Source organism: Phaethon aethereus (assembly GCF_964289735.1).
Source record: "Phaethon aethereus genome assembly, chromosome: Z".
NCBI classification, from domain to species: domain Eukaryota; kingdom Metazoa; phylum Chordata; class Aves; order Phaethontiformes; family Phaethontidae; genus Phaethon; species Phaethon aethereus.
The window spans coordinates 16,398,953-16,543,131 of record NC_138577.1 but is presented as its reverse complement, the minus strand read 5'-3'; the positions used below and the strand labels follow the sequence as shown (position 1 = coordinate 16,543,131).

Sequence of the window (144,179 nt, the reverse complement as noted above, 5' to 3'; positions counted from 1 at the left end):
GTTTTGTGTTGCTGCAGTATGGACATGCCTGATCCATCCCAGAGATTTATGAAAGTGATTGTGTATCAAAGAGATCACAAACATATCCGGACAGCTAGATTTATGCCGTATATACTGACTGAAAGGAAACTGCTGTGCCACAACCAATCAGTGACAATGGTGTCCATAAATAAACAATTATCTTAAGTGAGCTTTTTAGCTTTTGTAATTAAGTTATATCCTCTTCTGTGAGCACACTCTTGAACTCTAATTGCATACTGGAACTAAAAGCAGGGGCATAGATTTTCAGAACAACAGGAACTCCTGACAATATTTACCACAAGCTAGCAATTTACCTGTGCAAACAGGCAATTAACTAACGACATGATGGCACAAACTGCTGGAGATACCTATATCTTCCTTGATCTTAACTAGAGAGGAGTTTTTTGTCTCCCCAGTAACTCTGGTGGATGGTAATTATTTTCCACCAGATGAAAAAAAAGGGACTGTGACATGGTTGGACTTGATGATCTTAAAGGTCTTTTCCAACCGTAATGATTCTGTGATAAGGAAGATGAAGGAAGTTGATTTTCTGTGAAAATAGTCATATATGTTGTGTATATTACCTGTTTTATCACAAAAGAGCATGTGATGAAACCCTGAAAGCCATCCCTTCTTGTCTTACCATCCTCATGTATTTTTGCTTATCATTACATTAATTTTTGTAAAGAGGATACAGAGGCCTTCATTATTGATCACCATCTAACGGTGAACCCACACCAGATCATGCACAAAATCCTCACTATCTAAGGATTGCTGGTGCTTTATGTGGTCACGTGTTTGGTGGCTTTTAGTCACATACTTGAGTATTCAAGTGATACACTGGCCAATCATTTTGTTTTGTGTGACTAGCCATAATGTAAAGATCTAAACTTCACGAGAAAGATGAGGTCTTGATATATGTTTGGAGGTTTTTGTTTCTGCAATGAAATAAAACCTAGAAGTTTTGAAAAATGTCTATGGAAGAGGTAGGAAAGAATAAGTCTATGAGAGACCTGCACCTGGAATAAGTTGGGAAGTTTTGTAGCTCAGCTGTAGAAGGAGGTTTGGGAGGAGAAAGAGGAATCACTAAGAGGTTGCCTTATTTCTTCTATTTCCCATTACCTCCTCTGTCTGCATTTTGCAATCTGCTGTCCCTAGTGGTGCGGTCATTTCTGGTCTATCAGATCCTTGTGCCTAGCATAGCTTAATCAGTAGTCTAAGTTACTCTTTTACTGTAGCAATGAAAGAAAAGTAAATAGTTAAAAAGTGACTAGGAGTCTTTATAATTGCTGACCTTCAATAGTCTATATAATGTGAGTTTAGGCCACTGAGTAATAAATAGACTAGTGTAATATTTACAGACATGTCTGGAATGCAGCGAGTTCCTCTCTTCTCTTTCACAAAGTCATTAATGGTTCTGTGAGGAATCAGACTACTGCTGTTCATGTTCCCCCAAAACACTTTTATCTCTTGACAGTTTATGCTGATCTTTCTATTTTGTTTTCATTTGTTGTTCCCTGATCCATTTACCAAATCCTAGGTTTTACAAACTTTTGTAAGGGGTTCAATGTTTTCAGCAAATCATTCTGTGAACTCAGTCCTAACCATGGATTCCCCAGCCCAGTGATCAGAAGAGCTCTTAGAGACAGTGTTTCTCAATCAGTTCCTTTCAGGTGGAAAGGACCATGTTGTTTGTACGAATAGACATTTTCCTACTGAAAGTACACAACTCTCCCTCTTTCCCACTCCAGCAGCCAGTTTCTACTGCTTTGAAATTCTGAACACTGAAACAAACAGGGAAAAATAGGAAATGTGTTTTGGAGAGCAGAAACGAAAACATATGAGGGAACAGTTTCTTGCTTTCCTTCTTTCTTTGCCTCTAAGACAAAATCTGAATGTAATGGTGGCTTCTGGAAACGCTAGCCTTGCAGAAAGGAACAGGGGTCTTTGGTTTTTGAGCTGATTCAGGTACTTTTTTTTTAATCTTTACTTATAAGATGAGGGTAGGTATATTTCCAAAGAATAAAAATCAGCACTTTTGAAGAAGCAGAGCAGATTCATAACATTGTAGAGTTCCATTTAAAAGTTTAGTAATTGTTTGCAGCTGCCCATTAAAGCTATTTCCTTTAAATCCCATGGCACTGAATGCAGAAAGAAGTCTTTATGCCAATTTTTATGCACCGTAGTGTTGGATATAAACCCCTCTACTGTGGTCCCCAAATCATTTTTCATTTGTTTCTGTTTTATTCCAAATACAGACAATACACACAGCCACTTAATGTCCAAACCAAAAATAAAATCATGAAGAATTAAAGGTATTTACAGAAAATGCATTAAAATCCTTACAAAACAAAAGACAAGAACTATTGGAAATGCTGAGTACTGGACAGTTGATTAAATACTGAATCTGTATCTGCATCAGGTCATGCCTACTTTACAAGGGTAGAATTAACCTTGGGTAGACTCCCTGTCATATAATACCACAGTCCGAGTCACATCTGAGATTTAGTATCCACCAGAGATTTTCATTCCAGCTTGTAATTTGCTTTGATTTTAAATGTATGGCAGTTGCAACATGACTCAGCAAAGAATTTGGCCCATGGGTATATTAAAGAAATGTTGCCCTCAGCTAAGCTCATTTACTTTGTAAGATTTACATGGTGGAGCTAAATTTGACTTTCAATAGAATGTTTTTACCTTTCACATAACTATTCCATGGACTAATTACCTGCACAGAACCTCACTTCCTTGGAAAACAACAGCATTAATTAGGTAAAAGCATAAGGTATTTTGAACACAGCCCAGTGATGTTTGATCCAAACAATATCTATTTTCCCAGCAGTATGTGGACTGGAGAGTGAATGGAAATTTTTTTGAAGGAATTTCTCTGTGAGTTCAATACAAAGGCGATTATCACACTTGGTTATTTTTGCACAAGAGCAAATAAGGAAATGTGAGAAATCTGTCTCATGTTATCATCTTCCTCTGATATTGGACAAGCTATTCTTGGATTAGTTCAGCAATTTCTTTCCCTTCCATTCCCGCCCCCTCCATTTCTGCACATGTGCAATAAACATCTGTGTTAAGGCAATGACACATTTCTCACTTCAGACCCATTCCTTTCCCTTTTTAGGGAGAGCTGCTCTCTAGAGGACTCAACAAGTGGCAGCATGTTAGTATTTATTTGCACTTATTATAGAAAAGACAACTTTTCAGCACTATGATGTCACTGTTTGGACAAGAGTGTGAGATACAGAGAGGACTCAGACAGCAGTTAAAGATCATTTTAATCCTCCCTAAATTCAGTCCAATTTGCCAAACATTTCTATCTGGCAGAACCACTGCAGATGGTACACAGTAAGGAGGAAAAGAGCAAATGGTTATATCTTACACAGAGATAACTTTAGCAAAGGAAGAGAAAGAGCTGGAGTCTTCTCAAAACTACTATGTCATTTTTTGAGCTTGTCAATGCCCTTTGAGAAGATTTCTCTGATGCAGTGATTGGGATGACATGAAAGGTCAACAGTAGAGACTCAGTTAAATACATTTTTCACAGGAAGAATTTATCATTGTGCCCCACAGAATTTGTGCAATACATCTTGTTTGGTAACTGCTCCAATATTGGTCATGCCTGGCAAGTAGTAATTCTTCCATTTCAGGTTATCCTACAGTGCTCTCATTTCCGAGTTACTTTTTATTGCAATATCGCAATAACAAATTTATCAGCACAGGCATTTGTAAGAGAAGCACATACAATCAAGCTTCCATCTCCCATATACCAAGAAATTACTTTTGCTACACCATTTTTTGTTTCTCCATGAAATATTTTTACTACCCTTATACAGATACTACTATGAAAATAAAAATTGCTCAATTTAAATATACAAGAAAGGAAATGAGTAGTGCACAATCGAAGTGCTTGCACAACCTGAAGAGACATATATATGAGACAGAAAAGATGAGTAAACAATAAAAGTAGAGGAGTAAGAGAAGAATGATGGGAAACGGTTACAAAAGAAGCAAAATGGAAGCCAAGGTTTATATGGTTTCCAGTGTATTCCTACTTTGCAAAAGGTGTTTGCTTCTTCCTTTATCTACTTCATTTCTCACTAGGCTTTTGTTTGCTACTCTCTTCCTCTTTGGCAAGACAGACAAACAGCTCTGCTGCAGCCTGTCTTGTCTTTGTGGTACCTATCTGCCCACACGCGGAAAGTAGCCCTGTCATGTGCACAGGTGGTTAGAGCTGCACCTCCATTTTCCCTGTGATAATCTCACAACAGCTGATTTCTCTCTTGCAACCCATAATGCTTATTGTTGGTTTGTTCTGTTTTGCATATCCTCCTTTTAGCTGCATCATCTGCAGCAGTGCATAGGCTTCCTTCCGGAGCTGAGTCCCTGGGACCTCATTCTGTTCACCTTCAGATCTGACTATTATTTTTGCACTGTGATATGGCTTTGAAAATTTTTCTTGATTAAGCCCTGACTGTCTTTTAGTCTTTTTCTTTGAACTACAGCAATTTAAACTTGGTGTTTTCTAGGAAACACATAAGTGCACCCAAAATCAACAGATTACTCTGTCTTTACTCTAGTCCAGACCTTTCATATCCTGTCAATTCAATTTTCAAATGAAAAATTGGGATAATTTTAGATGAATTTAAGAAGCCTGTCTTGCAGAGTTTGTACTCTTTTACTGTTCACAGTGATGGCTCAGGAATGTCGCTGTTTCTTAGTTTCCTCCACTTATTTCTTCCTTATTGTTTTAAATACTTGAAATCAGAAATCAAGTCTTCAGTTGATTCTCCTAAATTTTCTGTCAATTCTCTCTTTTTGGAAATGGTTTTTGAACACTCACTAGAATTCCTTCCTCTTTCACTTGTTTGACTTAGAATATACAAAAGCTGTGCCAATTCTGCAGTCTGCTAGACTAGAGACACTTCTAGAGACACCTCTGCATTTTTCATATGCAAAAATCAAATAGCTTTCAAAACAAACCAAATACCCTAAAGTTTCAAACCATCTTCATAAGTTATGCAAAGATGCACTCTCCAACTGCCACCTAAAAAAAAAAAAAGAAAATAGAAAACCCTTCTTTCTTTCCATTGGTTTCAAAAATGACAGACTGTTTTACATTTTACAATTAGAGGAAAAATGATGATTCATTATACTTTTGTTTCTATTGTACCATGCTCTAAATGACTTATCAGACTCCCAGAATTCTTTTTACCACTATATTGGCCACTCCACAAACCACTTTCCCCGTTATTGCCACCATCATCATCAGAATAATCACAGTTCAGAATGAGCCCGAAAAGTCTCACTAGCCTATCTCCAACAGCAGCCATAAGTGGATGGCTGAGGAAAAGTATGAAAGAAAGTCAAGTGTACAGTATTTCCCATTGCTACTCTTCTAGCTTCCCATACTTTTCACGTCAGGATCTTCCTGAGCAAGGTGTGGTTTCCACATATTTAGTAACTTTTACTGGATTCTTCCACCCTGAAATTGCCCAGTCATCACTTGAGCCCAGGCAAGCTCCTACCTACCATACCATCCTTTGGCAAGGAGGTCTGTGGTGTAAAGAACAACCTTCTCTTGTCTGAGTCTACTTCCTGCCAACCTCACTTGAAATTCTGTGGTTCTTTTACTGAAAGAAAGAGCGGGCCCTTTCCACTCTTCCCGTGCACTTTGGATATTATAGACCACTAGTGTATCTCCCCAGTCATCTCTTTGCTACACCAAAGAATGTTGGATTAGTAAGAAATTCCCACATTTTTATGACAAGAGATGCACACTTTTAAATATTGGGTAGCCTACATGTCTAAGAATGGAGTTTTTCCCTGAATGTAAATGCCCCTCAGTTACCCGTGGAATTCCACCACTTTTGCCCTCTGACTCCACCATATTTATATTCAATTTCCTTGACCCAATGTACACACTTAGAGTTGGTCTATAGTATATGTGTTTTCTTCTAAAGCCTTAGTGAATAATAAATATACCTACAGTGTTCTAGCAGGCAAACAGATGCTCTGTTCTGTGGTTTCAGTGTGAATTGACTTAATTTACAATGAAAACTTTAAGGATTAAGAGGAAACAAACTCAACAACAATTTCCAGGATGACAGAATAGAGTATCTCTCACGATGCACACGAATTCACAATGAGCAGTTTCTCATATGCACAGGCAGATTAATTCAATGTAATACAGAAAACCAATACCCCCAAAAATTACATCATTACAGCCTCACAAATAACATTTTGATTGACACCAAAATTTCTGCCCAGTCCAAGTGGTGGGGGTTCTGGTTGAAGTCAGGGAGAGCTACACCCAAATATAGGGCTGAATTTGACTCTTCCTGCCTGCAGTGAGCAAATTGGACTCCAAACTACTTCTTCAGCTGTGCTGTGTTTGCCAACACCTCCTCAGGCAAAAAAACTTTTTAGCATCAGTAACTACTGAGTTGCAAAACTGAGTCTTATCATATTGTCTTTTAGAAAGCGAAGTAATTGCATGTAGTAGTCTAATTAACCCAGATTCATGGCAAGCACAGGATTATCTGTTCCATTTGTACACTACACACTAGACTACACATTTTATCTAGCTGTAAAGACACATAACTGAAAGCTTTGGAATAATCCCAAGTAATATCTGATCCACCCAGTTGCATTCATCAGGATTTATTTCTACACTTATCTCACAAAGACTTTCTCCCACCTGCTTTCGAACGCCACTCAGCTGATGACTGGCACCATCCTGGCTGCATGGCACTTGCAGATAAACCTTTCATAGTATTTCAGAGATGCCTGCAAGGAGAAAGCCATCTGTACCATGTGATACCTGCCTCCTTATACAGTAGAAATAATGACAGTCTTAAAAATACCAGTTACTGTCTTTTTCAACACAGCCCTAGCTGGGGTGCAGCTTCACACGAGCCATTTTCCTATCTGTCGTTGCCCACAGAGGGGTGCTGACACTTACAACTGCATACCAGCCACAGAGTTCCTTGCCACAGGGAAATTAAGACTAAATTTTGCAAACTGCAGCCCATGAGGCAGTGATATCACTACAGTTTCACTACCCAAGACAGAGGACCTTTATATTGTAGCCACAGAATCCCCCCTGCAAAAGTGGCTGGATTTGCTGCAATAACTAGTCTAAGCAGCTGGATTTATCATCTTATACAGAGAGAAATGAGGAAATCTCCAAAAGATCTCCAACATTCCAAGAAAACCCAAAGATTTGCAGTCTTTGTATCATAGCAGCATCTATTACAAAGCTCCACAAGCTGTGCAGAAGGCTCGGGCAGCTCCCACAGGCACACAGAACTAGGCACAGGTAAGCAGGTATATTGCTAACGCTGCTATACTGTGCTTGTGATGGATAAACTGGTCCACCCTTACTCTAGGGAATACAGCTCATTTAGGCACGCCCTCCAGCTGAGTCAGACCTGCCACAGAATGCAAAAGGTCCCCCTCTTCTTCCCAGGCTGCAGATGGCTTTAACCCCTCCTTTGCCAATATATGTACCAATTTTTCTTTTAACTTTAGTTGAAAAGATTTTGTAGGGAGACACTTAAACAATTAAACCTTGTCTCTGAACAACAGAAGCTGTAGACACAAGATTCTGTACGTATAACTTGTGCTTAAACATTGAGAGTCACCAGCACGCTGGCAGAGAAGCGGAGATTTTTTTTTTTCCCTGACAACTACATAGTTAGACATAAATGGATAACCACATCGGTCCAAAACCCACTCACCTCTAATCTGTAGGGGGTTTTTTTTTCCCTTCGGTGCCATAACATATACTGATTCACTTTTATGAGGTCCATTTATGCAACTTCTGCATTGCTTTCCAATAACATCAGAATATAGCAGGATTTCCTTGCAGTCTTAATTACTTCTCTGTGTGTATTATTAACTGAATGGAGATTAGATCTTCATTGCCATACAAATAAAAAAACATCCTGATAGACAACACATAGAATGAATAACACATTTAACAAGTTAGTATAAAATACCACAATAAAAGTCCTAACTGCAGCTACTGATGCAGTTAAAAGAAACACACTGATAATAATTCATCTTTGTTTATTACAAAAAAAGTTAATCTACTTCATCTCATTAGCTATTGAATTTCAGTCACTAATTACATACGTTAGAAGAATTGCTTTCCTATTACATGGATACAAGTTTCCATTTGAGATCACTGATTCTTATTTAAATTCTACTGTATCAAATACATCTTTCTTACCTATCTACACTAATTTGTCTTCATTACCTGTGTAGGTACACTATAGTTCCCTACATACAGATGAACACATGCATACTTGCACTTAATCACATCACTTCAAGTAATATGAATTTCCAAGCACAGTTACATTCTTTGGGCCTTTTTTCTTGTTAGGAATGCACCTTCTGACAAACAGAAAAACAGCAGAAACAGTTGCATTGCAACACGTTGCAACAGCATTGCAACACAATGAAAATATCCAGTCTACAATCAATATTGTCTGAGTCAATTCTCCTTGAAAGAAAATAAAAATATGCATGAGCTAGATGATTCAGAAATTCAAAACACACAGTTCCCCATATTGCCACAGCTGTAACACTGAACTGTTAATGAACAAATATCACTGTGTCACAGTTATCTTAGTCAATTTTCACTTCTCCATGAACCAACTTTAGTTTCAGTCCTGGAAGTGGTGCGTGAGTCACTCTGTACTTCCCAGGGCTTGTCACATTCATAAAGCTGCACATGTAAAAGTGAGATCTAAGTAGCTTGGGCCGAATTCTGAGGCCTGTCCTCACTGGGTCAGGGAAACATTCAAGGGGGACCTCCACTATGGCTTCTCCACTCTAGCAATGTGGTGGGAAAGGTCTAGCAGAAGGTAACACATCTCCATTAGCTTACCTGGTAGAAGTCCTCCAGCTCCCCAACAAAAAAATTCTGCCACACCCATACCATCCATGGCCCCCAGAAGAAGGGGTAGGACAAGGAGGGAGGTGTGTTGTGGAGGTTTGTGTGGGGTATCCAGAAACAAGAGAAACAGATAATGGAGTCCCACAGAGCACATTCTGGTCCCACAACAAAATTGGATGGTTTGAGAATATGGAAATAATGCGGAACAAGTGAAATAATGGGAAAAAACCCTCCTTGCCCCTACCCACGGCCTCCCCTCATCCCAATTACAGCTAGTTTAATGGTTTCACAATACTTTGTGGTATTACAATACTTTCTTGGTGTTGGTTTTGAAAATAATTCAAATATATCACTCATCAGGACTATGTACTGATTTAGCAGAAAATCAACGTACAGAGTCTTACTTAACTTTCACTTCTCCATGCAGACAAGCCATGGGGCCCCAGAGTTTGCCCTGTACCCTTAATGGAGTTAATTATTAGAGACTTGGACAGCAGTGGAGGAGTGGAAATGCTTCTCTCAAGTCAGTAGATTGGAAAGAACTAAGTAGAGATAGTAAATGGAAGGACAATTTACTCGCCATTCCTCTTTTCCTGAGGCAGTTCCACCATGTAAAATTGTAATCTAGATGGATAACACACTTCTCCCTTTTACTCTTTATACTTCTGGACTTTGTGCTGTATATATAAAACAGAGGAGCCCCCATCAACTTCTCTTCCCAGTTCCCCATTTAAGTTACAAACTCCTGTTTTCAGAGGTTAATTGGGTTCCAGGATATTTTTACTGCACTTAAGCTGGATGTTCTTTTCAGAAAGCTGGAAGGGAACTGGTGTGGTATTGTCACCTCATGCAAGAAAGCAACAAATAAAATGAAGTCTTCCAATACTCTTTGAAACAGAGTTTTTTGCTTGAACTTCGTGCTTCTTTAAGTACCAAGATGCTAACAGCAAACACCAAACAGTGCATTATCCACATAGCGGAAACATTCAGCTCCTTTAGCACAACCTGCAAGCATACATCATCCCTTGCCAGGGAGAGTTATGCTGTCATTATGCTCCTCCTGTGGTGTTGTCTCTTCTGAAACAACAGCTCAGTAATACTAATTCGGATAGAAATTTGGGGGGTATCTACTAGGAATTAGACTGAGACCAGTCACAGTATTTGACATACAGACTCCACAGCTGACAGCAGCAATAGCAGCTTTCAAGGAGGACCTTTGGCCAGCTGAGTCGTGTGCTCACCCAGCACACCTGCAGTGTAGCTCAGGTTCAGTTTTCAGCTCGCCCCAGCATCCTCGGCCACCACAAACTTTCCAGGTGGAAATAAGCATGCAGGTTGCAAGTTTTGCTGAATTTGAATGTCAGGTGAATTCAACTGCAGGTCCATTTTGAGCTGTACTATGACATGCATGCGGTTTATAACTCTCTAGTTTGCAGGGTTGCAATTAGGTTATTGTACCACTTAGCAACAGCTCTGACAACCAGTGTCTTGTCTTGTCCTCTCCCACCACATTCCCATGGCTTTTCAAATCTCATCATAAGTATTGTGGATTTTAGCCTTCTCTGTGCCTCCTAATTTTCTAATTTTCCCTGCTGTTGGCCTTAAGCTGATTAAAAGTTTTCTTTCCTACCTGAACAACATTAATATATTGGTTTTGTTTTCCGTAATTCATACCACGTATTCTGCCTGGCCATGTGTTATTCAGTTTTGCATACTGAAATGTTGGGAGTCCTACTGTCAGGTTTGCTCACAATTAGGACCTGTTGTCAAGCAACTGAGGTACTTTGCTGACGACGGATGGCAGCATATGACAGGGCTTTTTGAAACTTTTTATCTTACCTACAGCAAGAGGTGCCAATCTCTAGTCCCTACCAAAAAAACCCAGTAAGTAGGTACCTGGGAAGCTGCAACGGGAGCTGTATTTTGAATTGTTAGTGAAACTATTGCCAAAAAAATCATGGTCTCCATATCCAGACCCAGATACCATAACACTTTTCCACATCCCTACAGTTTTATCAGGGAGATACAATGGCGGGGCTGCTGTGCGAGGGAGGGTGAGCAGGGAGCTGAGAGGATGGCAAAGCAGGCAGAAGCGTGGCCTCACGACCGGGCCCCATTCCCACAGCATTCAAACAAGATGAAGAGAGCAGGTCCAGCGGCAGATGGACCTGTGGCTGGGGTCAGATGGACCTGTGGCTGGGGTCAGCCACAGCCCGCTGACTGCTGGACACGTCTGTAGGGATGAGGCAGGTCTGAGGTCAAGCCAAAAAATCAGTCTGGCGAGGCAAGGAAGGGATCAGGAGAGCATGAGAAGCGGCTCAGCACACCTGCAGCGTGTCTATCTCGGGCGAGGACCGAGAGCAAGGGCCTGACCCTGAACACTGCTCCCAAGTTGAGAGCCGGTCACACGAGACTTCTATCACCAACTGTTTCCAAAGCAGCTCGATCCAAGGTTACGCACCTGTGTTGTATCAAAGCTGACCTTGAACACAGCTTCCTAGGATGGGAGAAAAAACTTACAGCACCGGTTGATGCATTCAGTGCCCTGGCAGGTTTCTGGCAGCTCTCGATGAGGGATTTCTTTTTTTTGTTATTGGTCTCTGCACTCTGCAGCTGGCCTGGGCCATGCAGAGTGACACCAGCGGGGGCACAGGACTAGACCCTGGGGTCCTGCAGTTCTTTTCCATTTGTTTGATGTCGCAGAAGTTTGAAATTGCAACACCACCAGCACAGTGCCTGTCACTGGTAAATAGGTAGAAATGTGAATTGGTACAGAGGCTATTTCCATGCAGTGTCCCCACTGAATCACAGCTATATCCTCAATATGCTAAAAATCTACATAAAAATGTCTAACACACCAATGCACCACTGCAGTAGAGAGACCTGCTAGCTTTTGGCAGGTGTCTTTCAGAGAGTACTCCGTTCCTAGAAGGAAGTAAATGCATGCATTCCCCATAATTTATATTACTAGTTTCCTATTCTCTGGCTACTTTTTCCTGTAAAAACGACATTCATTTTCCAGACAATGACAGGAAAAGAGCTCTCAACCAACATTAAAAAATTAAAAACATAGCAATATTTAAAAATTTGTGTTTCAAAACATCTTTTTCTACTGGTGCTTTTTGTTAAGGATAATACATGAATCCTGTGACACTTATGAGAGGAGCATGGAAGCTGATGTGGAAAGTGTTTTCTAAGCTCAAAACAGACTGTGTAGTCAGTATAGCCTCTAAAGATTTAAGTGGCAAGTAGCTAGATAACTTGTAAGAGTTAGTGCTGTCCTGTATCCAGATTGTTTGACTGTATTGTGAAACATTTAAGGACATACTTAGAGAAGGTTGTAAAGAGAAGGTAAAAAAACATAGGAGAGGTGAAGACAGGGCATTATGGCATAGAGTTGCTGCCTCCTTTGGAGCAGTTCACAACAAGGTGTGTATGGGCAATAGGGGAATATCTCCCTCCAGCACAGGCTGTAGAGGTTCAAAATGGGGAGTAATAGAATCGGCTGAAGACATAGCTCATATCAGCCAGGTACCAGAGCCACTCCTACATTGGCCCTTCTAACAACCATCAGGAACATTAATGTGCATTATTGTCCCCGCATATTTAAACAATGTTCCTTATAGGAACTATATCAGTAGACTCCAAGTAACCTTCCTGTGAGTTTTCAAATTCTGATCATCAGGTTTCTCCAAATTATGGAGAAATTCCATCCGTATGGAAGATGGAATGCTTAAAAATGTCTGTCCTGTCACTAAAACAAGGTGTGTTCTGCGTGGGACACTGTTACAGGAAACTCTTTGTGCCCTTCATCGCCTCCTGAGCTCTGATTTACAAGGCTGTTGGCTTTGTGAGATCTTGAGAACAGGGACTATGGGTATTTGTACTTGGCTCAGATGGCCTGATGTCAGATGACAGCTCAATGTAAGAAATCAGTGGAAGACTAACATTTATTTGTTGTTTACAAAATGTTTATATTTGTCTACTTTTGGAATTTGAATTTTTAAATATTATGGATTTGTCCCTGAAAAGGGATTAAAAATAGTTATTTAAAATCTGAAATTGCTCAATTTTTTAGCCCATAACCAAGGCTAAACAGTTTGTACCTTCCAGGTCTGGGGATTCTTGAAGGCTGAAGTGGCACAGCCCCTGTGTAGAGTCTTGTGAAACAGCAGTGCAATACCAGAAAAAGTCAGAAAATCAATGGCTACTGTATTTACAAGAGTCTACACATAGCAGCCTCAGCAGGGGAACACAATCCACCCTTAAGATCAACTCTGCTGCAAATGAAAACGAAGTTTCCGGAATCACAGTGCTGGAGAGGACCATAAGTCCAGGCTTCTAAAGTCACAGACAACAATGTAAAAGGGTTCTTTAGTCCAGAGGGGTCCTGACAAACCACAAACTACTTCCCAACACCCTGTAACAAGCCCATGACCTATGGTGTGAAAGACCAAAAGCCACAAAGACTCCAGTGTGCCACAGGAAGAAGGCAGGAAAGATCCAGCTCACCACCACCATCTCTGGCCTCTGCAGAAGCAGTGCTCCTAGGAGACTAATATTTTGTGAATTTGTCTTGGGCTGTAGTTTTTTGATTCGACAATTTCTAGTTAAATAAATTTCCACTGGTGCTAGATACTGAAAACAAGCTGTAAAATAAGCCCAAATATTATATTTCATTAGGAAGGTAAAATTAAATAACCATGAGTCCCTAAAACTATTTGTTTTTTCTCTCAGCTTTTTGTTAACTGCTAATCTGGTGTTTCCCAAAGGAGCTGTGCATTAGTGAACATTAAATACAGATACAGGTATTGATAATATACCTGCGTCCTTCCTTGTAAGTAGCAACTGAAGACAGCATTCTTCAGCCTAAATTACAAACTGTATTTGTGAAAACCAATCAGAAAATGTGTTTAAGACACAAACCTGTGATTTTCCTTTTCTATTTTAAAGCTCCCAAATCTGGAGTGAAGCCTAAATTTGGATTTTGCCCTCTCAAAATATCTGATGAGCATCTGGTTGCGTTGGTGGTTGGTTTGTTTCTGTGCTTCCTACATGATAAATGATATCCATGGTCACATGTAACATAGCACATATTTTCACTGCATTTGCGAAAGAAAGGCAACAACAACAATAGCAACAAAAGTCTGATTCCAGAAAGATGTAGAGACAATTTGGACTTGGCAGGCAAATGTTGTTTTAAAAGTGGCCTGACAGACCTCCCAAAATATAACAAATGTGGTATCAGAGTATACTGAAATGGGAGTTTTGGTTTGTTGCAAAATTAGAGTATATTATTTTCCCTTCATTGCCGTTTTGCTGTCTAGTATATAGACTATTTTCTTAAAAAACTCTGAATCCTGCTGTTCTCGGTAGGAGTTGCATATTATGGCAGTGCTGTTGGAAGTCTTACTTAGAATGACTGAGATGTTTTTGCAGGGTGTCAACTTCCAAGTCATCATTAATGTTTACAGTCTCAATAGCAGCTTGCATTGCTATAGTAACCCTTAAAGGAACATTCCGAACAGAAAACTAAAATAAAAGGAGGCCACATTTTTACCAAATACTCATAACACAGGGATTGTTCCTGGACTATTTCAGTAATTTATATTTTAAACAAAGGCGACCTAAAGAAAAAAAGGGCCTCTCATACTACCAAATCAGTTTTATATACTGCTGCAGGATGAGATATGACAGAACTTGGACAGATGCCCCCTCTTAAAAAATATAACTTCTGTCAACTCCGACTGAAGCAAGTATGGGAAGGGGGTTAAAGAAAGTGAGGCTTCTGGCCAGCAAACATTTTTGTGAGGAATCTGTGGCTATTTCTACAGCAAATAAGTCTACCACAATCTTTGTATTTTCCTGTAGGCCAAGTTATAGAAAACAAAGCTGTTTATGAGTATTTAGTGCCATGCACTGTAAAGAGATCATTGATATAGTAGTTTATGGTCTATAGTGTCACTTCCTTAGCATAAGCTACAGTGTATGCGGTAATCATCCCCAAGCAGAAGCAAATTGTTTTAAACCTTACATATTTTTATAATCAGATTTATGTAGATGAATTTGTTCCATGTTTCTCTAGTATTTTGCATTGTTTATCAAAAATCCATCCAAGTTTATTTCATAAAGCAGTAGCCTAGTAACTTTCATTTACTAGGAAAGTCCTGAATCCATTTTACAAACCATTTGTCTCCTAATAACAACAGTGTGTTCTTATCTTCCAGGCTGCTGGAATGCTACAGCTGGGGAGAGGCAATCAACTGTGAATGTTCTCAGATTTGTCAAATCATAATCATTTTACGACATTGCAAATGTAACAGTGTTTTACATCAGTTATGACATAGGGAAGCACGAAGTCTAATTTGACTTGTAAAAATATAAAACTCTGAAAAGCAGCAGGAGGCAGCTTCTTATGAAAAAACCTTTAGCAAACAGGAAGTCTAGAGGAATGAGTGAAGTCCGAGAAGTGGGAGTCATATCCTGATGCTGATCTTACAAGTACCCTACAAACTTTATTTAGTTTGAACTCAGAAAATGGCTTTGCGTCAACTTTCCTATCAGTCTGAGTAAAGCAAAGGCAAACTGACATGGTCAAAGCCACAAAGTGAGTGTCAAAGCTCCAAGACCTCACGAGTCTAAGACGAAAACATTTCAAATGAAACAGGAATTATCTTAGACTGTTAAAGCTCAATAATCCAAAGACAAGTCATAAAAGACCAGTTATTTTCAGACTTTCAACCTACAAAATGGGGAGAATGAAGTGACCTAGTGAAATGAGACTGTGGAGCCTGCATATTTGACAGCAATCATATTCAACAATTCTGTTTCCTGTCTTCTGTAGCCAGTATTGTCAAGCCTGGATCCTCAGAGCCCTGATGGGCTCCCATAAAATTAATATCAATTAAAAGAACAACAAAGATGGCTGGTTTTCCCTCATAGTCAAAGCATAAAGACTTTGTATAATAGTTCTCTGCCCCTTTCTGTGAACTAAAACCAAAGTTATTAACTCTGGGTGAAATATACAAATTTTTAGACAGTAGTAAGGATGGATTAACTTGAATAAAATATTGTTAGCCAGATTTCACAAATTTTAGAATAAATGAAATGACACATACCTGGGAAGACATGGGTCAGTGCAGATGGTCTTCAAATGTGTACCTGTCATTGATGTGGAGATGTGTCTGCTCAGAAAGCTGGTACTAAGCTCGCATTCAGTGATCTGATGCCAGACACTGACAAATTGAAGAAGAACAAAAAAGGAAGAGACAGCAATTTCACTGAATTCCTCATGATGTGTTACTTCATAAGATCATAGAATCATAGAATCTTTGGGTTGGAAGGGACCTCTAAAGGTCCTCTAGTCCAACCCCCCGGCAATCAGCAGGGACATCTTCAACTAGATGAGGTTGCTCAGAGCCCCATCCAACCTGACCTTCAACATTTCCAGGGATGGGGCATCTACCACCTCTCTGTGCAACCTGTGCCAGTGCTTCACCATCCTCATTGAGAAAAATTTCTCCCTTAAACCTACTAAAGCTACGCTCTTTTAGTTTAAAACCATTACTCCTTGTCCTGTAGCTACAGATCCTGCTAACAAGTCTGTCCCCATCTTCCTTTTAAGCCTCCTTTAAGGACTTGAAGGCTGCAATTCATGGCCCTCCTCTGGACCCACAACAGGTCCATGTCTTTCTTGTGCTGAGGCCTCCAGAGCTGGATGCAGGACTCCAGGTGGGATCTCTCGATAGTGGAGTAGAAGGGCAGAATCACCTCCCTCGACCTACCTATTTATAAGGTAGAAAAGGGAGATGCATCAGAGGTGTGTGTTTCTTCTGGATGACTGATCCCAAAAGTATCGTTTCCTGGCTGTGGCTATTTCTGAGGTAAACACAAAGTTAATGTCACAATCTCACATAGATGTAGCTGACACCTTTCAGCCACTAGTTTATACTTGTCTGGCCTCCTTAGTTACATACTCATTTACTTGGCCAAATTCAAAAGTGAGGCTTAATTCTTAGCATTTCAGATAAAGTTGTATCATCTCACATTCCCTTCTGCCCACTCTATCTACTTTATAGCTACAGAGACAATCTTTGAAAATGCAATAGAACCCATACTGGCAAGGATGTCTACACCTGGTTATGTTATACCAAGTAAGATTCTGTGGTTTTTAATACATTCTTCTGGATTTGCTTAGATCTAAATTGTGTACAATGTGTAATTTATGCAACTTCACCTTACATATCATACGGATTAAGGACAAGATTTCACGTTGACACATATAAACACAGAATTGTGCAGCACACCAAAGACAGGTTTCAATTAACTGAAAGGAGTAAGACTAGGTTTATAAAACTATTTAGGCACCTAAAATCAAGACATTTTTAGCAGAATTTGCAAACACAACTAAGCAGGTCAACAATCAAACTCCAGTGAATGATCTGTACAGGTTAGGAATGATGGGCCAGACCCCAGAAGAGGCTCACATGTTTGTATGCTAAAATATTATGAAGCCCAAAAATCAGGCGCTAGCTATGGACTCAAAAAACAGAGCCAGAATATATAATACACACAAACAAGAGCTACAGCCAGCCATTGTGAAAGACTGCCAAGAGGGATGTGTCTGAAATTCTCCTTCTCTTCTGGGCATAGTGCCTCTCCAGGGAAAAAGCATGTTGTGGCCAAAATCCATTCCTGTATGCAGGAATGTACGTGCACATACACTGTCCACTGCACAGACACTGGCCACTCTTCCTTCAAGATAGAAAGTGGTCACCTCCCATTATTTACAGAGGAGCCTCACCATCAGAGAACATGGCTCAGGTATTGACTTCTCTTCAGCTTGACTGATGTCAAACAAAATACTTTATTTATTTAACATGGGTGAGGGTAATGTACTCTTTCAAATGAGATGATATTGCCTACCAGCTTATTTCTTGCTCAGATTAATTCATAGTCCTGGTTGACCATACCGATGACCAAGCACTCGGTTTCAGTGACAGAAATGTCACTCTTGCTTCAACTAAAATCTGCTGGCCATTGAGCCAAGCACAGCCATGCTAGGAACAGAGGCACTGTGTAAGCTGCACACCATGACCATGCTGTGTGACATAAAAGCATGTCTCCCCTCCATGCCAGCACACATCCACAGACAAGCCTGAGGCAAGCTATGGGTGTAGATGAGAGGAGTTATGAAAAACTGATAAACAGCTCCACAACACGTCACTTGTTTTGGAAGCCTGCATTGTGCTGGTGACCACATCAGATCTGTAGAAGCTCACAGCCATAGTGCTATAATGGCAAGGGACAAGATTCCAATCCTAAAATTCACCTCTCCTCCTGAAGTATGCCTGCCTGAAACATAGCAGAAAGTAAAGTACTATAGGAAGACATCCTTTCACAGCCTCATATTAGCAGTCATCAGCTGAGAGAGAGGTTAGCTTTATAATTGTTAGTAAATACCACTGAAGGCAATCTAAAATGATTTGGTTTACTTCACATTGCAGCTGGTTAAGGCATAGACCAAGAGAGCTGATGTACTTCAGCTGAAGGGCAATAGCTCTTACACTTCTACTCAATCACTTCTAAATGGATGAACTCATTACCAGTTTAAATCCCTGTGGCAGTCTAAGCCTGATATGCCCAAGCCTGGGCCTCAACAAACAAGCCTTTGATTAAATAATTATTCAAGTTTATTCTTGATTCCAGAAGCAACTATTTCCAAGACAAGCTTGAGGTCTGTTGATGATCCAGCATTTGGGTACTGAGGCTGTTAACATGTGGACTGCATTTCCCAGAGATATGCCTAGAGCTATACAGAAATGAACGATAGATTGTAATTTAAGATTTTAAAATAGAAAGGATGCTTTTTGCTCCAGATATTCTGTGGACTTTATCTTTAACTGAATTTATAAAAAGAAGTGGTCAGCAAGTCCAAGTCACATGAGAAACTTGGCTGAGAAGTCCAAAGGCTGAAGTACAAATTCTTCCTTCATGTTTCCTTTGACATACTTTGCCTTCTCCAGTTGACAGCAGTGAAGCTTCACTGAAAATGTACTTTCTAGGCCAGTTTTCCATTAATTTTTTATTCCCATATATTCCAAAGTAAGAATTCTCTAGGGACAGCCTGAGCATCTGAACAACTACTTCATTTCTGTCAGCCTTTTTTTAACACTAAGACACAAGTTTGCAAGTCCTCTTACATTCAGTCACTTACTGTGTGTCTACAATATCTGTAGCAGTGCAGGGAAGTGTACAAGAGCAAACAGTTTACCTTATGGCAAATTCCAAGGCAGTATTTAAAGTTCAAATGAAATTCCAGCATTCAGAGTGGGAGGTTTAAGGAAAAAAAGTCCCAGGTCTGTCAGTGAAAAGTTTAATTATGGACAAGACAACACACACATAATAAAGCCCACAAAGGCAGTGACACCACTGTGGAAGCACATTCCAATAAAATCCTAAAAGACTACTTTAATAATAAACCATGCATTCCTGAGCAAGCCATCGCAAGATTAGCTACTACAGTGCTTTGCTGCAAGCAGTTTTTTCACAAACTGTTATTGATACTGCTTTCAAGGCATTCATGAAAGTTGGTGTCTTCCGAATGTCTCTGCACTTTGGTGTTTTTATTTCACGTTTCCACACAGACTGGAATCCCAGTGATCCTAATGACAGACTGTGGTTTAGGCAGAGTTAACATCCGGAAAAGCAGTAGAAAAACTCACTGAGGTGAAGGTTTCCAGCTGCAACTTCAGGATAATTTTAGACCTGCTGAAAAAAGGCTTGTGCTTGGGAAGTGCTGAAGCTGATACTGTTTTTTACAATAAGCAGTTAACTTAAAACAATAAAACCCTTGGGTAGGGACTGAACCTATGCCAGCAATAGTAAGATCAGACACAACAAATATGAGAAGAAAAGGCATCATCCTGGAAAACATAGCACTCTCTACCATAACCTTTTGATAATCAGACTTAAAGTCATAAACAGCCATCATCCATTTGATTCTGTTTTTACTGTAGAGAAATAAAAATCTTTTTACTTTTCATGAAGTGTAAAGCATGCCCTTTAAGTCCTGCAGTGCAGTATAGACAAAATAACTGAATTCCTATGGGGCTTTCTGCTTGGATTCCTCTTACATTCAGCTGGCAATCCTATTACATATGTTTAATGTAACAGTTCTGAATTTTAGCATTTAGCTCAACAATATAGGACATCAGGGGAGCTGTTCTAAGTTGAATTACAAAATAGATAGTGCATTATTCTCTAAGAAAACAGTAATTTTTTCCAGTTAGTTATTAAGCATTTATGAGTAAAATTTTTTTCCATGGGATTCTTAGTGATGTCCCAAATGCTGGTAGGCAGTGGAGGACCTGACCTCTTGCCATTTCCATAGCAGATGTAATTTCACTGCACCCCAAAAGGGCCCTTAAACTGCTGTCTTTTGGCAAATGAAAAACATTCACATCTCTTCCAAATTCAACAACAAATAGTATAAAACATGTCTGTAACCATTAGCACAACTATTCAAGGTATTTCAGTGAAATGTGCCTGGGTTTTGTATTGGGCAAAGCACAAATGGTAATTCTGCTTATGCCAGCACCAAGCTGGGCTGCATTATAGAAGTTGCTTTGTTACTGCATCATGTTTAAACTAGGCACAATGTCATCCTTCATGTTAGGCAGTCTGTGTAACTCTCACAAAGCACTCTGAGCAAAGTATTATTCTTTAAAATACATACTGCCCCAGGACCAAGAAGCTCCAGTCCTGCTGGTAGGCCTCTAGCACAAGGTGTTCAGAACAATGTACAGTGCAGTGCAAGCTGTACAAAACCAACATTGTTAAACATGAATACAACAGTGTCCCAGGGAATGCAGATCTAATCCTGCAAATGCCGACATGTGCGTAGCCAGCAACCTGTTAATTGTAGCAAATGCCTTACTTATGTAGCATGCACTTCCTTCGGTGAACGCTAGGCTAGTGGATAAAAATAAGCCCCTCGTGTAATTTTTCATTAAAATTAGCATTTCTGAAATGAGAGGCAGATACAGGCAAGCAAGATGCAACTCTCAGCTTTTAGTCACCTCAGGCACAGGGCTCCTACCTCGTTTGCTATTCATAAAACAAGAGTACCACACCATGCCAAGGGAAGTATTGTATTATTCGACAGCTTTGGATGTGGATGATGACCAAATGCATCCACCGGTTTTGAACCCTGAACTCCCCAATAGTAAAATCATGTTGTATTAAATACACCCCTCTCCCAAAACACTGAGAAATTTCTATCAAATGTATTAAAACTGCAGGAAAAGTGTTGCTCTTTTTCCTCTTTTTAAATTAGGTATTGCTGTAGAGGGCAATGTCACAGTTTTGAACAGAAATAGTTCACACTGTTTTGAGAAAATTAATGTTAGGCTAAACTTACAGCCTTGAGAAAAAAAAAAAGTTCTGCTACAAGGACAAAAATGTGATTTTTTTATCAGAGGCTCTTTCATACAAGTTGGAAAACATCTGTACTGCACTGGGAAACAAAACATGATAGATGTTTGAATAAAGATGAGTGGGAAGTACAACGGTCAGGTCTGGATGTGACCCAAAACCTGAGTTGCACCGACCCAATATTTTGGTTCAGCTAGCCACAGATTTTGGGGAGAGAAGGTGGTATTTTGGTTTTGCTGGTGGGGCGAGGGGGGGGGGGGAAGAAAAGAAAAGGAAAAAGCTGTTGGTTTGGACTTGGATTTTTTAACACCAACCCCGCACCCACGTTTATGCAGACACATGAGGAGACACATTTTCTAGAGGAGCGTTTCGGGCTCATTGCTGCCTAAGGAGCATAAACAGCCGTGCCCTGCAAACCGCGGGGGCCACACGTTCCCGTGTCCCCGCACGGTCCCGCGTCTCCCACCCGCCGCCCTCCCACCCGCAGCGGGGGCCGCCGCAGCGGCTCGCAAGGGGTTAAGCGTGTGAGCACCGACACGTTGAGGGGGAGTAGCCAAGACCGAGGAGCAAAACATCATAGCACATTCCTGGGTAGTCCTCAGCTGCCAGCATCTGATTAAAACCATATCTCTCGCTGTGAGTGGCTAACTAAGCTGAAGGCGAGAGTACAACTGAATATTTAACCGGGGCCCCGGTCTCAGCCGGGCTACTGGCTGCGGTCGTCGGATCATGCACGGAACGGCACGGATCTAGCCCGTAAGTAGCTTTGCGAGCGGGGCTCTGCTCTTGCAAAGCCTACGGGGGGGAAGGGGCTGTCACGGGGGAAAGGGGGGTGGGGGGCGGCTTTTCCCCCGAGGACGTGACAGTCGGTGGCGGGGCTGCTGGAGGGGGGGCTAACAGCCATGGGGTGACGGGGGTGCCGCGACCGGGCCGGGGCTCAGCCCGGTTCGGCCGCTCGCATCTCCCCCGGGCGAAAGGCGCCGCGGCGCGTCCGCGCTCCGCCGCCGAAGGGCCGGGGAGGTGGCGGCGCTGGCCGGGCGGCGGGAGCGCTGGGGGCGGCCCCGGCTGCGCAGAGCGGTCCGGGCCGCGCCGCGGGGCCGACGGGGGACCCTGGCGCGGCCCGGGCCGGGCGGCGGGAGCGCGTCCCGGCCGCGGCGGGGCGGGAGCCGCCGGCATCCTGCCCCGGTCTCCGGCAGGGCCGGCGCCCTCGGGAAGCCGAGGTGCGCGAAGCAAAGGGCTTGAAGTGCGGGCGGATTTCTATGTGTGCAGAGGAGGGACTTCAGAGGGGGAGAAAGTGTCTAAACACTGAATTTAACATAAGTTGCTGATATGAAAGGATCTCTGTGGTTGCAGAGAGCAGGGAAGGGTTAGGATGCTGTGAAGCAGGGTTGTGGTTTTGTTTTGTCTTTTGAAGGACTGTCTGTGCTGGGCACTCCTCTGTCTGCTGGTGAACCTCAGGATACTAGTTACACCTGTGGTAAAGGGATATAGTTTAAGATGTTCATTATTAACTGGAATGAGTCTTCTACCTTGTCAGAGAAACTGACTTCTCAGGTGGTGAGACTTAAAGCCCGATAATCGTCATAGGATGACACTTATGTTGGGGTTGTGCCAGTGCTCAGAGCAATAAGGTACATGCAGGTGTTGCCAATACAGCTGGGCTTCTCTGTGGCAGAGCTTCTACCTCCCGGATAAGCCGAGGCTCGTCGCTTGAACACTTACTAGGGAAGCATGCAAATACACTGTTAAGGGGGAATTAACTTTTTTTTTCGGGGGCGGGGGGAGCGGTGCTGTAGATAGGCAAAATAGAGATGCAGATTCAATTAGGGGAAAAGTGTTTATGAAGCTATGTATTCTAGCTGGCTGTGAAGACTTACCAGGCACTGGTAAATTGAAAAAATGTCCTTATGTCTGATAATCACCTGTTAGGCAGTTATAATGCTAACAGGTCTTCAGATCAGCTTCTATTAGGGCCTTCCCTCAGCTGGGTGAGGCAGTAGGTGGCTAACTGGGGAGGTGAATCAGAATCCAAAGAATATCTTTTCAGCTGATAAAGGAGATTGTCTGAGAGAGTCATCCACTGTGTCTGTTCAAAGAATTGCTGCAGTTGCATCCAACACAACGGTTCTTGAGGTATAATTGGGTTTCCAAAATTCTCTGAATGGTCTGAGGATGTGGTCAAGTTTAAAGCAGAAATTTCTATTCACAGTAACTCACTAGAGTTCACATTTGGAGGCAGAGAACTAAGTGGTAGAAGTGGTAAGGAGGATGTGAGTGCTGAATGAATGACAGGTGAACCTTCAGAACAGAGGCCTAATTAGCAAACTTAATGACCTGGAGTATAGGAAGGCTCAGGGTAAAGTGGTGTGAATGCCAGGTGCTCCAAGCTTTAAATGAAGAGATGGTTCTGCTGAGGGGAATCTAACAGGGTCTTGTGTGCTCGTCATTCTCCCAGCCTCCTGTTTACAGTGACAACACTACTCTGACAGTCCTGTGACTTAAGAAATTCTCATCTATTGTGCTCTTACTTCAAACAAAGCTATTGCCTGAGCACCAGAGGTGGCGCTCAGCACTATCATTTGGAAGGATGGGCCAGATGCCAAAAACCTGGCATCAGTTTCCACTTGTGAAGGTAGAGATGGTTTATCCATTCTGATGTGTGCCTTCTGCTACATTTCTAAGTATCTCTATACAGCTGCAGTACACAATCCATGCTCTCACTGAGAAGAGTATTACTTGTAAAACTGCCTGAATAACTGTCCTATTATTGGACACAGCAGACCACTAGCTGCGATTGATATACTTGCTGCTTAAGGCCTTTACTTCACAAGCAGATATGGAAGGAAGTACTCTAAACAGGTGAATACAATATATGCAAAGAGTGGCAAAAAGATATATCTTAGATTTTTGTCTCTGTGGGAAAGCACTTAGTGTCAAGGAAGGAGGAATCCAGGGCTGGCATCTGGACAGGATGCTTAGGATAAAAACCATAGCTTGACATATGAAGTAAATGAAGAGCATAACATGTTGTAGTCATTGAGCATTGTTGCCAAACCTATAACTTTTTGTCCTATATAGATGCAGTTCTCTCCTGGTGAACTTTACATTGCTAGAACATTTGTGTGACCTGCTGGGTTAACCCAGATCTTGGGAATGTTTGTGGACTTTATTCAGCAGGGCTAGCAATATGTGGGCACTACAGAAGCATGAGTTTACTTGGACAATGAAGCAATAAATTCGACATCCGGAGAAAGCCAGCTTGTTCTAGAGCTGATGGTGCAAATCCTACTTGCTGGCTAGATTTTGTCAAAATAAATGATGAAGCAATGGCATGAAGGTGACTTCCAATCTGCAAGGATTTTGGGGGAAAAACCTAGATCTTGTATGTAAATCAAGGGATTACTAGTAGAACCAAGATTCTACCTCCTGGGGATGGAAGGGGGAATGCTAAGAGGTCTTAATGAGGTTCTGCTGTGAAACCAAGCATAAGACTAATCTCCTACCTCAGCATGGACTACACAGAAATACAACTTGAGATTGTGTTAGAAGGATCAAATAGAGTAAGGTGTCTAACTACCATAACTGACAAAACAAATTGACTTTAGAAATCTGATTTTGAGGCTGTATCTAGGTTCAAGGGTCTTGGGGTTATAAAGGAGCTGGATGAGGCATAGTGGCAGGCCTAGTCAATAAACAAGAGGTACCAGTTTCAACAGGATTAGCTTGTTTATACAGGCTGGGCAGCTGAGTGCTGAACAAAGCATCTTCTCCCATCCAGCTCCTGTCAGCCCTGGTGGATGGGGACATAGAACATGCCAGTTTCCCCTGTTCTGAAGGGATGTGCTTTGCATAAGCTATGGAGTGCTTGAGGATGAAGTGTCTCAGATGAAATGCCTTGCAGACCTTTACTCCCAACTAACTGTGGGATTTATTTTTTTTAAGCTTCTAATAATGCTTCATAGCCAGTGCGTATCACCTTAATCTCAAAGTTCAGACATTACAGAGCTAGTTAAGGATAGACTATTGGCTTTGGAGCTGAATTTCCTGCTGCTCTGTTTATTAATGTTGTGTCCTTAAGCAATAAGATGATAGGTGAGATACTTGATGAGGATTATCTCTTGAACAGAACAAGTAGGTCTGAGAGGCATACCTTTACCTTGGCAGTCAGGAGGCTCCATGACCATGTCAACTAGGAATGATCTCCTCCAGCAAAGTGTACTTAACTCTTAATGCTGATGTGTCACACAACAGCAAGTCTTCTCCTAGGAGAACTTAGACACCTGCCTTATGGGTAAAATGCCTATAGATGGGACTTTCTACCTAGGAGGGGACAAGACCAGTTGGGAACACTAAGGATGTAGTATTAATATTGCAGCCTTTTGTTTGTACCTTATATAGATCTTACGTGCTCTCTCAGAACAGGGTTATTTGTCCTTTAAGGAAGGGCACAAAAGTCACTATATGAGTAAGTAGTTTTCTAGCTGGCCAGGCTGATGAAAGGTAAATTCTAGAGCAGAATGGAAGACTGACACTTGCCTTTGCATGCTTCTGATGGATGATATCAAAGCCATCATAGAGTTGGAAAATTAGAGAAAGCCTGCACAGGATTATTTTAGAATCTGGATATAGGAGCAATAATGTAAACTTCCTCTAATGCACATCAAACGTGCAACTACAATTACCAATAGGGAAACTTAACGCAGAATAGTCATCTGTGAAATTTGACTAGCTGTTTCATAGGACAGCTACTGGAGGAGCTGTAGTGGAGCTCTGAAAATGCTGATTAATCCTTTTTTACCTGTGGTATAGATATTCCTGTAACACCTCTTTAGACTTGTGTCTTGTTTAGTTATTCATTGCCTTTCTTGCTGCATATACAAGGGAGAGCTGGAGCCCTTGGTAATGACTAATCTTGAAGGCAAGGGTAACACTTGTATTAAGCAGTATGCTTCATAATACCTGAGGACTGAAACTGCTGTAGAAGAAGCTGCCTTCATAAGGTGCAAACAGAACTTTCATCAGTCTTCTAATAACACATGATGAATACAACTTGCATCTCTTATAAAAGACTGTATGGAGTGGATCTTGTGACACTGAGTGCTTCCACAGCTTCTGTCACAAGCAGCACAGTAGCTAAGGCCTAGGTAGAGGGTTCTTCAAATACTGCTGAAATGAATGTTTAGGGACAGGTTCTTGGCTGCTCAAGGATTGGTCAGGCTGGGTAAGCAAACTGCAGTACTTGACACTGTGGCCATGACTACATGGGTTTATGTTGGTTGAAGGCAAGAATAATATAGCAAAATCCTGTTGCTCACACAGATATGTTTGTGAACAGGTAGGGAACACTTGCACTTCAGCATAGGCTATACAGAACATACACAATCTCTCAGTACAGCTTGCACACACCCAAACTGCTCAGAGGGATAACTGCCAGCACTGGACAGTTAACAGCATGCAGCTGAAATAACCTATGATAACAGTTTCAATATGTGTCAAGTTCCTGCTCTGAGGAAGGGGGTAAAAAGCATGGTTATTGGCACGAGTCCTTTGCTATGCTAACTGGCAAGAAGATCAGAAACAGTCCGTCTAGGCAGGAGGGAGTTAGGAGTAGAGTTGGAAATGAAGTGTTTGAGCTGTCATCTAGCTCAAACTAGTTTGCATCTAAGAAATACTAGCTGCCTTGGTTAACAACTGCTTAACTTCCAGGTTTTTTGGTATATACAGTGAGTCTCAACAAGTAGTATTGACAGAAGCTTGAGTGGTATGCACTGCAGGCACATGGCCTGAAGTTCCTCATCCTCTGAGTAGGCAGGTGATGCTTTCCTGAGCATCAGGAAACCAATAACTGAACTCTGGCTTAGGACAGACTTATTTATGAGGCTTCAACACTGGAAACAGTGGTATAGAGTGGCCCCTTAGCATGTTTGCAAAGCATGCTGTCTGTCTGGAAGACTGATATAAAGAAAATTCTTGAGGATAATCTAAGTATATAACCTAATAAATCTGTGTTACCAACTGAACAGCTCTCTATCAAGAAAGAGCATACTATCAATCTCTTTCTAAAGGAAGAATCTGGCGTTCAGATGGTACTAAGAGTGAAGGGGTTTCTTAATCTAAGAAATTAACTAATAGGTTGGAATGCTAAATGCTAACCAAATTGGAAAGGCTGCTACCAAGACATGTTGTCAGATTCTGTGTTATTCCTGAAACAAATCATAATTTGAGATGGACTAGCTAGATGTCTGGATGCTACCTTTGGATACTGAAGTTCCTGGCTGAAGAATAACTCTATCAAACAGACTATGACAGTGCTAGTTCCCTTCAGTCTGAGGTGAAGTCTTCAGGGAACCAGATAACACTAGCTCATGAAAATAAATTCACTTTCTGCCTTTAAAATAAGCAGATGGCAGTACTTGCTAATTTATATCATTCCAAGTTGTTAGTCAGGTATGGCTTGTTTAAGTTGATCATGACTTCTCCTGAGCTCTCTGTTCTAATGTTCCTGCAACACCTGTATTTATTCCCATGACAAGTGGAAGAAAAATCTAGAAGAGCTACTGTGGTAGCTGGGTTCAGAAGTAATTAATTATCTCATCAGAATTTATGTGCTCAAAAGCACAGTCCAATGGCAAAAAGTACCAGTCCAATTGCACCACTTGAACTGGGTGACCTGTTCAGTTCCAGCTGCTAACTTAGTGATGTTCACTTGGCTATGATTCCAGTGACTCAAGTCTGCAGAAAACACTTTCAGGAACTCAGTTTTAATTTCTATGTTCTTGCTAAAACCCAAACAGCTCAGAGGTGATATGATGAGAACAGACTGTTCTGTTCAACTGATGAAATAGCAGTTGGCAAATTGACTGAAATGGTAAGATGACTAGGTAGTTTCACAGGCATGATCCTGCACCAGCAATGGTACATTCCAACATCTGTAGCTGACATGAATAATTAGAATATAAAGATCTTTATCTACTTTGCAGTTGGTACTGAGGAAAGGAAGTTGCATGAAGGACATATTCCCTGATGTGTCCACTACCACACTTCTATCCCACTAAGTATATTAATGTCACCCTTCCCTGTTTCTCATTACTGGGAAGAAGCCCTTGGCATAAGGCTGCCTTAATACCTCAGCAAAGTATTGATGCATCTCTTGGGTGAGAAGACAGAACATCAAACAGGGCTTAAAGCAAGTTGCATGAAAGAAGGTCCCTAAAGTAAAATTCTGCTAATCCAGAAATATTCTGGCCAACAGGACAATTGCTTGGCTTAACTGAGGCCATGATACAAAGCAAATGATCTTCTAACCACAGCTCATGTTTCTAACTGCCTATGGCTTAAACAGGACAGTTAGATAGGCTTTTTGAACGTAGGCTAAAACACTGGTCTTTGTTTCCCTGCCATCAGGGAATCACAGGAGAAACTGAGTGGTGGCACTGTTGCTAATCTAAATATTACTGATTGCAGGAAAGGGAAGTAGCTTCACTTGCTAGGCAAGGTAGGTTAACACTGTTTTCAGTTGACTCTTACAAGACTAACCACAGGAGCTTGGGTTAGAGTTAGCAGTATAAGAGCCTGTATTCAATCATCTTTCTGGCAAGTAGTGCTTGTTCCCCTCCAGCTTATGCCATGTCTGGAATACAGTTTGCAAGCTGTCTATGAACCCTCTTCCACCACTTGCCTTCAAGCAGATACTTGTTAAGTGTGAGCAATACATATCAGGTACAACCTACCTGTAGGTAAGGCTAGTAGCTTTCATGTATATTAGTCACTGGCTATGCTAGTTCCTAACAGACTAATTTGATTGTTTTATGAGGGGAAAGAAACTAATGGTGGTGCTTGCATCAGAACAAGCAGCTGGAATTTTCCATCTAAATCATAGTAATCTTGTGTCATGTTACAGAAGGTTTATTCAGCTTGAACTCTTGGACACTGTCAGATGCTAGAGCAATGGGTGTTCTAGTAATGAAACAAAACACTTAAGATGTTTTATCTGACTCCCCAGCATGGATGATCCTGTTTAAAAGGCAAAAGTCTGAATAGCACATTCATGTTTCTGATTTGTTAATGCATGCCTATTGCTTCTCAATGCTACTTGGGGCACTCCCATTGTAGCAGGAGCTAGACAGAAAATGTGATATTCAGTTATGTACATAGGGATTTGTTAGATGAAAATGCAAGTCAGTCATACAGGGGCTCACACAAATGCACTATTATACTTCTAATGTGGGTAGAATGCTGCTAGCCAAGATAGTCCATTATTATAAATATATCTGGCTTTACAGCTTTGACTCTTGCTAGTAATTGTATGTATTGCTGTTTAGCCTTTAGTCTATTTCCTCAGCCTGCAAAACTGAAGTCTTGTATTCACTCAAGTGGACAGCTTGTTTACCAGACTTCTCAAAACAGCTTTTCTCTCAAGAATTTGATGGCTAGAAATATTTCTGAGGATACATTGCACAGGTCCCAATATAACCTTCTACCCAGAAGAACTTGACTAACTCTTCAGGAGGGCATATGGAGGGAGCAATCTGCCTTGGAAGTGTGTTCAGCACTTGAACTATTGCTGTGCTTCCGGTTACTACTTCATCCTAACAGGCTACATTGCACTTGGCAGTAAAAGCTTCTCTTGTCCTCTCATGGCCTCTCAGCTTCTAATTTGAGGTTAATATTTACATGCAATAGCTCTTTAAGCTGAATCATGTACTTGCAGTATCAAGGGACAAGGAAGGAACACAGGCTGAGAAAAGGACAAAGTGTTAGACTGCTGAGCAGATGTTTAGTTTATCTGCCTTGCCTCTGACTTTCAGTGTCCCTAAATTCTTCTCGGACAAGCTTTCATCAACATTGAGGCAATTATATCTGTCTGAGGGGAAGAAGCCTGTCTGTTGGATGAGGATTATTGTCCAGTCTTTAAATCCCACAGCAGGCTAATGAAGATTCTCAATCCCCTTGTGCACAGGACAAATATAATCATTAAAGGTAGCTGCCATGTTGTCACCCCCTGCTCAAATAAGAGATAATTGTGAAAGCATCTCTTCAAAGAAACTAAATGTTGCTCAACAAAATTGTTTGGCATGTGCTTCAAGTCTTGCTAAGAAACAGGTATTTCAAGGATGACTTGGTCACTACCAAGAGCATGGTATGCAAGAGTAAGGCAACAACAGACTAGAACTGTTCTATTTCACTTGAATTCCAAGTTCATCTGGAAAGAGCCAGATAGCAGTATGGCAGAGTTAGAGATGTATGCGCTTTTATGCAAGGACAGTCATGCCTTCAGTTATACTGGCATAGCAAAGATCATTCCCACAGCAATATGTCAGCAGACTGTTAAGTGATGACTGTTAAGACAGAATTTCCCAGGGTAGATGTGTGGAAATTAAGTACAATGCTTGAATGGAGAGTTGCCTAATTTGAGACAGTAGGTAACAGCTCATACTTCAAGGCCTATGTGTTGAGGGCCTGAAATGGCCTTTCCCTATGGAGTGATCAGTAATCACTCTTCACAGGATAGTCCCTCTCAGAAAGGAGGAAGATGCTACCAGTGGTCCCTTAAGAAGCCTGTTCTGGAGTAAATTGAAAAGTGGATGAGTAAAATGTGGTGTGTATCTACTGATAGATAAGCAAGATCTTGGGGAACTTCTTCCCAAGGGTAGCAACATCCATAAATCTGCAGTCTAAGACTTTTGAAACATTTAACATAGTTAAAAATGGGCCATACAACTGTATAGTGAGTAATTAAGATGTAGTGGTAGCAACAGGCTTACCTACATGGAGAAGATTCAAAAGTCATCACTTAAGAGTCTGCTGACATAGTTGCTGTGGGAACAATCTTCTCTGCTATGCCAGTATAACTGAAGGCATGACTGTCCTTGCATAAAAGCACATGCATCTCTAACCCTGCCATACTGTTGGCTGGCTCCTTCCAGATGAACTTGGAATTCAAATGAAATAGAACAGTTCTATTCTATTGTTGCCTTACTCTTGCAGAGTAAGGAAATACTGAGGGACTGAGTATTGTGAAAGGAAGCCTCCAAGCAACTGCAAGAACTACAAATAGAAGATCTTAACTTCATTTTAGTTCCTTGCATATAGGGCACACCAGAACTTTCCATTAAAATAAGCCAAACTTAAGTGTGACAAAGACCTTGCGGAGCTTTAACTTGGGTCTAAAGCATAGAATCCAAAGTTCATCTGTGGCTGACACTCTTGTGCCCCGAGCAGACTAGATCACTGCCAGCTCAAGCTACATAAAGTTGCTCCCTGCCCCAGTGAAATTTTAAGGTAAGGCCTGAGGCAATTTGGTACAAGCCTTGTGACTTAAGATGTCAAGGAATGGTTATTAAAAATATGAATGTGTATTAAGGCAGCCTTTGTCTATCCTGCATTCTTAGCTTTGCTAATTATCTTCATACAGAGATATGTTTCTTAAAGATATTGAGTTCTCCAAAGGTATGATGAATAACTGTCAACTACTGTGAACTCTCACCAGGTGAGATGTTTCTGCCAGACTTCAGATAGGAGAGCATGTCCTGTAAACTAGCCCTTGCTAACCTTCTCAAATAATATTGCTACCACTGAGAATGAGCTTCTCCACCATAAGACAGGGCTATTTACAAGGGTTCCGACAGACTTACGTGTATTCCTGCCCATCTTCCTCCACTTTGGGGTTTTGTGCTGTCTGGCTTTATGCAGATAAGTGGTCTGGTTTCCATAGTATGGAGGCAGATGGCAATAATGGAGGGATAACCAGAGTCTAAAGATGGCAGCTGCCCATCTGGATTTCTACCACTTTACAGTTGCCAAAGTGAGATCTTGTTTGTACATATTTGCTCCTCTCTAGGGTATTTTCTTGTTGTTGCCTCTTAACATTACTTCAGAGTGAGACACTTACTGTGGTTGTATAACACCAGAGCTGGATGTAGCTCTACCAATTAAATTGGGGAAGCAGGATCACTGACAGGCAGGACTCAGTGCCTGGAGGTTGTTACTTCTTCTTTCCAGCATGGAGCTGGGCAGAATGTCCTAAAGCTATGACTCAGCTCCTAGAGAGCATGTCTTTAGCTCTGTTCTTCTCCGGGCCTTTTCTTTCTGTTCTCTAAACAGATGGGTGGGTGGTTAACTAATGACTTGATAAATATAGGGAGAGGCTCATTGTACTGAAGTCTAAAGACTATCTCCACCCAAAACTATACCATCAGGCAAGATATCTAGTGTCTGAGTAGAATTCAGAAGGTGGCTTCATTTTACTGATTAACGTGTGGTTTTCAGTGGGCACAGTCCTTTTTAACACTGGTGCAAGCATCCTGCAAAATCACTTTTGGTTGTAATAGTTTCTCCCTTGCTCCTTTGTCAGGATGGCCACACAAGCCATTCTTCCAGTGATAACATTTCCTAAATAAACATGCCTTGCTGTATCAAGTCTTCCTCTAACATCTATTTCTACTCGGAACCACTTGAAATTTTCAGAGAAACACCTTTGTTCCCTTGCATCAAATGTTCCCTATCTGTGGCCAGAGATCTTTCCCATATGAGCACTTTTATCTCTGATTTGCCTGAGCAATGCTAAATGCAGTTCACAAACCATCTGGTAAGCAGCTAGATCTAGTTCCCTAAAGGCATCACTGATGGCTAAATGGAAATTAAGGTCTTCAGGGTGAAATTCTCTCTTAAAGACCTAGGAATTTGTATTCTTCACAGGTTAAGAATCAGTTAAGCATTGACATCCATTACTCTGTTAGTGGTAAGCTAGAGGAGTCAATCTGTAGCTGTTGACTTAGTAATGAATCGAGGGAAGAGGGGAAGGCAAGAGTAAGAGCTAAACCCTGAAAGTAACTTCCAAGTAATGGATAAAGCATTAGCTGTAAGTAAGGTAAACAAGGAACAGACTATTGAGAAGTACAAGCTTCTAATGCTATGGGATATACCATGCTTCAGCACTTGTATCTGGGTACATAGTATGTCTCAAATTGGTGTGCTGGATTAAAAGGGGTGGCTTGATCTGTGGCTGCCTGCCTGGCTATAGGGGAAATTACTTGTAAAGGGTAGCCCAGCTACTTAATCATCTAAACAGTCTATTGGCTTCATTTGCCACCCTAAAATTCAAGGGACTAACTGGAGCCACTGCAGTACCCCAAACAGAAGATTCATAGAATGGCTTCTGTAGCAGACATGAATGTCCATTTTTTTCTCACTAGGTATAGATAATGTTAAGAGCTCCATAAAGACAATATAAGTACCTCTATTTGGTAAGTGTGAATCAATGCTTCAGCTGTGTAGAAACAAAACATGGAGACTGCAGATTATTTTTTTAATGTATCTTGTATCTGAGGCAAAAGGGTCTCATGGCATAGAGATAAGTCATCCTAGTCCATAGTTCCTGTTAACTTGCAAGTTTTTTAAAAAACCTAAGGTCACTGGACTACTGTTGAGTCAAGGACATGGGGTTTTCATTTGGGGTTTTGTTTTGTATGTTTGTTTTGGTTTTTGTTGGGGTTTTTTTCCCAGGAACAGTCTGTCTGCAGCTTAAGGAATTTATTTGCTTTTATTTGTTGGGTGGTATAAACTCAAACTTTGGCTAGTTAAAGAAACATGAGTAAGATCTAGTGGTTTCTTTTGGGTGTTGTGTTATCTTCATGGGTTTTTGGAACAGATCCTAGCAAATGTTTCTTGCATTCTCTCCTATATTACTACAGAGATGCAGCTGGCAGTGCTGAAGGAGAATAGAGCAAAATATCTGAGGTTCTATAAATAGCTTTAAAGGGTAAAAAGCTAAAGGCTGATAGATTAAAACAGGGTGATGCAAGTACAGCCTGTGGATGTAGGTCAGTGTGATCTACTGATTAGGTATTACTGAGGTGAGGGTTCATCACCCAGTGGCCATAACTTCATGCTCTCTGTAGCCTGAGATGAACAGGCAGTTAGTCAGACTTCCGATATGATCACTGCTAAAACCTTCAGACATTCCTGGGCTTCAGTGTTCAGCAGAACAAAATTGGACTAACAGGTCTAATAATAGTATTTCTTCAAGGTAAAGTATTATGCCTGCCTACTGATTGTTATTTGGATTTTTAAAACTTACAGCAAGTATACCTGACCATCTCATCATGTCTACTGAAGCTGAAACTACTACTATCAACACCCAGCCTGAGCAACAGGCTCCACCAAAAGCACAACCTTCAAAGAAAGAAAAAAAGAAAGGTAAGAAATGCTTACGTCTTAACTCCCTTCTCTAGTCAGTGTCCTTAATCTTTTGCACTAAAAATCTAAAACTAAGATCACTCTCACAACACAGTTAAGGTAACATCAAGGTTTCAAGCTGACTGGAAGACTGAGTAAATAAGCTAGTAAAATAAATCTAACCAGAAGGTAGGCTTTTAGCTTGAAAGGTTTTTTCCTAGCTTTAAGTTTTAAACTCTCACTTCCATGTTAAATGACTCTTTTGAACCTGACAAATACACTAAAAGCCTGGGGAAGTGAAAGCCTCTTAAAGAGATGACCAGACCCAGGACCATCCAGGTAGCTGTCAGTCTGAACCTCAACTTGTTTCCTCCCCTTCCTCTACAAAGGAAGTGATGTGCTGGACACAGATACAGATTCTAGTCCAGAGAAGCTAGAAAACTTATTTAATGAGAATCATTGTAGATCAGAGGAATAGATTTTTTTTTAATACATTGGGTCATGTAAATATAAATACCTCATACAGAAATACATACCTAGGTATACACTTGGAGTATGTTGAGCATACAGAGAAGAATAGCAAGCAGTTCTGAGAAGTAGCAGGAACAGCAAAAACAGCAAATTAGCTAAAATCCCACATGATTACAGGGATGGGTGTACCAGGACTTGTTGTGGAAATGATGGTGCTGATAGGAAGCTCTAGCACAGAAACTAGGAGATTCTTGCACACCAAAGAGATTGGATTACACCAGAGCTAGAGGCTGACATCTGAAAGGCTTATTGAACATCTTGTATGGCTATGGGAAGTACTATTTCTGCTTGGTGTTTTTTGCTTAGCACTTATATGTATTTGGCTGTTGCCTATAAATATTTCAGTCTTTTATGTGACAAACAATTGTTCTGAAGTCCCCAAATATTAAGCACTGGGCTATACTCTTTGAACTGAGGTCAAATTCTGCAAGAGCATTGTGACCTTAGAGGACTAACTATCTTGCAGTGCACACAGTACTAGAAAGGCTAAGGGTTGTTAGTCAGCTATACTCAAGTGTCAAATTTTAATATGTACTTGTATGGTATTCCTTAAAAGGATCTCAAAGCCACAACATAGACATTTCTCTCTTAAAAATAAAAAACAGACTTTTCTCTGTCTCCAGGGCCAGAAAAGACAGATGAATCTCTCTTGGCCAGATTCAAAGGTGATGGTGTAAAATACAAAGCCAAACTGATTGGCATTGATGATGTTCCAGAGGCAAGAGGAGACAAAATGAGTCAGGATTCAATGATGAAGTTGAAGGTAAGGGCTTCAGTTGGCATGTAAGAACCAACTTCTGGGTAGCCTTCAAAAAGCAAATGGTCATTTTGGCACAACTTCAAATGCAGCTTAATGGTGACATAGTAATAACAGCACCATCCTAGATGGATGTTACTTCTAAAGCTGTAATGCCTTGCTCAAAGGACTGTTTCTCTAACAGCTTGGGAATGCTCCTTTGGGTCTCCTGTAGGCATTCAGTATGGATGCTAATAGAATGAACTTGATCACAAAGAGTGAACTTGAGTTTTGGGTGGGGAAGGGGGAACTCTGTGCAATTTAACACTGACCTCAAAGCACAAGTTGTCATCCTGTGGCAATAGTAACACCAAGAGATACAGATAAGACAAAGCATAAATGAGACCCTGCAGCAACAAAGATTACTTCTGGAGTGCTGAACACTCGCATAGCCTCAATCAGGCCAGGAAAGCTGGTAAAGATGCTGCTACTGCAGCAGTTTTGTGAACTAAGATAAAGAATTGTAGAGCTCAAAAACACTTACACAGGAAACACAATCTAGTTCTGAGGTCAGGCATATGTTGCAAGAGGAGTGCTGCTCTAACTTACAGTTGCATAGGAATAACTAGATTAGTACTAGTACAGTCATAGCCATGGGGTCATGAGGAATGTAAGGAAACAAGTTAAAGCTCAATCTAACAGAAGTCTTGTCAATACTTGGATATTTGTCCTCTTTTAGGGAATAGCAGTGGCAGCTCGTTCCCAGGGTCAACACAAACAGAAGATCTGGGTGAACATCTCCCTCTCTGGTATCAAGATAATAGATGAGAAAACTGGGGTAAGATATTACTTATTCTCTTAATGTGATCCTTAAAGCAACTGAGTTACTTGGAAGTTAGACAAATCTGAACTAGATTCTTTAAATTCATGCCACCCTTCCATATACAAAAATTGGCTTGGGAAATGGGTTGTAATGCTGAAGCTACCTGCCAGAAAGATAGCTACATTGTGTTGTGGTTAGTCAAAAGCTGATAAATCTGAGTCTTGAACTGAAACCTTCTAAGTCTCAATCATTCTAACTAGAGAGGAGAGCAGCTATTCTGTCTCCAGCAATTTAAACCAATAGTTATTAAAACCAATAGTTGGGTTTTTTGTTCCCCAATTCTAGGTCATAGAGCATGAGCATCCAGTGAACAAAATCTCCTTTATTGCTCGGGATGTAACAGACAATCGTGCCTTTGGCTATATTTGTGGAGGAGAAGGCCAGCACCAATTTTTTGCCATCAAAACAGCACAACAGGTATGGATCAGACACCTTTTTCCACTTGCTATGAGTAATGCTATTGTGTAAACACTTAACTTGTGATAGGGTGTAGTGTTTTGTTGGTAGCTGTATGGGGGAATACCAGCACTAAGGGATAGCTCTTCCCCTAGAAGAAGGCAGTAGGGATTGCCTGTATCGTCAGTGGCTTTGCTGTTCAGTTTTGCTGTAGTCCAGCGTAAAAACACTCAAGTTGCCTTGATTACTATGACTAACCTTGCTTAACATGTCCATGCATCTTAAAAGTTGTGAGATGAACAGAGCTGTTATCATGGGCTTTCCTGTACAGTGACCTCTTACTGTCAGTGAGAATGCTAATTTTTGAGTCAAATAGCCAGAGCTTCATTTGGAATTAACAGGAATGATGTTAGAACTCCACTACTGTAGTTCTCATAACACTTTATCTTGTGCAGCAGTGAAAATAGACTTACTCAATTGTGATAGTATTTGTGGGACCAGTGAACGGCAGGTCTGGTCTTCCTAGAGTTACTTCTGGAAGGGATTCTGATCCTTCTGTGATAAGTTCCCCCATGCAGAAATCCTGTACACAGGGCTTGTCTCTGAAGAGAATTTGTACATAAACAGTATTGGAAACAAGCTACTTGAAAATACTACTGAGCTTTATGCAGATTCCTAAATGACCGGAACTTAAGTTGGATATTTATCAGCTTGTCACTATAATGTCTTCATAATAGTCACTATAACGACTCGATGAGCCAAAACTTCAGTTAGTAATTTCTTCATATACATCCCTGCCTGCCCTCCTGGAGAAGCTGTTGGCAGCTTCAGACCCACTACAGGTGGGACTGAGGGGCTCCTTGTTGGAGCATGTTACTACTTTAGTAACAGCTGTAACACCTTCTCCTAAGCCTGTTTTATTAGTTTATCGGAGTCCTGTGTTGTACTGGCTTCACTGGAATTGTAGACTAAGTACAAAAGCCTTCTGTGTGTGCTCGGAGTGTAGTCTGTTCTCTCAGAGCTTTTCACCATGTGGTGCTTGCCAGCCTATAGGCTTAGCCAAGCTGTAGGCAGCTCTTGACTTCCTGCTAGTTGTTTTTAACATAATATTTGTCTAGCTGAGAAGTAAGGACTTCTGAAGCTCTAGACTGCTGCAGCTGTACTGTTTGTCCAAGTTGATAACTCTTGAGATGGCTTCTCCTGCAGCTGCATGCCTAAAACCCTTAATTAGGAGAGCATGATGCTCAGATGTACACAGTGAGATCTGTTCATCAGATTCTCTGCTTCAGCCAAAGGTAGTGGCTGAACTGGAGCACTTGTCCTACTCTAGACACTGACACAGCTGCTATGACTCAAGCAAAAGTTCCAAATCAATATAGCTGAACCTGCCACCATCTCAGCAACCACTCAAAGCATTCTCACTAATGGGTGTGCAGGGAATGCAATGCCTTTCTAATTAATACTAAACTCTCATCCTGGTACAGTTACCACTTAAAGCTGGTGTCTGCTCTACACATCTGAGGTGATGATAATCTTACCTTATGCTTGCCTTGCTGATTTACTATTTGCATCCAGTTTAAAATAAATAGAGTATTAGCTATAGAGGCTTTCTGCAGGTTCAGTGTTGGAGTTGGTAGAAAACAGATGGATGGAAAATGTTTTTCCTCTCATAACATTACCAGAGAGCTTGGACAAACTTTGCACTTTTGAGGAAATATGATTAGGACTTGCCATGCACTTATGAAATTTTGCGCTACAGGCTTTTTAGCAAAAACATAGCAGGCTTAGCACAAATACAGATACTTTCTCTGTGGAGTTAACAATTCTAAGCTAGTTGTGCCCCATTACCCTTGGATTCTGCATAAGCTCTCTTGTGTGGAGACCAGACAGTCCTTTAAACTCTTTCTTTTCCTGTTATCTCAACCTTACTGTTGCACCATTTAGGAAAGTTTGGCTTGCTGCTCCATGGACTTCTACTGAAGCAAGTTGAAGTAGTACATGGCCTAAAATCTACATTCTTTTTTCAGGCTGAGCCTCTAGTTGTTGATCTTAAGGACCTCTTCCAACTAATATATAATATGAAGAAGAAGGAGGAAGAAGAATGCAAGAAAAAGGCAAGTAAAACTTCAGGAACTGTGTTAGTCTGCATAGAAATAAAGCTTGCTTCAGCTTTGGCTTCACTTTTGAAGACTTGTAAGACTTGACACTGAGGTCTGTCTAAATCCGGGATCACTTGAAGCTGTTGGTTGCTAGTTGTACCAGCAATTTGATTACCTCCTAGATCTAGTAAGCTCTCCAAAGTGAGAGGCTTTGGATATTTCTACATGGTGCCTAGGTACTAAAAGCCTTCTTTTCTTCTTTAGAGTGAAGAAGCAAGTAAGACTCAGGTAAGTCACTCCAACTGAGCCCTACTCAATTAGGTGCTGCTGCTGCACAACTAGCTTTGACTTTCTTTACACTGCCAGCATTATGGAAGTAATATCAGATGCCCAATTACATTGAAATGGGAGTAAAAGGGCCTACAGAACAAAGTAGTGATCTCCCTCATATTTTCTCTTTCCATCACTTGCTCTTTGAAGCCTGCAAGTCCTTTGCTTAAGGCAAGTTTTGATATTCCAATTATTGCTGACACTGTTATCTATCTATTGCAGAATGGTAGTGAAGCACTACCTGCTGATCAAGCTGACAAAACAAAACTGGTAGGTTAAATTTTAGAGCTTTATGCTGATGCCATTAAGAAGCTCATAAATTACTGCTTCCACATTGTGTGGGAAACGCAGTATTTATAGATGTATTTACGCTAGATCTGCATAATGCTTGATTCTTGCTCTTGCAAGAACTCTAACGCATACCAATTCTTTCTATCTCTCTGACTTTAAGGGAGTTGACCAGACGGACTTGTTTGGGGATATGTCAACACCACCTGATATGAGCAGTCCCACAGTAAGTAGAATCTAGCTTAGCTGTCATGGTCCTTGCTTTGAGATCTAACTTAGTCCTAGTAATAAGATCTGTATTTACATTTAGTCATGGTTTCTGGTTTCACTGAGACATCTGTCTAGCTATCATCAGTGTATTATATAATAGTATATTAGTCTATAGTAGCATCTACTTACTAACTAGAGTAGCTAATGTCATTCTTATCCAGCAGAGTTCACTTGAAACTCTGTGACATACAATCCTGTATTGTTGTAGAATCAGAATGGTTTGAGTTGGAAGGGACCTTAAATATAATCTAGTTCCACCCCCTGTCATGGGCAGAGACACCTTTCACTAAGTCAGGTTGTTCAGCCCCATCCAACCTGGCTTTGGGGATGGGGCATCCACAGCCTCTCTGGGCAACATGTTCCAGTGCTCACCACTCTCACAGTAAAGAAATTTTTTTCTGAATATTTAATCTAAATCTACCCTCTTTCAGTTTAAAATTATTACCCCTTGCCCTATTACATTCTCTGATAGAGTCACTCCCCATCTTTCCTGTTGGGCCTCTTTAAGTAAGTACTGCAAGGCTGCTGTAAAATCTCCCCAGAGCCTTCTCTTTATGCTAAATAATCCCAACTGTCTCAGCCTGTCCTCATAGAGGTGCTCCAGCCCTCTGATCATCTTCATAGCCCTCTGGACCATAGCCCTCGGGTCCATGCCTGTCTTATGCTGGGGGCCCCAGAGCTGATATCTAGGCAGGGTCTCACAAGAGCAGAGTAGAGGGGTAGAATCACGTCCCTCAACCTGCTGGCCACGCTGCTTTGGATGCAGCCCAGGATGTGACTGGCTTTCTGGACTGTGAGTACACATTGCTGGCTCATTCAGTTTTCCATCCACCAGTACTCCCAAGTGCTTATCCACAGGGCTGCTCTTGATCCACTCATTGCTCAGCCTGTGTCCATGTCTGGGATTGCACTTGTTGTTGTTGAACTTCATGAGCCTTGCACGGGCCCACCTCTCCAGTCAGATGTCTTAGAAACATGTACTAGCAGTACATGCCTCTGCTGTTACCAGAGCTATTACTGAGATGCTCTTAAAGACCTTTAAATCTGAAGCTCATTTTATGGACAAGTGAATCCTTAAGTCAGTCCCTAAGAGTAGACTTCTGGCCATCCTAGTTGAGTAGCCCTAGCTCAAGATGTGGCCTAACTCCACAAAAGTGTGCATAAACCTTGTCACAGCTCAGTATGACACCAAAAATCCTACTAGTTTATTCTGGCACTATAAGTCACCATCTGCCATGATACAATTGGTGTTGTCAATCCAGCTATTGCCCAAGTCTTACCCTTCTACTGCCTGCTTGGTGGAAAGGTAACATGTTAACATCTTCCACCAGCAAATAGCGCTCTAATCTCAGTCTGAAGCTGAGACTGCAACTTGATGTCACACTAAGGCAGTATGATTTCACAACTTATCAAAACAAAGGACTAGAAATCAAACGGGTTCTTGACTCAAGTGAAACCATAGGTGTAACTAGTGCTTAATGACTCTACAGTGTCTAGGCTGTAGAATAAGCATCTGATATTTAACTAAGGGATCTTAAAACAGGTGCTTTTAACATTGAGTTTCTGACACTAAGTAGTAGCTATGATTTGACCACAGCAGTGCTTGCCTTAATGGCTTATAAAATGAAACTTTAGTGCAACTTCATTGTGACACTGAATACTTATTAGTATAATGTATTGGATACTAGGATCTCTCCTTTCGCAGCTGTTTTCCTTGAGCTTGTGTACTATGCAGCAAGTCCTACATAAAACTAACTTTATTTTTCTTTCTGAACAAATAGGAAGCTAAAGAGATTCTGTTAGTGGATCTAAATTCTGAAATTGAGACCAAACAGACTTTTACAAAAGAGGACCTCTTCTTGAATGGCATCACAACCTCTCTTCCACAACCAAAGCCACAGCCACCCTTCTTGTCTGAGAGTTCTTTCTCTACCAATCTCAGCTTCTTTCCCACACCTAATCCAGACCCTTTCAGTGATGATCCTTTCGCACAGCCGGACCAATCTGCACTGCCTTCATTTGATTCTCTAAAATCTGCTGATCAGAAGAAGGAAAGTCTGAGTACCTTGACACCGGTGGGTAATGGTGCTTCAAATGGTGATATTGACTACTTTGGTAAACAGTTTGACCAGATTTCTAATAGAACTGGCAAACGAGAAGCACTAACAAGCCAGTGGCCACTTGAGAGTAAGTCGCCTGCAGCAAGAACTCCAAATGGGGTACCAGAGAGAGAACAGAATGGCTTTCTTGAAGCTCTGTCAAACCAGTTTGTGGAAGGTCCTTCCAAAGGAGTATCTCTGCAGAATGGAGTAAAGCTGGATTCTGAAAGCAATATCCAGCTTATGTCACATGAGTCTATAACAATTAGCCCACCACCACAAAGTACCAAGCCAGGAAGAGGAAGGAGGTCTGTCAAGGTGAACAATGCTCAAGTAATTAATGGTGATATGCATGCGCTTACTTAGAGAAGCTGGGTGAAAGAAGCTTTTCTTCCTTCATACTGTGTAACTGACTACACAGCACATCTAATTCTCTTCTACCTGCTATGTTTACTCTAACCTCTCTGTAGCCATATTACATTTTAACATTCAGGAATGCTTCATAGTAGCTATGGTCACTAAATTGTATACTTTCTTCCTTAATGCTGCCATACTTCTGTAAAGGTCTGGTAAGTATGCTGCTATGTATATTGACATTTGATATAGTGCCAGAACCTTTTATGGTAGTTGTATGGCCATCTGACTTTGGTCTCACAACAATGAGGTACTAGCTTACAGGACCCTATGTAGTGTCTCAGTACCTGCCTAATGAGGGCAATCTCAATGACTTGCCTGATTAGACACAGGGTGGCTCTGGGACAGCTGCATTTGTGTTGGACTCAAATGATGCAAAACTCTGTTGCTGCCTGGAGACTGAGCAGGAATGTTTAGAGGGGTGGAGGGCAGAGGGAAGCCCATTATGATAGCAAATAATTCAGTCACTTAAGTCTTATTCTTCTGCTGTTGACTTATGACTGCTATATATTATACCCACTTAATGCCTAGCATCTCAGTAGGCATGAACAAAATGGTGAAGTCTGAAACTCTTATGCTTGGTCTTTAAAGGATAGATCAAAGCTCTCTGCTCTAGCTGAAATAAAAGCTTGTAGATCTGGACTAGGGAGTCTTGATCATGCTAGCATGTATTCTGCCATGCCATCTCATGAAGGTTTCTTCTTTTTAGACTGCATCGAATGACTTCTTTGGCCCAGACTTCTTTGTGCCGACTACAGAGAGCCTTAGCTTGACGTCAGTGGCACAAACAGGACCTGTGCCAACTAGTCCACTGGACCTCTTCAAAACAACTCCTACGACAGCATCTCCATTGGCTGGTCTAGGTTAGTTCACAAAGTGAAGCTCTTGCTCCAGTCTAAGCATATATTAGAGATATCTAGGATGTATGCTAACACCAAAACAGGGGTTCTAGGTTTTTTTTACTTCATGTGTAGTGCCGTGTCCTTTAATTCATGTGCTGTCTGCCCTAAACTAAGTTTTTTGCTTAAACTTTGACAGCGTATTGCTGCTTTAGGTACACAAGGTTCAAGTGAGCCAAGCACAACTTTGGGGGCTTGGATATCACTGCTGCAAAGTCTTAGTTACTTTTGTATAAATTTTATATGGCAAATGCATCTACCACTTCTGTGCTAAGACTAAGTACGTTCCTCCTTCTGTTACATTGACCTCAATTCTGTTCTTCCAGGACTGGAGCAAATTTAAAAATGCTAACACCTTTCTCTCCCCTGAAAATGACTGGATTTTTAAGTGCAAATCAACATATTTTTGCAAACAGCACATGAAATATGTTTTGCTAGTACCCTCAGTGGAATTTATCCACTCCTGTTTGAGGTCTTAAGATCACTGAAGTGCAATCTTCCCCCCACAGGTGGCTTGCCAGTAACTTCATCACCATGGAGTGCACAGACACCTGCCTTCACTCAGGCTGCATCAGTCTTTCCTGGATCTATGATGCCTGCTCAGTCCACAGGGTTTACTCAATCACTTGCCTTTGGTACTCAAGCAGTGCCAAGCTGGAGCCAGGCTGCATCTTTTGGTCCAGTAGCTCCTCAGACCTCTGGGCTCTGGGCCCAGCCAGCACAAGTTCCATCTAATTCATGGGTGCAGCCACCCAGTGCTGTAAATCCCTTCCAGAGTAGTGTGTTCCCATCTTCAACACTACCTGCTCAGACGCCATCTGTACTGCCCTCAATGTCAACAACAACTAGCCCACCTCAGCCACCACCTAGAACTGCACCTCAGAAGGAGTTATCCAAGAAAGAGAGTGATGCTTTCATCGCTCTGGATCCACTTGGTGATAAAGAGATAAAGGATGTCAAGGAAATGTTCAAGGACTTCCAGCTGACAAAGCCACCTGCAGTACCAGCAAGGAGAGGAGAGCAGCAAAGCCTTTCAGGTACTTCTGGAGCTTTTAGTAGTACAGTAGGCATTTCTCAAAACAATACAGATCACAATGACATGGAAGCTAGCAAGCTGCCTGCCAAAATGACTAGTAAAGTCTTTGTTTTTCCTTCTGCTTAGAGAGCTGCTCAGGAGTTGGGATAACTGATCACTAGTCTTTTCTGATAGAACTAAAAACTTGATTTAATGGTTACTGAAACAGAGGCTTGTAGGACTGTCTTCCCTAATAATTTTACAGAATTGATCAATGTCAGTGGCCAAACACTGACACCTAGTGCTTAAACTATCTCACTAGAATGAGGTAAATTAGGTTTGTACAATGTTAGAAGTCCCATCTAGCTTAAGTGTAGTGAGGGACAAGCACAAGAGAAAACTGAGGTCACTCAAAGCAACTTCGATGTGGGGTTTTTGTGTATCTAATTAGATAAGCTTTGATGCTGCTACACAAGCAGTGCTGAGTACTTGTTAAAGCTAGTAAGTGATTATAGCAGTATGTCTCTTTTTCCTTAGAACCACCGAAGCCTGTTCCCCGACAAAGTGTGCTGCCAGCTGATGGCCTGTTTGAAAGTCAAGCTAAAACAGACCTTTTCAGTGCCCCATCTGTAAGTAGTAAAAAAACCCTCAAAAAACAACTAAAACAACAAAAACCACACCAACCTTTGTTTCTCCTTAACAGAATCATAGCATACCAGATTGAAAGGGACCTCAGATATATCTGGTCCAACCTTTCATGACAAAAGCATGTTCTAGACAAGATGGTCCAGCACCATGGCCAGATGAATCTTAAGTGTCCAATGTTGGGGAATCTACCACGTCCCTGGGGAGATTGTTCCAAGGGCTGATTTTTCTCTTTGTGAAAAATCTTCCTCTTGTGTCCAATCAAAATCTACCCAGGAGTAACTTGTACACATTACCCCTTGTATTTTCCACATGACTCCTTGTAAAAAAAGAGTCTCCATGGTTTTTTTGTAGCCACCCTTTAAATACTGGAACACAATGATAAGGTCTCCAGTAAGCTGCCTTTTCTGAAGGCTGAGCAAACACAGTGTTCTCAGCCTTTCCTCATACAGCAGGCTTCCCAGTCCTTTGATCATATCTGTGGCCCTTTTGGACCCTCTCCAGCCTGTCCACATCTTCACATAGTGGGGATCAAAACTGAACACATCATTCCAGGTGTGGCCTGACAAGCACTGAGTGGGATAATGACTTCTTTATCTGTGCTGGTGATGCCCTTGTTGATGCAGCCCAGCATGCTGTTGGCTTTCTTTGCCACAGCACCACACTGTTCACTCATATTGAGCGTGTATGTCCACTGGGATGCCCAGGTCCCTTTCCACAGAATTGTTCCCCAGCTGGGTGGATCCCAGCCTTTGCTGCACTCCTGGATTATATTCTCCCAGGTGCAAGACCTTCCACTTGTCCTTGTTGAACTTCATAAGGTTCTTGTTAGCCCACTCTTCCAGCCTATCCAGGTCGTCCTGCAGGGTGGCTCTGCATTCCAATGTGTCCACTTCCCCACTCAGTTTGGTGTCATCAGCAAACTTCACCAGGGTACCCTTGATCCCATCATCCAGATCACTTAGGAAGATATTAAACAGCATTGGGCCCAATATCGATCCCTGGGGGACCCCACTTGTGACAGGTTGCCAGTCTGAAAAGGAGATATTTACCAGCACCCTCTGGGTGCAGCCTGTCGGCCAGGTCCCCACCCACCACACAGACCACTGTCTGGGCTGTAACCTATCAGTTTTTCTAGGAGGAGACTGTGGGAAACCATATCAAAAGCCTTGGAGAAATCCAGGTAGACAGTGTCCATGGCTCATCCCACATCAGCTGAGCAGGTTACTTTGTCATAGAAGGTGATCGGGTTTGTCAAGAACAATTTGCCCTTGGTGAATCTGTGCTGCTTTTCCCAATCACATGCTTCATTTGACTTGTGATAGCTCCCAGGGTGTGACATTAGCCACCTTCTACTCTTATGGGATGCCACACTTCAGGGGTGCCTGTGTTTGAACACTGGCTTAGTTCTGGCTTTAGAGGCTGTCGAACAAATCTTCTTGCATGTCTGAGGCTAATATTTAATCTAACAGGACATTTCTTTCAAGAAAGCTAACAAAGTATGATTCTATTTGGCTTGGGTCCATAACCAGCTCCCCAGGCTGCAAGCACTAGCAGTAAATTCTTCAGTATTGGGAGCTTCTACAAAAGACTGTAGAATAACGTAGCTGCGGAAGTCTTCCACTTCTTTTATACTTACCTCTCTGGAGTAGACTGAGCAGTGTGTTCTGTGCAGCTCTTGCTGAACAAATGGGAGGCTCCCATGGTCAGTACCCCCTGGGGGAGGAAGTGACTTAACCATATCACTCCATTTGAGATACAGCAATTGAAGCCCTTGGTGGAAACTCTGGGTCAGCTTCAGAATGCTGACTTAAGACACCTAGCATTTGGCTAAAACAGACCTCATCATGACTATACTTGCTATTCTCCAAATGGGTGTTCAGTAAGCATACATGGCTTTTCTGAACAATGCCTTGCCTAAGACTAGCATAACTGCTAACACTGCTTTAAAGCCCTTTTTCTCTCTTTAAAGCAATACAATTAATGCATATTCAGCAAGGACTCTGCAGTATTCTTTCTAGAAGGTGTTTGGAACAGGAACTAGCGGATACAGCCATGCAGAGTAAATCTGCTGAAACTTGGAAATCCACTAACAGTTCATGTTGTCTTTTTTCCTTAGAAGGAATCTCAGAAACCACCTTCTGGTCTTTTTGGTGATCATTTTGGCAACCCATTTGCATAGATCAGGTAAGTCTTCCACTAATAGAAGACAACCTACTTCATTCTCTGAAATTGATACAGAAAACCTTTGGTAAAGAGCTGGCTAAAGACTACAGTAGCTTAACTGTAATGCTCCTCTGAAGTATGGCAAACAGTCCCTAGAAGAACACTTCTGCTAGAGTACCTCTACTCAGACTTCTACATAGCTACATTCTAGCTAAGCCTAGCCAGCTTCACTTCCTAGGAAATAAAGATTTTATTCTTCCATGTTCTTAAGTCCACAATAGATCTAGATTTCTTTTCCTTCAGGAAAGTTAATGTGTAAATGTGCTGCAAAACTCAGAGGGGCAGACTAAACTCCTTAAGATATATCTCTTTAGGAAAGTGTTAGTGCACAGTGCCCCATACAGCTTTCTGAAGTTCAGTCCCCTAAAGAAGTGTGGGTTTGTATGCTGGGTCAACTGGAGTAAAAACAGAACAAGGGCTGTTACGAGAGCCTTTGTTACTAGAAACTAATGTAACTCAAACTTTTTTACCATTTGAACATGAACTGTCAAACTACCAAACCTATTCCTCTGCCACAGCTCTAAATTTTCCCCTGAAATGTGGTCTGGCTTCTAACAGAAGACAAGTGTTGCTATTTATTGCTTTAGTTTTTGTTCTGAGTGGCTCTAAGCTAGTTTAAGCAATAAAGCTATAACTTATAGACATCCTAACCCTAAGTCCTTTTCATCATACTAGGCATAACCAGAAAAGGACAAATGGAATAACTGGACCTCTTCTCAACATGATTTTTCTACATGTCTTACTTTGCTGTCTGCCACTCTTGCTGCTGTTCCATGATGTCTGTAATCTAAAACATGTCCAGGTGGATTGAAACACGAACCCTCAAAGAACATGCTGTGAAGATGATAATTCAGGGCAAAGCAAATGGAGAGTTGGATTCATGGTGGAGACCCAAATTCAAATTGGTGGATGTTAACTTTACTTTAGTTCTTAGCAATCTTCCACAGAAGAGCTTAGCAATACTAAGTCATGTGTCTTGTAAACATGGTCACCACAGTTCCTCTTTCTGTAGCACTTACTGTCCTAAAATACAGGAACTGAATGTACCTGGGGAAGAAGTGTTGCTGTCATATAGGGGGATTGAATTAGTAGCTAAAACTCCACAACTTAAACTAGGTCAGTTGCCTGTTATCATAACAGCAGCTAGTTGTAAAGTTAAGTGGACACTACTTAATTCTAGTTGGTGACTGGGCATATGACTTGGTTTCTGAGCCACAAAGGTTTAAACTCTATATCGCGTGGGGGGGAATCCAATAATTGTCTAATTAACTAATGGTAAAAGTATCATTCTGCCATGAACATGTAAAGGGACTAACTGTGGGATCTGTAACAGAACTGCTGGGGTCCTGAGTACTATAGGTCTACACTGTAGGGTCAGATAAGCAGAAACACTTCTTGAAGAACATTGAGGTAGTCATGGACAGTAACTGTTATCTTGGTGCTAATATGGCTTTTTCAGGGAGGGAAATCTACCAGGATTACTTTTCTATTAAGGTGGCTTGGCAGACAAATGGAACAAGCAGATAGGCTTCTTGTGTATATCTCAGTGAATGTCCCTAATGTTGCCCAGTTTGAATTGCCACACTACACAATGTGACATGTTTCCAGTATGTTAGAAAGCAAAAAGACAATCACAACTTCACTTCATGCCTAGATTCCTTGTGAACAGATGCACCACCTCTGTGCCATTAAAGTGAGGCAGTCCATCTCTTGAAAACCTTGCTTTTCTAAAGAACATCTTTACTAACAGATCTTTTAGTCAGTTGGTTATAATTGACTGTAACAGCTACATTCTTGGCCAGTGGTGATGGCTGATGTGTCAGAGGTTTTTCTGTTAATACGAAGTATAACTTGAAATATTATTGTTAAATCAAATGCCCAAGCAGCTGCTGAACTGGAGAACTAAAAGTCAACTTGAATACAGACTTAGTACCCAATTCAGCCAGTCATGCAATCAGTCTTGTATATAAACCTCTCTTGCACTTTCTGTAATGCAAAAAAAAAGCTATGAATTTAAGTATTTGTCTCAAACTGGAAATGTAGAAACTTATGGATGTTACACTGTTATATACAACTGTAGTATCTCAAGTGATGTTACCTAATGACATTAAAACAAAAGCAATTCTTCATACCAAAAAAACATCAGTGTGGCTGTTGATTCTGTCCCCATAACTCAATCTTGTGGTGGTCTAGTGGACACTAGGAATTCGGAACATGCTGAGAATTGTATCTCGTAAGTTATTACTATAGCTGTTGGACAGCAAGGTCTGAAGTCTTCCTGTAGTTTCTTGCATCAGGCCTGTTTGACAAATGCTGTCCCACAGTAAAAAACAAAACGCCCATCTTACTTATTGAACTGTCACTAGAAGCTGTCCTACTAGCTGCTCAGCCTGAGTTTTCTGCTATTAAAGACGCTTTCTTGCTCCCTTCTGCAGGAACATGGAAGCTGGGTATTTAAATTTCATTGCATTCAGAAATTTAATTCAGCTTGTCTCTTCTAACTTTGCAGGAGGTCTAAACTGATGCTGGGAAAACTAAATTAGAACATTTAACTCATGCTCACAATAAATTTTACAACTTCTTTAACGCAGGTGTCCAAAAAGAATAAATCCATTAGAAAGTTACTGTTTTAGACTAGTCTTTAGTACTGGAGACAGACCTGTAACTGTCAGCCTGATGTATCACTGAAAAAATAGAATGGGTGCTTGCTTGCTTATCTTTAATACAGTTTGATTAGTATGGTTAAGGGATTGGAAACAAGTCATAGAAAGAGGATTGGTATTCAGCTTGAAATATTGTTGTTATGGTGCTTCACAGAGAATCACTTTTTTTGTTTACTTTGGCTACATGGCAGCATGTAATTTAGTACTCAAAGATGCCATTAGAACTTAAAACAATTGACTGTCTTGGTGCTTGAGTGATGGAATATGTTTACCCACGTTTCAGTTAAGTATCTAAATGATCACTTGCTGGCCAAGCTAAAATTAACTGTCCTGCTATGCTGGAGTTCTGAAACTGCTGTCAGGATGATCACTAATAGTTGGTTTGTAGTACCTCTTACAAGCTGGCCAAAGATGCTTGCTGGTCTGCTAGTTTAGTCTGAATAGATGTTTACTCTGATTTAGTCTCTCTCTCAAAGAACCACGAACTGCGGTGAAGATTTGATGCATCACTTGAAGCAGGTATGATGAAACAATACAATATTACAAGTGTCTGTCTTGCATTCTTGCTCAAAAAATGTGTTTAGTGCAGCTAGACTCATCAAGCTGGACTGAGGCTCCACCAGACTTAAGTTCATTTAGAGGAAATTATACCAAACTAACGATTGAATGGGGGGAAAAATTTTCTGCCCTATTCCACACCCTCCCCTCTCCCTGCCACAAAGAAGGGAACAGAAAAAATTAAAAGTAAATTTTCTAAGTTGGAATATCCGTATTATCAGATGATTATTTTAAGCTTGCATCCAGATACTTAATTCTTAACTGCTAAACAGCAGGTTATTTATGAGTTACTTCTGTCTTGTGACTGTGTCCAACACATGATGCCTTAATTCTGGATTACAGCAAACTACTGAACAGGAATGCCCTTCTAAAGAGCTAGCTTGTGGTTTGGGTTTTGGTGACAGTAAAATCTACAAGAGTTTTAGGCTCCTTCAAAACAATAAAAAATTTTGTGTTGTTCTTTCATATTGGCTGGGGGAGGAAGAAAAAGAAATTTTGGGACTTTATTCCTCCAGTACTCCAAATGAAGATTCCAAAGATGTTAGATGCTGAACTTGCTCTTGTAACAGCTCTGCTTTAGGAACTACTTGTTCCTTACATGAGTCAGCACTCTGACAGTGTTTTACTAGACTATACTAGACTGTTATCTAATTAAATACAAAATGTCTTTTCAATATTTAAAAGGTACTAGTAAACAAAAATGGTTAGTTTTTAATCTTGAAACTACTTTGCACTATTTCCTAGTCTCTGTGCAGGAAAAAGTGGAATTTTCTGAAAAGTGGACTTTAGAGTACTTACCGTAAGGCAGTTTTGGCCAGTTACTGGCATTCTTCAGTAAGCATTGCTTTTTGTTTGTTCTCTTGGTAATAAATAACGAAAGGAACAAATAAAGAAATTACAAATTTAGTCATGGCAGTTCTTGTCTAGTCATCTACAAAATGGGACGCATGCATGTTATTCTGCAGCTTATATCCATACTATGCAATTTAGAGGTGACTGCCTTACTTTTGGGGGAGAGCAGAAGGTAAGTGTCCTTGGTCTTCTGCAGATGTCTATACTGTTTCATTTTTCCAACACTGAGGAAAAAACCTCCAATGCAGACATATGTAATGAGCTTGCTCAGATTTCCAATGAAAAAGGAAACTACTTCTGACTGTAGTTCAAGGAGTCAAATAGAAATGGTTTATCCATGTATTTTGCATGTATGTGGTACAATAAAGGAGACCAATAGCAGTTGAAGCCACGGTCTTGCAGAGAGAGCTCAGGCAACTACTTTCTACTGCATGCTGAGTGTGAAAATATAATCTAATCTCAATCTTTCTGAGTATACACAGTTTTATGCTGACAGTACTTCTATTCCTATTTAAAGTTTCCTAGACTAGCTATTTCTAATTCTTTTGAAATATAGCCTTTGTTTTTTCACTCTATTACTAGAAAGAGAACTAAAGGCTTAGTCCCTACAAAAATACCATACGAAAACAACTGAAGAGCTACACTACCAGAAATAGACTGGCAGCTCTATGTCATTTATGAGAATGCTCAGTACTAAATGGTAAAAAAAAGTGAGTCATAATAGATACATGTACATTAAGAATAAATTTGGAATCATCTGCTTTAAGACTGAAGTTGCAGTATGTGAAGCATTTTGTGATGACATGTGCATACTACTTAACCAAGTACTGCTTCTTGCACACGTGTCTAGGCCTGAGGGTGGCTGCTGCTATTATCACTTGAAATATCTGAAGAGGATTTTGAAGAGCAGCCTTCAAAACTATAAAGATTGCTGTTTCCCTCTCTTCCTATGTTTGGATGGTTATTATTATTTTAGCATTCAGATCCAATTAAAGGACAGGTTTGATATATTCTGTTAGAAACAGTCAATCTAGAAGATAACTATTACAGAGAGTCCATAGCAGGCAATGTGGGCCAGCAGCTTGACTCAACATCATACCAAAGACTATGCAGCTTCGTAATGGTGCTAGCAACTACAGTTGGCAAAATTATGCCCTCATGTGATGCATCATGTCTCCAAGTTCAAGAGTCATGCCTTTTCTCTTGGTCAGTGCTAACTCTCAAACCAAGACTACTTCTTGAGTCATCAGTTTTATAACTGATGAACAGAACAGGTCTGTATTTTGATGTATTGATCAACAACAAATCACCAAAGCTGTGTGGTCTGAGGGTGTACAGAGTGTATTGTGCAATGCCAGACAAGGTGCAAGTAATTTTGTGTACTGCCTCTGAAATGGCTTTTCCTTTCCAACAAGAACTCTTCTGTCCATCAAACCTCCCCAATAATGGATAGCAGAGGAGGTATTTTGATACCTATGCTTGTATCTGAAACTCTTGCTCCCAACTGCCCCCTTCAGTGACATTCTTTAGTAGCTGAACTGCTTTTAGCTCCTCTCCTACTTAAATTGTGTGACTTGGTGTCTCCTGTTTCAGCATGGTTTTTTTCAGTCACCCTTTCTCCCTGGGTTTAATGTGGAGGTGTCAAGCCTCACAATTTTCCTAATATCTTTGCTTTTTCTAAACAATGATGTTGAATAAAATGCCCCTTCCATGTATGTCCCTTTGAATTTCCAGATTAATCTGGATAGTGACTGCATTGTTGGTGTTTCAGAGTTCACGAGACTCATTTGCAATTAGCTTTTCCTGATTTTTTTTTTTTTTCTTTCTCTAACCTCAAGTAAATACATAAACCCTAAAGCTGGATCTACAGGAGAACATGCGAACTCTGTACACTAGCCTGGATTCTGTGTACATGACTCAGTGAATATTCTTGCAGAAGTTGCTCAGTTGGGATTGAAAACCTGTGCTACCTGAAAGTCAGCTCAAAGACTACCATCAACTAGTTTGCAGACAGTTGATGGCAAGACTTCTATTTGCACTGAAAAGTTCAATTCAGCATTTTCTGGCTGAGATTTTTATTTTAGACTAAAAATAATGACTTATAAGAACCTTTGGGAGACTCTTCAGACTCAAGGCAGTACAGATCCTAATTGCTCATTTAGGCACTCCTTAGACATTGCTCTTCATGCTTTGTTCTTGCTGACTGCAAGGGATTTTGCCTGTGTTTTTCAGGTAATAATTTAAATGTTCAGAAATGCGTTTCAGTGTAAACTTCTACAGTACCTGAATACCTGATAATTGCTAGGAATAAGATATGCATCTGCCTTTAGAAATCCTATTATGTGCTTCAATATACCTTTAAGGTCTAAGGGTTCCCACTCCTACTATGTTTAAGGACAACCTTAAAGGCTGGCATCAACCTAAGATGCCAGAATAAATGTTTTTACTCAGAAATTTACAGTCCTACATCAGTAAGGAGACAGAAAGGTCATATATGCGGCCGTTTTTGCAGACATAGGAAAGAACAAGCTCAGTCTCATCCATTTGCCAGACCAATAGATTTTCATTTCTTCCCTCCATTGATGTTACTGTCATGCTGAGTCGTGAAAACATATTTAATAGAATATCGTTCAGCAATTTTCAAAGCATTGCCTGCTTATTATGAAGTTACAGTAATTGTAGTATTGCTGAACTATTTGTAAGATGAGATAATTATAGGCAAAGGAATCGCTTTTGAAGACTGGAGGGCTACATCAAACTTCAAATATACTATAACTTTCCACAATTCCACAGAAGTGTAGAATGCATTGAGAAGTCTAGGTTGGAAGGGACCTCTAGAGATCTTGTACAATGTTCTGTTCAAAGCAGGGCCTTGGATTAGGTTATTCAGGAGTCCTGCCAAAGAGTCTTTAATACTTCCAGTGCGAGACATTCTAGCATTTCTTTGGGTAACCTATTCCAGTGTTTAATTGTTCTCATGGTAGGTTTTTTTATATTCAGAAGACATTTCCCCTGAAGCAAATTCTGCATAGTGCCTACAAACTTCTATAAAACTACCTTCTAGGACTTAGTCTTTTCTGTGGAAGGCTTCTGAGAGATGCTTTATACTTTTTTTTCCTTATTTTTGAGTTATAAACCTTAATATAACACAGTGCAACTTCAGGTAGAATTACAATTTCAAAAATTTGTATCACTTCCCAGACTGAAGTATCATTCTGATGGATGTAAGCATGCATGTGTAATCAATATTTGAAATATACACACCTTGCAGAGTGTTTTGGGATTGTAAACATCAACAGCACTGGAGGAAGAAAGCTGGCCCCTAAGTGGGCATGTGAAAATATAAGAAAAGACTCAGATTAAAAGTACCACAATTAATCCAATCACAGTCTTTCTGGGTCAGAGCAGAGAGACAGCTGATCCATTACCCTATTCCTGATAGTGATCATTAAAGGATGCACGGGCAGAGGAGTAAGAACAAGGCAGGTATTCAAGTGCTATCTCCCAAGTTCCCAGCATTTTCAGCTGCCAACCAGTGGGTTATTGATTTAGGTGCTCAGAGTCCACCAGAGAATTAGTGAAATAGAATTCTGTGTAAAATGGACTTTTCACAAGGTTGGATCTCCATCCTCTATCAGGTACCCCAATTCATGGTGCCAGGCACGCAGCAAAGCTTCACACTTCCCTACCAGCTGAGAGTTTGGGAGGTCCCTATTGTATGGGCCTTCATCTCATTTCTGCCATCCATACATATTGGGCATATTTGTGCTTTTTGCTGTTTCTTTTTTTCAGAATCCTACCTGTTGAAAGCAACAGCCTCAGCCAAGGATATATTTACTGCAGGCCCTAGCTTGAGGTCAGGAGAATTCTGGGAAGAGAGGTGTTTAGGAGCAGCAGGCAGGACAGTGGGAGCATGTGATACAGGTACTTCTAGTAGCAGCTGTGGTGCATGTGTGTGACAGCAGAAAATCTGAGGCATCACAACCAGTCAGGGTCAGCTGAGTGTATAAAAGGCTGCACAATAACCCTGTGATCCCTCAGCTGTGTAAGATTCAATAGCTGGAAAGAGGCATAGGTTGATTTAGTGTTTCAATAACAATTTACTATGTATGTAACCTGAACATACAATAAATGGCACCAGAAAGCTGAACCAACTGGTATATCTTCCTTGTCCAAACCACAGATTTCTCAATCTTGTGGAATCAGGTTACATTTGTTTGGACTCCTGACATATTTGTACAAGGGAAGGGGGTCAAAGAGTGGAGGGCAAAGCCCTGCCTGCAACAAAAGTCCATACATCACACTGCAGGAGCTGCAGATCTGCCAACCAGCTGGACTCAGCAAAGACAGTCTCATTGTGGAGCAGAGGCAGTAGCATTAACCTGGAGAGGTATACAGACAGAATTGCTTTTCAGTGGGTGAATACTCAGCATGTAAGGCCAAAATGGAATAAATCACAGAGAGCAAAACGGCAAGTTAGATTTCAATGTTCCTCCATTCCTCTGCTTTCCAGAACTGTTACCCACGAAGATAAGGTCACCAGTAAACTATTGGCCTGGGTTTTTTAAATTAACAAGTCATCCTAGAGTGCATCAGTTTTTAATGTCTAGCTCTGGGTGCTTTAAAGAAACTCTTTAAAGAAACTTTCTATAAAGTGATGGCCTTTTACTTATTGAGACCCAGGAGTTTCATGGTATTTAAAACTGAGCACCAAAATGACGAGTCACTCTAGGAAATACAGGCCTAACTGGCAAAATACTCAATTTGGCAAGCTGAACAATACTTAGATAGCTAAACACTTGTCTGTTTTTTTCCAACTATACATGTTAGGCTATTAGCAAATAATACCTTTATTTATGAGCCTTCTTTCAACTCAGGAAAGCATTTAAATTTTTATCTAGTGTTAGGGGCAACCTAGTTAAACTTAGTAAGTAAAAAATCAGAAAGACATATAATGAAGTGCTATGTCTATTTGAGATGTGCTGCTGTTCTTGTGTCTTCAGTTTTAACTACGGGGAACACTGTCTGAATAGGGGAAATGCAGGTGTTCTTTATGTATTACTGTTTGATTCTCTTCAATAGCATAACCCACCCGGAGAGCATGAGTATGCACGAAGATCTAAAAAAGGTTAAAAAAACTTGGGTTATTAAGTCTTCAAGGTTTTTTTAATGTAATTGTAAACCACTGAAGAATTTAAGATTAGGCAGCTGTTTATACATAGAAGTACCAAGTACTGCTATGAAAGTGAAGCAGAAAACAGCTTGAAGACACTTCCAAAATATTGATAAATGGTTTAAATACAAACTCACATACAATTTTAGTGTATTGCCCAGGACTGTACTGGAATATTTTGTTTGACAGCTCTTCAGAAAAAGCTTTCCACAGGGGAACAAGAGAACTGAATGCTCCATCTCCGATAGATTGTAAGCTGAGCAGCTGGAGTGCGTGGGGGCCCTGCGACCCATGCACCTATCAAAGGGTAAGCTATAGTTGTAAGTAAGTTTTTTCCAAAGCCACAACCAAAGGGATATTATCTGACTGCCTTTGGGTTATCAGAAAATACCAGATTGCAACTCTTAATATTGTATATTCATGTTTTGATGAAACCTGTAATCATTTCAGATCTGAAGTTGTAAGAGTAAAAAAAGATTATATCCACATGTACAAAACTGGTCAATTGTTCTCAGTCAAAATATTTTCTTGATAGAAATTATCTGTTTTGGTCACGTGGCTGTTTCTATTAGGAACATTACTTTGCAATACATTTTCCCTTTTTAAATAAAAAGCAATTTTTTCTCAAAAATAGATTTTTATTTTCTTGGGTAGTTCTTATGAGACTCAAAAAAAATGGAAGAATTGAAAACATACAAAATATATATGATGCGTGTCCTCCCTGGATTGAAAATAATGAAAATACTGAAATAAACTAAATACATACTTGCTAAAACGTTATTATTAATTCAATGTTCCTGTACACTTTTTTTACACTATATCTGTTCCTATGGATTTTCAACCGAAAATTTCACCAAAGATGATTCATTTTGAAAGTTTCTAACTTAGGCTGGAAATCCTTCAGTTCTGGTAGTTCTGTTTTCTCTCTAAGCAATGTTAATAGTGTTACTTATGTTTCAAGTTTCGCTCTAGACGTATTGAAAGATTTGGACAGTTTGGTGGAAGACCATGCCTCGAGACCTTAGGAGATACACAAAGCTGTAAAACAAGCCAAGTCTGTCCTGAAGAACCAGAACCAGACTGTGGTAGTGACTTTCAATGCAATTCTGGTAGGTTTTGTTTTCATGACAGAAAGAGTTATGCAATAACTCAGGAAACCACGTCTTAGTTCTGTGAAGTTAAATCAGTTTCCACTGAAGACAAAATGCATACACAAAAAGAGAGATATGCTTCTGTGCTTTTCTAGTTGGGGATGATTTCCTGAAGCAGTGCTTTATTGCTAGGGTTTAAAGAGGGTCCCCAGTGTGTAGACAGGTGGGTTGCAAGGCCACAACACCAAAACCACAGCATGAACAATGCTTGAGAAGGGGTACATTCCTTTCAACTCCCATTATAGTTTGCATCTAGTTTAAATTCTTCTATAATTTCCACTCCATGGTTAAAAGTTGACCATACTATGAGTGTCCTTTCTTTTAGCGTAACTACCCCACCTGCTACAGAATCACTGTTTTATGAAAAACCATTGGGAAAAATAAGGACTGAAAGAATTTTAACAAAATAGATAAGGAGCTTTAGTGACTGAAGTGATATGATAGATGCTAGCTGGAGACCAGAATGCCTCTAGATCCAAAGTGAGACATAAATTTGTAAAGTGATGCATACATAGCATATGAATGAATGTAATGTTCAAGATTCATCATAAATCAAAATAAAATAGGAGAACTTAATGATAATAAAACTAGTCAAAACAGAAAAGGAAAGATGAATTTTGAGTCCCAAGCCATTGTCAGTATTGTCTTTGTCTCAAATACTTTGAAGTGCAATAGAGAAAGAAAAATTTAAAAGTATGTGTTTAACTACTAGTTCACAGCAATTGCATGGCACTTATAGGTGAGGCAGTTGATATCAACAAGTGTTGCTTTATTATGCTAGGACTAAATTTACCCCAAATCTTTAAATCCTGTAGTAAAAAATAAATCAGTCTTTTTAAAAGCTGTGATACACAATCTCAGGAGAATTACTACTTTACTATTGCTTTAGAACTGAAATCACTACAGTTTTGGACACTACAGTGTCCAAATAGTATAGTCCTATTAGCAACAATTTAAACAATTTAGAAATAATTCTTAGTTGATACTGAATTAATTTTTTCCTGTATTCTCTTAATACAATTTAAAAAAACCACACTAATAATCAAAGAATAATATAGAAGCAATTACAGTAAGTAACGGCTTTCTGCAAATGACAGCAGTTCTCCTGTCATTTACTTTTCTTATCCTTCCTAGTAAACTCATAAGTAAATATATTAGTATGGGGGTTTTTTGCATTTGAAGGAGGCAGGGTGTAAGACTCGAATTCCTTGTGACAATAATAGAAATAAACTAAGAGGAAGATCTCAGTGAAGAGTAGCTGGGGGTGTCATTTAAAGTCCATCTTGGAAAAAAAAAGTGTATTCATTCAATGTTTTATTCTTTGATTAGGTCGATGTATAAAGCGACGACTTGTGTGTAATGTAGATAATGACTGTGGAGACTTTTCTGATGAAGATAACTGTGAATCCACCCCACGATCACCTTGCCGTAACCATGATATTGATGTGTCTGAAGTTGGCAGGACTGCAGGACAAGGGTATGTAATGAAAAAAAAAGTAGTATTGGGCCTCGTGAAGAGTCTAGGACTGTCTCCGAAGCCAGCTGAAAACACTGGGGCACACTGACATTATTATCAAAATTGGAATCTGAATCGTGTTTGCATTTGTATTCAGAAATGCTATGTAGCTTTTGGAAGAACACCTAACTACTGTTTTATCTTGTATACTTGGGGGGGGATAAAATATTTATACAGACAGTGTAAATCAATCATTATGTTAATACACAGAATCATACATAGAGCTTACATGAATATACTTGCAATACTTATAATTTAAATGTAAAGCAAGTGATATTTCATAACAAGTAACTCATTCTCAATTACTTTATTAACATGCATGTCTAAAGGGGAGAAAATGTGTCTTGATTATTGATACAATGGGATGTCTTACTGCAACAACACTGCCTGCAGCTTTTTTCCAATATTGCATTCTCTACTTCCCAGATCTTCCTTGTTTACAGGAGTTGTCCTCATTAATCTAAGTCAAAAATTAATCTGTTTTCAGACCCTGCTGGATTTCATTTCAAACTAAAAGATAGCGTGACGTATTGTTCATCTACAAATCGAGTTAGAAGGCAGCTATCCAAACTGGAACAAATGAAAATAAAAGTATACTACAGCACCACCTTGTGTTTAAATGAAAAGGATGCATCCTTTTCATTTAATTTTGATAACAGTATTATTGCAGAGGACCAAAAATGCTGCCCTTGTAGCACGGGGAAGTAAGCCAGGTACTTAGTAATTTTTAGAAGTGGCTTCTTTATTATTTGTATTATAATCCATTACTAAAATTTTCCATGAGAAAATGTTGTATAGGTGTGCTGTAGTGACACTAGTGACCGAGGAATCGATAACCACGTTCTACAATCAGATAGGTACATGGACATATATCAGACATAAATATTGGAAATACTGAAAAGATTCAAATCTGTGAAGAAGACACAGAAAGATTAAAAAAAAAATAGAATCCTCCAAGGAGCAGTTATTTTTTGAATTAACTATTGTACATTGGTATGTACATGCATAGAGCTATACAGCTGATATAGCCACTTCTCTGGATTTATAGTGGTTCAGATTTCCTCTCCTCTGCTCCAGGGAATTCTGTTATTCCACCAGGTCACACCCTGGGAGAAGAGACATTACTAGGAGTGCCTGTATATTCCTTCTACAGATTTGATGGATCTTGTACACACTTGATACAAAAGTTCCTACCGGAAACAAACTATTATAGGTTATGAAAAAAAAAGTTTAGAAGTAGCTGTTGAGATGTCTCTCTTACACCTCTGATGAATTCTTCCTCACAAATACATTTATCAAGAAGGAATACTTTTTACCTCCTCTTATTCCTAAGGTTCTCACTGTGTTTGATGTTTAATATCTATCTTTATTTGTTTATTTCTCATACATGGCCCTAAAAGTGCTTTACAAAAGATGTATTGTTATGTCCATTACACAGATGAGAGAATCACAAGAGATGAGGCAAGCTCCTGTGGATGAAGCAAGATTCAGTTCCACAGCTATAGTCTCCATCCTTTACAGAATTGGACTTTTCCAGTCACAATACCATTGTCTACAGGCTATGGGAGCTGACATGTCTTATTTTGAAGTGTAACCCCACCTGTATTTCTCTTGTAGAATCAATGTTTTAGGGATGCAGCCAATGGCCAGCGCATTTGACAATGACTTTTTCAATGGTATTTGTGAAAGGGTGCGTGATGGAAACACGCGGACATACTACCGCAAGCCATGGAATGTGGGTGTTCTCACTTACGATGTAAGTCTAACTGCTTCTGCGCAAACTAGGTTGTGTTTACCTGCATGATGAATACTGACATCCTCCTGGAAGACTCACAATATCTCTTCAGTCAGCCAGCAGCAGCTTTTTGTTATCAAGCTTTTCATAAAGTCCAGAGGGAAACAGTTTATGTTATCATTTGCTTTAGCAGTTAACCTTAGTTGCGACAGATAAAGTCCCACATGTTCATTGCTGTACCTGTGCCTAGTAGAATCATAGAATGATAGAATAGTTTGGGTTGGAAGGGACCTTTTAAGGTCACTTAGTCCAAGCCCCCTGCAATCAGCAGGGACATCATCAACTACATCAGGTTGCTCAGAGCCCCGTCCAACCTGATCTTGAAAGTTGCCAGGGATGGGGCATGTACTACCTCTCTGGGCAACCTGGGTCAGTGTTTCACCACCCTCATTGTGAAATATTGCTTCCTTAGACCTAGCCTAAATCTACACTCTTTTAGTTTAAAACCATTACCCTTTGTCTTATCGCAACAGGCCCTGCTAACAAGTCTGTCCCCATCTTTCTTATAAGCCCTCTTTAAGTAGTGGAAGGCTGCAATAAGGTCTTCCCAGAGCCTTCTCTTTTCCAGGCTGAACAACGCCAACTCTCTCAGCCTGTCCCCATAGAAAGGGTGTTCCATCCCCCTGACCATTGTTGTGGCCCTCCTCTGGACCCGTTCCAACAGGTCCATGTCTTTCCTGTGCTGAGGGCCCCACAGTTGGATGCAGTACTCCAGGTGAGGTTTCACCAAATTGCAGCAGAGGGGCTGAATCATGCTTCTTTGGATGCAGCCCAGGATACAGCTGGCCTTCTGGGCTGCGAGCACACATTGCCGACTCACATCCAGCTTCTCATCCACCAGTACCCCCAAGTCCATCGTGGCAAGGTTCCTCTTGATTCATTCATCCCCAGCCTGTACTAATACCGTGGGTTGCCCCGACCCAGGTGTAGGACCCCACACTTGGCCTTATTGAACCTCATGAAGTTCACACAGGCCCATTCCTCGATCTTGTCAGGTCCCTCTGGATGGTACCCTGTCCCTCAGGCATGTCAACTGCACCACTCAGCTTGGTGTCATCTGCAAACCTGCTGAAGGTGCACTTGATCCCACTGTCTATATGTCATTGATGAAGATATTAAAGAGTGCTGGTCCCAATATGGATCCCTGAGGGACACACCCATCACTGATCTCCATCTGGACATTGATCTGTTGACCACTACCCTCTGGATTCAACCATCCAACCAATTCCACCAAACAGTCCTCACATCAAATCCATCTCTCTCCAATTTAGACAGAAGGATGTTGTGGGGGGCCATGTTAAAGGCCTTACAGGAGTCCAGATAGATGACATCAGTAGCTGTTCCCTTGTCCACTGTTGTGGTCACTCCACCATAGAAAGCCACTAGGTTGGTCAGGCAGGACTTGCTCATAGAAAGCCACTACGTTGTTCAGGCAGGACTTGCCCTTGGTGAAGACATGCTGTCTCAAATCACCTCCCTGTCCTCCATGTGCCTTAGCATAGTTTCTAGGAGGATCTGTTCCGTGATCTCAGGCACAGAGGGGAAACTGATGCGTTGGTAGTTCCCAGAAATCCTCCTTGCTACCCTTTTTATAAAATGGGTGCAATATTTCCCTTTTTCCAGTCTCCAGGGACTTCACTTGACTGCCATGACTTTTCAAGTATCATGGAGAGTGGCTTGGCAATTTCCTTAGGAGTCTGGGATGCATCTCATCATGTCTCATAGATTTGTGCATGTTCAGGTTCCTCAGGTGGTCTTGAATCTGATCTTCTCTTAGAGTGGGAGGGACTTTGCTCCTCCACTCCCCATCTTGCAGGCCATTCACTCAAGAGGTGTGGGAAGAGACACTGCCGTGAAGACTGAGGCAAAGAAGTTCTTGAGTACCTCAGCCTTCTCCTTGTCCATTGTTACCAGTTTGCCAGTCTTCCCCATCAAGGGGGTTACACTTTCTTTCACCTTGCTTTTCTGGCTGACATACCTATAGAAGCCCCTCTTACTATTCTTTGCATCCCTTGCCAAGTTCAGCTCCAGCTGCGTCTTGGCCCTCCTGACCTCATCCCTACACAACTGGGCAGCATCCCTAAACTCATCCCACGATACCTGTCACTGCTTCCACTGCCTGTACGTTTCCCTCTTGCTCTTGAATTTGACCAGCAGGTCTCCACTCAGCCATGCTGGTCTCCTGCCTTCCTTTCCCAATTTCTTACACCTGGGGATTGAGAGCTCTTGCACTCTGTGGAAAGCGTCCTTAAAGATCTGCCAGCTCTGTTCTGCTCCCTTGCCCCTGGGGGCAGTTTCCCAGGGGGTCCTATTGACCTGAAGCCCTGAAGAGCTGGGAGTTTGCTTTCCTAAAATTCAGGGTCCTGACTTTACTCTTCACCTGCCCCATATCCCTCAGGACTGCGAACTCCACCAGTTTAGGATCACTGCAGCCCAGGCTGCCTCCAATCTTGATGTCACCAATTAGCTCACTTGTGTTGGTGACCACCAGGTCCAGTATGGCATCCCCTCTGGTAGGGATCTCTATTACCTGGCATAGGAAGTTATCCTCCGTGCACTCCAGGAGTCTCCTGAATTGCCTATAGCTCTCTGTGCTACTTTTCCAGCAGGTGTTGGAGTGGCTGAAGTTCCCCAGCAGGATAAGAGCCTGTGAGCGTGATGCCTCCTGTAGCTGGAGTAAGAAGGCTTTGTCAGTAGACTCCCCTTGACCGGGCATCCTGTAGTAGACACCAGCCACAAGGTTCCCTTTGTTGCCTCGATCTCTGATCCTTACCCATAAGCTTTCGACCAGCTCGTGGCTATTCTGCAGAGACAGCTCTTTGCACTCTATCCATTTCTTGACATGGAGGGCAAAGCCTCTGCCCTTCCTTCCTCACTTGTCCCTTCTGAACAGCTTGTAGCCTTCTGTAGTTGCACTCCAGTTGTGGGATTCATCCCACCAAGTTTCAGTAATGGCAACCAAGTCACAGCTTTCTAGCAGCATGGTGGCTTCCAGACCCTCCTGTTTGTTGTCCGTGCTGCGTGCATTGGTGTAGAGGCACTTCAGCTGGGCTGTCAGCCATGTCATCCTCTAAGAAGAAACTCCTTAAGTTCCTCTGAGGTCTTTCTCTGGTGCAACAGGCTGAGGGACCTTGCTAGCACACTGTCCTTCTAACCTTGATGTGTCATCCCACAGTTGGTTCCGATATTATCCCACTCCCTCTTTGAGTCTAGTTTGAAGCCCTGTCAATAAGCTCCTGCTAGTAAGTGAAATTGTCTTCCTGGAATGTTTATAATATGAGTGGATGAGATGTACAGGAGACCTACAGAAAGGAATATGATACCTAACTTTTACTGGGTAGAGCAGTAGCAACCAAGTTACTTTTTCAAGGATACACAAAAGACACCGATAAAAAGGCAGGAACAATATTATGATACTCTAGTCCTGTTTGGGTTTTCTCATCAGTGATGACTTTCTCTGTGCCACTGAAAAAAAAATCTAATCGGCTTTTGAGATTCAGACTATGACTTCCAGCGTTGTTCAAACACTAAAAATGTTGATGATCTTAGAAAATCGTCAAATGCATTTCAGAAATCAAAGCAGTATTTTGCTTACCAAATGCTCTGCCTATCACTGTAACTAGAAACTTCATAGAACAATGACAATTTAAACCAGACCCTGCCCAAAATAAGTAAATCTGGCCCAGACATCCTTGTTCATATTTGATTTTGATGCATAACCATTTTCAGTTACTAAAATTGTATCTTCTGCTAAAGTATACAAAAAACCCTCCACAACACTAAAATAGGTATTCTGAATTAGCTATTGTCTGCTATAAGAAAAGAAAGAAAAATCGTAATTCTAATTCATTTCAGATGTCAGGACCTAGTAGCAAATCTTGTCTGTGTTCTAGGAAGGAGCTGGAGACTACTACTTCTTACATGTGAAGGAACTGTTGACACACATAAATTACTTTGACAGTATTACATGCTGAGATTTAACACTCACTGAAATATCGTCACTGTAGTTTTCCGTTGAGTTTTAAACCACTGAGCTGATCCAGATGAGGTCGTTTGGAGAGGGGGTGGTATTTCCATTTGTTTTATTTTAAAAGGAAAAACAGCTGTAAGAAAATGTATTGCTAAGCTATGTAAGACATATAACTTTAAAGTGCTACATTGATTTTTCTATTACTGCCTGTTTTGTTTTCTCATACAACCTTTTCCTCCTCTTTTCTAAGACAAAAGCAGACAAAACTTTCACATCTGTGTTCTATCATGATCGTGTAAAAATGTTACGAGAGGTTTACATAGAAAAGCAAAAATACTTTAATGCTGACCTGTCCCTGAAATACACACCAACTGAAGGAAGTAACAAAAATGGTTCAGAAGGAAATTTCAAGTATCACTATAGCAAGAATTCAAGTTTAAGTTCTATCCTGAAAAGCTCCACAGAAAGGGTAAGTTTAACCAAGCTAAAGCATTTAATGTAACTATTTTAAAAACAGTAAAATTTACAGTATTAGAATAACACAATATTAATCTTCCTAAGTATTCTAGTTGCATGCTGCTTTTCTGTAATTTATTCACAAAAGTTAAATACTGGCAATACTAGGGTTAAGATTTCAGAGTTGGCCAAACTATAACCAAATGTAGCTTCATCTTCCCACTGTTTACCCTTGACTAGAAACTAGTCATCTTCAAAAGGGGCTTGACGTTAGAAAGACCCAAAGATCCCTGATCTCATCTTGATTAGAGAGCAGGTCTGATCTAGTGCAGTGTGGAAAATTAGGTCAGGTCCTGGAATAAAAATTGCCACTGAGTATGCCTACACTAGGTAAACTCAAAATAGACATGTAGAATAATAACTGAAAGATCAGATCTCAGCCATTCAAGTATGTCTGTACTAATAAACTAGCCTAGGCTAAGAGGCACGGGCATTAGCACTGGCACACAATAATCTGTAGTTTTACGAGCACACTGCTGCCGTGATTTTGGTCTGTGCCAGCTCTCATGCTCTCATAAGCAATGCTCATCCTGTGGTGCCCTGCAGCATGTCTGAAAGGAATGTTCCCAGTAGACAGTCTGGAGAAGCAAGCCTATGCTGGGGTTGCACATAAGCTATACCACTCTACCAGCCCTTTGAGCCACAGGAAAGGCCCTATTCCATTTCATTTGCTATTAAAGAAGCAGTCTTAACATCTAGTGAGGTCACTAGACATGCTAGACACTATGGCCTAATCCACCACATGCAAGGAAGAATAGATCTGCCTCGACTAATTCAATCTTTCAAGTTTCTTGTCACCTTTGTTGTCTAGGACCCCTTCAGAGCACTGGAGATCAAATGTATATAAAGGAAAATGAAGATAACTTTTATAACTGATTAATTAAAATAATGCTCAAGAGACAGGTCTGTAGTATAAAGAGAAGCTGATATTCAGCACTGACTTTCTTGGGATGGAAACGGACCATTTAAATCTCAAAGCATTCATCTCCACAGATGCAAAAGATCAAGTTCTGTATCTCAGGGTATATTGCAGATTGCCCATGATCTACTGGCTTGTGATAGGAGATTTGGCCTCAAATTCTTGCTCAGAGATCAGTTCAGAAAATGAGTTTTGCTCTGTGGAAGGCAAAGGTCTATCAGTGTAAACTCACGTTGCTGCAGTTTAGTGGAGTGGCAGTCCCTGGTGGAGAACACTCCAGGGCTCACCTGCAAGTTAAAGCCAGGAGTACCCCTGGGACACCAGGAGAGTAAGGGATTTTGTACTTGCTGGATGGCAGGAATATTTGCACATACAAAGATTTCCTCAGAGATTTAGATGCCTGAAGATTTCTGCCAGTCCTAAGCAGCATGTGAGTCAGCAGTTTAAGATCCTTTAAATGGAGCCAGCTAGTGTGATGGTCAGTTGCTAAATCCTTTCCACGTACCCCCTGTTAGGCATTACTCTTAAGGGAGTCACATAAGTACTGTAGATAATAATGGGGGTTGGAAGGCACATGTTTTCTTAGAGTCTTAAGTGCAACTATTTCACAAATTGTCATATGTTACTGGCAGCAGCTAGGTCCTAGTTTAGATTATGATATAAAACCATCTGCAGTGTAATTTATGAAAAAAACAGCCACTAAACCTAGAGTTAGAACATATGTATGGGTCAAATGCCTCAAAGGGATTTTTTCCTGATTAATTCTCATTTTATTATGTTATTTTGGGGGTTGTTTTTGTTTTTAATTTGAGCTGTGCACTTCCTTCTGACAGTCTGAGAATAACAGAGAAGTGATCCAAAAAAAGAGAGAACTTAGTTCTGCCCTGACTATAAACAAAGACAAAACTGCAGCTGACTTCAGTGGGCAGCTTCAGTTATCTGGCAAGCCGTATGGAATTACTTTTCAATGTCATGAAAGTCAGAAAGGCACTTTCAGTAGATACTGTCCTTAAAGAGAGACCTTGTTGTCAAACAGATCACAAAGAGCTTTCTGAAATTAGTAAGGGGAGAGTTCTGCAAAACTGGAAGAACTGAAATGATCTAAATCTCTTGCTGCTTCTTCAGTTTAAATTGGAGAGTATTTAATTTGAATTTACAAAGTTTGTTCCTCTTCCAAAACTCTAGATTGAATAACATGTTTAAAAGTGCTGCAGTTTCTTTGGAAGTAAAACAAAAGAGATTCTCCTGCTGTGCTGCATAACAGAATGGCACTCTCATCTGCTTTACTCTCCTTGCATTCAGAACCAAACCTTTCTGTATGTAAAAGGAAAGATTCAGCTGGGAAGATTCCAAATGCGGAGTCGTGATGTCCATCTCACAGATAGTTTCCTTGATGATCTAAACTTTCTGCCTGCTGAATATGATAAGGGGGAATATTTCAAATTCCTAGAAGATTATGGAACCCACTATGCCGTCTCTGGAACTGTAGGAGGAAAATATGAACTTGTGTATGTGCTGGATAATTACGCTATGTCTCGAATAGGTATGCATTCCACTGGCCCTGCTAAGGTATGCAAATTATCACCCAGTCTCCAGTCATGCAAAGAGATCTACGAGGATAAATTTGTGCATATGGAGCACTACTGAGAACAGAACAGTTCAGTGTGTGCTGCTTGTGGCACACCAGTTAGAGAATTTCATGAGTTCAACATAGATGAGAGTCACACTTTGTAACTTTCAGAATTGTTTGAAGTCTGTGTTTTAAGTCTGTAGCTGAGAAAAAGAATAATATTAAACAAGCCTCTTGAAAATACTAGTACTACTAAATGGTGTGACATGATTCACAAGAGATTCCCAATACCTAGAAAATCTGCCTAAAGCTTAAATCCCTTTTGCTAGTTGATCCCTTCTTCTGGTACAAACACTGTAAGAGTATGGTGGTGGCAAAAAATAAGGAATACATTCAAGAGCCTCCTTGAAATCACATGGTGTGAGTGTGTTGACACTGTTTTTATAGACCTTAATATTCATACTGGAATTTTCCTTGCCCTGTTTAAGATAGGGAAGTAGTAATTTAATCCTCCCTCATCTGTGGTTCAGATTTATGTGGTTTTGTGATGGATTGAAGTGATCATTCTGGAATAAAGTTTAAAAAGGTAATTCTCATGCTGATTTTGGAGATCAGAAAATAAATACCTGCTGCATGCAGCACCACCAACAATATTACTATCAGATATTCAGACTATGCAATGGGACATGGGGCAAAAATGTCACTTACATATCCCAGTATTACTCTGTTCAGCACCTGGAGATTGTGGTGCTGCTTTTTTTTTTTAAGTACCAATCTTAAGCAAAATTCTTTCTGAACACAAGAGTAAAGTTCCAGATGATACGTTTGAGTTTAATAAATAGAAAGCAGGTGCTGGAGCACTAGAGGATAGAGGAGAATTAGAATTCATGGGAACAGAGTACTTGTAAGAGGTTAGTGGTGTTAATTAACTTTATGGGGAAAAGGAGTGGAGAAACATACTTGAGGTTAGGAGATAGAGACTGGAAGGATAGAATAATTTAGCACATAAAAAGAGCAAATGGTAAGCAGCTAAGACAAAATTCCAACAGAATATATGGAAAGAGTGGTCCCTTGAGGGACATCTGCTTTCATCTAGATCAAGAAAATAGATATCAGATTTTGGAGGGTTTTGGCATTTTCCTCATCACTGTAGGTTTCATCTGCCTCTGTGCAGGCGTTTCAAATACAATCATCCTTACATATCCTTACATTAATTTCATGGAAGAGGAAAAAGCAGAAGGTAAATGGGAAGAAAGCCATAAACATTTCCAATAACCCTGAAATTTATTCTCCAAGAGTAATTATGTCACATTATTTATAGTCATTCAATCCATCAAATCACCTAATTATTTCCACTTCCAGGTATCACTATAGAAGATGTGAAAAGATGCCTTGGCTATCACTTAGATGCCAATATTGTATATGAAGACTTACATGCCAATGTTAATATTGATGGTGGTAAATGTGAGAAGATTAACGTGAAGGACAACTGTACGTATATCTTTATTTTACACTATATCTTTTGCTTAAGGAAAGATGATACCAATTGCTTCCCTTTTCATAATCAATATAGTTATTGCTTTAGCGAAAGGACAAGTCCAGTAGACGGGTAGAGGTGAGGCTGCTGTATTTCCATACTCCCAGGTCAAGCCAGGCTGAGCATGTGTTCCCAGTAGGCATACACACAAACACACTTATATTACACGTACATACATACTCACATTGCTGGCCACATAAATCAATATCGACAGAAGCACAGCACTCAGGCAAACGTAAACAGCACAGATGGCTTCATCCTGTTCTCCTTTCCACCTGATCAGGGTGAAAGTCTGTTAGTGGGAAATATCACAGAATCACACAATGGTTGAGGTTGGAAGGGTCCTCTGGAGGCCATCTTGACCACACCCCTGCTCAAGTAGGTTAATCTCCCCAGATATTCTCCCCAGACAGCACAACCCTCAGGTATTTCAGACCGTCCTCAATATACATATATAGCCAATACAGATCCTTCCAGCAGCTGACCTTAGACATTCAACTGAACGAGCAACTGGGTCCTTAGTCTCCCCCTGTAGCTGGAACGTGGATATACAACACCCCAAGGCTCACAGCTTCACTCCCATTGCTGGTACAGACCACCTGATGCACACCAACACACACATCTACCCACACAGAGTAGCTGGCCTCAGGTGTCCAGTCTAGCCACCAACTGGCCCTTGGATCCTCTTACCTCCTTACACAGTCACACACTCACATGCAAATAGATCTCAGTTAACCCCAGGACCCTGAAGTTTCTACAGGCCTCTAAGACCTGGTCACTCCAGTAGCCAGCTCCTCCAGTTGTTTCACTCTAGAGACATGTACATATCTAGGCCAGACTAACAGCCACTTTGATACTTGGCTCCCGAGCCACTTACCCTATTCACTTGCTAGTCTGGCTTGATATTTGCTAGGGATCACGTACTGACATATGTATCCTCACTCGCTCCAGTTATTGGCACCACAACACCAGGTCCCTAACAGCCATTGTCCAACTCTAGTTACTGGTACACAGACCTCCATACACACATATGCATGCAGAATAGAGTCTCCTCACGCAGGAAAATAGTTAGAAATTAAATTTAATGGGAAACCAGGACAGACTGCAAAGATCCAAGACAGTACATGGCAGACAAGCTCAGTGAGCAGCCACATTTCTATATGCAATCAGACCACATTTTGCCTTTATCCCTCTGTTTTCCCCCATGCGTGTTCCTCCCAAAGCCACCTTGATCCCATCTTACCTCTTCAACAGCACTCCCCTAAATATATGCTAAGTATTTATGTCTGTGTAATCTCAAAATGTCCTTCTTTGCATCCAGAGAGACTTTCCATTGACTCATCTTGCTGTTGACTCATCCTCAGCCCCATCCCGTGGGGCTAATGGCTCTGCTGGGACAGGCCTGGGAAGAGTCAAGGCGGGGTTCTCTTTCTCCGATTAGACTACTTGTGTTTCCCTGCCTGTCATTGTTCCTCTCTGCTCCTTCGTGTGTCTGGAGAGGATGCTTTTATCACATGACCTAAAAATTGCGAAAAGCCATGAGATTTACTATTGTGCACAGAAGAGGCAATTCTTTCCAGTGCTCTGTTCTTGTGTTTTAGTTATGAAGCAGAAGCTCCTGCTGTTCCAATTCCTGCCCTTTTCTGGTTCAGCTCAAATGATACAGTAGCATTACTTACATTATCCTTGGCTTGTTATCAAATGGCTATGATTTCCATAATGTCTCTCATATTGTCTTACCCGTTCTTTTCTTTTCAGATATAGGGTTTTCTAGTTTAACTGCAAAATAGAAGATTTCCTCCCACATAAGAGGTATGAGCAAAGAAAGATTGAATTTCACCACAACCAGAGAGTGAAAGGTTCTTCTCTCTATGGTCATTTTACAGAGATTGATTGGTTGCACTAAAAGGACAGCTGTTCTTCAAGATTCATAGGCATTAAAGTTTCTTATTCATCCTTTCTTCTTTCTTTCTGCAGCAGAATTTAAGGATGATGCTATCATTGATGATGTAATTTCCTTAGTTGATGGAGGGAAGATTGACTTTTCAGTTAAAATAAAAGAAATGTTACTGCGAGGATCCAAAATGGTTGATGTAGAGGATTACATACAGTGGGCTAAGTCTTTGGTTGATGCTCCAGTAGTGATACAGCAAAGGGTAAGTACAACTTCTTCAAAGCTGTGGCTCTTACAGTTTGAAAGCTTTTATTCTAAGATGGAGGTGAGACTTCAAGTTGATCATGAACTTTCAGATAGGTTCTTCATCTTGTCAGTTTATTCAGATGCTTACTCTAATGATGGGTATAACAAAAGGATTCAGAACTTCGGAAAAGTCTGTTATGCATGGTCTTTTTTCTTCTACAGCCTTCTCCAATACATACGCTTGTTCCAGTTAAGATGAGAAATGCATATTTAAAGAAACAAAACTTGGAAAAAGCAATTGAAGACTACATTACCGAATACAGCGTGTGCAAATGTGAACCCTGCAAAAATGGAGGCACCCTTGTGCTGGTAGATGGAGCCTGTACATGCATGTGCTCAAGCTACTTTAAGGGAATTGCATGTCAGATTCCCAAATCAACATTAATTAAAGGTTAGTAAATACTCCAGACAGACTAAAATGAGCATACTTATTATAGTGAACAATATCCTTACAAAATGAGTCTTAATAAGGATGTCATGGTACTCTCTTGTACCTACTGCTGTCAAATCTCATGAGTATATGGTGTGGAAGTTAGTGTACATAAGTCACTGGGTTCTCTCCATAGAGAGGGCACTCAATTTAGAGTACATTGTCCCACATACATTGTTGTGTCTTGGAATGACACCCCATGTTCATTTAAGTAAACAGGATCTTTATTGAAGAATAGTGTGGTAACGGTAAGCTGATTTCAGGCAAAATCAATCTCACCACATGATAAACTATTTTGCCTTCAGTTTCCTGCAAAAGCACTGTGTTTGCTAACACATGCTCACATTTCATAATTATTGTGCTAGCTTAATATTAGATTGGTCCACAAAGGGGAAGCAGGCGATGAATGCAATTCCACAACTAACAATGTAAAAAAATTACTGTGCAGTAAATTCATTCCCTGTGGCCACATTTCTAAAGCACAGGTGCCCAAAATGGGCCTTAGAACTTGATATTCAGGGAGCTTCCCAGGGTGACAAAAGTGTTTAAAACTCTGGGCTCTTAAGCAGTAGCACTGACAAGGGTGTTTTCAAAAGCCAAATCTGTGTGATGGGATGTGTGCTAGAGGGTGTGATGATCTGCAGAGTCACCATAGCTGAGAACGTAAAAATTGAATCATGTTCTACCTTGTCCACCCTCAAAAGTGGCAAGTAAAAAGTTCTAATTAATCTTTCTGTCACTGCACAGAAGACAAAGAGATGCTGGACTAATCCTAGTGTCTTAATACCAGTTGTCACTGATGGAGGCTGGAGCTGTTGGAGTGCTTGGTCGATCTGCATCAACGGAGAAAGCACTCGAACTCGCCAGTGTAATAATCCTACACCAGAGCCTGGTGGCAGACCATGTGAGGGAGAAAGCATTGAAAAACGGCCCTGTGGAGAAGGAAAATAGTTATGCTGCTCAAAAACAGGTAAGTAGTCTCTCTAAGTACTAAGGTGTTATTGCCCTTTAGAATAAATGGTAAGCCAATATTTGGGGCATTTCAGTGATACAGTTGAAGAAATGATGGGTAAGTCCATGTACATGTTTCATTTAAATCTGTCACTTAAGACAGCTTTTAACAACAGCCACCCTGTAGCTGGAATTTGTGAATGTTTAGATTCGTATTTGAATGTCTTGATCACAAAACTTCAAGAGTAAAATGGAGTTCTGGATAAGAACAGACTAAAAAATCCAGCTCTAAAAATCACAGTGTTTTGATTCATTCTTCATTAGATTTATTTTACATTACAGTAATATTTTAATTTAATTAATTTTAATTTAATTTTAATTTTACATTACAGTCATATTTGAGACACAGTGAAATCATGTCCTTGGTGAGTCATGAGAGTACTATTTCACTTAAATTTTGACCAATATATATTTCATAGCTACTATCTTCTATCACTTCTTTACTATTTTTTTCCCTTTTTTAGAAGACAGTAATGGATTCCAAATCAATTCTACAAATCACAGTATCTGCTGGCCAGCTAGCTACCTGAGAGCAATGGAATGCCATGACTTAATAGCATCTGCAGCTTAAATGATCGCTAATCAAAACAAAGTAATACACTAATAAACAACAGCACTGATGCAGTGGGCTGATGCAGTGTGGTCCATCTTTTATCTGCCTGTGGCCATCATGAGAACACAAATTATTTATCTTTGTTAGTCAATGGCATAATGATGTCCCCTTGTCAATGGTTTTTTTTTTTCGTAATTCTTTGTGGTATGTTTTCAAGAATTCAAATCCAGCATGAGTATCAGAATAATGTATATGAGCTCAGCGGATTGATGGTATATTTTTAGTAAAGAACCTGAGATAATGAGGTTCATTATCTTCAGCAAAATGCCTTTGTGGACTTATTTCCAGCCCCACATCTTATATCTAATTCATACACTGAATCACCAGTGTGTTTATGAAGACATGCAGTTTTACTAGAATTATTACTCTTGCTCCTCCAGACATTTGCTGAATAGCCTGACATGGTATTTTGTCTATGTCAATGTGTTAAAGATTGTTATTTGAAATCAGAGGCACATTACAAAGGGATAGAAAGGTTATTATATTATCATCCATATTTTTAGCAAAACTTCCAAAGGAAAGGAGGCAAAGGCTGAGGCAATTGTGTTGTCATTGCACCTATCTGTTAGTCTTCCTCAGTGACTTTTGAAGCTAGCAGACAATTACTGGAAAATTTATTTGGAGTGGGGAGGAAGCATAGTTCTCAAAGAAGTTTCATGAAAAAATTTGAGAAAACAAAAAGAAATTAATGTCCCTGTTGAGGAAAAGGTATTAATGTTAACTCAGCTATTCTACTAGACACAAGAAGATCTACATGGAAGCAAGATACAAGAAAATAAATCTTTTTAAAGTTAAGAACAAAGGTATATGAGGGCTGAGCAGTTTTGAAAAACAGGAATGGTAAGAGCCATCAGATCAATGAGATCAGTCACTTGCATACTTGCAGTCCAGGTCAGGAAGAGTCCCCTGGAACATTCTTTACCTGCCTCCTGCCCACCACAAGTGACCCTGAAGAATTTTAGTACCGAAGACCAAACATCACAAAAGAAAGCAGGAGAACTGTCTCCCAGGCCCCTACAGTAGCAGAGCATTCAAAAAGTGAAAGTCTACTGATGATCAAAGTGAATCACACCCCATGCTACACAGGCAGACCAAAAAAGGCCTGTCACTGGTTCCTGCCACCACGAACAGTTCCCTTAACACCACAGAAGTGGAAATAGTCTTCCACTAATTAATGTTCCCAGGTGCAAACACAGGATTTTCTCAATGCAGGGAGCACACATGCACCTAGCATCCCTGCAGTCTTCTTGGGACATTTCAGAAAGCCTCAAATCAAACATTTATGTACTTTGCCGCACCGTGCAGCTGGGATAAAGCTGGTCTTGGTGGAAGATCTGATGTTACTGCCTCACTGTGGGAACAGCAGGAATCTTCATCAAGAGCAGATCTGTCAGATATCAGCATATCCCTAGGAGACAGAAAAATTCCTCAAGAGCTGCACATGCAAACATTCCTGGTTTAAAAAAAAAAATAAAGAGGGTAGGCTTAGGGAAACCTACCATAGTCTGAGATGTAACATTCAGTGTGACAAGACACACCGACCAAGCATCTTTCCAGTACAGTTTGTATTCTTCATTTGACAAACAGATTTTTTTTTTCTAATGTCAGAATCCTCCCTGTCCTGTCATTAAGTCTCTTTCGTAAATTGCTCATGTAGCATATGAAAGCCTTACTGATCTCCTTCCTCCTCTATCCTCTTTGGAAGATCATTATTGAATATGAATGAATACAAATTAATATAAAATTTTGTCTAATTCCCACTTTAAATGTACTCACAACCTATTTATATCCATTTGATTTAAATCCTTTATTTTTTAGTATAAATAATCATTCTTCCTTGATACTTACAGACCTTATCACAGTCTCTTTCACCTTCACTTTCTTAAGTTAGATAAGGCAAGCTCTTTTAGTGTCCTTTCAGAAGCCAGGAGGTCCTTCTACTCATATTAAAGACTACATCTGTACCTGTGTCAGTTTAAATGCCACTCAACATAGTTGACTAGGACTGTACACAATACTCTAAAAGAGCTCTCATCAGTGTTCTGCACAAACTCTTTTCCTGCGTCTTCTAAATATCACTTGCCTACTGCGCACTCCAGTACACAGTCTTCTCATTCTTCCCGTGTAACGACCTGATTCTCCCTAGTATTAGCAGAACCATTCAATTTACTACATCTTCAGATAACATTGGTATAGGCCCAGCTATTAAACCAGACTCCTGATCCAAGCAATGAGCAGGATCAGGCCCATGACATATCCCTGCAGAACACTGCTAGTAATCCCAGTTAAACTCAGGAATTCCCTTTCCATTTCTAAACTGATGTTGCTTTAGCCAGCTCCCTATGTACCTTACAGTCTTTCCGACAGGCCACATCCTCTTCCAATTCTCATCACTTAAAATTCAACAAAAGACATTATATGAAATCCTCTAAAATCTAGATAGATCAAGTTAATTGTATTACCTTTGCCTAAAACACCAGTTAAACTTTGTAAAACAGATATTAAGTTATTCAGACATAATCCATCTTTAATGAAACCTACCTTAAATGTAGCTACATATACCTAATATTTTCTCTTTCAATTTGTTTTTTCAAATCTATTCTTAGAGTTGTATAATGCACTTAAGTAAATAAGCCTGCAGGTGCCCTAGTAATTCTCTGCTTTTTAGAAAATAGGTCATATGTTTGCTAATTGCCACTACAGATATCTGTAGTGAGATTCGCTATTATCTATATTATAGATAATATTGATATATTGCATTGAAAATTTAATTGAAAACCAGTGTTTCAGGACTTAGAGCGATACAGCAAACCTGTCAGTGCTCTAGTACTGATGTTATGTGAAACCCTAATTTCACAGAATGCAGTTTAAATCTTGTTTGTGACACAGATATGGGATTTTCTTTTACTTTACTATCATTTTTATTTGCCCCCCACTACTTCATACAGTGAAGCTTGCTTATTGAAAACTCAACATATTTTTTATTTCATAGTTGGACATCACCCAAAATATATCAGTGCACCTCCTCCCCTGCATTTAGCATGTATTTCACTCCTTCCTTCCTTCATCTCTTTTCATTAAGTAAGTCAGTCTTCTGTTTTTTTGTTTTTTTTTTTTGCTAGATCCAGCTCAGTGAGGTTTATGGCCATATGCCCTTTCTTCCTTCAATTTTTGTGCATGGAAAGTCTGTTGCAGTGCAGAATTTTAATATCCTGTCAGACCAGGACAACCTTATTTTTCTGATAATATCAGCTATGAAGAGCTGAATAGTCAAAGGTTAATTGACAGAAATATAGTTTAGCTTATAAGGAGGAAGAAAATTACTTCAGATTTTAAACAGCCATGAAAATCTGAGCCAGAAGGAGACATGCATGGCATTGGTACTGAAGCCTGAGTACACAAAAATTCAGGAACCCTGAGTATGAAAGACAAAACCAAATTATATTTACCTTTTGAATTCAGTGAAAGATTAGTGAAAACATAACTATATAATTTTCTCATCAGTATAGAGCTGTTTTTCGTTATTATCTTGGAGGTTGTAGATGAAAGACTGCTCATTTGCTGTCATTCGTCCTTCACAGCAGTGCAGTGTATCCCAAATAAATGCTGTAAAAATTCTGTTAGGCCTCTGATAACACGCAAAACAAGGATTTTGCTGATATCTTTTCCTGTGAAGGCTGGATAGACCACATACACTTTCAAAAAAGGAAGTGCACAGTGAAGGACAAAGACCATTTTTGACTCTCTGTAGTACAGCACATACTCTTTAGCAGACTTGTGGAGACAGAGAGACTAAAACTATGGTAAGTACAGAGCTCTATTCATTTATTTTTTATTACATGGATGCCTAAGATTTATTACTAAAGCTGCAGTGGATGTGACCGTAAAACTTTAAACATATTTCTAATAGTTTTCAATTCAGTTCCTTGCAGCTGACTTCCTGCTTTTGAGAGCGTGAAAAAACTTTTTTATTTCTTTAGCTCCTTCATCCTGTGAACTGGTTTATCTGTGCCTTACTGATTCTGGCATTCAAAATTAAGGAAGAGAAAACAGCTTCTTTCAAGTCTAAGCCAACAAATTAGTTTGTGTATCTAAAGGAATTCCACAGTCAAGTGTCAATGTGGCACCAAGCAAGAAATGGGAATGGGTCAAGCCTTTTAATGAAATCCAGAAAGCAACTGCATGATCTAATTTTGATTCAGAAGTCTTTTGTAAGTATAAAAAATGGGCAAACCCCCCCCTCAAGATTTATGCATTTATGTGTAAATCTTCAGTATAGTTGGGGGTTTTTTTACTAACCTGTAGAATATTTTCTTAAAAAGACAGTTTCTTTAAAATTCAAATTCAAACTCTATACATGCATCTGTTTTTATAAGTATTTTATCAATAAACCAAATCAATAATTTCATGAGAAGTGATTTTAGAGATAAGTGTTGAAAAGTGTGAAATCTGAATAGCTTTTCAGGCCATCTTTGCTCTGGAAATAGTTTAGGATTCCTAGAGTAGTTTGTATACTTTTATCATGGTATATATGCTCAAATAAAGCAATCTTTCCCTGAAGGTAGTATTACTACAGATGTATTCTTTATTCGAAATTGTCAATCTTGTTTCAAGACAAAAAAGGTATCTCACGAAACTTAGGGAGGAAACCAAGCTATAGAATTCAGGATCTTCATGAGGAAAAAGGTCTAACTTTGCCCATTGGAAGTAGCACTTGAAAAATGGCAATGATATGAAATAGGATTGAAGGCAGAATAGAGTTCATATTTAACATAACCCTTCACAAAGTTTGGAGGGTTTTGGTTGAGTTTGTCTCTGTTTTACACAATGATCAAATTCTTCCTGATTCTGAAGCAATGGCTTCAAAGTGTTTATATAAGTGATATTTTTTATATTTAAAAAAAAAATCAGATATTTCTTATTCTATTTATTTTTGTTGTGATGAATCCCACTGTGTAGAATAAAGACTAAACGGCAAAATATTAGGTTTGTTTACACCAATAATTCAGTCCAAGTCACTTAACTTTCAATTTACATAAGGATAAATGGGATATGGGTAGGGCCAACAGTTCTACTAAACTAGTGTCTTGCTATGCTGTTGCCTGCTGATTTCTGGTTGCCACAGAGATTCTTTAACTTGAGATAGTCACTCAGATGCCCAAATATACATGGAGCTTTTGTATTTGCAAAACCCTACATTAAAACTTGCAAGGCAAATACACGGTTACTTTTCTGGCGTGATTCAAATGTCTAGCTGCTTTCACAAAAGGATTTGTTTAGAAACCGTATGTAAATATGCACATATGTTGAACACAGAACTTCTGCTGTTGCCAAATGCAGTTTGAAAATAAGCAACAATTAACAGTTTCACTTTTTTGTTTAAATCTTTTCAAATCTCTAGGTTGTTTTCTCTGAATCCAAATATGAATGACAATTCAAAGTAGTGCAAACCATGAATTCATACACTTACTATATTTCCTTGAAGAAGTGGAAAGGAATGCTTTCATCTTTGTATCACAGGCAACCCAGAATCCTCACCAAGGAAACAAATCACATTCTTTGGTCTTTGTTTTGATGCTGCACAGGTGGAAATTAATATTATAGCAATATGAAAAGACAGGGGAAAAAAATAGGAGGAGAGCAAAACAAGTAAATGAAGAAAGTGGAGGAGTAATGTAGGGAAAGTTGTTTTTCTGCCAGTTTTATAGTAGACAGAGGTCGGAGTGGTTGGGAAGACAAACTTATTCCTACAAAAAAAGCCAATGAACCTTCTGAAGATGGGACTGGGCACAATCTAGCTGAGTCTGGCTCTGTCTTTAGTGTATACAGCAAGAGATGGATGGAGCAGAGCTAGGTCTGCAGAATCCTGAGATCCAAATGAGGACCAAAATATAGAATTCACTAATACACTTCTGACCATCATACTGGAGCCAAGTTCAAACTAAAACACTTAGACATAATATTAGATTAAAAATTATTAGAACTACAATAATAGCTGCTGGCAAGTGTAGCTTCATGTGAGATTGAAGCTGATGAACACAAAAGAAAAAGGTTGCATTTCCCTTTGACTTCAAGCCAAGACAAGCTGTGTTGATTTCTGACCTAGAGAAATAGTACTTAACATACCTGTCTTCTTGCAGTGATACTGGTAATTCTCAGATATACTATAAGAAACAAAAGAACTTTTGAGACATGAGAATTCAGACAAATCTTCTGATGCAGATCTGGCCAACAAAGGAATTTGGTTATCTATTTGGATCTACCATTTGTTTTTATATATATATATGAAAATAAAGAACTTAACTTAAAGAAAATCCAGAAAAGCAGAGAGGATTTTTGGGACCTATTTACTCATAATATCCAGATGGAGCTAGAAAAGCTAAAAATTGAGGTGCAGCACATTTTGCAGGTATCTCAGTTTGGAAGGCATTCACGTTGCCACATCAGTGTTACTAACTTCACATATAAATTGTGGCAGACTCTGTTATTTACTTTATAGGACTATAGACAAAAATTCTCCACACAGGCAATTCCTGGAGAACAGCTATTGTACCATAACCTTCCCTGAAATAATTCAGTCAGGGCTCAGTGCTGTAGTTCTGTAGTATTCATCTTAGAAAGGGTTTAGTCTTCTTCCAGGATAGTCAAAATACATTAATCCTTTGGGACCAAATTTTTGTCACACAAAAAATAAGGACATGTAGTGAAGTGGTCTAATGGATGGTCAGACAAAGTTTCTTCCTATTCACAAGTGGTTACATTGTACAATATATAGCAATATATATGGATATAATATTTTCTTCAGGCTCTGAAGAAAAGGCAGAAAAATGGACAAGTGTAGGCACACAACTGAAAAAGAAAGGAGCTGAGTTATCACAAAGACCATCTCAGCCCACCTCACTTTCGCTAGCAAAAAGCTGTGAAGCTTGGAGGAAAAAAAGCTGACTTCGATGCACGCAGATATCTGAGTTAAGATGTGAGACAGCAGAAAAACCTTGACAGGGCTTCTTTTCACTGTCCTCCTGCCAGAATGTGTGTTGTGACTTCCTTGTTTTCCTGAAATCCTCCCAGACCAACAGGGACATGGCATCTGTCCAGTCCACCTGCCATGAGGAGAAACAGTTTTGACCATGAAGGAGGCGAGAGAAAAAGCTGCATCCGCACAAGCAAAGGGGCAGCCACACCTCAGCTTCGGAGATGCCCAAAGCCTTCTTGAGCCCCAGAAGCCCCTTGTGCATTTGCTTGGCCTGGAAGCCCTGCAGGGCCTGCAAGTGCTGGGGGAGCCCTTAGGACAGAACTGCTGGGAAGGGACTCATACCGTAACTCCATCTGTTCTTTAATGACGGAAGTGTCCCCTTGGGTTATTCTTTTGAAAGAGAGGGTCTGAGTATGCACAGCCAAAAGTAGAATAAGGCACTCATGCTTAGACAGGATTCAGGCATATAAAATGACAGAGAGGAGCGAGAAATATGTTAAGGGTTATCTCAGAGCTAGAGATGTTTGTTTCTTGATATGCTTGCTAAGGTTGTCTACTGTGATATTTTTGCATAGAATTTAACTATTAGCATTTTGAATGTTACCCTTGTCAACCATGTCTGTTAATCTAGTCCTGAAAGATGCCTCCTTCAGCACCTAAGCCCATCATTTAGGCAACTAGGTCCACTATTCAAGAAGAATTTTCAAAGTTGATATTCATCGGCCACCTAACTCTGCATGCCTTAAGGGAATGTCCACACTGCACAATGCAAAGCTATTCAGAGGTACCTAGAGTTATGCCAGATCAAAATCTCCATAAACTGGAGATATAACATTGACCAGGACTTGTGCCAACTAATTTGAAAGACAAAAAAAAGAAAAAGTCCTTGTCTTTCAGTGTAATATTTTACAGACTTTTGTGTCTCAGTTGAGACCTACTGATTCTGCACAGGAACATACAATAGTTGATTACATGACAGGCTGAAGGTCTAACCACATTTAGAAGGACCAGTCTCACAAGGAACCCTGTGTGAAGGGACCTCTCCCTTCCTGCAAAGATCACTGAGGTTACTGGACTTAGATAGCCACATGAGACCAGCAAGTCCAGATGTACTCCATAACTGGGAAAAGAGCAGATTTTGAAATTGATTTGTGCAAAACAAAACTCACAGAGCTAAGAATAATAAAATGGTTGAGATACTGTTGTCTTTCTGAGACAGGCACAATTTTCTGGCTGTCAAGCCTAAGTGGATCATAAGAAGCAGAGAAACTCTGAGAGAAAATTTTTCCTGATCTTCAGGTTACTTTCAAAAACATTATAAATTAACATCTGTCCCAATGAAATCCAAAAATGCTTTTCTGCTCATCATATAAGACACCAAGGAAAATAATGTAACGGTAAAGTTAGTCAAGCAGTGGAACAGTAGTGGACTGTCTACAGTACTCAATGGCAGCTATGCTCTGTGTATACATAATGACCAATGGTGCTTCTAGAGTGACACAGAAGGCCAAACTGCACTCAGAAGATCCCAAACCCTGGCATCCTAGTTATCCTACAGTGTCTTGCTGCCAACTTGAGAGCCCCATGATATTATTGCAACACGTTAATGAGAGTCCCATGACATTACTAAGGAAAAGTATTGGCAAGCCAGGACTTGCTACATACAGGCATGCCTGTCTTCAGCCCATTCACACTGAAATCAGGCAACATTTTGGCCTATTTAAGATGAGTGGAATGAACTCCATCCTTCCCCACCCCTGTACTTTGCAATTTGGAAAAAAACCAGACTTGCAGAGACTCCTAAAATTCACAGCAACAATACGTTTGCTGAACCTTCATACAATCTTCATCCATCAGGGTTTTTCCTATTCCTGAGGGGGGAAAAAAGAGGGCTAAGATAGGAAAATGTGTTAGGTATGTAAATTAGACACAGAAAAATCATACTTATAAAAAAATGTAAATGTGAAGTTGATACAGAATATATCAGATTCATTTATCTCACTCTTAGATACAAAATTACCCCAATCCTTCTCTTTGCCACCTGAACTATAACATGAAAGATGTTGGATCTACGTGTCAGCTTCTCCTACACAAGTTAGTTAGTGCAGGGCTCCCAGCTCTCTTTCTCCACTGCTGCCTACTGCTTTTTCAAAAGCACCAAAGGTGTTTGAAGGAATTGGAAAAAAAAAACCAAAACACTTTGCTTTCCAGAAAAAGCTTCCACACTTGATTCCTTTCTTTGAAACTGTGTTTGGTCACCATTTATTAAAGCTACTGCCTTCTTCTGCAGTCACATTCAAAGGTGGGAATTAGCAACATTTGCCCTAATATCCTTTTTCTTTTGATAACAGACTCTCATTTGAATATTTATATTGATGAGACCTTTTTTTAGTCATTTATTCCAGACCCGTCTCATGTAAGTTTATTGTGAATGTCTCCCGATAGTTTAAGATGGATAACACAAGGATATCTAAAGGTACACTTTTGTATTTTTTGTGGTAAGTTGTAAATGTAAAGTTTTAGTATTTATCAATAAATCATCTACACTGAAATGAACAAAAATAGCAGCTGCCTTCAACAGCATCCCTCAATGCAAAAGTTGGGAGTACACAGAAAATTAAGAATAGAAAAACTACACAGAAATGTAGAAAAAGAAAACCTCACCCATGTTCTTGCACTGAAGCTGTGAACAATGGCCCCCAACTTGTAATGTCATCACTGAAAGGTGTGGAAAACTCATGTGAGCAATTTATTACACATGATTAAAAATGGGGCACGTAAGGAATTTGCCAAATTCAATCCATAAATATTGGCAAAATATTTTTTAAGCATTTGTGGGAGCTTCCATTTTTACAGAATGAAAAGGAGATCAGAGGATCTTGTGCAACTTGGATTTGGCTGGGTGTTCCTTTCACTTCTGCTGACACATCTCTAACGGCTTTTCTTCCCATCAGTCACTTGTGTAACAAAGTTTTGGAGAAGTGTCACAACCTCTACAATACCATGACCCTTCTCTAAACCTCTGAGGGCATCTGCATTTTGATTCTGAAGATGAGTCACAGGGAGATGGGTTTTCTTATTCTCCATGGAAATCATGTCCCCAGGCTCTCACTTACTTATCCTGTACACAGCCTCTCAAAACAACAATTTAGCCACAAGATCTGCTCCATCTCTTAGTAATTTAACAATTTTCCAAATCCTTTTGACAATCGCTTTTAACTCTTAAGTGTTTACAGGCCCTACTGTTTATCCCCCAATGGTCCTGCCTCTATGACTGGTCCCACCTTATCTGTTTTTTGGTCCTCAGCCTCTAATTCATTCATTATTCCACCACTAGGTTTCCATTGATCTGAATGTTTTCCTTACATGACATGAGTTTTCCATCAAACCTCTTAGCTTCCAAGAGCAGTTGCTAGGGATCAAACTTATGCAGTAGCCCACAAGGATGAACAGTCAATACACGGACCTCCCTTAGCCAGCCACTGGTGCCTTGCTGCTGCTCTTCTCCCCACAACAGTCAGTAGCTGTCCTATCCTGCACAATAAAAGTATCCTGCGCAGTTGATGATCTACCCAATGGCCCATCCTTTAATGGATACCTAGCAGACTGGCCTTACCTTTCAAAATAGCCAGTGCTCAGCAACAAATTTGGCAGTGTGATCCTGCACAACAAGAAAATGGAAAATTTTATTTTCCCCATACACTTCAGCCTTTGGAGCAGAAAGGCTAGTATGTGCTGCCTCCTCACCTGTCATGGCCTGTAGCTTCTGTGAGGGGACAGCAAAACTGAAAGAGACCCTGCTGAATTCCCCCTTCTCATTTGCACATAGCCTGTAAACAGCAGATTCAAGTACCTGCAAATAATAGACTTGATAAGCAACAAAATTTGCATGATTAAAGTTAAGAAAGCAGCCATAACCTCTCTGCCTTTGCAGTGAGGCAGCAGGCAGGCACTGAGCACACATAACAGCAACAACGCAATTCATTGTGCTCACAGTAGGTGATCGGGGGGCTGGGACACATAACAGACAAGAAACTGAGAGAACTAAGTCTGTTCAGCCTGGACACAAGAAGGCAAAGTGGAGACTTTATTGCTGTCTTCACATATCTAATGGGAGGGTGTAAGATTCATCTCAGAGATACACAGGGATTGAATGAGAGGCAATGGAAACAAAAGGCATTGGAAACAAGATGCAAAAAGGAAAATCCCAATTAGTTTCTTTTTCTTTCTTCTTTTTTTTAACAGTTACAGAAATCAAATACTGGGACAGCTAAAGGCACAGCAGAATCTCCATCCTTGCATGTAGTCAAAACCCAGCTGGAGAATGCTCTGAGCAATCTGGGGACATTGGCCCTGCTCTCAGCATGCTGGCTGTTGGATGAGATGATTTCCAGAGGTCCCTCCCTAAATTATGCTGAGACTGTGATTTGTAATGGGAGTGGCTCCTCCATTAGAGGTCACTATTGTGCAAGCACTGGGAATGAGACCACAGAAAAAATATGCACACTCTGTAACTGTACAGAGAAAGTGCTGCATGAATTAGGGTTCCAAATGATCGGGCCATAGAAAGGGTGTTAGGCATTATGCAAATCCTCGGCAGAAGGGCTTAGGAAAATTTTTGTTGAAACATTCTTTTTAAAGACATTTGGATTAAACTGGGTTTTAATTTTTTAACTTTATTATCTTTGATTAAAACTCCCATGGGAACATTTCTAAAGTTATTTTGTGTTTTGAAATGTTTATGCTGTGGGAGCATGCTCTTTGTTGTTATTTAGGCCACATCACTGTCTTTGTTACTGATGTCAGGAATTGTGCTAAATTAAGAAATCATATAAAGGTCTGCATTTATTTTTAATTAAATTTTACCATTCTGGATGGAACACTTTTCCAGATGCCTGATTTAATGTCTGACAATCCTTCAAAATGTGTTGCTCACACAAGAAAATTCACAATTGAGAATGTGAGATTGCTTACATGAAAGCAATTCTGAGGTTTGATCAGTTCTGCAACTGGTCAGATGGTCCAGAAAGAAAAGTATGAAGAAGAACAAAAGGCTCATATAGAAGACCTTGCAGTGCAGCACAGCCTGGGAGATGAGAACAAGAAGGATTCTGCCCACGTGTAGCACAGAAATTACTCTATACTGGTATTTTACTTGTTCCTCTCTAACCAACCAAGCTGTCCCAAAGATATTTCCAAAGGGTGCATTCCTACCTTCCTTCTCTTCCGCTGCAAAAGTAGCTTAGAGACTTCTCACCCAAGCACTCCCTCTCACACAGTTACTCTAATCCTGTGTTTCTTTGTATTGCTGGTACAAATGCTGTGTCCTTTAACCTCAGACAGTGAAATGATCTGGATTAAAAAGAACCTCTCCTCCCATGCGCCAGTCCCTTTTATTTTCTCTCATTTTCTTTCCTTTCCTCGAATATTTTTAATCTTTACTTTTTCAGTGACATGTGATATACAACAGTCATCAACTTCCATAGCAGCAAACCTGACGGGAGGTGGGTGAGGCACCTTTACAAACTGCAGTGAAAAACAGTAAAGGTCATTACACAGGCTTCTAGCCTTTTTGGGAAGCAGTTTAAAACTGCAATTGTCAGGTGTCCCATGTGCCACATCAATACTGAGAACTTAGTACTTTCTCAGAAGGTACAACTAGTTGAGCTGACTGAACACCGTGACAGCACTGGCTCATTTTTTCTATTGTGAATTTTCCACTGATGTGGTTAAACTGTCAACTTACAGGAGGAGTCGCAGAAACGGTGCATAGGACATGTGACAAACCGATGAACGATGATTTATAAATAGGCAGAATGGGTCTGCAGTATGAAAGAATGCATGCCAGGCCTACACAGGGGATTCCTAAACCCTGTTTGCATAGTGGCAGTAGCTGGACATGAACTGTGTTCTTGTCTTCCTTCCCCCACACTCCTATCATAGATCTTCCCTTCCACAACCCAAAACCTTATTCTACATCCTCATCCTCCTACCTGATACTACGCACAAACCAGGATCCCAATCGGTTCCCTAACTCCTTACAACACAGCTTCAGCTTTACAAAAAAGAACCCTAACTGTACCCTGTCACCCAGTCCTGTTTCACTCTGCTTTGGCCTTTATCCTGCACTCCCAGACAGCGCTCAGAGTCTTTGCACTGACTGAACTCATTGAACAGACTGGCAAACAGGGAGCTGGTGGCACAGCTGGAGAGTCCAGCGAGTTATAGCTGATCAGCTGATGGGTAGTAACTGCCTGTGTGAAGATGCTCTTCAGCCATGTGATAAGCATAATAATTACTTGCATGGAGGTACTTCATCCTGCAGTTCAGGTGGTGAGGAGATAGCATTTCAGCTGCAAGCAAAACTGAGACTCACGGCTATCATAGAATCATAAAACAGCCCAGGTTGGAAGGAACCTTAAAAGATCACCTGGTCCAACCCTTAGCTGGACCATTTTTGGTCCATGTTGAAACAGTTCACAAACTGCTAATAGTACACATCACTTTTCATCAACTTCTCTGTATGGGTTTGCACTGCTTATGAATTCTGAGACCAGAGAATCTATACAGAGGTCATTAAATACTACTGAAGGACAAAATCCATGAAAGTGCTTAGCACCTTTCACTTTCTGTCCTTTGCAAATCAGCTGGATCTACTAGAATCAGCAGTATTTTTCAAGAAATTTCTCAATGCAAAGGACAAGAAACTGAAAAAACTTCACAAAAGTATCCAATGCTTGATTAACTGTACTTGAGATTGTGAAGCCTTGCTAAAATTAGTTCCTGTTGTGTGCATTTGTCATTTGTTGAAAAGTTTGCCATTGAAAGATTAAGGATGTAATATAGATTTTTGTAAATACTCCCCTATGTAAAGTACTACATTATTTACAAAAAAGACACGTTACAGAATGATATCAGACATCAGTGTAATATCGTGTCTCACCCAGGTGAACATAGCATTTGGTGAGCTCTGCAGTGTAGCTCCTTATTGGACACATCTTGTGTTATTCCTGGCACAAGAGCAGAAAAGGAGCTCTAGCCTGGAAAGAGTTTTCCTTCCTTATCCAGCTCTTCAGTGAGTCAACAAGACTTTTCTGAAACCTGTTAAAGATACATGGACAAAATTACACACTCGTTAGCTGTGTGACTGCCTACAAAACTGGCTTGACAAAATAAGCCAAGAAGGCTTCATTGCAACATAGATAAAATTTCTACTATATAAATGAGGTTAAACTGTAAAGTGCTGAGTGTCTTTTTAACGTGGCCTTTCCCCCTTCATGTTTTAGAGTATAAAAATACTTCTAATACATTATATATGATAACTAAAAAGTTAAAATTCAAAACCATGAGAAGAGACTCTAAAATTATCAGCTGCAGTTATACTAAATAATACTAGTTATCACAGAAGCACCGTGAAAGGGTACAAAGGCAGAATGGTGGAAGTTTCATAGCAACTGAGAATTTAACCTGAGCCTTCATTTTTTCTGTTTCAGATGTTTTCAAATTTGACCCTGATTGTGACAGGTACTTTCTTGAGAGCACATAAAATACAGAAGGAAGTCAATTGCATTTCATGAAAACTCTTTTTTGTCTTAACTTTGTCAGGGATTGCTTGACTTTTCAAAATTGACCATGAAGATCTGTTTTTGAATTTTTTTTTTTTATTTAAGCAATCAACTTTTTAAAGCAAAAGCAGCCTGGACACTTCTGGTATGATTTGGGCAATAGCTACCAAATGTAGAACAAATCTTCCACTTTTTGAAGGAAAAGACTGAAGAGACATTGGTAAGAGATCATATGGCATTAACAGAGCTTAAATTGCTCTCATCTGAAACCTCTTCTTCAGAGGCCTAAGGAGGAGACTTTGAAGGGTAAAAGCCCTTTGCTACCCACTTCCCAGAGAAAGCACGTGGTAACTGAGGCGGGTGATACCTGAAGAGGCACCGACACCCGCTGTGAGTCCTCTGTGCCCTCGTAAGCTACTGCAAAGGGCAAACTGTGAGAGCCCTTGAGGGGCTCTCCCTATCCTCCAAGAGGACCTTGCCTGGAGCTGGGATGCTTTTTAGGAAACATGGCTTTCTGTTTTGCTTTCTGTACTAGAAGCAGATGACACTTGAAGAGCTGATGGAGGTTTAACAAAAAAGAGGGCCGTAAAGGAGGCTGTTGAGAGCAAAAGCACGGGATGTCCAGAGAGATCCCTCTCTCTCTCCCACAGGGTTTGCACAATGGCTGGTGGGGTATTTGCATGTTCTTGCACATTTTTTTGCCTCCCAGAGGCAGGGAAGGACACGTTGAGGAGAAAGGGAAGTCAGGGGTGTTTTGCTAAAGCTGTCTGTTCCTCTTGCTTTTCCACTTCCTCCTGCTATCAGCTGCCGGGGGGGGATGCTGAGGGGGAGGCCAGGCCAGTGGATAATCCCCTACCTAACCATCTGCATGAGGTGTATGAGAAGGAAACTGAAGCGACTTCTTCCTTGAGAAAGTTGTTTCCTCCCTCTCATTCCCACCCAACCTCCCCTTCACCCAGTGCAGGCTTCCTCCGTTCCCCTCCCCCTGGGTGCCAGGACACTGCTGGCAGCAGCTGCCAAGATGGCCACGCCCATGCTCTCAGGTCTGTGCTGGCTCCAGCCAGCCCAAGGTCCCTCCATGACAGGCAGCAACCCAGCAGGGAGGCACAGAGCAAGTCAGGGTCCAGTGAGCTGATGGTGGAGGAAGGCAGGGCACAGGCATGGCCACTGCTGAAGGGCATGGGGGAGAAGGGCTGAGGAAGCACAATGTCATGAGCTCAGACATGAGCTCCCTCACAGCTCCCAGAGCTCCTTTCCCCACACAAACTGCTTGTGCCCAGCTCCTGTTAGCTCTGCCATGCTCCTCCATCCTCCTTCTCACGCCAGTCTCTACTGATTTCCCCTCATGCACATTCTAGCAACCTGCTTGCCTGCCTGCCTTACCAAGATTGCCACCAGCTCCTCTCCACATCCCCCTTGCTCAGGCCAGGAGTCAGTAGCTGCGAACTCAACCATCAGCTACATGCACATCACCTGCAAAGTCACTCATTAAACCACCTAATCAAGCTGGTGATCAGCTGTGGCCCTCAATGAGGCAGGAGCTGCAGGGTGGGAGAGGCGATGGTGCTGTGGCAAGCTCTCCGAGTTCTGCCAGCCCGTGCTTCACGGGCCTGTCTCTGTATGCATCAGGGCTCTTGACAACCATGCTGAACTCTGTTTTCTGGTGCCTGTGGAGGGTTCAGCAGAGGCCTGGTGTTCCCGTTTGGTCTGCCTGGCTGTCGCTGCTGCTGCGCTGCTTTCAATTCCCCCGGACTCCTGCTGCGCAACCCAGGCAGGCCCAGCTGGGGAGAGTGGGCACTGCAAAAACCGCACAGCTGAGGGGCAAAGAGGCCAAACCCAAAAGCTGCTTAATCTGAGCCCCCTGCGCGAGTGAGCTTTGCAGCAAAAGGGGCAGGGAGGAACCTGTGATATGGCAGAGGGGTGGACCAGGGGCAAGGCATAGAGCGGGGAGTGCAGGGCAGTCAAGAGGAGTAATTTGGTGGAACATGGCAGGTAACACCTGAATGCAAGCGTTTTATTCCAAGAAGAATTGCTTGAGATTCGAGTCAACAGAGTGCTTCCAAGGTCAAGTCTCAAAAGAGAAAGACTTTTGGCTTTTTGCGTGTAAGGTTGTTTTACATGGCTGGTGCTTTGCATCAGCTTTAGATGTCCACAGGAAGGCGTGTGCTTTGGAAGGAGTGATTTATTACAGCACGTACACCCAAGCAGAAAAACAGGAGCTTAACATGCACCTGACTGTGATGCTCTGGAGCACACCAGGCTTTCCTTCCTGACAGAAATACGTCCTTCACAAAGCACAGTCGGGGTAAGGAGACTGCCAACGTTGTTTGACTCCTTTCTTGAATTTGCCAATCTACATTTCTCTAGTACAGAAAAATATAAATAGTAGAAATGGATTTCTGCACTCCTTGTTCAGACAAATATAGTAATAATAGTCAACAGTTATAAGATTACAGGGATTGAAATATGACAATTTAAAAGAGCCATAGCATTAACTGGAGGAGCTTTTATGGAATCCTGCATGTCAGCGGTCTGTAAACAGTATCTGGAAAGCCCAGTTGTTCCCATAAGCATGACAGTGCACATAGACAGGAGAGAATGCTGCTAATTCGCTCATGACCACATCAAACTTCTGTCAGAAATATTAAAACCACCTTCAAATGGCAACCCGATGGAAATGCAACAGCACATTTTTCAGGAAGTCTATCCCTGTCTGCAGACACAAAGATAACGTAGGCTGACGCTACATGAAACATTTGTTCTCATAGCGTACTGTAGCAGTTGCAGGCACAAGCTTCTTCCAGTGTTCAGGAATATCAAGTTTTTACTGAAAACCAGGTACTTTCCAAAGTGATGCTGTAACAGGATCTCGTTACCTCCACAGCTGTGTCAGTACCATTGTTGGAGGTGGTGTAAACTGAAGTGAAATGATACAAAATAAAAATATCTTTTTTTTTCTTTACATGTTGTTTTTAACCCGCTTCATTTCACTGATCTTAGTCTACTACATGACCCCAAACCAGGTGAGACAGTATAACAGAATTAGTGGTGAGTAACAAGATCCTCACTTTTCCCTGGAACTCCTGACTCTGGGGAGTGGCACAGCATGGCTAAGCAGGACTGCTAACTCTTTGCCTTGCCCTCTGACGAGGTTCACATACTTGAAATATTATCCCTCAGGAGCAGCATGAAACCAGGTAGATTGTAACTCTCTCAGTACAACTATGTGCCAAGAGATTACCAATGTAGAAATACATCATTTCTGCTGCTGCTCCTACGCTGCCACTGGGAGGCAAAAGCCCTACGAGAGTGAGGAGACAGGAAGAGAAGTTTCAGTGAAAAAAGGTGCTAACATTGACTTTCTCTTGCTGAGCACTCTGCATATTTGCATGCATTGTATATTACAGATATATAGAGCAACACTATTCTAAGTTAGGAAGAAGATTGTCAAACTCGCATTAATGATATTAATGCACCTGTTCAAAGGTGCTCTCCCATCTACTATTTTTTCCAATACATACATGGTTTAAGGATTACCTGCCCCAGCCAATCATTTCCATCTTTTTCTTCTCCCACCCTCACTCACCACTAATTCTGTTATACTGCCTCACCTGTTTTGCGGTCACGTAATAGACTAAGATCAGTGAAATAAAGCATGTTAAAAACAACTTGGAAAGAAAGAGATATTATTATTTTGTATCATTTCACTTCAGTTTACACCACCTCCAACAACGGTACTGACACAGCTGTGGAGGTAACAAGATCCTGACTATGATATTCTTTGTGAGCATTGATTTGGAAAGCCAGAGGTGTTCAGATGGGAGTGCCTGACCTTTGAAGCCATTTCAGAGCACAGGACAACATCAGTAGATGAAAAGTACCTTAAAAAGATGAACTAGCGCTTATGGCAGAGAAAGTCAGTGAGGTCTTTTTCTCTCCTTTTTTCTTTCCTCTATTTTTGACAAATTTAATTCCTAAGCAGCCACTTTTCCAGAAGGTACATGGAAACAGAAAACTGAATAAATGCTCTGATAAAAAAATTACCTAAGGCTGCAGTCATAAAAGTTGCACATGGGAACAGTAACACACCATGGCTATGCTGGGATTTAGATGCTGATTTTGGTCTACACAGAGTCTGGAATGGCATGCTTATATGAAAGAAGGCATTATCATTATTGATATTCTTGTCTTGCTTGAATACAATCTTGTGATTTTGCTGCTGTTGCTGCTGTTGTTTATGTGAAAAACAAAAAAGGCAAAATATCTATAAACCCCTTTCAGGCTTGGGGTCCTGTTCCTTAAAATATTAATTCCTTCAGACTCCTTCTTCACCTAAAAATAGCTAATTCCCCCAAATCACTCACAAATATCCTTCACAGAAGTAAGTGGAGGATCCAGGAAGCTGTTGCACCTGCATGGGTAAAAAGAAGTATATGGTAGACACTGCAGATGATAGTCAATTCTCACAGCAATTTCACAGCATAAATGGTTCTTTTCATGGTGTCTGTTGCAATTTATATTCTCAGCAGCATTCTATCAGTTAGCGATATACTTATTTCTGTGTATTGGATGAAAGAGAAGATGACAGGAACTGTCTAGCATTCGGAGTTGCAAAGATGAGCTTGTTCTTTGATAATTGCATGATTTGTCTAGCACTGATACTGTGAGCAAACCCTTGCAGCCATGTTTACTCATGCAAAATGACTATATTGCTACTGTTAGCACCTTAAAACTATCTGGTGAAGATCACCAGATAGAATAGCAACAGTCATAAAGTTTAATCGTCCTTAGTATTAATAATGTTTCATCACCAATGATAATTGTTTATTTTCACAAACAAATATGATTTTATAAATAAAATACAGTGTTTAGCAGAATGAATAGCATAAAAAACTGCATTTCTCCCACTAAGAAAAAAAACATTATGTTATGTAACACCAAAAAAAGTTATCGTGGGCAAGAGGCAAATATGAAGCATGTGGCAGTGCTTTTAACTCATGTGGCAGTGCTTTTAACTCAAATAAGCTCCATCCAGCACTCTAATAAGCTTCTGAACTAGATATATAAAAGGTTTTGTAAAATGAAGCTGGAAATATCAAGCAGTTCCAATGCTTTATTTCAACATCCAACAATGTTTTGAAAAATACTAAGAAGTTGTGGAGAAAGAGAAGTGATAGACAATGAGGAAGAGTCAAACAACCTTTTATGAAGCTCAAAGACACACAGTTTTTCTTCTGCAATCTCATCCCTGTGCAGAGCTCCAGCAACTTCACTGAGCTGTATTTAGTAGAGGGTTCTGCCTTCATGGTTTGGGTTTACCTTCAGCACAAACAAAGGTTTAGAATTTCTTGTGAAGCTTATTTTCTCAATATTGGTTTTCCTATCCTATGTCATTCTTCAAACTCTTTGATTTGTGTAATAAAGGCACAAGCAGAAGGGCAGAAGATGATAGTTTTTAAAAAATATATGGCACATAAAAACTTTAAAAAAACCGGCCAGCAGAATCTTTTGAGATCCTACTTGCAACGGTGGGAGCAAGCAAACACATTAGCTGACATCTGATGAGTGGGAATGTATGCGTGATTCTTGATGGTAGCAGGGGACTAGACTTGATGACCCAAGAGGTCGGTCCACACTTGTCATTACTACGCACATTTATTAGACATTATTCTGTAAAGACTCAAGTTTGTATGCACGAATATAGCTTCACAGGACTCCGCAATACGGGGTAAATGCAATACTTTGAGATATCACATGGTGAATACTGCTGATGGCAACAGTCAAACAGTCTAAACACATTTTAGTTCCCTTTTCCCCCACCACTTCTTGCCTAATATCCTGAGGAGAGCAGTTTTCTCTACTAATCATGATAATGAAACCCACAAGCAGCATTCTGATGCAAACCCTTGCTGAGAAGCAGAACTCCTCTTAGCGAACAGACCAGGCTGTTAAGGTGACAAACCCGTGGATCATCTCATTGAAAGAGCCAGGTTTTTTGCCTGTATCAAAATATTGGAGAGCTTTGGGGAATCGAGGTAAACTGCTGTACATGTTTGTCTTAGAAATAAATGTGCAAATTTCCAGAAGAAATAGAGCAAGTACAAGGTATTATATATAACCTCATATAACTGGAAATTTTAGTTGTAAATTTTACTTACAATTAGTTGTGAGGCTGAAAAGATGCCAAGCTGATGAAATGAACTTTTCTCTCTCAAAGTTTTGTGTTTTGTTCCCTGAAATTTTACTAAGAGTAGTCCTAGTTTAAGTGACTTTTGCATTTGAAGAGTAACAGAAATGGTAACACTTAAAGGCAATTATTTTCTAGTAATTCCTTTTGCATTATTTGTGGCTGGTTGGTTTGTGGGTGGAGTATTTTTTAATATTCCATACCCTGGACTGAGATATCAGTGTATATATTTTGTTTGTATTGGATCATGGAATTTTTTTTTTTTCAGAGGTGAGTCAGAACAGTACTCAGCGGCTTAAAACTGCACAAAATTTCCTTTAAAATCATAATAGGACCTTGAAATTCTAGAAATAAGGATAGGAACTTTTCAGTGGCAGGAACCCAAGTTTTTCTTCCTTGAGACTTGGAGATGTTACATTAGCTTTAGTGGAATAATCACAGTCAAATCAAAGACATTCATAAGGCATTCACTGTATACAATACATATAAATAGGATTCTGAGTGAAGAGGGATCTGTCTGCTTCATTTCTGGGCAGACTCACTAGAACATTTACATTATTCTGAAAGCTGTTGATTAGCATATGAGAAATATAATTTTAAAAGCCAAAATTAAGTATCATGAGACTCTGTGCTTATACAAAGCCATGTTAAAAAAAATCTTAATCCTTTTTCAGAAAGGGATATTAGTTAGTCTGTTTTTATTGGATAGAAGTTCTTGGTGGAAAACTGAAGCTGCCAGGCTCCTGTTATTGAAGGCTGAGTTGCCAACGTTTGGCAGTTTTTCTGATTTTGACGTTGACAGGTTCCAAAAAGAAGAAAGAAAGTAAAAGTGAAAATTTGTGTTGAACTTATCAGGACATACGATGAAGAGATGACCATGCATGAGTAGATGCTTTGTCCTCATGCATAGGCTGTGACAACAATAGTTTGGGCCAAGCTGGGATGTCACCTGGCTGTTATGGTCAAGCCATATGCCTTCACTAGTCCTGGTCTCAAACTGACCTGGAGTGGATGAACTATGTTGTCCTCTCATGTTCCTGCAATGTGATGTAGTTGGTCTTATGATTAGGTAAAAGATGAGAAAAAGTGACAAGAGAGGCACAACAAAGGTGTAGAGGAATGCACAACTGAAAAGATACAGAATACAGTGTGAACAGGCTGGAGCAGTCTTGTCTAATTTTGACAGCGGCATGTCCTCATGAGTGTGCTGGTTTCATCTTGCTGGTGTTAGAGGGACGTTTGCAACGATGCTCTCAGGATAACATAGAGGCTGTCAGCCTCTCACCAGGGAATCCCTTAGACTTCTGTCTATCTTCTCCGTCCTAGAGATCTGCCTTTCAAAAAAACCCCAGAGAGCAGAATAGCCTGCCTTTTCATTATTTAGTATCTGCTGAGGGCTCATTTCTCTTGTATACCAATCATTGTATTAGCAAGTCTTTTTTTTTGGGCAGATGCTGTCTTTCTGCCTTCTTTTCCTACTTCTGCTGCCTACATTCATAGGTACAGAATCTTGCAACATCTTAAATCCCCTTTACAAATGCTGCACACACTATTAGAGGGAGTCTTCTTTAACTAGTAATTATAACTAGCCTCAAGGAGAAGAAAAGCAACTTGGAAATCATTTATCTCGTCTGGAAACAACAAAGTTGTGTAATGATAATTCTGAAGTCTGTCTGGGAAAGGAAATAGCCAAGCATTAATTTATCATGAATTCAGAATGGCACTAGCATCTTGTGCAAGCAGCTAAACTCCCTCAAATCCATCAACTTTAGTAGAAGTTAAATCAGGCTTTTTTGTTGCCAAATAATTTTCAGATCTCTATTTTTCTATAACTTTCATGTGTCATTTTCCTTGCCTTTTCTGTGCAGTTACTTTTTCCTTACGTCCTGTCCATGGGCTATAGCTCAATTCCCTTAGTGGTTACCAGCTTCTGTGGTTATTTCAGTCACAGAATTCATGAGTATACACATTTTCTTTCTTAAAAGGATATCTTTCTACTCTGTATTTCATTACTTTCTAGCAAACACATTAATATCTGATTCTGATAAAAGATTATGAGTTTTTAAAAGGTCTATTTAGACCCTATCACTTGGGATTAGAAAGAAAAAGGTTACAGGTCAAAAGTGAAAAGATGGGCTTTTTCCCTTTATAAATCAGATCTGCATGTATTTTGAAGAATTGCACAATTCCTTGTACAGTCAACAGTTACATATGTTTCATTTTCTTAATTAAGGACCGTATACACATACATCTGGATATTCCTTTCATTGATCCAGTGTTGCTGTTTGAAGAAAGAGCAAACACAAGGGGAAGTTGAAGTAAAATGAGCTTTTGGCTTCACCAGTGCGAGGCTGGGGAATCACTGCATTTACAAATCTCCTTGATTAATCTACGGCATAGGAACTAAAACCTGGTTTTTGAACTAAAAGAGGGGAGATGTAGACCAGATCTAAGGAAGAAATTTTTCACAATCAGGGTGGTAAAACACTGGCACAGGTTGCCCACAGAGGTGGCAGATGCCCCAACCCTGGAAACATTCAAGGTCAGGTTGGATGGGGCTCTGAGCAACCTGATCTAGTTGAAGATGTCCCTGCTCATTGCACAGGGGTTGGACTAGATGGCCTTTAGAGGTGCCTTCCAACCCAAGTTATTCTATGATTCTATTGTTCTAGATTTGAGCAAGCACATTTGAATAATGCAACCATCTTGTATCAAAGCAAATGTGTACCTCATGTGCTGCTTCCACTTCAGATCAGAAGCTGAAAAGCCAAAATATTTTGCACTGAGCTTGCCAATAGAGTGCAAAGAGAAACTTCAGAAAATAATCCAAGTACTTCTTGCATGACACTCCTCTGTCTCACAGGCAATTTGCACTTTAGAGAGGAAGGGTAGGGTGAACTCAATCTCACTTCAGAATCTGTTCAAGTTCCCATTTCATGATTGAAAACCTATTGTATGTGCTAATGGAATAGGTAACTGCTGTTATTTCTGGGAAGGGAAAACACAGAAACTGCAAGGATTACTCTATGAGCAGAGCCACAAATAAAAGGTTCTCTCTTTTTCCCAGTTCTTCATCTGTCTACCTGGCCAGTCAGGTTGTGCATTAGAATCCACAACATGGCTTCTTGTATAATGTAGCTTATGAAAGCAGGAACTGGTGACGCACATTAAAGAGAAGCAGAAAGATTTCAGAGTTTCTTACTCTCTTCTGATTCTTATCCTTTACCACTTTACTACTCACTTAACCTTTACCACTTACTACTCACCATAAGTAAATGAGAGAGGCTGCATTGCTAATTGTAAACCCTTCCACATGCCCAGGAGCTTTTTACTCTTGAAGAGCTTGTAAATCTGCATGACTAGAGCAAGGTTTGTTCACAATATTGGGAAGAAATTTCCTAAAAGAAATACATTGACCATCCTAAAAAGGCAGTAGTGAATGGTTCAGTGCATTTGAAACCATATATGAGTGTAATTGATCTTGCTATTGCAAAGACGTAGAAAACTTCTCAGCAAATGTATATCATAACAAGAAAAGTTTCTTCAAAGACACACTTCCAGCTTCCACAAGGTCTACATGCTGAATGCCTCTTGTCTAGAACATTCACATTACACTTGTTTTCTTAAATTTGATGTGGAAGAGGTAGCAGTAGAATCCATTTATTGCTGTAACTTTCAAAAGAAATGAGCTGCTGAGTTGACCAAGCAGCCGATCAGATTGTAATTTAAAAATTCTGAAGACTTCAGACACTGAGGTGAAGTTATGGTATCTCCGATACCATATGGTTTAGATTTTGCTACAGAAGTTAAAAAAAACCATGCACTAGTACAAAGTCAAAAGAGATCAGAGACAAAAGGCTTTTTTATTCTCTCTGGCATTGCAATTAGTTTAACTTTCTGTTTAAGTGGGTAAAATCAGTGCACTGTGAGGTATTGCGGGAGAAATCTTGAATGATTAGTGATACATATGCATATCTCTGCAGTGTAATTGTGTGCGTATGTGAGTGCATATACATCAAGCAGCAGTAGATGGCTTAAACCTGATAATCTCCATAGTAAATATGTACTTCCTCCCTTCCTTATATGTACAAAAGAGATAACAATATGGTGCTCTGGGGATAAGTTTCATATATGTCTATCTTGTTTTGGCTGCATTTATTGTAAGTAACTTTGTAGTATAATAGAAACAGTTTGGAAAGACTGAATTTCTTGGTGATACTGAAAGACTGGAAAGTTAAATTTAAGTTGCAGAAGTCACAGGTAAAACTATTCCAACATAACAGGCAATCCATGTAATGTGATATAATTAAACAGAGGGCAAAAGGAGCAAAACCCCAATTTAGAAGCTCTTGTTAATGAAATAAAAAAAATTACTGAACACCCACTAAACTGTACTGAGTTCACAGTACACAATTCCTTCTTCAACCTCTTCCTAAATTTTTTTTCAGACCTCTATTTATTGTGCTTTGTAGTGATACTCCTTTGTTTCCAAACAAATGATTGAGCCTTTCCTAGTTATAACATCCCTGCTTTATACCATCAACCTTACATTTTAACCTCTCCACACAAACCAGATCCCACTTCAACAAGTTGTGAATCAGATACGACAGCATGCGTGCTGTAGCTGCACTCCTGCTGCCACTGTTGGCTGGGAGAAGACTCCTTGCTGTGGAGGGCTCCTGGAACCCAAAAGTGGCTCCAGCCCAGCACAGTGGGAGCAGCTCAGTCCCCTTTGCCCCAATCCTTCACTGTGCTGTGTTTTAATTGTACTGAATTCAAATGTGATTTGCTCTCAGTTCAGATTAGAGACTAGTCCTGAAAGGTATTGAATAGGGTTGACCAATTAAAACATTTTCTAATGATTCTGGGTTTTATCCACTTGGAATTGTTCAACTTCCACCCCCTCTCCAAGAAGCCGAGTATCTTTCCAGTATCTGTGTGTACTAATTGTCATTTCTTCCCATTTTACTCCACGTATTTTCGTTTTCCATCCACACATGCATAGTTTTTTCAGATACAAAACATAGAAGAGAAACAAGGACAAAGGAAGGCGAGGAGGGGAGCAGCAGGGAAGAAGATTGCTCAGAAGGGAAAGAAAAACTGACACATACACCCCAAACCAGAAGAATTACTGTTTTCACAAAGAAACTTGCAGTTCTCCAAAGTGTTGGCAGAAATAACACTAGTCTGGTACATAATCCAGTTTCTGGTACAGTCTATACTTCTCAACACAGGGCACTCATATTTTTTATGGATACATTAATTTTAAAGTAGTATGTATTTTCCTATATTTATTAGGTGTTCAATTCCCAATTCCAGAAATAAACAATTATGTATGCCCAAAAGGAGTGGCATGACCACTCTCTAAAGGCAGTACCTGCACTGAAAATTTTAAAAGATTGTATAACCAAAGCAAGGATATAACAAAATGCTCAGCTTCTCTAACCCTACAGGAAGATGTGCTACAATATCTCCACAGCCAATCAGCAGTACTACAAGCCTCAGACCAGGAAACTCTTTAAAGTACAGTATGTGTGAACATTGCAACGGGGACTTTCTCATTGCTACTCTTTCTTTTTCTCTTTATGCTTACAGGATGGCAAGGCAGATGTGAAGTCACTCATGGCGAAATTTAACACAGGTAACAGCCCCACAGAGGATGTTTCTGGTAACAGTCGACCCTTCAAAGTCCCAGGACAACCTATCCATACGGGATTACAGACAAGGAAAGCAGCACTTGAGAAATTTGCAAGTCAAGGAAATACAACTTCTCCTTCAGGACCCAGTACCTTTCACAAAGCTGTTCATCCTAAGCCTCCTCTGGGAGTCAAGCCTTCAAGTGATGATAAAACAAAGAAGGATCCAAAACCCCCATATTTGAAACCAGTGGCACAAAGGTTTGGGGTTCAGCTTCAGGCAACAAACAGAGAAAATGATGGAAAAGCTGGATGCACTAAACCACCCACCAAAACCAGTGACTTGGCAAAAGAAGAGCCAAAACCTCTGTATCCAAAACCTGCAGGGAATAAGTTCCTTAACTCTGCTCCTCATGAAAAAGAAAAAAATCCTCTGGGAACAAAGCCAAATTCAAATTTTGCACCACAGGAGGGTGAAGCAAAACCAGTATTTTCAAAAGTAACTGGAGTTAAGGAAAAGTTCATGTCTACAACACAAGAAAATGAGCCCAAGCTTCCTTTCTCTAAACCACCTCTTGCACAGAAACCTTCTCTAAACCATGAGGTCTCCTGCAGCCAAGACGCTTCTAATAAAACTATTTTTCTGCAAAAAGGACTATCAGGCCCTAGACCAAATATACGCTCATTTAAAGCAGCAAAGGAAATGGATGAAAATAGTAACTGTGCTGCAGAAGCTGCAGGTAGTCCTTTTTCTAACGTGGCTCTGAAGCCTACTGGCCACTGGTCCAGCCCATCTCAAGGCACCCCCAAAAATGTGGAGGAAAAGACTGAAGAAAAGGGAGTGAGTGTTGCCAAGAACATTTTTCTCAACAAAATCATCCAGGAAGAATCAGGTTCTTCTTCTGCTAAGTTCTGTAAGACAAACACAGCGCTTGCTGCAGGAGGGCCATCAGATGGATCACAAGAGAAAGAGGATGGGGACAGGAGCTCAGGAACCCCCAAGCAGAAAGCCTTGCCATCACTGTTCAAGCTGGGCCAGCCCCCGCAGAAGCCCAGCAGACCTCCCAACGTGGACCTGGAAAGGTTCCGGAAGAGCGGCCCAAAAGACAGTGAGTCCTCTCTGTTATTGTTTTCTTGGGTATTGGCTTTTTATGCAATTAGTACCCAATTCATTTCAGATGGAATTGCCTTTTCTGTTCAGAAATAACACAACACCTGTGCATCAGACAACCCATTAAAACTTTAACCTATGCTTGTATCTCTTCTGTCTTTCTGACAGAAATTAAAATTATACTCCTTCCCTCAGCAGTAAAGGGATGCTTTCTGTATTGGGTTTATTTGTTTTTCAAAACTACTTAGATGTAGTTATAACTTGTGTCAGGGAGTTTAAGTATTTTTCTCAACAGACATTTAAGTCCTGACTTCTTATAAATGAGATGTTGATGTTGTGTGTCTTGTTCTCGACAGTAACTTCCTGGGCACAGCTTGAGGGCCACTGAAATGATATACTACAACCTGTAGTGGCCACACTTTTTTTTTTACTTTTTTCTTTTTTTGCCTTTCACAATGACTAATCACAGCATGACCCTGTAAGTTGCTCTATTTTAAAGTTTGTTTTGAAAGTTGAACATGTGCAAAATTACAGAATCAATTGTTCCCACGTGAAACTGCATCGATTTTATACCCAGATCTGAATCCAGACTCCAAAAGCTTCTCCTGGACTTAGTTAACTTTTCTGTGAAGTTTGCATGTCTTCAGTAATGTGGCAGTTAGTAGCACCTGAATCTCTGCCTTACTATTTTTGTGAAGAACTAAGCCTCTGAACTTTCTGGTGGTTGCAATCCAGGCATCAATATTAAGGCTTGTCACTAGGTTTCTGTAAAATTTGAGATGGTCTTCTGTGTGATGAGAACTGCTGTAAATACATTTTAAATATCTGGGAGGACACAAATCCCTGTGGAAAAAAGAAATTGCTGTGACTCCACTCCCACAAAGAGTTCTGTTTCAACAGGTTCCTTTCATTGCATAAGACAAGTTGCAACAATGATATAAGCCGTTTCTGAGGCACTCAAAATACTTGAAAATCTCATGTAAAATTGTACCGTCGTAAAGTTAGATCCACATATCCACTGTCACCTCCTTGAAGGGGAGATCAGTTTTGCAGAGGTTCTGAATGTCCTTAATTCTCCCTTAAATCACTTGTATTTCAAACTTTTGGGTTAATTATTTTAACCAGTTATGTCCTGCAACTATTATGTCAGGTGATACACACAGATAAGTAATTTTGGAAAATGAGAGGCATTTCACCTACATTAGTCCTCCTTATCCATCTGTCTTCGATATAATAAGACAGATCAAAATTAGACTCTTAAATTTTCAGTGTAGTCAGTGAGAAATCAGAGCATTAGATGCCTAATATAGCTGACGATAGATGCTCTGAATAACTCCACGCTGTGCCTGTGCATTGGGTACCTTTGTGTAATTTAATTGACATAAAATTTGTCTTTTTTGCCTTCTGTATTTAGAATACAGTATGGTTTGTGCTTCAGCAGTTCTGAATGCACATAAGACTGGTCTTCCTGAGACAGAAAACATTCAAAGGGTTTATGACTGGATGAAATAGCTCACAGCTGACTTTAAAGACAAAAAACCACACTAAAAACAGGGAGTGTCCATGCAACTATATATTCTAGTATTTTTAATTCCACTCAAAAATTAGGAGCGTATCAGTAACATAAAATGTACCTTCTTGTCAGCTGCTACATTCTGATTTTCCTGTGTTACCCTACAGTTATGGAAATGTTCGCACAAATCCATGATCAGGGCCAGGTTCTCAAATGGTGTAAAATTGTGTTTCTCTTTAAAAGAAATATGCCAATGTACAACAGTCTGAGCACTGACAAAGCCCCTTCTCCATGTTCAGCATGACTGGCTTTACTCGAGTGCCCAGAGCGGTCTCAAAATGGAAAGGCAGCATTTTCAGCAAATGACACCAGCAAATGCTTTGATTAAACAAAAACAAAAAAAAAGCTTTGCTAGCTAGAACTTTGAGAAGTCCTGATGAAGGCTGGAAACACCCAAACCTGCAATTAATTTTTTTAAAAAATACATTTTTTAGTTTATTTTTAAGTAATTAATGGAGGATTTATTTTATTTGCTTGTTTGTTTTTCATTCAATTTTTTTTTTCTGGTTCTCATGCAGTTTTGGACACAAAACATTTTTTCCTAAATATAGGAATATTTATCCTATGCATTTAAAATTAATACTGTGAACAGGGCTGTAAGGATAATACCAGAACATTTCCTAGAAAGAGGATCTCCATTTGTCACTAACCAGCACTAGTGCAGCCACCGGCCTGGATGAGTCACACTGGGAACCTGAGCTAAGGATGGAGCTGCCCAGTGTGGTGGCACAGGTTGTTCTCCAATCATGTAGGAAAATACACATCCAACTAAGTAGAACTGAAGGGTCAGACCTGGTCTTCTCTGCTTCATAGTCTTTGGGTCAGGGCAAGACTGAAAGATTTAGAAACCAAATCAATGAAGCTGTTCATAGTGGCTCTGAACTTCATCCTTCCCCTGTAGAGCTGGCATGTAGACCTGGATGTTCTGTTTGACTTTAATTAATGTAGCTCATTTCTGTGTGGCCAGAACTCTCCGTAGAACATTTCTGGTGGAGAGACCATGTGTTCTAGAGTGAATCCTAAATAAACTCATTTTTAGCTCAACAAAGTTATTCATCGCTGCTGGGTTTCTTGGAATGTTAAACTCGAATGACAAAACCTACCTGCTTTGGAAAGGCAGTTAAGCTGAATTGTGAATTGTGGGTTGTTGGGTTTTTTTTAACTGTAATTTCAAGAATCAAAGTCATGTCAGGAAGATGCCACCCACATAGCACAAATTCTTCCTGCTCATTACTTTGTCCTGATAAATCGCAGCTTGCCATAGTTGCTTAATTTGCTGCTGTGATTCAGGTGCTAAGTAAAAAGAAGAACAAGCGAATGGAAATGGTTTTCCAATCCAACAAAGCTTTCTGAGATCTAACCTTTGGGGATGTTTTGATCTGTACTAGGGCAAAAGTTAGGTTTTGTGTTGTCCTTTGAGAATAGAAAAGCTCCACACATGGTGGTTGTTATACTTGTGTTAGGGGCATGTCTGTCGTGCAGAAAACTTCGTATTGCCTGATTTAAATGAGGCGTTTGAACTCGGCTGTCTCAGAAGTCTCAGTTCACCCCTTTTTCTTTGGTTGTTGTCCTTTTTCATGAAAGCTGCTTTACTGTTTTTTCTTAATCAAGTATTCACTGGGTATGATATAACTTTAAACATTAGAGGCTGAAGGACGTACCATAGATGCAGCAGTCTCAGTCATGTGTGGGAGAAGGATTTAAACTGGCCACCATGCCTGCACGAATACTAAGGCATGCTGGTTTGGTGTTGGCCTTACTTAGGATTAGAAATTTTCACTGAAAAACTTTTCTTGATAAAAATTCTGTAGACACAAGTGTCTTGCTGAGGAAAGTATGACTACTGATGCATTACTATTTTCCACTGAAGGCAGGCTTTAAGAAATTCCTGTCTGGGCCTGTGAATACATGGCATTCTGGTAAATTCCCGTGTTATGTCCCATTACAGCTATTTTCCCTGAGAAGAGATCGTGTTTACATCAGCTCAAAATCAATGAGATTATGTGCTTTCTAGAATCAGAAAATAATACTAACAATACTGTTTTATAATAAACACCCAAAGTGCAAAATGGCTTTGTTAGAAAAAAAAAAAAGAGAAGCAAAGTCATTTTGCTGACAGTTTTCCATGTGAGGCCACAACCATACCATTGCTTTCAGAGGAAAACTGCACCTGGGCTGACCTCAGTGGGATCGTGTGTGTAGAGACGGCCACTCACGTAAAGTAAGTTGAAGGCTCAGAGGCCCTAGCACTCTAGACACCTCTGAACATCTCATGAACAGCCAGCACTGGGGCTTCATCTAGGGAAAATATTTTGAGCTGTACTGGGAGAAACAAAAGAAAATTGCACTGAATCTAGGAGAAAAGAAGTTATGTAAGAAAACTACCACGATTTATAATTTGGGTTATGGTTGTGTCTGCAGTCCTTGTTGAGGTTCTGTTCTGCAATGTACCCACATAATGAAACAGGTATTTGAGCTGGGTAAGACAACCAGAGAGAGAGGAGAAGTTAAAATTTGAGGTGCATTGTTAAAGTTATCACAACACTCTCTAGGAAAAGTGATTAACAATCAAGTGCCCCTTCTGAGGACAGTAAACATCTTACCTGTCCTTGCAAAGCCCCTTAGAACCAGTCAGTTGTTTTTCTTACTTGATGGCAAGATGAAACAGCAGCTTCCAAAGTTATAAAGAACAGGGGATTTTTTTATCACAGGATGTCACGGCTGTTTACTGCAGACTCTGGACTTAAAAGGTCAATGTAGGTTTTCTTTTTTTTACCTCAGTGCTAGATTGGATAAAGTTATGCAACAGATCAGTATTAAGGTGTAAGGGGATAAAAAGAATTGTAACTTGAGCCAAATCATCTGTTTCTAAGACAGATGAAACTAAAAATAGCTGATGATATCAAACAACACTGTTTAGGGTGGCGTGGGGGTAGCTGTGTGTAATTGTGTTATGCTTCTGTTTGCACAGGTGAACTATAGCATGCCATAAAACCCTGTACAGATCAAGGAATTGTCCAAAAAATAATTTCAGAATAGCATGATAATTAGGTGCAACATAATGCTTGGATTCTGCTATACATAGCTAAAATGTTGAATTTTAACCAATATAAAAAAAATGTACTGAAGTGAGACTATTTGTGGGAATCTGAAGACCTTCAAGGCTTTTTACCTTGTCTTTTATTAGATTTCATGATGGTGATCTCTGTTATTATTGGTCCCCCATATATTTACCTGAAAACTATGGAGGTGAAGTTGAAATTACGATTACACAGATCTGCCACGAACTTAATTTTGCTGTAGCGGCTTGAAAGCAACTACAAAATCTGGATGAGTGGAAATGAATGTGAAAGCTCTTCAGCTTTCCTCTAAGGATATTCCCCTCTCTCCTTCTCTGAAAGTGAGAGAACTCAAACAATTTTTCTTTCAGCAGCATTGTACTGAAATATATTACACCTCTGAGAAACAGGAAAATGAATTTTTGAAGTCCCTAGAACTGAAGAACAATGCTCAGCTGAAATACAAAGTTGTGCATTTATCATGAAAATCAGACTGCAGTGTATGAAATCCTATACATAGAATCATAGAATGATTAAGGTTGGAAAAAACCTCCAAGATCATCAAGTCCAAAAGACATCACCTGTGTGGGTCTGACCCCAAAGGTGTTGTCTTGCTCATGGGATTGGTATAATGTCAGTTTCAAAAAAGAGGTTTGAATTCCTTTATAATTGCAATATTATTTCTTTGGCCGTCTTTCAATGGTTCAACCTGTAAGTTCCAAGCGACCAGTTGAATTAAATTGCCCTCCGCCTTTTTGCTTTCTCCAGCTATAATTTCATTCTCCAGCTATAATTACCTGCACCATAATTATAGAATATGTATGTAAAACTACATTTTTTAATAAGAAAAGAGTGGACACATGCTTTCAGTCTGCTTCAGTCAGAGAGAAAAATTTTCAGATTTTTTATAGAGCCTCCATAGCAAAGAAAATTAATTCTATGGAGGAAACCCAGCTACACTGAAGTTTTTAAAGCATTACCTTTAACTAGTCAAGGATTTCCATATAATTCTGCTAAAATATGTGGACAAGACTACAAATTCAACTGCTAGTATGGTTTACAGCACTGAAAATGATAAATCACTGCAATTTAAAAATTAATGCAATGAACCTGATAGAAATATGAATGAGACAAGCAATTTATCTCCCTAAGGAAATAGATAAATCTAATCCAAGTTATAGATAAAATAAGTCTTGAGGGAAACCAACATTTAGTATTTCCTTGCAGAAGATTGTTCCGGGTACAACCTGCTGTTTTTGTGCGTTAGGAAGTGACAGTACACAAAAAACATTGCAAATCAGTATTTAAACTCATTGCCCTTGATTATCTTCTTAGCTACAACATTTTGCAATATTAATGTATATTTTTTAGTTAAAAAGGAATAAAATGTATCCCTCAATAAACCACCAGAGGCCAGTTCTCAGTTGTGAATAGTCATACCTTCTGCAACTGGCACGTTCATAGGCCATTAAGGCCTTTGAAGCAGTCCCCCAATAACATCCTTCTCTAAATTAGAGAGACATGGATTTGATGGGTTGGCTGTTTGGTGGATGAGGTATTAGTTGGATGGTCACATCTAGAGGGTAGTGGTCAATGGCTCAATGTCCAGATGGAGATCGGTGACAAGAGGTGTCCCTCACCGGTCCGTACTGGGACCAGTACTCTTTAATATCTTCATCGACGACATCGACAATGGGATTGAGTGCACCCTCAGCAAGTTTGCAGGTGATACCAAGCTGAGTGGTGCTGTTGATATGCCTGTGGGATGGGATGCCATCCAGAGGGACCTCGAAAAGCTCATGGAATGGGCCCATGTGAATCTCTTGAGGTTCAACAAGGCCAGCTGCAGGGTCCTGCACCTGGGTCGGGGCAACCGCTATCAATACAGGCTGGATGATGAATGGATTGAGAGCAGCCCTGCCCAGAAGGACTTGGGGGTACTGGTGGATGAAAAGCTGGACATGAGCCGGCAATGTGCGCTCACAGCCCAGAAAGCCAACCATATCACAGAATCACAGAATCACTAGGTTGGAAAGGACCTTCAAGATCATCAAGTCCAACCATTAATCCAGTGCCACCATGTTCCCTAAACCATGTCTTGAAGTGCCACATCCACACGTTTTTTGAACACTTCCAGAGATGGCGACTCCACCACCTCCCTGGGCAGCCTATTCCAATGCCTGACCACCCTCTCAGTGAAGAGGGTGGTCATATCCTGGGCTGTATCCAAAGCAGCATGGCCAGCAGGTCGAAGGAGGTGATTCTGTCCCCCTACTCTACTCTGGTGACACCCCACTTGGAGTCCTGTGTCCGTTTCTGGAGTCCTCACCATAGGAAAGACATAGACCTGTTGGAGAGAGTCCAGAGGAGGACCACCAAAATGATGACAGGGCTGGAACACCTCTCCTATGAGAACAGGCTGAGAGAGTTGGGGTTGTTCAGCCTGCAGAAGAGAAGGCTCTAGGGAGACCTTATTGCAGCCTTCTGGTCCTTAAAGGAGGCTTATAAGAAAGATGGGGACAGACTTTTCAGCAGGGCCTGTAGCGATAGGACAAGGCATAATGGTTTTAAACTAAAAGAGGGCAGATTTAGACTAGATACAAGAAAGAAATTTTTGACGGTGAAGGTGGTGAAACACTGACACAAGTTGCCCAGAGAGGTGGTAGATGCCCCATCCATGGAAACACTCAAGGTCATGTTGGATGGGGCTCTGAGCAACCTGATCTAGTTGATGATGTCCCTGCTGATTGCAGAGGGTTGGACTAGATGACATTGAAAGGACCCTTCCAACCCAAAGATTCTATGATTCTATAGATTTTCCCCTAAATTTCTCCATTTTTGTTTCTTAGACCTTCTGTGGCACATTTGTTCCCTTCGAAATGCTCTGATTCTAGTAAAAATAATAGTAAGATATGGGTTGTTTATATCATAGTTTGGAGGCACAGAATTATATTTTTCTCGTGTATACAGTTGTTATAGTCTATGTATGAATTCTAGAGTCATTCCTGCAGTTGACTATGCTAAATCCCATTGAGTCAGCTATAATCATTCCTGAGTGGATGCTTTAGAATCGAAGATGCAGAATTTAGGACTCTGAAGATAAACTCCGTGAATGCACCTGCTAATTCTACTCAGTAAGCCTAGATGATCACTTACTAGCAATTCTAAATACACGTTCACATGGATTTTGAATTGTTTTGAGGCCACTTCTTCTTTTGACTTAAAGTATATGCCCAACGTACTCTCTCAGTAAATCTGGACTTCTGCAAAGGGCTGAATGAAACAGACATGTTATGCTGTATTAGAAACCAGTTGTCCTGGTTCTACCCTCCAGGCAGGGTCAGTGCTGGATGGGTTTAACGCAATGTGTTTGGGTTAAACATATGAAAGGAGTTTTTGTGAAGGACTGCTGAGAACCCTAGTTAGAAAGGAGAATTTATAAAGAGGAAAAAAAAGACAGCTATGATTTTTATCATGGAAGGTGACATGAAGAAAATCTTTTCATGAACCTTCATCATTTGGTCACACTACATGGGTCACAAGTCACTCTGCTGTACTTACAAAGCTGCAAGTATTCTGAAACCTGTCCATATCCCAGAAAATAATGTGAATACAAATTATATTAATAATTTTAATTTAGAACTTGATAAGAATGATATGAACTAGCTAAAAGTTTCCCATTGTTTAAGTTGATACGTATTTTGCTGAAAATCTACTTTGCAACTAATTGTAACAGTGAAGTGTATCCAGCATATCACGTTACTTTATAGTCAGCTTTATGGTAAAGCTGAGAAAAAAACCCATTTTTTCCTAGATATGCAGAAATATTGTGGTGATGAAGTTCTGGACATATTGCTGGTACTATTATTGGAGAATGCATCTTGAACCCTAAACATCTCATGTTTAACTCAAAAAAAAAAAAAAGCTTTGTACTCTTTACTCGTAACTACAAGCATATTTGGCATACACTTCTCATATATTTGAAGTTTGATATGTACTGAAATTTGTCTTTGAACTGGGAAGTCTTAATTTCCCTGTACTCTTTAAATAATATTTCCGTAGTGGCTCACAGATGTAAAACCTATGCAGCATGCATAATGTTTGAATTTGAGACAATATATACAATACTGGAGTGAGTTTTTCAATCCTTTTATTTCCTAGACATTTTTTGGTTCACAGGAAGAAACACTTTAATGAATCTTCATCACTTGGTTGCATGACATGGGTAACAACGCACAAGTTAATAAGTTAACTACTTTAGTCATCCAAATAGTTCATTATAGGAAACAGCCAGTCATTCCTGAAAGCTTTGTTCTTAGTTATTAAATACTAAATCAATATTAAATATTCAATACTAATAGACACAAACAAAATATTAAGCATTTCATAGTAAAGATGTTAGGAAGCTTTTGAAACAGTATACTAACAATTAATTTTATCCTAAAAAGTTCATTTTATTAATGACAATTTCTGAGGCCATTGGTTTCCACTAGAAACTGAACCCTCCTAAAATATGTGCATTTGGAACAATGATGTTCCTTGTTTGCAGATCCTGAAGAGAAAATGTACAAAACCCCACTATAAGAATGCAAGACGTTGCATGGCAATTTTTTATGCAACTGATGTTTTATATATCTATATATATTAATCCTATGATTAATTTTTAACTAGAATTGCATGCTATGTATGATGTAATTATTTTTCAGATTGAACAATAGGTTTATGAAATTATCAACCCCTTCATCAATATGTTGGTTTTGGAAATGGATAGTCATATTTTAAGTAAATTTGTTTCAGTAAATTTTCTTTCAATTGCCTTTGCATTCTCTTTTGCCTTCTCTTTCAAATATAAATGATTTATCAAAGATTTTAAACTATTGCTATTTTACATGTCCTCCATCTCAGAATACTTCCAACTGCTATTCTTTGGTTTTTGCGTATGAAATGATAACATGCAATATAACATTAACTGGCTCAGATTTATAAATATTTCTTATTAAAAAAATAAGTTGTTCTTAAGGCTTTTTATCAGAAAATTAAAAGTTTCACCTATAGTTCAATTGGGAATTAATTTTGTGTTCCCCTTTAGATAAGGATAGGCTTCTGCATATGATTACATACCTGTAGTTTGAAATCACCTTTCTTATGCCAGTCAGCACTGCCCAGGCAAAGCATTCTGAGTATCTAACCTCGTATTTAGTCACCATAAGTCTCAGTGCTGTGAGCTTTTACATACCGAAGTACTTCAGATGAAACCTGTGGGTTTTCTTTTGGGAGTAAGATTACATGCATGTAATATTATTATTTAATTAAGTTAATATTAATATCTTTAATATTTTCCAGCTGTGAACATTAAATATAGCTTTAGATGCACATTTTCAGGTGTTGTTTATGCTTAATGTGCTTGTCTCTACATTCTCACGTAGAATGGGAAAAGCCCTCCACCAGCTATGTCGTCTGAGACTTAATACATCATCTCTATGTCGTTTTGAGAATATAAGGCATTAAATAGCTGTTACGTGTTATATACCGTTGAGGTAGTCTGTGCATCTGATCTGGAAATGAGAGGTAGTCTGTGCATCTGATCTGGAAATGAGATTGATGAGAAGTATTGCTTAAAAAAGGACAAATTCTCCATTTGGTCTGATCATGTTTTTCATGATGTATAAGCAACAATCAGCAAAGTAGACTTAAAATGAATGGAGACCTGTATTAGGTCTGCATTTTCCCCTTTTCCCTTTCTCCAAAATTGTCCCCTTTTTTGGAGGTGTACAAAGCTGAAAAAGCAGCTTTACCGCCTAACTGCAAGTAGAATCAGGAGACATGAGGAGAATAAAAGAAAAGAAAATGACGAAAAGATTGTACCCAGGCATTTCTTAAAGTGTGGTCTGGATGGAAGGAGGGCAATAATCAAAAACTTTCTGTGGTCTTTGTTTTCAAGGTGTGAGGAGTGTCTCCCACAATCTTTGTGTCTCTGTTGTTACAGAATGTCTGACAATAGCATAATCAAAAGCACTGAGCTTCAGTAGTGTTAAGTTTACCTGCTTGCTTTGAGCAGCTCCAAAGCAGCATTAATTGTGCAACATGAAACCATGGTCTGTATCTAAATGAATATGCAGGTTAGGGAAGCGGAGCAGAGAACAGCTCTCTGCACATTATGAATAAAGTAGGAAGTGTGTGATCAGCTGCTGCAAATGTTGTTGCAAGTTCTTAGCAAACCCTCTGTAAAACCCAGAGGGCTTCCCAGATCGTGCACGTAGAAATGGTGAAGTGTTTTGCAGTAAAACTGAAAACCAATGTTACATTTGCAGAGTAGCTCAAAAGCATTTTGTTTTATAAAGTATGCTTTTTTAATACTTTTTTATACAAGTATGCAAATCTTTTGACCATGTAACTGCTTGAAGAATCCTGAAGTCCTTTTTTAATAAAAACTAAATAAATTAATTAAGAAATTTTAAATTCTAGGCATTTTTTTCCTGCAGAATATTTGAAGTCTCCTTGCAGTAGCTGATCATTGTCAGATTTTCTTTACATTAATAAAAGCAGAAGGGGTCAGCACATTATCAGTTGCTCACTGCATCAGGGGTCAAAGGGAATAATGTCTTGCCAAAGGCCATTCTCTACGCCAAATAAAGAGGGGGATGGTCTGCTTTTTAGGATATGAAGTGAAGAAACAGTTTTTTCCATGTATGTGCCTTATTATGGAAGGGATTTTCTTACATATGTCTATTGGTATGTATTTATGGTGAACCAGGTGCGATCAGAGTGAATTTGAAATGGAAGGTAGTGTGGGATACATTGCTGTTCCATTCCAGTTTTGTTTAGCATGCAATCTTGAACCAGAAATTTCTGGGTTGAGGCAATGGATGGCTTAGATGCTACAGCCTGATACCTTAAACATAATTAAGAGTTAAGCCTCTGCAGTTAAAGTCTGGACTGTGTAGAGGCTACAGGACACAGGCTAATGGATTTGCAAGAGAGTGTGTTGCTGGTAAGATGCAATACTACTGACTTTAAGAGCTGGTATACATTATTGCTGCAATCCAGAGAAGGTGTGAGAAAAATATGTATAACTGAAGCCAGGCTGCCCTCTGCCAAGATGAGATAGTTTCCTACTACAAGAGAGATTATCAAAATTATTATTTGTCATTGTTTCCAGTTAAAAGCTTTGTGCCAAGTAATAACATCCTATTGTAATACAGGTTGAAGCAATCATCAGGGTTTGTATCTTCAACCAATGGATGTTGAACTGCAGGTGTGAGTGCTAAAAACGTTTTGGGTTTTTTTTTTCTTTGTCTGCTTCAGTTCTGCTCAGGTTGATAATTAGATACTGTTCTTCATCTATGTGCCAATTTCTCATCCAAGCAGTGAGATACCCTGGTATTTAGGGAGGGAGAGAGACATGTCATTTCAGCTTTGTCAGTACTGGAGCCCATATCACCATTGCACATGAGTTCAATTTATTTTATGATTTTGAAAAAGACTTGGGAGAACTGGCCCTGGCCAAAGTACTGGTTCCCAAAGATTCATATCCCACCAAGTACTGCTTGTCGTATGTGTTACTCCAATAAAAACTCCAGGCACTGCTGGGCTTTCCCTTCAGTTTGCCACATATTTCTAGTATTATCGTCTCAGGACAGAGTAATACAGCATCTCAGGACAGCACTGAAGATTTTAGCAAGGCAAGAATGGATCTTTTTTCTCATCCTACCTTGAAAGTTGCTTTTGACTACATAGAGTACATAGGGTTCCAAAAAGCTGGACTTATTTTAGGTTTTTTAGTAGTTTCCAACTTCACAGAGGAAAGGCATGCAAATTATAGAGTACTGTTATATGCAAGTTGATATCTCCTGAGGCTGTTAGACACAGAATATCTGGACATGATGAAAAGATGGGATCTTTCTCTGGATGTTATGTTAGCTACCAAAGAGATATCAGTATTTCCCTTTCACAAGCTAGGAATGGCAAGGGACAAAGTGACAAATTTTCCATCAAGACAATTTCAGTGTCCTGAACTTCCTGATAAATAAACATTCTCCAAGAATGTAGGTGACCTTTTGATCACTGCATGTATGGAAGTTGTCTGAGAAGGTTCCCCAAGAAGAAGAAATGTTTGACGTGTTCTGTGGGCGGTTCTGCTAGAAATGCTGAAGCTCTGAGCATGATTAAAGAAGTTTAGTACCACAATCAGCAGCGTAATATTTGGTACTTTCATACAATATAATGTACTTTGGATATTATGTACATATAATATACTTTGGATATTTGGTACTTTCTATGGCAAGTTTCTCTTAGCTGCTACACAGCTGCACAGGTTTTGAGGAACTCATTCCTTTTTCATGTCTTCTTTCATTTCTTTGTGAAGTGCTTCAGTTTCTGCATCTGTTTCTTCAGTGCAGCCCAGCATGTGAAAAAGCTGAAAGTCCCAAGAAGAGAGAAGAGGCTATTCGGAGACTGAGGTGTTAGTGGTCAACGCTACCACACAGTGATGGTCCTTAACATTGTTTCCTGTCATGAGGGTGCTTTGGGTACACGTGAAGCCAAGATGTAGTTTCAATTTGATTTCTTGTTCTGAGTGTCCAGAGCTGACTTCAGTTCCACTAACTGTGCAGAGCCTTTCCATGTCCTGCGAGTACCAAGTGTCTCAGGGATACAAAAAGATGGAACTGAAGTCAAAATGAAATGATCCATTAAAATAGGAAATTAAACACTACTGAAACATTACAATACCCTTGGCTCTGCAGGCTTTATTATAACAGCTTTTTCATACTGAGTGTCACCTTCCAAACTAACTCATCCCATTATTTTCAGTATTAGAATTAAAGCATTTTATACCCACATCAGCCTCAGTCCTAAGTGTAGGTAATTACAACTCTAAAGGCAGGGAAGAGTCAGTTCTAATAGCTAGAGAATAAAAAAGCAGTGTTTCCATTAATATGATGATCATGTAGTTATTGTTAGATTCCAGCAATGGGCATAAATTAAAAGGGACAGGTTGGTTAGCCCTTATACTTAAAAATAAGCACTTAATCTAAAATGCATGTGGCATCCTTTCCCGGCTCAGTTTCCTATTGCCTGGATTCGGCTCTCAAGAGACATCTGATAAAAGAAGTATTAATGCACAGAGATTGGGCAGAATTTTTACCTTAGTCCTACAAACTATCACAATGAAGTAACGCTGTACGATGACATAATGCATGTATGTATGTTGTGCATATACACAATACTGTATTAGGGTGACATAAATATAACCACAGAAAAACTGATATAGGATTCCCTATTAAAACACAAAAACTTGAAAGTATAATTAATATGAATTAACATGGCTTTAATGAAAAAAATATTTCTGGCTTCTTTCTTTGTTTAGAATCTGCTTAAAAGAATTCAACTGCAGATACATGCTTAGATTGTCAGTGCTATTCACCTTTATCAGGGACTTCAGAACAATAAGAGATTATAGGTGATAAAGTCTGTGGATGAATAAAGACTGTGAAGAGTTAAATGCAAAGAAACAGTCAGACTCAGATACAACAAGAGCACAATCATGTGTCATCTTGGTTCATGTAAACAAAGTTTGTCTTTACTCAAATGCAAACATATGTGTAGAGTGAAGAAACTTCAACCATATCTGTGAAACAAGGTAGTGTAATAGCTTGGGAAAAAAATCTAGACATCATAAACAACTCTACAGTTGAGTAAGGACAATGATGTGACAGGAAAGTCTAATGCATAACGATTGTCAGCTCTAACTCTAAATTCTTGAAGTTTTATTCTTAAGGAATCTTCATATATTTATGAAATTTTTGAATAAAATAATTTTTTGCTAATGTGCCTTAGGTTGATATTCAGTGTCTGCACTTAGAAAACAGGAGAAGGGATGCTAATTGGAGAAAACACTGAAACCCCCTGGATGCAATCAGTAGAGCTATGCCCAGATGAAGAATGACTTGTCATTTTCATCACTGCATGTGGCAGACAAGTGCATGTTGTGTAGAATTCCAGTGCCAGATTTTTTACAATGCTGGAGAAGTTGGAGAGATTACAGAAATAACTACAAATTAATCGCTAGATGCAAAAAAGAATGCCTTGAGATGAAATTAAAAAGGCTCGGTCTTCAAAGTTATCAAAAAGAAATCTGAGATATTTGTTAAGTACAGTGGTATTAATACCATATGAGTAGAAAACAGTGGTTAATAAAAGGTTTTTGATCTAGTAAGCAAAGGTAGAAATAAAAGTAATAGAACCTGAAGCCTGATGAACTTGGAAAACAATAAGATGCAGATTTTAACAGTGAGTGAACTTAACCAAACAAACTCTGTAGTGGTACATTCTTTCCCTCATCTTCAAACAAGTGGGATATCTTTCTGAAAGACAAGTTTTAGCCAAAACGGTATTTTAGTAGATCTCTAGTTGTTGGGCACAATATAGGGGCAAGTATCTTAAATGTGATGTCTTGTAAAATACAGGACAACAAACAGAGAGGATGTCATCATTGAATTGTAAGGCATGCAAAGAAGTTTTTTGGTCCATCCCTATGTGTAGGGTAGAAACAACTGTACTAGAACTTATTCATGCCATAAATTTATCACACTTCTTCACTGTGGACCTCAAGCCATGGAAATTACATCTTCACTTTTAGAAAGTGCCTCCTCATAAATGCTGCTGGCCTTTAAACACATTACTTCTTGCCTTCTCCACCATGGAAATGAAGGGAAAAAAAAAATTCCTTCTTCTTTGCTAGAGACTTAGGTATCCATTCTGTTCTACCTCAGTCTTAGCACATTTCCCTAAGCAACCACCATTTGTTCAGTACCTCCAGGAATTCATGTTTTATAGACCTCTAATCATTCTCACTCTTCTCCTTCAGGCTCTCTCCAGCTGGCACACATTAAACCTGATGTAGCCTTCTCAGTACTAAGTGAAATAATTGTTTCACTTGACTTCTGGGCCATACTTTTGAATAAAATGATAAAAAGATATGTGAATAAAAAGATATGTGGTACTGTACAACTTTAATCTTGGCTTATCTTAAATTGTAAGGGTCTGCTTTTGCAAGATGAATGTTCCTTAATGACAACACCAAAGAATTTACCCGTATCATCAGCAGTGTTGGGACTTTTAGTACCTTGCTGTTTAAGTAGTGGAGAACCTTAACAGGTTTCAAAGGTACTGTTGTTGACGTGTACATTAACAAGTTGCTCCAAGCAGCCATGAAGACCAGTTTATCCAGAAATTTTTGAGTTCTTTGTAAGTAAGAAGAAAAACTGTCAAAGCTTAATAATTTTGCTTTGATTTCCATCTGACACATGAGAGGTCCTTCTAATAGTTATCTATTTCCCTTCTTCTGTCTATCCCAAGGACAGAATTTCAGACTCCCAAGGATCTAGGGAAAGCTCTTCCAGTAGTTTTTCTAACTTTCAGTCACGATATTAAGCATTACCAAATATTTGCCATTGTTCTGTGTTTAAGCCACTTTTTTCCAACATGGTGAAAGTTTGTTTTTCTTGACAAGGTTTTAACCTCCACTATACAAGTGTGAACTTGAAGAAAATCTCCAGAAGGGTGTTCTTTTCAATTGTAATTCGTTTTAACTGAACTGTGAATTTACTTTTTCCTTCTGCTTTCCTCTTCCTTAGATTTTGTTGGACTTCCCTCCATACAGCTGGGGACAATTATTTCAGGGTAGCTTTTAATCCACTCATGATTCTTGAAACAAAATTCTAGGTTTAACATCATGGCGTTCAAACAGTGATTTCATTTGGTTATGTTGAATAACTTCTCTCAATGCAAACTCTCACAGCAATGGCTACTATGGTTTGGCTGTGGCTTGTACACAAAGCATGAATTCAGTGTGGCGCACACACACACCAGCCCGCTCATGTAATTATGGCTTCTCTGCCTGGTGCACTGCTTTATCTTGTTTTTAAGGCTGCACCTGTTTCTTGAGGGTGTAACTTTTGTGCAGCTTCTCAAACTGCCACTTTTCCAGTATGGGATTGCTAGAAAATTAAGTCCAGCCTTTTACAATTTATATTACAAACATATTTGAAGATGTACAGAGACCTGTACACCTCTTAATCAATGCCAAATTATCTCTTAATCTCTCAACCATTCCCTTGAAATTCTGTCTCTGAACAAGGAAAACTTCAGCAAGACTGCATCAGTGCTCATGTGAAACTCTGGAGCTGGTCTTTTCAAGGGAACTGTAGAATTAAATGGTGATTTAGTTTTAAAGCACAAGAGCTTATATACTGGATGAAATGATGGTTTTGTGTTGTTTGTATCTTTGCAAAGATATTTTCAAGGCCTTCTATAGGCATTACGTTCTTCTAGGCAGAGTCTCACCACTCTAGTAAGATAAGGCAGAAAATATACCTAAGAAGCAGGTTCAACAAAATGTATTTGCTCTGTGGTATGTGCAGTAGTGGTTCTTTATCCTAATACTTCATGTAAACAATGAGGTTCCTTCCTCAACTGTTTGCTTGCCAAATTCAATCTGTTCTGCTTTTTTCCAGGCCCTAAAAGTGAAGGTTTGAAACAGATAGCACCTCCCTCAGCAGCGCTTTCCCCACCTGCACCACCACCACACGCTACTATGCAGTTGCCACCTCCTCCACCAGCTTCTCACCCATCCCTGCAGACCCCAGCAGCTCCCAGCCTGCCTCCCAGAAACATCAAGCCCAGCTCTGAAACAATGTAAGTGAACATAAACCCCAAGGTCTTAATTTTCTCCCCTTTTTCTGCCTATTACTTTGCTCATGCAGCAGCAGATTAAGACTGCAGATGACCCAGGTTTCTGGGGGAGTGAGGTCCTACACCACTTACCTTCCTATCCTGTCGCTGGCCTGTTTGATTAGTTTTTATTAGCTTGAACCCTCCATCTATTCAGTTGTTTCCCTAAATTATCTTATCTCTAACACTTTTTTCGTCCCTGTTGGTTGGGGGGAGGGAACAGACACCCGCTGGGTTTTTTTACACCTGGAGGGTTCAAAGACTTCATACACTGGTACAAAAGCAGTTGTATCAATAACTGAAGTTTTCCCCCTGCATTTTCCTGGGGGCAGAGGGCCAGGAGGGCCAGGTCTCCCAGTCGATACCCCAGGAAGCAGCTCCACCAGCCGGCGGTACTGGGCTCGGCGCTGGTCGTGAAGCTGCGCCAGGAGCCGCGCTGTGGCCTGATGTGCAGCAAAACGGGGAGGCCTCTGTCACATATGGGGCTGCCTTCTTCATCCTTCTTCGAAGGGCAGCGTACACACGGGCAACCTCACAGCGACGAAGAGTAAAGAGCACTTCGGTCTAGTTCCGGAACTGACGGGCTGAGGCTGAGCAAGGAGCAGGCTCTGCGGCCAGCAGCTACTACAAATAGCAGCCAGCGGCAGACAGGGAGAACAGATGAGGCGTTCGAGAGGTGTGCGTCAGCACGCGTGCCGCCTTTTGGCACGCACCGTGTGACAACATCGCCCAGCGCGGCTACGGGAAACGTCCCCCGGCCCCGCCGGGGGCGCCCGGGAAGCCGCGGCCACCGCCCCAGCGGGCGGCCGGAGCGCCGGGCGCCGGCGGCAGCTCCCGCCCGCCCTCTCTGGGGGGCGCCCGGGGGCTCGCCTCGCCCGCAGGGACGCCAGATCTACCTCCAGGCTGCCCCTCTGCGCTCCCGGCCCGGTGGGCCCGCTGGCTCTGCCCTCTGCTGACAACGCGCGCCTGGGCACCGACACGTTTTCTTTCACCCCGTCTCGGTGCTTTCTCCCTCAAGCCAATTTTAAAACATCACATTCTGCTTTCAAGTCCTTTCTTTGATTACACGTCTTTGATGGTGACTGTCAGCCTTAGTTTTCTTTCCACTGTTACAAGGTATTGCAAAGTTAAAAGTCCCTGATGATGTTGTTAGTTACATTCTCAGTTTCTTGCTTCTCTGTTTGACAGCCTTTTTAAATCTAACATCAGAGACCTTTTACCTGGCCTAACCTTATATCACTGTTTCTTTTGTCCCTTGTTTAGACTTTCAGCCCTGTAAATCAATGGGCAAGTCTTGGAGCTATATTTAACATCGAGCAAAAGTCTGGTATTCTGTTTATGCATTGTGTAAGAAGGCTGCACCTGCAAAGATGGTTAAAAAGCCCAACAGATTCTTTCCGTTCAGCCAGCCTGTCTGCCTATTATATTTTTCACACCACACTCATCTCCATCGTATCTGAGCGTCTTTGGCTCATTTTCTCCTTTTATAGTCAGGATTAAGGTGTCCTCATATGAAAAACCAAGTCTCAGTCAGGAAGAACAATTTAGGGAATTTCATGGGTGCTTAAGTAGCATATAGGGCTCAACAGACTCTCCAGCGATTGTATAAAATAGCTGGAAAAAGCACCAGAACAATGGTGAATGAAAATGCAATTTTCAAAGGTTTAACATGTCCACTTTCGTATTTACAGAAGTCAAGACAATGAAGAAAATTATGATGATATTGAATTTGTTTCACAGGGTAAGATGCATACATTTTAACTAACGGCAGTTATGTGAAGCTGTAAGCATATTGTATTTATAAGATAAGCAAAAGCATATTGCATTCATGAGTGACTTGTGTAACTAATTATGCTGGTTCTGCAGTTTTATGGGTGAAGACAGTTGTCTCATAACACTAACTGTTTTATGATTAATCTGACAGACTCTCAGGAACTGCTTTAAATATCTCTCCTCTCCCCGCCTTTTTTGGTTAGAAATATGCTGGAATCATAAATTACCAGATTTTCAAATCTGAACCAAAATGAATGCTGCTCTTTCAGAGTTGAAGTTGTATGCTCTGGTGAAGCAGGCATTGTTTTATACTTGATTTAAAAAAAAATTGTTGACTGTGCTTTTAATGTTGCTTTGTGGTCTGCCTTCAATAAGAGGCAGTGAGTCGCTATGTTGTACCAGGAGCAGCCAGAGAAGCAGATTGTGACACAAAGAATTTCAGTCTGCCTTCTGATCTCTCCTCGGGAGGACTTGGTCTGCGCCAGGCACAAGTATGCATGGTTTGGTGTGCTAGCCATCCCCGCCATACAGCAATGTGTGCTGTGGAACTGACACTGAGCCCAAGCTCTTCACTTACTTAAAGAGCAGGTAAAAGTCTACCTGCAGAGTAAGGAGGAGGCAGGAGATTCACAGAGTTTCTTTTCCGGCAGCTCAGGGTGGAAGCTGGCTTAGCAAAAGGGCCTTTGGCCTCCTTATTCAGTGTTGGGCTGCTGCAAGCGAGTTCTTTGAGGTCTGCTTAGATTTACTAGGTTTTTAACAATTACTTTCGTGTATAAACAGTCATTTTTGTAAACAAATAGCATAGGTAAGTTCATCAATGTCACAACTAATGTTGTCTAATTTAAAACAAATTTCACACTTTTAAAAATACATGGTGAAATATGCTATTTTATACATATTTCTAGTTTACAGTGTACTACAAAAGCAACCTCGAAAATTCAGATTTTTGCATTCATACCCTCATTAGAAGCCAGGAGCTTGCACATATTTCTAGTTAATATCACTGGTATTGTTAGCAGTTTGTAAATAGTTAACGCTAGAATGAATTATTTTCTGTGCAGTAAAAAAACAAATACCCTGATTTTATTTTTTTTTCATTTAGGTCATGGAAATACAGAGGGGGTAAGTGTTATCCTCCATGATAAACCTATCCTTTTTAGCACAGACTTACAAATTTAATAAAATATTTCAATGCATTAGCAAATTAATTGCAGAATTAATCCAGTATATTGACAGTAAATTGCAAAAGCACTTACTTATTGTGAAGGACAGAAATAAAACTGGGTAAGCAGAGCAAACTGGAACTAATTGTCAAAGCTGGCTAGACATCAAAATTATTTTTAAAAAAATCAAAACCACCCCTTCTATTTCCACTGACTTTTCATTTCACTGAAATTTTCCAGAAACAAGGGGCCCATTCTATTGCAGTAATAAACCACTTGTTTCAGTTATGCACACGTTTGTATCAGTGTCTTTAAGCACCTCCCTGTATTAGAACTAAAATTGTCTCTGGGACCCTAATTTGAGTCTCATTTGGATCCCTAGCGTTCCAGTTTAACTACTGCTAACCCTGGCACCTTCATCACGGCAGTGCAATCATCAACACACATAAAGGCTTTCCAGGACTAACATTGCAATTAAAATATCCACTTTGGATAAAGCAAATTGTGCTAGTGTGATTGTAACCATCCAGGACTTTATAGTTGTGGTATTGTTAAAACAAAGTCAGAAAAAATAATAGTGGGTTTGAATAATGTAGTAACTTGTTTTGGGAAGATTAAATTAATTTGTATTTACATTTTGCTGTAAATGTTTTTATATCATTTGTATGAGGCTTACGCAGCAGGTCTATTTTCTTCATGTCTTTCCAAATATATTTAGGCTATTGAAAGCTGAATTTTTCTTATAGGGCCCAGAAAGTGATGGAGAGATGTATGAAGACATAAATGACATGAGGTAGTAATTTTAAACTCTATAACCTATTGTATCTTTATTACTAAAAGCTTGTGAACAAAGACACTTCATCTGGCACAAAAGTACGATTCTACTGCAGTCCCTGCCAAGCATTATCATGTTCATTCATTTCACCTAGATAAAGTCAGGTTGTTCACAGGACCTGGTCTGGAGAATCTCCTGCAATGAAATCATGTGGTTACTGTGATCGATATAACAGAAATCTGATTTCTGATCTAAGGAACATGTCTGAATCACTGTCTGGAATTACATCCTGGGAGGAAAAATAAGCTCAGCCCCTAGGTACTATGGTCCCAGATAGATCTTTTGTTGTGATTGTGTCTTCTTGTTTTCTAATGTACTTAGAACACCTGTGAGAGGCTGGATTCAAAGTTCTCATGGTCTGAGTCCCCCAGCATAGCTACAGAGCCAGAATATGAGCTCTGCTCCTTCTGCTGCCATTTAGCCCTTTATGAGGAGTCTCTTGCCCTGCTAATGTCTAAACGTATGGGATTCGCTGTATGATAGTTCTAAAGAAACTATCCAAAAAAAAGTTCTACTTCCCTTGGAATAAGTAACAGTGTAAAGTTCCTACACAAAAATACTTTTTTTTCAGATGTAGAATGACTTTCAGCAAAAACGTATTGTTTAATTCCCTTTGAAAATAGGTAATTTTGAAACTATATAACCAAAACAGGTGATCTTCATTCAGTTTTTTTTTTAAATATAATTTGAGCATATCAGTTTAGCAAAAGTACCAAAAAACAAAGAGGAGGGAGCCTCACTCAGTTCTATAGGGTTTGTAAAGCATATTTCTTCCATCCAAACTTGCAGCAAACAGCAGAGCTGTAGCTATAGTCCTAATTACACCCTAGGGACCAGATGTCGGTACCCTCCAGTACATGAAGCACAGCAGGCAATGTATCCTGGCATGGTAGGCACATTTATGATGAAGTGCAGAAGACTGTTGTTTGTGCAGACTGCTGGAATAGGTTGCAATTAGGTTTAAAACCTCGGTCCAGTGGTAGCTCAGGCTTCAGTTCAGGCTGCATCAACCAGTGATGGCCTGGGTAAATATTTAACAGCTGCAGCCAGTGCCACAACACCTACACTGCTACCAGCTTCCAAGATTGCTTGCCAAAATTAGCTCAGAGATATTTGGACATACACATGCAGAGACAGTTTCTTACCTCCAGATAACATTTTCAGGCATATTGTCCTCTTGAGGACAGCCACTTTAAATTATATATGTAATAAAAGAGAAAGGGCTGCTTACTCTATCTGTTGCAGCCACACTAGGGTTTAGAATCTGTTGCTTTGATTTCACTGGGAGAAGTCTTTTTCTATCACATGTAGTTCTTTGTTAACCTCGGGTAAGAAAGCTCTAGTGAGATTTGCATCACTGCTACATTCAGTCCCAGCAATGCTCTTTCAGGTCATCAAGGGGAAAAGAGAAGAAGCAGGGCAAGGAAGAAAAGAGAAGAATGGACCAAGAAAAGAAAGAACAAAAGGAAAAAGAAAAGAAAGAGCAAGAAATAAGGAAGAAGTTCAAAGTAAGCTTTTTGTTTTGTAATCTGGCCAAAGACATCTAAGAAGCATTATTTAGCATTGTTGAGTTCAAAATACACTTTTCAGCTGGCTACAAAACTATTTGTTACGGTAGGTAGTTCAAGTACCTGGATAAATTCTGAATAATGGTTTAAACAACCCTTTTATGTTTGGCATATGCTTGACTTCAGGCTCTGTACTGAGGGCAAAGTCATTTTTTCAGCGCCTGTATAGTTTTTGTTAAATTTCCTTCTCACATTCTCTCTATCTAAAAAAGCCTTAAAAACTTTTCCTTTCACTTTTCTGTTTGAAAAACATTTATGTTACTAGAATAGCAGCAAAAGTCCTTAATAAAAGTGGGAACTGGATCCCATATACTTAGTGTTTGCTTCACTGGAGTCAGATACAGCAGTATCCAGCCCTGAAGAGATTTCAACATTAGATTGTAAGACATTGGCCTTGCCTTGGTCTAAAGGGACCTAAAGGGATTTCCAGCCTAAATGGGGAGGAAGGGAATAGGGCACATGTAGGGGAGCTACAGTCACTGTCAAAGCCTAGGGCCTAAATGATGAGACAGTTCTTTCTGGTTTATACCATTTCTATATAGCTGCTTGTCAGCATGCTAGCACAGTTCACAAATCTGCCAGTCATTTTCTGCTAACTAATGCCTGTTCACAATGCTCCACTGTTCATCTTTCAGTGTCATTGTACATAGTGGGCAGCATTGTTTCTCCACCTATTATGCTCTGTACACAGTAAAGCCATGGTGATTCTCCCACATCATGGCCTTGGTCTGCAGTGGAGAGACTGACATGAGTTGAGAAGCAAATATTATAGGAAAATACTAAGAGTTAATAATAGTGTGTTAGCTCACGTTTGTCAGGCCCCAAGTCTATTTTTCAGGTTACTCCTGTGAAGTGTAGACATTAGTGCACTGAATGCTTTCAGACTGCAGTGCTCTCTTGCTGCCATTGAAATATGTTATTATTCTTAAATGCAAACTAATATATTTTAGTGGATATTTTCTTTCCCAGTTCTTTGCCACCTATATAGGAAAGATATTTCTGGCCTAGTCTATAATTGTCAACAGCAGTATGCCTCTGCATGATCACATATACCTTAAAGCCATAGGTACTAAATTCTAATGTGGTTTCTCCATAACGTGTACCAAAGAGCTCACAAAGAGAATCCTGAAGTCCAGTAAACAGTGTGATCATCTCTTGTGAGTACTTGTAGGATCATTTATAGAGCAGAATTGTAAACACAGAACATTGTGGTAGACTTATTTATGTTAATGAACATTTACTCATATGAGTAGTTCTGCTGGAACTACATGGAGCTGCCCACTGGAACTAAATTTTGTTTTGTGAACCTGTGAAAGGCTCCATAGGTTAGCATGTTGGTTTTAGTCTTTGTATTTCTGTGATTTTGCCAGTCACTCCTTCAGCTGCTCTACTGCTATGCTATTGCGCTCTCTTTCCATGCCTGATTATGAAGTTAAACTGGGTAGTTGAGGACAGGAGTGATGCCTTTCTGTTTATTTGCCTAGACTACTTTAAATGTCAATGAAATGAATAATCATAATTACAGTTTCTCTTTTGTCTGAATGTTTGGGAAAGAACTCAATATTTTCCACATCTGTGATGTCTTTTGTTGCTGCTTCTCTGCAGTTAACGGGACCCATACAAGTCCTTCACCAGGCACGAGCTTGTGTTGACCACAAGGGAGGGAAGAATGATCTGAATATCAAGCAGGGGGATGAGATTGAAATCATTCGCCTCACAGACAACCCAGAAGGAAAGTGGCTGGGCAGGATAAAAGGATGTTGTGAGTTCTGTTTCTTCACCATGCTCCTGAATGTTTTCACTCTAGGGCAGCAAACATATGAGCATTATACCAAGGAGTAGCCTTACCAAGGCTGAGTCACTGGCCACCGAAGTAAATAATTACCACAACTCACCCTCCTGTCCTTAGCTGGAATGCAAGGCTTAGTTCATAGTAGGAAGTTATTGTACAACGTAATGTAACATCTACAGGCACTAGAATAAGTTAGGAACAATACGTTGGGATCTTCATGGGACAATGAGAGGTAATTCCACGTCAGCCTTCAAATAGCATCATAACTTGGCTCCATGCAAGTAATAAGGATCGCATTTTTTCATGTCTGTGTATTAAAAATAACATGGGTGTTCCTAAAATAGAAGCAGAGAACATAAGGTCCTGTTTTAAGTGTTTGTCTTGTTCCTATTCCTATGGAAAGTTTCTAATTGATTTCTAGATTTTATTTTGTCTGAAGTCCAAGATGTTTCTCTGATTGTATAAATATCATCAGTGGATCTATGAATATGATAAGGGGTTGATGATCTGGCTCTTGGGTTATAGCAAAGACATTAAAGACTGATCCATAAAATCAATGAAAATTATTAAAAGCACTTGCTTGATTTTTAAGTAGACTAAAATGACAATAAGTTCAGTAAGAGAGTATACACATGTAGAATTGGACAATACCAGCTGAGCACTTTGTAGTACTGGATGTCAAAAGATTAAGGTACTGGAGCATGTCTCATATGGAGGGAGACTGAGAGAGCTGGGACTGTTCAGACTGGTGAAGGGAAGGCCCATGAGGGGATCTTAGAATTTTTCATAAATATCTGATGGGAGGGTGTAAAGGAGATGGAGCCATGCTCTTTCCAGTGGTGCCCAGTGACAGTGTAAGAAGCAACAGGCCCAGACTGAAACACATGAAATTCTGTCTGAACATCAGGAAAGAGTTTTTTACTGTGAGGGTGACCAAGCAAGGAAACAGGTTGCCCAGAGAGGTTGTGGAGTTTCCATCCGTGGAGATCTTCAAAACCTGATGGAACACAGTCCTGGGAAACCTGCTCTAGTGGATTCTGCTTGGGCAGGGGGATTGGCCAAGATGATCTCAAGAGGCAAGTTCCAATATCAGCTATTCTTTCATACTCTGAAGTTTTGTAAGTAAGTCTTTTGCATGGATCATTTTGTACATAGGAAAGCAAATTTTGGTGAGGGCTGGGAGAAGGGCATTTTCCTGAGCATGTAAGGTCAATTAGTTAATTTACCCTTAATTAATTTACTTCTCACAAACCAATTCTTGCCTCAGCAAAACTGCAAGCTGTACGAGACTTCTCAATGACAAGTGTCAATGGTACAGCTCAATTTATTTCAACAGTGCTTCAGCCTTCAATGTTCACAGGCCAGTAATGGTCTGTGAAGAAGACCAAGCAACAGAGGTAATCAGTTCTGATCATTTAAATAAAAGAGAAAAATCAATGTGTTGCAGATTTGAGGGGAAGCACACAAAAAACTGGGCTCACTCGGAAGCAGCAGAGTGGGGGATTTTCCATTTTCATGAAATGCATGAGTATTTTTCACCTTTGAGAAAATTGTGCCCTCTTCTGTACAGGCGGTATGCCTGTCTAAAATTCCCCTCAGTAGAGACATAGTTCCCAATCTCAGGACAACTGCTCTGCTCTAAGTTTCTCCTGAGCCATTGCACCCAGGGCTATAACCAGATCTTTTTAGTGAAGATCCAGGGACAAGAGGATTGCAATGCAGCTGCAACATGTCTACCAACCTGAAGCAAAATCAATGCAAAGAAAGTGTCTCTCCCTCCTAATGATCTGTCAGAATCTTTATGTCATGGACTGCTATAACATATGCCATGACACTGTAGCGGTCCGAATGTGAGCTGAGAAAAGAAGCTTGCCCCATGATTCCTGGAGTCTGCAGAGAAAATTGTTTTGCTGTAACTGAGAAGCAAATAAAGATGAAGCTAACTTGACACCAGCTGAGGAGAGTTTGGGGGACACCTGAGACAGACCTGAGATTTGTATTTGTGTAGACAGATGGAGACTCAAGCTGATGCTGCTTGGAATGAGACATTTCTTTAAAAGTTTTCAAGGATCATACAAAACAATTCAGTCACAGATTCTGAACCTTCTGTTAAACTCATCCCTTTACCATGAGCTATAAAACTATCTCTGCCTAATTATATGGTTTCATTCATTTAGATGGATACATTAAAACAACCATGGTGGAGATTGATTATGATTCTTTAAGAAGAAAGCAACAACCGTCTGCCAGAACTGCTGTGAAACATCCAGAGAGTGACCAAGAAGTATACGATGATGTTGGAGAGCAGGAGAGTATTAGCAGGTATGTATAAGGAACGCATGAGAAAGAACCAATGATTCACCCCAGTCAGGCTAGACGGAAGGTTTTACAACAACAAAGCAGACTTGTCACAAAAGAACAGACATTTATATCAGAAACATGTAACTGAGCTATTCAAACTGAAGTAGTCAGAACAAGAATGGATTCTGGAATCCAGCATCTCTAAGCACTCATACTCCAGGCAATTGGAAGAGGACCTACAGTATTGCAGTCCAAAGGAGAAAAAAATGCAAAACATGCATGATTACAAATCACTTGCAGGAAGTGCAATTCTCTTCCCTCCCTCTCTTTTCTTGTTCTGTCTTTTGAAGTCCGATACTGCCTTTTCTAACACGCAAGAATAAAAGACTCTAAAACAATGGAAACAGTCACTGCACTGGGGAACTCCTGATTGTGCTCATTGCTCTCAAACTATGAGTCTTACTACCTCTTTCCTTTTGAAGAGAAGAGACTTTTGGAAGCATGACTAGGATGGCCCTTCAGAAGAGAGCATGGCTAATGTGTTTAGTCCTGAAAATAAGGCCTATAAGATCCCATGAGATGGTTATGAGCTATTGTTTACTTCATCAGAAGCTTCTCCTCTATGGCAGACTCTTACATGTTTTTGCAGTGCAGTGCGGTGTTAACTTTACTTCAGTGTGCCACATTTTCCACGTCAAATAGATGTGCAGTTAGAGAAGTGCCATCTCCAGCAGGGTATCAAACTTGCTGGCAGGAAAATATCCTAGTGATCTTGTGACAAGAGTCAAAGCTGTCACGTCACCCAACATGACAGTGGTACCTCTGTTACCCAACCTCACATAAAAGTCTGCTTCTGGTATGTGATGCAACAAACCAGTGCTCATTCTCCATTACATGTCCCGATGTGCAGAAACACATATCCCAGCATCCAGATAAGAAATCTGCATATGGGTATAGAGGATTTCAATGTGTAGGACAACCACCTTGAAACACTCAGCCATTATACTGGCTTTCACTGCTTCCCAGCACCCTAACTTAGAGCCCTGGCTGGAATAAAGGGACCACAGCTGGCTGGCTGCTGGGTGCAGCTGATCCTCAGCTGCTAGAACACCCCCATGAGCTCCAGAAACAGTGCTTGGAAAGATCTGCCTTCAGGCTGGCATTCTTTAAGTGACCAATATAGTTTTGCATCTGATATTTTTCCAGGTTGCTCAGTATCAGTTTTCCTCCCTGCACATTGGCCTCATAGCATCGTAACCTAGCCAGAAGAGTTGCTTTAGTTGTTCTAGGTTTTATATAATCTGAGCATTAGGTACTTTATTGCAGAAGTATTTTTGGACAATCCTTTTCACTATGGCAAGTATTACAATTAACCACCTCAATGCAAGGAATTTAGAAAATTTATTGAATTCAAAAGCAAACAAGAATACTTATACTGTTGCATGCTAAAATAACAGTGTAAGGAACTTGAAAGGATGAATGAATGGCTCAGATTTGTTAAATCCTTTGAGCTGTATTTTGACATTTCTATCTTCTCTAGTGATTAACAGCATTCTGTTCAGTTCATGAGCGTGAACTGTTGGAAGGTCTGACATACATCAACATGTTTCGAAACCACTGAAAGAATGCCATACTAAAAAAAACCTCTTGATCAAATAGTATTATCTCATTATCAGTAGTATTGATAATATTCCAAAATTAATAAATGGCTACGGCTGTTGTATTTCAGGATTTCTTGGTGCAAGAGTTTAACAAATATCTTGTTTTGATATATAAGTTTAAGTAAGGCTCTGACCTGGAAATAATCTCAGCTACTGTGAACCTATTAGGTTTTTTCAATTACTGTTAGAACAGTGGGCTAATATGGAATCCTTTAAATGTTAGAAACATGCAGTTGGAGGTTTAAAGTACCACCCAATGAAAGCTAGTTAAGCAATAAAATCATTTGTTTACCATTTCATGTCAAGAAAATCCCCACATAAAGGATAAATCTAAAGGGTGTGGATGCACTCTCTAGTGTTCGGTTGGGTTATATTTTTATTCCCATCGAGTTTGACAACATGATCTCCTGAGATGCTTACCAATGTGAATTATCCTATTATCCATATTTTGTACTTTAAAGATATCATCAGGAATATAAAATATATTCTAAATATAGTAAATCATTATAGCTGTAGACGTCAATTTGCATTTCCTTGAAAATGACTTTATCAGAAGTTGCTAACAGTTGCTAACAATTAGAACCAAATGTTCTACTCATATGCGCACCTCCATTGGCTTGAAATATCTGCATTGATTTATGCAAATAGAGAATTTGCTTCACAGCTTTACATATAAAATACCATCTTTATTTTACATTAACTAAAGATATCATTGATAACTCTCTCTTTTAATCCCGTTAGAAATACCATGAATGATATTTTAAAATCTTCTTTCCTGATTTGTAATTAATTATTTCCAAGGGAAAAAAAAACCCACACCAGAATAGTTTTCCTGCTTTACCTGATACTACTAAGAACTAATCTCTCCTCATCTAAGAGCTAGTTCATTAATGAATTAGATGACACATTTTCTTAAGCATTAGTGAAAATGCAACTACTATTTGACTGCGAGAAATCGGTGTAGGTGTGGTAAACACACAGAGGAAAAAAGAACTGGCACCTTTAGCTGTTGCCCATATAGAAGACACAAGCATGTGCTTGAGTTTCCCATGCAGAATTTGTAGTGCTCAGCTGGCAATGTGGAGAAGTGCCAAAGCCAAAAGGTTTAGAACTAATAACTACAAAAGTGATGGGTGATCATGGTGTTTTCTTTTTCCGAAGGATGACTGGTTTTGTCTAAAATGTTTCTTGTTTGCTTTTCCAGTCAGAGTTGTGGTGGAAGTGGAGCTGGAAGTAAGTTCTACATATACTTTTGGGGGGAGTTGTTTCTGTGTACTGCTTACCTTCAAATCCAGACCTCTGCAGCTTCCAAATAATGCATTAATTCTCCATAAACACCCTACATGTTAGCTAACAGGCATCAAATAAGGAAGTATAGTGGCCAAATTAACTTTCTTTCCACCTATGGGAACTTAAGTGAGACAGTTTTGTCTTCAAATACTGTGAATCAGAAGCATGCCAGAAGATGACAATTTTTTCTGTGTTATGTGTGAAGGTAAATCATAGAATTATAGAACCACAGAATCATAGAATAGTTTGGGTTGGAAGGGACCTTCAGAGGTCATCTTGTCCAACCCCCCTGTAGTGAGCAGGGACATCTTCAACTAGATCAGGTTGCTCAGAGCCCTGTCCAACCTGACATGGAATGTTTCCAGGGATGGGGCATCTACCACCGCGCTGGGCAACCTATGCCAGTGTTTCACCACCCTCACCGTCAAAAGTTTATTCGTTATGTCTAGTCTAAATCTACCCTCTTTTAGTTTAAAACCATTATGCCTTGTCCTATCGCTACAGGCCTTGCTAAAAAGTCTGTCCCCATCTTTCTTATAAGCCCCCTTTAAGTACTGGAAGGCTGCAATAAGGTCCCCCTGGAGCCTTCTCTTCTGCAAACTGAACAACCACAACTCTCTCAGTCTGTCCGCGCAGCAGAGGTGTTCTATCCCTCTGATCATTGTTGTGGCCTCCTCTGGACCTGGTCCTATAGGTCCATGTCTTTCCTGTGCTGAGGGCTCCAGAGCTGGATGCAGGACCCCAGGTGGGGTCTCAGCAGAGCAAAGCAGAGGGGCAGAATCCCCTCCCTTGACCTGCTGGCCACGCTGCTTTGGACGCAGCCAGGATACGGTTGGCTTTCTGGGCAAAACATCACAGGTATAATTGACAAAATATTAACATGAACAAGAGGTTTTGTGCAGGAGAAATCCAGTTCTGAAATACGCAGTAAAACCACCAATTAAAGCGGACAGACTTAAGGGGAACCTCAGTTTCAGTGATACTCTGGAGTCCTAACCAGTATGGCTGCAGCAGTTTCACACTGTCAAGAACACACATTCAAACAGTTTCCCCTTTGGTAGCACATATGTTTATGTAGCATTCTCTGTTATCACAAGAGCACAGCTCATCTTCTCAGCTTAGAGTTTAGATGCTAGTCATGGCAGAAGCATCTGCTGGCAGTGCTAAATGAAGCTGCTGCCAGCTAAGTACAGATTTCAGTGATTACTCTGACCAGTGGCTAGAACTGGATATGGAAACTGAGCTAACCCTGCAGTGGAAGAGGTGGGGCTCAAAGGTCAAAACTGAGACCGAGATGGGGAGCTTACATTGCATTTGCCTCTGGCTTCTCTGAATGAACACAAGATGTCACTTGCTGAGAGTGTTGGTCTGACATGTTCAATCATTAGTCGAGTCACACAGGAAAATTTAAAAGTCATCAGTCATCATAATGACTGGGTAAAAATCAGCCATTTAGAATTTCATTGAATACAGTGTAAATGCATTTGTTTTAGTAGTCATGCTCCTGTGATTGACAGTGCCACATTTAAATGCTGTGGATGGTGTTCCCAGCTAGGATAAGTCTAAATCACTGTTTTGATAAATAGACTGTGCTTGTTTACAGAAAGATTCCATTTTCAAGGATATTGCAAAAACTGCACACACATCTGACGTACTTAAGAGGCTAGGAATGAATACCCTATTCAGCAGCATTAAATATAAATGCATTAATTCACTGTTTGATCTGTTAAAGACATGTTCCCATCTCCTCCTTCTGATCAAGAAATTTATGACGGCATTGATGATGAAGATGCTGTAACTAAGTAAGTTTTTATGTCATTAACAGAGTGTTTTCGTTTCAGTTTTTAGGATTTTTGAATTAGGCATAATAATTAGCAAGTATTAGGATGATCAGCAAGTGGGTATACATCAGGATGGATTTGTGAAGCTAAAAATCAGGGTTCTTTGGTCTTTTGGAGAAGTATTGTTCTGTAATTAGTTTTTGTGATGTCAGCAAAAGGAGCTGCAGTTGTGAAAATTCCCAAATCCCCAACTAGACACAATAGCTCTGAATTGAAAATAACCAAAATGCTAGTTAGCTGAGTAACAACATGAAAGCTGTAAGCTACTAGATTAATATCTATACCCACAAATATATCTCAATATCTAAAATGACCGAACATACATATTTCTAGTTCAGCATTTTAATGTTTAGCATTTAGGTAAGTGTTCTCACCTTATGGTATATACACTTGTTGGCATTAATGAGAATTGTGTGCATTAACGGACATTTTAAACTGGACCTTTTAAAAAGAATGTTACATTTTACATTGTGATAATTGCATGCATACTCCCAAGGTCTGTATCACAGGATGAAGATAAGAATGATATCTGGTCCTGGGGAATCTTGAAGAGGCTAAAGGTCAAAGATGACAAAAAGAAAAGTGTACGAGAAAAAACAACCAAAGTCAATGGGGCAGAAGATAATGGAGATTTGTTGTAAGAGTCTGCCAGGAAATCACAGTGCACATTAACTAATTCTAATAAAGCGTTGATCACATGCTACTAATATGTTCTCACAGCAGCCTAAGGAATCATGCATCAAATTGCAGCTAAGGTTGATACTTTTCTGCAAAACCACTGACCTCCTTTCTTTTCACCTGCATAATATAATTATTCTCTTAACAAGCTGTATTCATTGCATATTAAACATTGCAAATTAAAATATACCAATATTTTTTTTTGGTGAAGAGCATCAAAATAATCCATCATCTTTCTGCCACTCAATGTAATTTTTCTGTATCCTCATTTAAAACGTACATTGCTCATCAGTACAAGGTAGCTGAGACAAAATGGTAAATCTAGTCCCATTAATTCAAATTTTAGGAATAATATGCCAAACAGAAAAATGCAAAGATTGTCTTCTACCCATCTTGCCTAGATCAGCAACTGGTGATTTTACCACCATATTCACTCACTCAGTTCTGAACCAGTTTACTTTGATTCAGTGGTAAGAATACATTTAGTCCTTGAGTACTGCTGGTGTCAGCAGAACTTCAAAATGTCTGGAGGTTACTTGCAGCCCTTGTGTTGCAAGTTTTTTAAATGATTTAAATGATGCAAAAGCCTATTAATGTGATATAAATAATTAATGAGCATTTTTTTTTTCCAGCATGACTCCTTCAACAAAGCAGTTTGGAAAAGGTAATTAATATCCCATTGTTCAGCCTCCATATTGGTTGCTGATCCTTTTTTCTGTATACATTACTCTGTATCATGCTAGTCATAAAAATACGTCCAAGGAAGGAAATAGGATTTCCCATTGCTTACCCAGTTCCAGCTAACAAATTTCAAATACTGTGACTGATTTGGCTACAGACAAAGAGATACATATACATTGCAAGCTTTCTAGAAAACAATTTAATGTGTTTTTCAGTAATTCATTATTTTTCTATGTGAGATTTCCACTAGTTCATTTTATTTGACATTAACTATGATCAGCTGCACTTGGAAAGAAGAACTTAATGCAGGACTCCAAAAGTGAAAAGAAATGCCTGTTATTTTTATCACTTGCAGTGTCTTTGTAAGATAACATATACTTATAAATATCAGTTCAGCCATGGAATAAAAAGCAAGTTCTTGGAATTTTTGAGGCTGCTGCCTGAACTGAGTTCTAAACATTTTATCTCCTGTTGTGATTTTTCCAGCCATCAATTTTATGAGTTGAACAATTGCTTCTTCTCTACAAATATGCTGAATGTGATTCAAAGTATATTCTTGGGTTAAGAATTCTTTTCACTGCTTTGGCATTACAAGATGGGCTAAAAACTAACATACATGTGATTCATATCCGCTTCTAAGCAATGTTGCATTGACCAGCATACTATAGAAGTGCCTGAGTTTACATTAAAATCAAACTCCAAAAATATACTTTGATGAAACACAGTGGGAAATGGACTAATTAAAATGAAGATTAAAGGCTATTGCATTAGCCAACATGTGCTAAAACTTGCTTCAGCTTAAGAAGATTAAAATATCAGTGAATACCTATTATTATTATTAATAAAGAGTCTTATTCTGAAAAGGTTGGCTGGTGTTTGTTTTGCACAGTAGCAAAACCGAGAACCCGCAGTTACTATAGATAGTAAAAGGCTACAGCACTTGCCATAATTTCTTGCCAACCTAGCTACACTACCATAGATTGTAACACAATGTATTCACATAATAATTTTCCATTCTTTTAAATACTATTGTTTCAGATTGTGGAGACAATGACATTTATGATGATGTAGAATCTTCAGACTTCCCTCCGCCACTGCCTGAATTCAAGCAAGTTAAAATGGGAATTGCTCCCCTGATTAGAAATCTGTAATACACTATAAAATGCTTTCAAAGTATTTGCTAGAGGCAGACTGCTACTACTGTATGTTTTAGTTGGTGTTGTCGGGTTTTGTAGTTCTCATAACGCTACTGTTGACAATGGCAGTTGAATGCTCCCTGCCTCCACCTCAGACTGAAATAATAACTAGACTACAGAATATACAAACATATATAAACATGCTTTGAATTTCAAGAAATTCAGTCCCTGATGAACAAGAGGTAGAAATGAACACATGGCCTAAAGGTACTTCATTGTAGCTTCTCTGCATGCAGTCCTCCTCCTATCAGAATTCGGGTACTGTTAGGATAAGTACTTGATCTCAGCTGATGCAGTATTTAAAGAGAAAAGGAAATAGTGCCCTGTGTTATAAGTATGAAACACATCTGGAGGTGTACGGTTCAACTAGGAAAACTGTTATCCCTGGACCAGGAAGTTATGGCCATCTCTGGAGCACAGCTGTGTTATGAGCACAGATGCATCTGTGAAGATGACTGCAACATGTCACATTCTGTTGCCACCGACTCCACTCAGATGCAGCTACAGAGTGCACTACAATAATCTAGTCTGGAGGCATTAAAACAGAGAGAGCTCTTTGAACTGTGTATCCAAAGTAAAAGGCACAACCCTCCTAACCTAAATCTAGGTTAGTTCACACACACACCTACATTTGTCATCAGTGAAACTGTCATCCACAACTCCTAGAGAGATCAGGAAGGATTGAAAAGCAGAGTCAGACCTTAAATTCCCAGGTACAGCATCAGGAAGGGCATTTAGGGCATGAAACCCTGCCGTGCTCACTGGCACAAGTCAACAGTATCTGGGATGTGGAAAAAATAACAGGACTTGAAATGGGTCATGTAACGCAGATTCCCTGGTGTATCAAGGTCTTCTAGGGGCACATAGGACTAACACAGCTACTGTGCAGAAGGCTAAGATGTTCCAGCTGCCTCCACAGTGGGACACGTGTTATTCAGCCTATCACCCAGAGATACATAGTATTTGCAAAAATTGCTCCCTCCCTAAAGATTCTAGAGAGATGGGCATCATTTACCTAAACTATTTTTGTAGAAGTAAAGTTCTCGTTGCTGTAGCAGCTCCATACTTCAAATAATTTTCCATATTCATGTATGTGATATATATATTAACATCAGAACTCATTAAAAGAGAAAAGTAGGAAAGACAACCACAAACTTTTCTTTCTTTTTAAATCAAAACTGTATTGTATTACCCATAGTAGTTTTGGAGAGCAACAAAAACATACTAAAGACACATGAAGGCAAATGCATTTTCACTAAAATGATCAGAAATGTTGTTAATACCTCAGAAGTGTTGCTAATTTTGTTTTTATCTGCCTCTTGTTTTAGTTCATCAAAATCAGCAAGCCTTGGAAAATGTAAATCAGATGGAAAAGATGCACAAAATCTTAAAAAGATGGAAAGAGAAGAGAAAGAGTTCAGAAAAAAGTTCAAAGTAAGTTTTGTTCAAAGTAAGTTTTCTTCATTTAAAATATAAAGACTAAAATATCTGTATGGTGTCATCCAATTTGTATCCCCTAATTTGTAAATAATCTATTATTTTGCCTTTTAAAGGTAAGGTATTACTACTTGTAAAAATAGTGATCTGAGCATTTTTAAGTCCAAATGGCAAGCATGGACACATCCTACATAGCATAAACAATTATTTGCCTAATTTTAAAAAAATTAGTAATAAATGGGAATATATTGGTCTAAAAAATTCATGATCACAAGCTTTACATTGATGGTTTTTAATCAGCATCGGTCTATTTTATTTTTGCAGTTTGAAGGTGAAATTAAAGTTCTTTACTCTACCACCGCAGTCCAGGATTTGCCCCAGAGAAGATGGGGATCTAAAGACTTACAAGTTAAACCAGGGGAGTCTCTTGAAATTATAGAAAGTACAGATGACACCAAGGTCCTCTGCAGGAATGAAGAAGGAAAATGTAAGTTTTATTAAAAAGCTGTAGTACCAATCAAATTTTCAGAGAATGAGGCAAGATGTGTAAAAAACCCTCTTCCCTATCATATTAAAGCAGAGCCTAGTACTTGTCTTTCTCCTTGGCTGGTGGTTGACAAGAGGTAGATTGTTGTTATTTTATCATTGTGTTTTGAAAGCAGCTTAAAATTAAAACTCCAATTGACAAGAGGTACCAAATGTAAGAAAAAGGACAACTTGGTTATGTAAGTCTTGCTTTGCATCAACTAAGAGTAGCAGATTTTTTTTTCCTTCTGTCTCCCTCTACTTGCCAAAAAGAGTATAGCTATGATACTCCACAGAATCTAGCAAAAGTAAAATCCTTGCTGCCCTTCTGGGAAGTGCTTGCCCATTGATTGCAGCCAAGGGAAAAATCAACAACAATATTCTTACTTTGGATTGCCAGAGGTGGAGTTTAATCTTTTCAACAGGGTGGGGGCAAACTGCTTAGAGACTTCCCTCCCAGCCCCTAGCTGATCCAAGGCATACAGCCTCGTTGGCATGCCTGCTTGTTTTGGGAGCTGCATGAAGCCTTTCAATGTTTCTTTGAAACCCTTGGCCAGGCTGTGCATTGGCAGAAGATTTTGCATTTTTGGAGAAGTCTGGACCATATAATATTGGTTTCAATTTCCTAATGTGCTTCTGTTACAATACTTCTCAAATCTCCTAATGAAAATCCATTTTGTGTAGGAACAGACCTCGTTCAAAGTATCTCACCTTTACTTTTTACCTCCTACCTATGTAGAAGACAGCCCAATGCCATAAACCTCTGAAGGGGATTCAGTCACTTTCCTTCCTATTTTTTTCCCCTCTGTACTCAACCGTTACAGTCTGGAGTATAGCCTTCTTCCTGGCAGGCCTGCAGGGTGAGGAAGAACTTCTTGCATAACAACACATATGTTTTTCAAAATATGGATTGCACTAGTGTAGCCACTTCCCAAAGAGCAGCTTTCAATGCTGCATTTTTTGAATCAAGCTAATAACAAAGTAGAAAGTAGTTTATGTTGGCTGTTTTCCTCACATAGCTTCAAAGCCTTTTAAATAGTGACAGGAGCTACTGCTTTGCTATGCATAAAGGAGCAAAACAAATAAAAAAGTCCTCCCTGAAAACCTCTGAACAGTTCTCTGTCAATTTACACATTAATTAGTGACATTTGAGTCCTACTTTAGTTAAGTGCATGACAGTTTTGGTTATTTGCTCTATTTGCTCTAGTTCCTCACATCTTAAAGCTATGATTTTACCTTTTGAAGGCCAGATAGACTGAAAATCAACAATTAAAGATGTTTTTGTTTCTTTCTTGAGCATCAATTCTTTCATTTGATAATTAACTTATGAAGCACCTCCACAGCTTCATGCCTCTACCAGCAGTTAAACAAAATTACAAATTTTACTATAATGTCTTCCCACCTTTTTAAGCAAGGGCTGATGATGTTAGGAATGTCTTCTGCTATCACTTTTTTTAACTGTTATGAAATGATTTGAAATTTCAGAAGTGAAACAAGGAACTGATTCTCATTTACCTTCTCAAATTCCTTCTTACTGTTGCCTTAGTCTGACCCATGTACCTTTTGAAATACACAAAAACCTTCAATCCACTTTTATAGATTTTGCTTAACCATTAGGATATAAATGGACTTCAGTGCCTGAAAATTTAAGTTGTCTTCTCCAAGCTTCCTTTACAATGTCAGGGAGCAGCTGGCCTGAGGTGTCATAGCTTTCAGTGGTGCTAAATAATCAAGATGGAGTGTGCTGACCATATGCCTTCTTCCCTATTATGGAAGCCACATAAATATCAATAAATCAGTTAGAAACTGAGAGGAGAGGAGAGGAGAGGAGAGGAGAGGAGAGGAGAGGAGAGGAGAGGAGAGGAGAGGAGACAAATGATTTTAAATGATTCCCAGGAGACTTCAGAAGTCCTGGAAATTGCTGGACTCTGCTTAAAGAGAATGTTTAAAAGATGACATCTTTAAAAAAAAAAAAATCAATTTCCATGCCTTTATCCCAGATAATAAAATCCAAGGAAAGACAACCAATCCTGAACAGACAGAGCTTTCCCTATGTGTACCGAGTTGCAACCAGCCTGAGAGAATATGCAGGTGACTGAAAATCTGTGGCAGTGGGTTCTTTGACTATTGAAGATTACCTGCAATTTAACATTTTTAGTAGGCAAAAGTTATAACAGAAATTATGTAAGAATCAAATCTTCAGGACCCTGAAGATATAAATACAGGCAAATTAAACAAATTTTATCTTACATAGCTGCAATCAAATATTAAATGCATAGAACTATTTTTTCATTCATGTAGCTGTTAAGTCTTAAACAGAAGCTAAAGCAGGTTAGTGTTAAATAAAATATTATCACATTTAATTAATGCCATTTTAGGCAACCTTCAGCTCTAGCACAAGACAGAAGTTTTTAAAAATGCAATGTTTTTAATGTATTATGACCTTCACAGAGCAAATCACTAATCTACATTGTATAGAGCATATTCTGAAAAAAAATTTATTTACATTCGAGATTTGTAGCACTGTCTGATACCTACCTATTCCATCCTATAGGATGGAAATAAACCAAGTTAAAATTAATCATGCAAATGTTTCTTTATGAAGAAAAGCTGTATATAAGAATTAGTTACTTATTACTATCTGCAGGACTATTTGTGATATTAGTCTTGTCAGATAAGTTTTCCAATATTCCCTGTAGGAATCAGAGGACATTTTTATATATCAAAATATTGGCCAGTTGAAGACTCTGATAATTCAGCAGCTTTGCGGAACAGTACTAGCTCATTGTATCTGAAGACAATTTACAAGGGAAGGTTACCCCAACTAGAAAAGTTGCAGATCTTGAAAAGTTAGAATAAAATTAGGGCTTGAATGTAAAAAAGGCTTAACAAAAAATATGAGATTCTTTAGCTGGACTTTACTGTGCATTTAAAAAAAAAAAAGATACTTGTGTATGAGAAAAGAAATATTAATGTATAAATAATAATAAATAATAATAATAATGAATAAAGGAGGAAATAATTCCTTAAGGTGAAACATTAAGATCTGGGGATTCAGCTAGACTGACCTGAAGAAAACTGATACTTTCTGTACTATATAATCATTCCTCTAAGTACATGGAGCAGTAGCAGCTACAAGAATTCACTAGACTTTACAAGTCAAGCTAATAAATTTATTCTAAAGCCTATGAATTTTGTATGAATTACTAAAAAACTGTCATTTTAGTGTGACTATTTAAATCCTCTAATGAGTAAAAGAAGGAAACTTATATGGTAATTTCAAATATAACACAAGGTCACATTTCTCCTTTAGAACTGTCCTAATTTTCTACCAACATACTAATGTTTACCTACAAATACGTAATTATTGTTACGGCTTTCTCTTTGCTTGTATATGCTATACCAACTGACAAGTATTTCAGCAGATACTTTTACCAAAGACAGCAAGTATTTTTTTCAAGGGATTAAATATATTGAAGAAGAATATGTGTACTTTGATCTGATTTCATTAGTAATGCAACAGTAATAAGAGTAATAGAATAATTCATTAGTGAGTAGCTTTTCTAAGGTATTTCCATTAAGTATATGATCAAATCTTATCAATATGATACAGTTAAAAATGTTTAAACAATTACAGTTAATGATAATTAATTTGTGTATACATCTGGAAAGACATTTTTGTGCCGGTAGGAGACTATACATATTTCTATTATTTATTATTATAAATATTATTATGTGGTTATTCTTATACCACATTTTTGTGCTATAGTTTGTGAAGTGTATGACATTTTGTGTTAATAGCTATTGTTTCACACCCCTTCCATACAGCCAGGAAATGAAAATATAAGATGAAAACCTAATCTTGCATAACCTGTATTAATATTTTCTCCTTTCAGCAGTGGTTTTGTATACAGTGGAAACTATTGCACGGAAACAAGAGAAATCACATTTTATGAACATATAAAGTACCTGGCACAGTAGACATCTAACTGGTCTTGGAGCTACTCTAGTATTCTGATTCCCTATCCCAGGCACCACGTTCTAATAAGCAAGCAAATAACAATCATTAAAACTAAAATTGATCATAGAAAAATTTTCCTTGAGTACATATCCATTGTACATGGTTATCAATCTATTATGTCTTTCTGTCTGAAATACCTAGAAGAGAAAAACTGCATTTCACGGTGCTAGCAACAGAAGAAATAACATGAATGTTTACATTTGACTTAAATACATATATATTTCAATTTTACAGATGGCTATGTTCTGAGAAGCAATTTAGTTGAGAAGTAAGTACAAAGTGATCTTTTTAAAAAAATTGGTTATAACATTCAATTTTTTTCTAAACTGTTTATTAAATAAATGTGAAATATAATTATATTAGTAAGTCACTCTAGTCCTGCAAATTGTTTTTTTTTCCCGAAGTTTAAAATTCTCAAGAATTACTCACATACATCCATGCTGGAAATTTTCCGGGGCTATATTTCTTATTGCTTAACCATAAACTCTAGCTTAAACCATGAAAAATTACATAAATTAACAATTATTGGTACTAGAATCTATTACTGAACAGCACATTAATGTGATTAAGTGTGTTGATGCCATTTTCAAATGCTTAACTAAAATGGACCAATTTTTCTTTACATTTAATTTTTTTCAGTCATATTGGGATTGAGCAGATGTGGCTCAGTGTTGCTCCAAATAATTGCATGGAGTCCAGCATTTCTATTCTAATCCAAAACTCTCATCAGACAAAACCTTTCCATTTCCTTCAATGGGCTTTATGTTAGACCCTTAAATATCAAATCAGATGTCACTTTTAGAATTGAGGCCTGCAAACAATTATATACACATTTAACATATATATATATATGTAAATAGACTTACTGGCTTCCATGTGTCTGTTCATGTATCTAAGTGGCATATTTTGAAAATTCCTATTCATGGAGCTTGTATCATTTATAGCCATTACCTAAATTCATTATCTAAAAAGCTGCTCCTCCAAAACCATTATGGCATTGCCAAGTATAGAAACAAATAAAAATTTCAAGGGTATACTGATTTTTTTTATTCACATTTTCTGGTTTTAATTTAAAAAAATCAGTAAGTATTTAATTTTTTATGGAAATATCTCTACAAGTTTGTTAGCATAGCTACTTAAAAACTTAATTAAAAAAACCAACCTTTTAATAAAGCAAGCCTTTCATGTTAGAAAGAAATGTACCCAGCTCTAACCTTCACTGAAAATCCTTTGACCTGGCCTTCTTGTCAACACTGTTCTGTTACCACAAGGGTTCCACTTTCCTAATTAGCCAATGAATTACTTAATATTATGTCTGCACTGTACTGCTATGCTATTTTGAATCTGTATGCAAATATATATGATGTCTCCATTTTTAAATAAATTATTTTTCTTTTTTTAACTTACAGTGACGGAGAGATTTACGATGATATTGGTGATGGTATGTTGAACATTTCAAACAATACAATAACTATATCCAATTACAGCAAATAACTTTATCCTTGACTGGAAGTACTACACAAGACTAATATTTTTGCATTTTATTTCCACTTCAGATTGCATCTATGATAATGACTAGTGCAGAATTCTATGCAAGTAAGAGCTTCATTGAAGATCAAAGTCTATTTCAGACTTCCTGATTGTGAAAGCAAGAGAAGTCACTAAAGCTGATTATAAATTAATTGGTTGCACTCTTCTAAAAGTACAATTAACCTTTTTTAGGATTTCAGGGTTTTGTCCTCCCTTGCTTCGTGTGACATTCATATTGCCGTCTATCTGAGCAATTAAAATTCAGGGAATATGAGCTAAAGTTAAGGTTATAATTCTCCACTTCCTTTACGCACTTGTGACGGTCCACGTAAAAACAGTTCTTCAGTTAGCTATACCCGAAGAGGCCAGTTCAGGTCTATGAAGGATACAGAGGACAACAAACCCTGGGAACAGGTTTTACTCTGGCTCTGCTCTGTTAAACACCCGAGACTGCCACTCCAGGGACGACAGCATCCTGAAAAGAAACGCTTCCTTTGGTGATAACATCCTGTTGTGAAAACAGGAAATCAAAAGTGGGCATCAGAGAAGACAACACATTGCTGACCTGCCATTCCAGACCCACTGTGATAGTGCTGGCTACACTGACATGTACAGCCATGCACCGTTATTGCTGAAGTTTCTTTTTCTCCGTTGTCCTAATGATAAAATACTGTTTTCAAAAATTTGTTTGACCATTTTAAAAGTACTTTTTGACTAATATTTTAGTAAAATAGTAACAATGTTATATGTGTTACATACAGTGCTCTGAGATATAAACCACAGAAAAGTCTACTTTATAGCATAGTGTTGCTCAAAATATATTCAGAACATTTAGATTAAGATTTAATTTCTGTTTAGTTTGAAGATATGTTGTTGTTGTCACTGTAGTAATTTAGGCATTAAAATGGGCCTATAAACTGATGATAAACTAGTTGGAAATAACTTCTAGACTAAATACATGTATTTATCCCACTGTTTTGATAATATCTTTTACTTCTAGGTATTGTATTTTACACTAGACTGGGCTAAAGGAGAGTATAGAAATGAAACATTTCCATGCTTACCCATTACAGAAACAACATTTATTCCTAAAGATCACTGGTGACACTGTTCTCTGAATATGCAAGTAGCAAATCAACATAAAATGAACAGATGAATTGGAATAATAAATATCACTTTGCACTTATATATCAAAAC

General features: G+C 39.7%; 3 protein-coding genes across 3 annotated transcripts; all 3 read left to right on the top strand.

Moving 5' to 3' along the window:
• Positions 1-34,473: 34,473 nt before the first annotated feature.
• Positions 34,474-47,333, top strand: DAB2 (DAB adaptor protein 2; the record flags this gene model as incomplete). The annotated part of the gene is made up of 12 exons (XM_082012747.1): positions 34,474-34,567; positions 35,701-35,840; positions 36,553-36,651; positions 36,982-37,113; positions 39,120-39,203; positions 39,744-39,791; positions 39,973-40,035; positions 41,861-42,496; positions 43,302-43,455; positions 44,001-44,528; positions 45,044-45,135; positions 47,271-47,333. 12 exons carry the CDS (start codon positions 34,474-34,476, stop codon positions 47,331-47,333), a joined length of 2,133 nt encoding a protein of 710 aa, XP_081868873.1.
• A 4,203-nt stretch (positions 47,334-51,536) lies between these two features.
• On the top strand, positions 51,537-73,178 carry C9 (complement C9; the record flags this gene model as incomplete). Its single annotated transcript, XM_082013688.1, has 11 exons — positions 51,537-51,622; positions 56,813-56,930; positions 57,585-57,732; positions 59,104-59,251; positions 60,908-61,046; positions 65,306-65,524; positions 67,793-68,033; positions 69,423-69,551; positions 71,575-71,753; positions 71,960-72,188; positions 73,018-73,178. The coding sequence occupies 11 exons, from the start codon at positions 51,537-51,539 to the stop codon at positions 73,176-73,178; spliced, it is 1,797 nt and encodes a 598-aa protein (XP_081869814.1).
• Positions 73,179-100,180: 27,002 nt separating this feature from the next.
• On the top strand, positions 100,181-143,031 carry FYB1 (FYN binding protein 1; the record flags this gene model as incomplete). Its single annotated transcript, XM_082013034.1, has 18 exons — positions 100,181-101,324; positions 118,474-118,654; positions 120,382-120,431; positions 121,566-121,585; positions 122,373-122,419; positions 123,852-123,969; positions 125,635-125,791; positions 127,999-128,143; positions 130,988-131,016; positions 132,806-132,875; positions 133,411-133,551; positions 134,225-134,256; positions 135,312-135,420; positions 136,798-136,903; positions 137,231-137,393; positions 141,687-141,720; positions 142,862-142,893; positions 143,009-143,031. Exons 1-18 carry the CDS (start codon positions 100,202-100,204, stop codon positions 143,029-143,031), a joined length of 2,580 nt encoding a protein of 859 aa, XP_081869160.1. The 5' UTR covers positions 100,181-100,201.
• Between the last annotated feature and the right edge of the window lie 1,148 nt (positions 143,032-144,179).